Raw genomic sequence first — 117,788 nt, 5'->3', positions numbered from 1 at the left:
TAAAAAAAATGTTCAAAGCACATGACTTTAAGGCTTAAACAGTTCCATTGCTTCTTTTCAACAGAGGAACCCTGAAATGCTACATGCTTCTTTCTGTTACAAGTTTACTTATACAAAGGATGTGATATTTTATCTGCAGCTATTGCCTCTTCCTTGCATGAGATCCCAAGAAAGCAGTCATTCTTCAAAAGTTTTTTTTAAAAGCAGAAGTTCACATGGGGGAATAGAAGCTGTTAGTTTTACTTCCTTACTTTTAACTTCTTTGTAAAGGGAGCACCATCCTCATGTGTTCTTCCTCTTTTTATGTCCTCAGCTTCTCTCTTTATCTTCAGCTTCTCTCTTTGAATATATATATATATATTTGGTGGGGGCGAATCTAATTGTTTATTTGGATATTGAGATGGCATTAACCTGCTTGGTTGATAATTTCTATAAGGCAGTCTACATAAAAATGTATACAAAGGTAGAATTATTAAAAGAGCCTATGAAAGCATGTCCTATAAATATGTAGAAAATATCTGCATTTTCCAGATAAACACAGTAACCAATCTGAAAAAGATAATATTAACATTCTATAGAAGGCAGGAGACGGAGTTCTAATTCCACTTTAGGCATGAAAGTTGACTGGATGATATTGGGCCACTCTCTTTCAGCCCAACCCACTTCATAGGACTTGTGGGGAAAATAAGGAGAAGGTACTTGGTATAAAAATAACAAAGACTGTCAATAAATAAATAAGTAAAGCAAGAGGAAGCAGTAAAACTCTTATGAGGGCTCAGTGACCCATATCACTTGGTCATTAAATTTACCTCCCAGGAATCGTTTTATTAAGCTAAATGTTGAGCATCACCATGGTTGGAGCTGTTAACTGAAAGTAAGCATGCTAGCGCATGAAATAATTTAAGGTGATATCCTCTTGTTCTTGTCCCTTTTTTTTTTGCTCAGTCAATGGTGTTTCTCTAATGAATTTCCTATTTGAGTGAAAATAGAATTGATATTGAGATTGGTACAAATGTATAAGTAATTGTGTTGGCTGAGGAGGTGGGATTTTATCATTTGTTCAAACATGTTACATAGAAATGAATCAAACATTTTTTCTAAATGGTTTCTAAAAGATACTGAAATGTCAGTTCTGTTTTTTTATCACAAGAGGGAGCCAACTTTCCACTTTCATATATATAACCGGTATATATGTGAATGAATTCTTACAAATCTCTACAAGGAAAAATATTTTACTCCTAATGTTGGGCACAGTCATTTTTAAGAGTCACAGGAAATAAGAATGAATATCACTTTAGCCTTACACTGTGTAAATACTGCTCATCCGCTTCAGTTGAATTATTAGACTTTTTGCATTGTAATATCAATTTCATAATTTTTTCTGGGAAAATTATTTGTATTGTATAGCAACTTGGAACCAAGTCTTATTTTCATTGTACTCCCAGTAAGAGTCCAGGCAGTGATTAATGCCTCTTTGTTGAAGTGGGGGTACCACCGCCCTGAAGGAGACATTAGTGTACCCCCTTCTTAAGAAGCTATTCTTGAACTCCACAGTATTAGAAAACATTCTCCAATTTCCCCTTTTCAGGAAAGAGTGTGGAAAAGGTGGTTAGCACAAAGCTACCAAGGGCCGTAGATGAAGCAGATTATCTGAACTCATTTTAGTCTGGGTTAGGCCAGGACACAGCACTGAAACAGCGTAAGTCACACTTGTTAATGATCTTTGAAGGGATCAGGATGGGGTGGTGCAACCATTGTGACCCTCCTGGATTTCTTTTTTTTTTTTTGCCAAAATATTTTTATTTTTTATAAACATGAAAAAAAATCATTTTGAACAAATTATTGGTCAGGTACATAGAATAGAATAGAAGAATAGAATAGAATTTATTGGCCAAGTGTGATTGGACCCACAAGGAATTTGTTTTGGTGCATATGCTCTCAGTGTACATAAAAGAAAAAGAAAAAAATACCTTCATCAAAGTACAACATTTACAACACAAATGATGGTCATAGGGTACAATTTAACCCGTAATGATCTTAAAATATCTTAAAACATATTAAATTCCACCCAAATTATAATCTAATACAATGTATTTTCTTCTTCTTCTTAAATTTAATTATTTATTTGCACAGATCTAATAGAAAAAATCAGATTCAACCTATTCTGAAAGGTATTTAAAAGAAGTCTAATCCCCAAGCTTAATTCCCTAAAACAGCATTAATAAATCTTCTATTAAGTTTTTAAATTTCACCCATCAAAGCTTTATGTCTTCATTACTAATCAGAGGTCAGACTATCCAAAAACTCTTTCTTAAAACTGCCCAGCGATCACATAGACAATTTCTTTCTTATATAGGAGTAGTCCTGAACTCACAAAGACCACTCCCCCCTTATCATCTTCCTCTGCTTCTAAATCAATAACATATATTTAAAATTTTTCTATCTCATCAGTTTTTAATACCTAACAAAAAATGTAACATTTAAAAGGGTAATTACTAATCATTTCCTTCAGTTATTCCTCCAGTATATTAAATTGTTTCCTTAGAAGTTTTTATCAAATCATTTTATTACCTTACTTATTCTTAAAAAGAAGAAAAGAAGAAAAAAAAGACTTTTTCCTCAATGTAATAACACTCATTTCCCTCTTATCCCAATTTATTCTGCTATCTTTCCCTCCATTCCCCAAAACATCAATTATTTTTGTTATAGTTATCACTTATATTTTAACATAAATATTAACATTTTCTAATTAAATTCTTAACATAATTCTGAGAGCAGCCATTAAGTCCTTTAAAAAAAATGTTGTGTGACCACATCAGCAGAGCTTTCTCCGTGGAAATAGTCTGCTATTCCATTCTTGCATTCTTCCTCTGCCTCTGGATTCGCTTAAATAACAAATTCTCCACTTAATTCTATAATCCAAAGACAAGCCATCAATAGTTCTCTTCCAAAACTGTTGTGTAGACCCAGCAATACCAATCCTCATGGGAATAGTTATCAGAAAGGTATTCGACTCTTGCTATCTTCCTCTGCCTCTAGATGTCTATTTGAAACGGTTGCGAATCACAAATAGTAAGTAGCCATTTTGGTGACAAAGTTTCTTTGTTCTCAGATGCTTTAGAATAGAATAGAATAGAATAGAATAGAATTTTTTATTGGCCAAGTGTGATTGGACACACAAGGAATTTGTCTTGGTGCATATGCTCTCAGTATACATAAAAGAAAAGAAAAGATACGTTCATCAAGGTACAACATTTACAACACAATTGATGGTCAATATATCAATATAAATCATAAGGATTGCCAGCAACAAGTTATAGTCATACAGTCATAAGTGGAAAGAGATTGGTGATGGGAACTATGAAACGATTAATAGTAGTGCAGATTCAGTAAATAGTCTGACAGTGTTGAGGGAATTATTTGTTTAGCAGAGTGATGGCCTTCGGGAAAAAACTGTTCTTGTGTCTAGTTGTTCTGGTATGCAGTGCTCTATAGCGTCGTTTTGAGGGTAGGAGTTGAAACAGTTTATGTCCAGGATGCGAGGGATCTGCAAATATTTTCACGGCCCTCTTCTTGATTCGTGCAGTATACAGGTCCTCAATGGAAAGCAGGTTGGTAGCAATTATTTACTATTATAATTTACTATTATAATTATTTACTATATGGAGGTCAATTTTCTGAGATTTTTCCTTAACTATATTATGGAATTAAGTTGTGAATATTTTAAATCCAGAGAAACAATTTTCCCTTCATTTTTCTTCACTCTTTAATTGTCCTCTTTTAAATTACAATTTCAATTTAGCACTGTATTCATTTTATATTTCTCAGCTTATTTGTCTTCCAAGTTCTTGTCTCCTGCTAATTTCTTTAATGTTCCATAAGTTTAGAGTAGAGAGATTTGAGATATTCGTTTAAAATCAATTCAATAATTTCTTTAACTCTTTTCTCTTATTTCTTTTATTTCCTATATAGTCCATTAAAACTTCCAAGAGTCTCAAAACCATTGCTTAATTAGAAAATTTATTTTTTCCTTTCCTTATTTGATTAGGACTCTACTTCCATTCCAAGCCCCATCAATGCTGATTCACTTCCAGAGTGTGTATTATTTAAATTGATTCCTTCCACTTTCACTTCTTATTCAATTAGCCGCCAGTCTAAGAGTTTTCCCCACGGCTTGTGCCTATTTTAAAATGATATTTCTTCATGAGATCATGACTCACCAGCTTCAACAATTTGTTCCTTAGTGTTTCTTCCTCCTGCTCAATCTTGTGACCGCCGCGGCTTTGTTGCAGCTGCCACGATAGACAATGGCTGCTGCATTCCACCCCGCTGAGTCGGGGGGGAAAGGTCCGGAGCTGCGGGGAGTTTGCAGTCTCCCTGTTCACTTCAGTGGCTCCCCCATCTTCACTGCCCCTTCAAGGCAGCTATGGTCCGATCCTAGAATTGGACGGACCCCCAAATCAGGGGGATATCGGTGCAAATCCCGGAGACATTGGGGATTGCGACCGTGTCGCCCGCGACGCTGGCCACGCCTCCATGACCCTCCTGGATTTCTCAGTGGCTTTCAGTACCATCAACCATGGTATCCTTTTGAAAAAGTTTTGGGGGTTGGGAGCCCTATGTTATAATAGTGCTTCTCCTTCCTCTGCAGCTGATTCCAGTTGGTGTTAATAGGAGCCTTTTGCTTCTCCTTTTTAATATCTACCTGAGTCAACTAGGGGAGGTCATCTGTCATTATGGGGTCTAATATGGTCAATATCCTAATGATACCCAATTATCTCTATCCCTAACCAGACAGTGATATTGTGAGGGTGCTGGCCAGATGCCTGCAGGCTGCAAGGGTCTGAGTGGGAAGCAACCAGCTTGGACCCAACCCTGGCAAGACAGAATGGCTCTGAGTTTTTGCTCCCCACTCCCCAGACTCAGATATATTCTGTTTTTGGATGGGGTGGAACTTCCCAAGATCAAACCAATGCACAATTTGGGACTCCTCCTGAACTCATGACTTTTGCTCAAGGAGCAAGTGGCAGCTGTGACTAGGGAGGCTTTTGCACAGATTTTTTTGGGTGCACCAATGGTGTCCTTTCTTGGACCAGGAGACCTTGCTGACAGTCACTCACGTCTTGGTCATCTCCTCTTTGCATTACTGCAATGCATTCTACATGCAGCTATCCTTAAAGACCACCCAGAAGCTTCAACTAGTCCAGAATGTGGAAGCATGCACAGTGATGAGTGTTTAGCCATGTAACATCTCTATTGTGAGAAGTGCACTGGCTTCCACTTTCCTTCCTTTCATGTGCAATTCAAGGTGTTGATTATTACCTTTAAATCCCTATATAGCACAGGGCCAGGTTATTTGTGGGAGTGCCTTTCACTAAAGGTACCCACCTGTCTTACCAAGTTAGATAGGGTGACCATGCTCTTCGTCCCTTCTCTGAAACATTGCCTCTTTTATGAAATCTAGAAGTGTACCTTTTTGGTGGCAGCCCTTGCCCTATGAAACGCTCTGCCTCCTGAAGTTTGGAAGGGGTCTACCCTCTAGCTTTCTAAAAAGCACTGAAGACATGGCTTTTCCCTCAAGCACTGGGATAGGATGAGGTGCCAGGTATGATCAGAAACCAGGTGTTAATGTTTATAGTTTTAATATGGTTTTATACTTGTTTAAGTATTTATGCTATCAGCGTTCCGAGTAACGCACCCAAAGAAATCAGAACTCTGAGGCAGGCAAGTCACATTTTCCAATTAAAACTGTTAGTGGGTTCCCCGGTCACTCCTCTCCTCCTTCAACTGCCACCTGTTGGGATGACCTTGGTTCCCATGAGAAAGATCATTGTTTTGTCTGTGAGACAGTCCACCTACTCCCCCTCACTTAGAGTACATGGTAACTATGAAGCAGCAAAAGATGGGTTCAGCCAGGTTCGATTCAGAGTTGACATAAGCCTTGATTGGGAGTCGTTTGGTATAAGTTGAGCAGCTATATAATTATTATCAATAAAGTATGTGCAGAATTCTACTTAAACTATTTTATATTTGGGCAATGAAATTATAGAATCTGCATAAATATTTTCCTGTTGCAGCAATAAGATAAAAAAATTACTCTTTAAAATCCCATAGTTAACTATTTTGTTCTCTGACTGCATTAGTTTGAATCTGCCATTTTGATTAATGGAAGCTGACTCAACAGGAAATGACAATTTGTCACTATCCAATAGTAGACTTCTATTTTTATTGTACATAATCTTGTTCTGTATCTTATATAGTGAAATATAATAGGATAAAATAATTCAAAATCTTGTTTTTAAAATTACTCAGACTGCATTTTTCAAATATTTGTTCGCTGTACAAAAGCAAATTATATGACATTTACTCAAAGATTGAGTAAGTTCATAAGTAATGTTCTTGCATCATGGGCAGTCATTTCTCTAATAATTTTTCAGATAGGCAACCAGTTGCTACAATTTTACTACTCAGCATCTGAAACTGAGAGAGAAAGAAATTTTGTCCCACATGTATCCTAGTAAGAAATGTGAACCTTGATCCAAAGTTTTCTCATTCAAATCACAATTCTGTTAAATGCTTCATTAATAATTTTCAGTATGTTTCTTGTAACTGTTTAGCAATGAAGGTATATTAAACTTCTTATGTAATTGAGACTCTAAGTAAGGTTTTGATTCCCATTGTAGAGATGAATGAACTGAAAGAGAAAAATGACTCTAAATTCCATTTTTTGTTTTTCACAAAGTTGATATAGGACTTTAGAAACTTGTATTCATTGTATCATAATCAAAATGAATTTGTCATTTAATGAAGAGCTTTGGCTCTACTAAGCCTGGAGTTCAGCAAAGTTGATAATTTTACATATTGTAAATGGAAAGAAACTTATTCCCCTGACACCAAGGAATGAATTTAGAACATGAATCCATTATCTGTGCTAGAGTCTTTATAAAAACTTTATTTAAAATATTTTATCTTCTAAAAATAAGAATTTGAAGCAGTATGTTTCCATATGATCTGGATTTAATTTTTAGCTTAAGGATTGAATTAGTTCTCTGCTGATAACTACACAGTTAAAATATTAAACATTTTTCTTTGTTTAGCTAGTTTCCACCTCTTTTTTTCTGTTTGTTAATATCATTTAATCTCCACTAATATAGATTTTTTACTCACTGTGTAACCAATAGTGAGTTCTTTTCTGTCCGTGTGTTAATTTGAATTACAATGTTAAAATATTTTTAAAAAATAAAATATTTTTAAAAATAAATCCAAATTTACACATTCTCCTAATGCTTTGGTTATTGACATGTGCTGCTTGTCAAGTTGAAATGATAAAATATAAGGCAGTAATTGATCATTTGTAGCATTTGTTTCAGTTCCACTGATTGACATATCAATACCATTCCCATACAAATCTCTAATATTCCTAGCATTTCTTTCCTTTCATTTTCATTCTGAATCATTCATCGCTTTTAATACCATTCCTTCTGCCAGAGACTTGTTCAGCCCTCTTCACCAATTTACTTCCAACAAAATAGTTTTGAATTTTCTCTGTCTCTGTTAATCTTTACCATTCCTTACTCTCTTTAATTACAAGGTTTCCAACCATCTTTTTGTCTCTACAGACATTATGCCTAACTTTTCTTCCAGGATTTATTAGAGGAATCAATAGCGACACATCTGGCCACTATGCCATGTGTTCATGCTGTTCTAGGCAAGCTAGACATCATAACCTAGACTCTTCCTTGCAAGCCCCCATTCTGTGAACTAGGTAGCATATAGGTTGTACTGACACAACAATGTATTGCCAAGTGTGTTATGGAATGTAAGAATACAGAGCCATTTTCCAACAGTTATTTCATGTTTAGAAACAGTTCTGTGGTTCCGGTGCTATAAATTACGGATATCAAAGACCATGTGACAAAGTCATTACAGGAGAGTGTAATATCAACCCATACATCTTGCAAATAATTAACCTCCCTTTTTTCAGCCTCTTAATCTGCTTCATTGAAATGTGTTTTAAACAATACAGATCCTCCCTTGTCCCAAATTGTTAAGAACTAGAATGCTAATGTTGACTAGAGATAAGCAAAGTTTTGAACATTTTGAGGGGAAACTGGTTTATTTGGAATTATTGGAATTATTAACTGACAATCCACAATTACTGCTAAAGATGCTACATGACATAGGGAGATTTTAATTGTTCTGTGATGACAAATATTGGGCATAAAGTGCACAGTGATCGAAACAGACACTTTCATTTTCTACTTAGCACTGAGACATTCAGGGTTAGATCAAATAGAATCTTAGACTCCTTTCAACATTATGTAGAATTGTAAAGTAATTCTTACTTTCCTTAAACTGATCTATGCAGAATCTGGGGTAGTAGATTTGTCACCCATATTATATAAAGCATTGCAATCCAGAGCTACAGAGAACTAAGATTTTGGGAAATTCAGTCACATATTTAGCAGAGAACTCAAATAACAAAACCTGTAAAAAGTCAATAAGCCTTCTTTAAACAACTGAGAATCCTCTTTATTTTTTGCTATCATCAGATTTTGCATTTCCTTTTTTCCCCAGCCTTTCAAATGACTTTCTAATCTGAAAGTGATAATTAACACCACCTGGTGTATGGTATATCAAATAGCATACTGTATTGTTGCATTTATAAATATTTTACTTCAGAATTAATACTGAACAGCCAGTACATTGACATTTTGCTGTTAGTTTTTAACTCATTTGTATGTGGAATATAAATATAGTATTCTTTTCTAAAGCACATTACATCATAACTTCCCTTGATACTCATTCTGCTTCTAGTGAGAGGTCGATTTTACGTGGTGTATTATTACCTTCACTGTGGAAGATGTGTTGATTAGACTCTTGCTTCATTTCACTTGATTTCTGGAAAAAATCGAGTACCTCTTGGCAGAAATATTCATCAGGAAATCCACCAGAGAAAGAAAATGCAGGACATTCCAGCTTGAATGCTTCAGGGAGCTCACTGGAACTTGCAAGAGTTTCATCGGAATTAGAGGAGATATAATTATTAATGCTGATGCCTTTGATCAAATCTTTGAAATATTGCCCAATAGAAATATGGCAGCCATTTGTATCTTGTTGTATGTGCTTTCCTTCTGTAAGTTTCTCTAACTTGCTTCTAAATATTTTATCTTCTTGAAGAAAACGCACTGAAGTGGTATGCTGTTCCAAAAAGGCTTTCATTTGATGATAAAGATGTGTGGGGACTTGAAGGTCATTTGCTAAGAGCTGCAGCTTTTCTAGTTTTGTAGAATAATCCTTGCATAACTCCCCTTTCAGCTCAGCCATTCTGCATCTGATACCTTTGATTAGGCTATTCCCTACAGCTTCAATCATAACCTTGACACCAGTATTGGTATACGCAAGTTCGTTGATCTTTATTTCAATTTCCTGTCAAAGTATAACACGTAAGAGCTTGGAAACAGTTAAAAAAAAACTATTTAGAGCAATTTAAATATTTGAAAGGGAATTCTGAATACTTGTTCAATTTGGGTAATCAAAACAATGATTGATAAATACCTTTGGTGACAAAATTACAAAGATATTGCAGCTCTGATATTGTAGATAGTTTGTTATGTTTTCTGCACAAAATCACACGTCATGAAATGCAGCACGTCAAAGGAATTCCTACTTTCAACTAGGGTTTCATATATTTTGACTATATGGAAGTCACCTTGAACGTGACATAATTGAATGACCATGTGACTGCCATTCTAATATACAAAGTTGACTAATACCGGCAAAATTTTATGATACTGTTACTATGTTCTACTTCAAAGACTATAATAGTAAGAAAAAGGCAAATTTAAGAAATATTCTTTACCATATGAGCTAAGATAAAAACATGAAATTGAACTGCTATGACTCCACCGGCAGAAGTAGATGTGGATATACACTCATAATTTTTCCATAACCCCAAACTACAGGTAGTCCTCAACTTACAATAGTTCGTTTAGTGATTGTTCAGTTATAACATCACTGAAAAAAATGACTTATGATCATTTTTTACACTTATGACCATTATAGCCTCCTCATGGTCATATGATCAAAATTCAGATGCTTGGCAAGTGGTTCATATTTATGACCATTGTAGTGTCCCAGGGTCACGTGATCCCCTTTTGCAACCTTCTGACAAGCAAAATCAATGGGGAAGCCAGATTCACTTAACAACCATGTTACTAAATTAACTACAGTGATTCAATTAACAACTGTGGCAAGAAAAGTCATAAAACGGGGTAAAATTTATTTTCAAATGTCTCGCTTTGCAACAACTTTGCGTTCAATTGTGATTGTAAATTGAGGATTATCTGTATACATAAAAAGAGATTTGGCTCATCTGGGCTTTGCTCCAAAAAAAGTCTCACTCCAGTAACCTTCTCTACACTTAAAATATTGTCCCTTTCTTTTATAGCAGACACTGAACTGCGTTCTAATTACTTTAATATTGTCCATTGGTTGATAGATTGATCTTTTCATTTAATTTACATGGCTGCTATTTCCATTTCCTTAGGGCCTTGCGGAAAAATCAGGTGAAACAACGACTGATGACTTCCTTTTACTGGTCTACGATAGAAAGCGTCCTTACATATTGTGTTACAATATGGTATGCTGGCTTGACAGCTGCGGACAGAAAGGCATTACAGAGGGTGATGAGCATAGCACAAAAAAGTATGGGCTGTCCCCTGACATCACTGGACAAAATCACCAGGACCCGCTGCCTCAACAGAGTGAGGAAAATACTCAGGGAAGATTCACGCTCTGGTCAGCACGTCTTTCCTCTCCTACCATCAGGCAGGAGATATAGAAGCATAGCCAGCCGAACAAACAGGCTGAAAAATAGCTTTTATCCATGGACTGTCAGACTTCTGAACACAACATAACACCACAATTAGGTTTAATATGATAGACTTGCAAGGCCAGCGCAACGTGCAACATGTTCATACCGATGTAATATAATGTTACATACATATAGGTATATGGGAATGTGAGTTAGTTGTTACTTACTGTATTTGGGTTTAGGGATTCTAATTCTTTCATTTATTGAGTTATTAAGATGCATTTTGTGTTTTTTTGGGGGAGGGAGCCACCAAGGGAGGCTCATTCAATTTCATTGTACACATGTGCATTGGCAATAAAGGTTTGATTTGATTTGATAGCCTCCAAGTTGCAACTCTTGGAGGCTATCTTCCACTTAAAAACAATAAAAGTCATCGGAACAAAATTTAAAACACATTATGCCCAAGGCTACTTATGCTTCTACATGAATAAACTCCCTGAAAATGAGCTCACCTAAGGTCCTGGCTCATTACCAAAGAGGGGAGGAGAGAATCAAGTACTCAAAACCTACAAAATAGCACTGTAGCAGAATCACTGGGATGGAAAAGATCTTAGAGGCCTTCTAGTCCAATCTCTCACCACAGTGGAATCCTTAACCGTCCCAAGACAAATTGTCACCATTATTTTTTGCTCTAGTAGCTTTTTTCTAGGCTCTCTGAATGCTCATCAGTTCTAGTTTCACATGAGATATTTTGAAGTCTATGGCAATGTAATGCAACTAATTTTCTCAAAGGTTGTTTCAATGCCCAAAGTGACATGGAAATGGGTTTAATATAGTAATAAACCAAACATATTTAAGAACTAATATAATGGAATCATACTGATGACAATGTCAATCTAGTTTCTTTTCATTCCTTCTCTCTTAATTGCTGGAAGTTTAAATCCAATAGCACTGATTCTGGCACCTTATGACCTATTGACCATAAGGAATCAGCAGGTTTAAATGGAGAATTAAGGATTTACACTGTGCCACTTCTTTGCCTATCACTGTGACTTGTCTTTTGATTGCTACTCTCAAGATACGTCCCTCTGCCTTTTTTCCCAAGTGCATACCCGAAGACACACACACACAGAGCCCATAGTGTTTGATTCTCCTCCTGGTAGGATGTAATTAGCGAAGTTTTACCTAACCATATAATTTACTTCCTGTAAATGCATTTTATTCTGGTTACTATAGGTAGTCTTTGACTTAATGATGGTTCCGAGTTATAATGGTGCTGAATAAAATGACTTCTAACCTGTCCTTAAGGTGCACTGTTGCAGCACCCCTATGGTCAAGTAATCATGATTCGGGCACTTGGCAATCAGATCACATTCAGGATGGTTGCAGTGTTCTGCAGTCATGTGATCAAGATTTACAACCTTCAAAACTGGCTTCATGAACCAAAGTGGGAAGCCAGATTTGCTTAACAATCATGTGATTCACATAGCAACCACGGTAGACATGGTCATAAAATCAAGTCTGGTCATGTGATCTGGTTTTTGAAATCATGAAATAAAAGCTCTAAAATAAAAATTGTCATGTTATAAAATGAAGGAATCAAGTTTCTTGGATTGTACCTTCCTTGCCTGTTCAGCATATTCAGACTGTTGGAATACCCAATCTAAACCTTTGATGAAACTCTTCTTCCTCTCTGCGTACACTTCAGCAATTTTTGCTACAGTATGGGATTCATGGTCTCCAAAGAGCTTGCATATGGCACATATTGGTTTATCATCAGTGAGACATACCTGGATGAAAAGACATTGTTAAGTTATTACCTGGAGGCATAGCCTTAGAGTGCAATACAATATTTGCTGCTCTTGGTGTTTTTCACCCAGGGCTAGATTAGGGCTGCCATCCCTAACTCTAAAACTTCAAATGACTACTTGATGATTTCAGATTTTCAAAACCTCTTTGTTGTTTACAGGGTGCCCTAAGGGTGAATGAAAAGTTTATTTTAGTTATGGTACTATAAGAAATCTGGAGCTTCTAAAGAAGAGTAGAGCCAATCTGAAATACAATTCCTATCCAGACCTCAGTCGCTCTATCCAATAGTGATACAAGTATCTAATTCAGCAAAATTGGCAGGGCCACAAGTTTCTCATGCTTCCTTGCTATGAAGTGAAAGTACTGCTTGTCACTGGAAACATAAGCGGTAAAAAAAGAGAGAGAGAAATCCTAGAATTCCTCTAGTCCCATGATGGCAAATCTATGGCACACAGAGCCATCTCTTCAGGCACGTGAGCCGTTGCCCGTTGCTCTTCCAGGTTCTGGTGCACCAGCCAGCTGGTCTTCACAAGCACAGGCGCGCCGGAAACCAAAAGAGCAACCGCCTTATGCGCGTGTGCACACTGGGAAGATGATCTTTCGGTTTCTGGCACGCGCATGCGCACCGGCCATCTGGTCGTCTTGTTTCTAGCATGCATGTGTGTGCAATGACCAACTGGGTGGTGCGCATGTGTGCGCCAGAAACCAGAAGATCATCTTCCAGGTTGCATGCATGCGCATTCGGGCGGCTGCTTTTCCAGTTTTTGGAGCTCCTGCACACATGAAGACCAGCTGGCTGGTACAGTGGAACCCGGAAGAGCAAAGGGCAACAGCTCGCGTACCCTGATTGATGGCTCTGCGTGCCATTTCTGGCACATGTGCCATAGGTTCACCATCATGGGACATAGGTCACCTGGTCTTCATGCACGCATACCTTCCAGAAACTGGAAGACCAGGTGGCCAGTGCGCATGTGTGCACCGGAAACCGGAAGATCATCTTCCTGGAGTGCGCATGTGGCTGCTTATCTGATTTCTTGTGTGTGCATTCCCATTTCGGCCCTGAGTGCCAAAAAGTTTCGCCAACACTGCTCTAATCATTGCTGACTACAGGAAGCTCAAGGACATTGAGCCAGCGCTGTTTGAAAACATCTCCATGGTCATGCGGTCAGCATGCCATCACAAGGCGGATCAAGACTTATCAAATATTCTGTTAAGATTGGTTAAAATGAGACATTTCCTTAGAAATCAGTAATTACATTAATTGCAGAAATGCAGTAATCCCGTGAAGCAATTCAGGGAATTCCTTAGAATTTTAATCAGCCTAGATAATGTATAGGGGTGTGTGTGTGAAGCTCATTGATTAAGAAGCTGAGTTTAATTAGCTGGAAAGCTGACAGTCCATGAGACATGAGCTCTGCACAATGGGGTGAGCTCCTATTCTTTTCCCAGCTCCTGCTCACCTAGCAGTCCAAAAGCATGAAAATGCGAGTAGAAAAACAGGTACTATTTTGTTAGGACGGTAACATTCAGTGTTTCACCACATACTCTGCACTGCAGTGTGATGTCATGCTGTATGCATGACTGCAGAAATATCTTTGGACAATGCTGTCTCCCTCTGCTAAGAAACAGAGATGAGCACCATCACCCCTACATGACTGGATAGGGGAAACTTTTACCTTTAGATAATTTGTGTGATTTTTATTATTAAATATATTTGCCACCCATCTCTCATCTCAAGATGATTCTAAATGGCTATAAAATTTCATTACATTGCGTTATACTTGAAGAAGTTGGGAGGGCAGGTGGGATCTGTAGACTTTAAAATGAAAATTCATCCAAGAAACACAATATATATATATACTGTATAAATTATGGTACTGACAGAAATATGGTTTTATACCAAATTCATACTTTCTCCATGCTCTTCACATATTTGAGACAAACGGTCTTGTTCTCTGGCATGAAGATTTTCAAGCTCATACTTAAATTTTTCAAGAACGTTCTCCACGAGTATATTCCTTGGCAATCCAATGAGTCCTCCTCCTCTCATGTACACAGTCTGAAACAAAGCCATTGTATAAACAGACTTTTCTTTTAGTACCTGCCTTATGCTCAAATTCTTTTAGCAAACAAATCTTTCAGTCTAGTTTACCTTCTGTGGAATGCACGCTTGTGGCCATGCATGCTAAACTACAGATAGTCTTTGTCCTATAATTGTTCATTCAAAATTACAACAGTGTTGAAAAAGGGACATATGAAGTTAAAAAGGGACATATGAAGTTCATGTAACCTGAAGTTACAATTGCTGCAGTGCCCCACAATTATGAAATTTAGGTTCTTGGTCATCTATCCACTCTTACATCTAGCCACATATATGCTGCAATGCCCCCTCCATCGATTTCCCTTGGACCTGATTCCGCACCCTGTTTGATCTTGCTTCCTGCCCTACTTCCCTTCTCACTGTACTGTATAGGAAGGTCTTAGGGCAGATCAGTTGATTCTTCTCGAAGGTGATCTCCTAAATCAACTTCAGGAAGAGAATAGGCTAATCTGCCTTGCAGTCTCCATATAGGAAGGCCATGTGGTGCTGTCCTAAAAACGGGCAGCATTTTGGAAGCGGCTGCAATTCTCAGATCACAAAAACTGCCCCATTTCAAAAACGGTGCCCGATTCCAGGATGGCATCATGCGGCCTCTGAGCAGGAAGGCCATGTAGCAGATCGGCTGCTTTTTCTCAAAGGTGATCTACAAATAAAGTAAGTTTGCCAAGCAAAGATTGGGGGGGGGGGTGCGGTAAGGGTGTGCAACCCAGAGAGAAAGGAAGCAGCTCCAAGGCCTATTGTGACTCAGCAGGGTGGAAAGGGCTTCAGTTAACAATTTATGAATATAAATATAACGAGCACACTCTATTATGGTCATAAGTCAAAGACTACCTGTATAAGTAGGGCTCATACAAAGGCATTTTATGATATTTTCCTAAAGATGTGTTCTCCAACTTAAAATTATAGTGAATTATTGTGTCATTTTCACTCTATAAGGCATAATTTTGTTCTATCCAGGTTTTGTATAATTGGCTTTATCACAATGGAAAATATTTTTTTTTCATTTCACCATATCAAAGGGTAGTTTCATAAGGAAGGACTTCCTTCACTTGTACTAGTTAGGACATTGGATTTCACCTGGTTTTTTGTCAATAATTTTCCCTTGATCTGTGGCCTCAAGTTTCATTTCCCACAGATAATTTACTTGGTAATTGGTTGTTCTGTTAGATAAAGCATAATTCTTGGAGTTTATTCATTGAGTAATATCGGAACAAGCTTGTTTGGAAAAGTAAAAAGATATAATAATAGCAGTATGAGATCCTACTTACTTTTCTGCACATAGGGCAAGAGAAATGCCCATTCACATGGCTACAATTTTGGAGGATGAGGATCTTTTCCAGGCATTTTTTGCAGAAATTATGTGCACAAGAGAGAACCAGCACTGGGGGAGTGAACAGTTCTAAGCACACTGGACATGACAGTACCTGCACCAAAGCCTCCATAATACTCCTGCACTCAAACAGATAAAGACCAACTGTAATGTTCTTTTCTAGCTACATTTACAGTTACATTCTAGAATGTCACTCTGTGACTCATTTCTCACAGCAACACCATAGCAACATAAGCCAACAGTAACACCTCAGTTTTTACAGAAGCAAGATCTAATGAATTCTGAATTTAAAATATCCATTTTTATATCATGGAAATGTACATTAAATTTGTATATTAGATAAATTGTATAATAAGAGTTACATAACTAAAGGTTTTACAATGACTTGGAGCTAGATTTTTCATCAGTGAACAGAGCCACTGAACTCACTGGGATTTATATTACTGTAATCATCATTAATTTAACATCCATTGTTCCATTGTAAGGATTGCTAATTCTGGAGGATATAACACATTTTTCTGCCTTACAGGAGAATTTGAAATTTCCTGTTAGAAAGAGCAAATAGTAAGTAGTTCAACTAAGCAGTGGGTTGATGGATTAGCCCAGCTAATGGCATCCTCAATCCGCTGTCTCTGAGAAGGCACCTTAATTTAGGTGGAAGCCTAAATTAAGAGTTATAATAAAAATAAGTATTGGTTGTCAAAACATATGTATGTTAAAAACAATGCTACGTATCTCTGGCATCTGTTGAAGTGCAAATATAGAAAATAATTTGGCCACTTCCCAAGTATATTTTTTCCATTTCAGAGAATAAATGGATAGTATCCAGTGGTAGTTTTGTAATAGAAAAAAAGGATTCACTAGCACACTATTTTTGTGCTTTTACACATCTAATTTTCACTATTTCGTAAGTGGCATTTCTGAGATTTCTGGGATATTCTTGAAAAGGTGCTTTATAGCACAAAAATAGCACCTATTTGCAACCTCTTCAAGCACCTTTTTTTTCTCCAGGACTATGGAAAGCTTATGCCTTTTAATAAAAATTGTTAAGTCAAAAAAGATGCTGGCAACCTCCTGATCTTTTGCTCCCATAGATTAGTATGGCTCTCCCCCTCTTAAGTTTCCAGGACTACCATAGGTGGCAATTATCCTCAGGAATGTTTAAGGTATTGCACACAGGTGGAGAAAACTGGATGCTTTCCTAATTCAAGAGCAAAACATCCATTGAAGCCCAATTCAATACAGGAGATTAGAAGAGATGCAGAACTTGCTCCCTCCAGATATTGCTGAACTATAATTCCAGAGAGCACGATTAGTTTTGAAGGATTTTAGCTTATATTTAGTATCTGAAGTTGAGTACCATTCCCCTTTCAAAATCTGCATATACATGTATCGTTTAAAGAGGTTTTGTTTATCTTACATTTAAAGCTTCCCGATATGACAATTGCACTTCAAAGGAACTGTGTTACTTGTGTCAGAAAAACTATTTCCTTTCATTGCAGATGTATAGATTTCACTGAGTGGTTACAGTAAGTACTTGAAATATTATCTCCTTCTGAAAAGGGAGATTGTACTTAAAAAAAGTACAAAAACAGAGCAATCAAATTGATGAGGCAATAGATGTAGCTGTTATGCAAGAATGGACTGCAGTGTCTGAGGCTTTTGTTTAGTTTGGAACAAAAGAGAAAGAAGTATTTAAAATTCATTCGCATGAAATGAAAACCATAAGGATTGTTTTTCCCTGTCATAAATTACCGGTAAAACTTAAGTAGCCATTAAATTAAATGTAAAATTAAGGATTATGTACTTTATATAAAAGATCGCTTCATTGGTGTGCAGCGCTTCTGTGCCTACGTGGAATGTCCGTGATGACATCCGGGCTGGTGAGCGGAGTCTCCCGCCGCTGCCATTACCGGTTTTCCTGAACCGGGGCGAACCAGTAGAAACCCATCACTCCTACTACTACAATAGAAGTGAATATGGCTGCTATGGGTCTGAGAGCCTGTAATATCTGATTAACAAAAATGGCCTTTATCCCATTTTCCCATGTTAAAAGCCAGTTAAGTGTTTTTTTAAAAAATAGTCAATGAACTTACATTCCATATCCAGAGGTGCAGTTATATATCAGCACTGTTAACAGGAAGGGTTGGAAGAGACAAATTCTTATGAGAACAGAAGCAAGACTTGTGAGAAAGGCAAAGAAAAACGAAAGCTTATCTTTTTTCTAGTTGCCTGCAGAGGTTCTACATTCTAGTTGGCAAAAATAATTCCATGTCCCTTTCAGATTTCTAAACTCAACAATTGTATTAACAATTGATACTAATGAAAGAAGCCAAGATGTTCTTGAAGGGATATCTACACACGAAGCTTCCCATCGTATCTTTTTATCAAGAATCTTGTTATCAACCTTGTTTCTAACAGGATATTTTATATTAGTGCTGTGCAAAATACTGGACAAGTATTTTTAGATAGCAAATTATCTTCTATTTTTGGTAAGTCAACCTCAAGTTCAAAATAAAATCCCCTTCTGGTCTCTTTTGTACTGATCCTGTATAAGTAACAAAGAGACACATTAGATGTTTTTGAATGTATTTAAACTCATTAAAATAGTTATCTGGGTTAAAATAAAACTAGAATGAAAAGCTAAATCAAGAATACCAATAACCATGAGAACAACTCAAACTAGGACTACTAACCTAGGGTAATGTAAGAAACCTTGATTTATTAACAGCCAGAAACATTTTTTACTGTAAATATTTCCTTTATTCATTTTTTTAAATGAGCTACTATAACACACACCTCATTTTTCACAATTACAGTATTTTATTTTAAAAAATAGAAGGTTTCAACTTTCTCAAAACCATTTACGAACTGTCTACATTGTCTATGTTCATATTTTAAGTCATCTTTATATTTTTTGCTACAAATTTATTTTGGCATTAAATTCAATTCTTTTATGGCTACCAAGGAAAAATCATTTAGCTATACAACAGTCATTTGTATCAGTCAATGTTTACTAATCACAAAATAAAACATAATACCACTAATGTAAACAACATTTAAGCTTAAGAGTTTTAATACACAAATACTTAACTGAATAAACCAGCACATTATGGCAGTGAATTATGGCAACAATTCAATGTGAAAAAATAGCAGGTTGAATGTAGCTTTCATTCAGCCAATGGGAACAGAGCGTAACAAAGTGCTGCTGAGATCATCCCTGCTGGAGGAAAAAGGTGAAGGAAAAGCAATCTAGGCCGATTCCCCATCCAACAACAGTTGCCAACACCCCTGGTTAAGGACCTCCATTCTTCTGTCCCTAACCCTCTTGAACAGATTCTTCGGGACATATGGGAGAGGAGGAATCAGCAAAGATCACCTTATCTGCTTTGGAACAAAGGGATTTTTCTCTTTGATCCAACCAATAACTTATCACTGAAAAACTATATAGCATTTTAATGGAATATTCAAAATGCCACATTACAATCACAAAAAAATGGCAAGTTATTAAATAACAATGTACATACATATACAGGAAAGCAACCTTTCGATATTTAATAATCAACATTAACAGAAATTTAATTAATGCAAAACAAGGGATACGAAAGAAAAGTAATTTTTCAATACTACAAAAAATTGTAGCATAGAAATGTAAACTTCATAAAAGCTTTCCCGTTTCTTCACTGATATATTGTCTTTGGTGTTCCAGTATCTGTTTGAAAACATTCTTTAAAATGCTGTAAACATCTGATCCACCTTCAGAATCATAGTTCATCTGCTGAAAACAAACTGAACGTTATCTTACAAAACATAAGAAACATCAGGGTTTTATTCAGAGATTTGTCTTCCAAGCTTGTTGGCTCACGGATGTTTCATTACCAAACTAGGTAACATCTTCAGTGGGTTTTGGGTGAAGTGTCTTGTTTGCTTATACAGGTCTTGTGTTTATACACTGTCTTGTGATTCAATCAGTCATGTGACTCAATCAGTCTTCTTGTTCTGAACCCAGGACAAGACACTTCATCCAAACCCCACTAAAGATGTTATCTAGTTTGGTAATGAAACATCCAGGAACCAAGCAGCAAGTTCAGAGGACAAACCTCTGCCTAAACCTACAATCTCAGCTACAAATATTTTCTACAATCTCTAACATCAGGGTTTATCCCAGTGGAATAATTTCAAATGTAAATGAACTCAAGGACTCAGTTATTTATCTCAGGGGTCCTCAACCCCGGGCCATGTCCCACTTTCAGGCCTTGAGCCTTTTAGAAATGCAGCTGTGTGCGCATGGTTACCCACCACATGCACAGAACCATTCCCCTTTCCCCCACCGATCCACAAAGCCAAAAAGGTTGAGGAACTCTGATTTATCCGATACTAAAATATTCAGATAATATAGTTTTAATCTATAATGTTTCAAATATAATACTTTACAATGGCTCTAAGACTAATAAACAGAAAAATGACAGCTTTATGTAAAATATTGTTTCTGAATTAATTATTCAAAGTTCTAGTAAGTTACTTTTTTCTTTCAGCTGTTCTATGCTTTATCAAAGCAAATGTTAATGAGAGATATATTGCACTTTATTTATTTTCTTACAACTAAGCAGAAGCAATTGGTTTCTGTACACAAGGGAAATGTGTGAGTGCTACAATTTTGTATATTTTTAATAAATCTATTCTGACTCTTGTCATATGTGAAAAAATAATTTAAAAATCTGTGTTATATTGAAATAAACAGTAATAATGACTAAAGTACACATATGAATTTCTTTCCAGTGTTATTCTTTCTTTAGATCCCATGTGTAGAAAGATAATATAAATTCTTTCAGTTCACTGAAACTTTGGACTCCATGCAAACAACTTATAGCCACTGTTAATCATTTTCCCCACATACAGCAGATCAACCACCTGCTGGGTAGAAGTGAAATATACTGCTGAGGAAGATGAAACTTTTTATTGTATTATTTATTTGAATGTCATCTTTATTACTTTATAAATACCCAAGGAATGAACATACCTAATACTCATTATTCCTCCTATTTTTCCCTCAACAAAAGCCCTGTGAGGTGGATTAGGCTAAGAGAGATGGACTGGCCCAAGGTCATCCATATGGCTTTCATGTCTAAGGTGGGACTAGAACTCACAGTTTCCTGATTTTTAGGCCAGCACCTTAACCATTACACCAAGCTGTCTATTCAAACTTTAGTCCAGCCCCAGGCTTACTGACAGAAAACAGATGGCCATGGCCATCTCTCTTCTCTCCAAATAATCATGTCTATAGATGTGAGAGAGATTGTAGGTGCATATGCACGAAATAGAGGTGAATTATGTTTTGCTTTGTATTTCTGAATCAATACCCAAACAGTAATTTAACCTTTCAATATCTGCACTTTTCCAAATTTTGCAAGGTACTTTGCCATGTGTATATAAATCTGGCTAACAATTATAGAAGGAAATATTTAAAAATATATAGAAGTTTACAAAAGTGCAGGAAAATCGATTGCAAAAATAACTTTGCAAACAAAATTCAACATATTGTAATAGACAATAGATACATAAAAATAAGGGGGGAAATTAAATTGTCAATCCAGAGTATTAGAAAGAATGGTTATACAGGATTGTGTTGAACTGTAATCATTGATATGTTTTGTTGAGGTAAATGCAAAAGCCCAAATGCAAATGTGTCCAGAAATGATTATCCATACTTTGTACACTATTTACAAATGTTTCAGATATTAAGGCACTGGCCCACAATGTGGAAGACCAAATCATACTGCTTTTACCTCTTTTCATAAACCTGTCCTCAGACTGAAAATGATCCAAGATTCAATTACTCAATTACTCAAAGTTTTACATAAATTGCTATAATTAATAAGCTATAAAGCAAACTCCATAGGATGCTGCATACTCATTATTCCATGGATTTAAATAGACAAGGAACCACTCATAAATTGGTCTCAGTACAAGAAGGAACACTTCAAGTTCCTGGTAAGAAATATCTGTTTGAATACTTTAGTATCAAGATTATGGAAAGTACTGTAGGCTGATCAGCAGCCGCTGATGTATTTATAACAAAAGGGCACATATGCTACTTGCCTTGGTGAATGCTTTAATGGCACGATTAAGCAGCAGATCTTCCACATCTGTTGGTATTGTCTGCAAATTCACCACACAGTTTAAGATACATAGTATGGTGTGATATTTTCCCTGAGGAAGCATAAATCAAACTATTAGGTATTATTAAAGAATAACTCTGAAAACAAATAGGATACAATTCAGCCCAAATTAAGCAAGACATAAATAAGAGAGATGACCCTTTGGATGAAAGCTGTGATTCACAGCTATCATTGGATGAAAAATGCAAGGGAAGAACTTCTGACTCCAATTACCATTTGAAAATGTGTGGGAAAAGAGTCAACCAGGGAAGAAGGTCTGAAGAGAAAGAATCATATCACCTCTTTCCCCCTGATCTTGATTCACAAGAGCCCTTCCATTCACAGAAAGTTAGTACATTTGCAGAACGTAATTCTGTTCATTTAAGCATAGCTGATATTGAACTATAACTAACAGGAAATGTATTTACTTGAATTTGTTAAAATGTATATAACTCCTTTCAACAAATATCATCAAGATAGTACAATTTAAAATCAATAAGATAATTAAAGGGCACTGGGACATTTAAAGAAACGCTTTTTAACTCCTTTGCTGAAAGAAGAGAAAGCAACCATTTGAGAGCATACAAAAAGAAGCACCCTTTTTACATGTTACTCTTTTACTATGACCTTTTCCAAAGCACTACTGTTGAAAATCTCCTCAATGTTTAAAAATATATCTGATCACAGAAAAATCTTGCAATAAGCAAAAAGTAACATTTCTTCTAAAAGGGTCCAACAGTATTGCCACCTAATAAATTAAACAAGAATTGTTCCGTTCTTCCAGCCCATACCTCCTGGACAATTTTAGTTAACAGTACAAACACAATGATGTACAATAGACATAGAATATGCAGTAATGAGTTCTCCTATTATGTCTCATACAGGTAGACCTTTAGCAACAATATTTGGGACCAGCAATTTGGTCATTAAATCTCTAAGTGAAACTATGACTATGACCTTTCTTCAATTATCCTTTTGCTGTGATGGTCGGAAATGTGAGAATTGGTTGTAAAATTAATTTTTAATCACCATAATAGCTGTGCATTCAAAGCAATCACTAAATGAGGATTTCCTAAATTCATATCAATGTAGCTATATCTATCCTATCCTGTCCTGTCCTGTCCTACTCTATCCTATCCATCCATCCATCCATCCATCCATCCATCCTAGAAAGATATTATGATTAGCCCAAGGTCATCTATATGGCTTCCATACCCCTGCTCCACTCTCTGCCTTAAAATCGGATTTGACTCCTGGCAATCACATGGAAAGTCTATAAAGTTTTGTAAGTGGTATGCCATGTCTTCTTCCTAGAGTTGACAGAGGAGAACAGGCCCAAAGTCATATTGCTGGCTTCTGTGCATAAATCAGGATTTAATTTAGATTTCCCCATTCCTATTCCAGGGCCATAACCACGAGACCAACTAGCTCTCAATCTATCATTATATATTACTAAAAGAGAAGAAGGAATTCTATCAGGAAATAAAGGTCAGAGAAAACATTAAGTCAAAGAAATAAATATGTTTGTTCATTATTCATACAAAATTGAGAACAAATCTATTTTCATTTTTTCTGCACAACAAATGCCTCGAAAGAGATGTCAAAACTACCTTTGAAGAAATATATGATAAAGAATGATGTAATTAACCAGAGGTGTCACTAATATAATGAGAAAGATACAACTTAGAAGCAAATACCAGTTATCTAAAATAGAAAACCTCACTGTACATCAATTAAAAATTTAATCAGCAGAATTCATTCATTCTGCAACAGGGCATTCAATTGCTGCTATATTTCAATTGGTTTTAAATGTTAGCTAAAGCAAGTATATATTGTACTTTTAGTCAATGCAGCTCACTTCTGCCACTGAAAGCCAGGTTGATAAACATATACAAACACATGAATAAATCACTCATTTTTCACATACTGTAAAGAAGCAGGGAAACTATGAAAGCTGCTTCATCTAGGCTGACAAAAGCAACATCATAACATCACAATGCAAATGTGCCACTGTTTTGCATAAGTCACAACACTCATCACACATGCAAAAGGAGAAGAGCTTCCAGGTTAACAGCATATGTTAGAATGGCACAGTTGCTTTCATTTTTCTCATGAAAGCAGCAAGAATCTGTTGTTGGCCAAGAAATGTGAACAGATACATATGTTGTTTACCTTGTCTAGCAGTTTGAATGCTTCTTGAAAATCCGTGTTATTTTTTGCTAACACATCAACATCATTTTTGGTTAGAAGCGGTTCTTTAAGTTGCTCTATCCAAGACCACATCAAATTACTGAGAATAAAAGGATCCCTCTCAGCACATATTTTATCCCAGGCTCCATTTTGACTATTCAGTTCTTTCTAACAAAAGAAAAAAACATTTAAATAAATGTTCTATTAATTGCATTTACATTCATGATTTTAAGATAGGACTGTATTATTTCTTGCCAAAAACAACTGCGGGAAGCACTTTCTTCTAGAACATCATAACTATGACGAAGAAGATAGTAGGGTAATGTTTACTAGTTTTTCATCTGCCCAATCTCTGTCACTATTCAGACATTTATATGCCCGAGAAAAGACATTCTGAAGACAACAACCTGTTATATGCCTAATTGTCCTCCATGTTTGTTCTAATATACATTACAGGCTTCTTGCTTCAGACAATCTCTAGTTTACTGACAATGGCAGGAGCCTTACCTTCCTTCAGGTGATTAAAATCATAAACCAATACCTGAATGGTGTCTTATGTATTCCCAATCTGTGTGCCAAGAAAATGAGACTATAAAGATAGTTTCTGTTTTCTGTCAGAGAATCAAGGGGCACAGGATGCTTAACCCTTTCTTAATGTAGAGCAAATGTCTTAGTATCATATAGCAAATGCTTCCCCAGAAAGTAAATCACTCCAAGCAAAAGACAGTTTTCTTCTGTTTTCTTTAGACAGCAAAAATACCAGTGGGAGTCCTTTAAGAATGCACACTGTTAGCGTCTCCCTCCCTGACTTTGAAAGAGCCAAGGGCATGAAAGTTCTACCGAAGAACGTTCCCCGCAAAATTCTTCATGCTCTAGTGCCAAGTCTGTATTCTAATCCCTCCATTCTCCAGGCTTTTATACAGGATAATCAGGAGACAAAGAAGGGTTAATTCAGACCATTTTCCCCAACTCTTTCCCATATATATACATTGTCTCCACACTGACATTTAAGGAAAAACTGTTTGCAACACAAAGTGCAGTTTTACTTTTAATTTACACTGCATTTATTTAAAAAGTCACGGGGGAGAGAGTGCAGAATAGTTGGTTCCTTTCTATCTGTTTTAATTTTAGGCTGCACTTCTTAGTTCCTATTCGAAAGGAAAACACACATATATAAGATGGCTGGCTGCTTACTGCTCATCACTGAAAAGCTTAAGAAATAGAAGATCTCAACTGCTCCTAACCAGGGACACTCTTTCTATGTTTACCTAATGTACACTGACAATATTACTGACAATATTACAAAATGAAATACCTGCCACGTTTCTACTTTAGTCTTCACTTCTTCTGCTTCCATAAATTCATTCAGACCTGCCAGAGCTTTGGCTGCCAAAATTCTTCGTGCTTCTTGAGTTAATTCTGATTGCACAATGATATGGGGGATTGTTTCCGAAAGATCATAGATCTCTTTAGAAGAGTCTGAATCTTCAGATGATATTCGTCTGCCATAAGTGTCCTTTTTCACAAAATTATAGTTCAATGCTTTTAGTTCCTCATCTTCTTCTTCTTCCTCCTCATCCTCCTCTTTTTCTTTCCGATGACATGCTAGGCCTGAAGAAAAGGTTTTACTACGCAGTACTCTTTTTGTATGTCTAGATCTATGGCAGGCAGAAGAGTCGTCTTCATTTTTTCCTGGATTAAATTTTCCCTGAGTTGAGAAAGTAAATGTGTTACGAATTAAGACTTCTTGGTTTAGCTCAATGTGAAGAGGCTGGCAGTGGTCCACCTTGCTTGGCGGGTTAGATTTGTTGCAGAGTGGCACTTGTACAGGCACTGACCATAGCGTTTCTCCTTGCTCAGAGATAAATGCAGCTTTTCTTAAATCTGATTCACTATAGCTAAGGCGCCTTTTGGAACGGCTAAGAGACAAAAAGTAATCAGAAGTCCTTGATTTGCAAAGTGGATCCCATTCGTGTTCCCTGGGATGAAGAGGATTTGACCCTGAGAGAGAGAATGGCTCTGAAGTACTACTATCTTGTCTTCTTAACTCCTTATCAAGTTCCGTAGAAGCTAACTGAGAAACGGTCTCCTCAATTTCAGCTGACAGGTCTGGCATATCTATTAATTCTTCCTCTATCACCTGCCGGTTTTCAACCAAATCCAAGAGCAATTTGCAAACAAGATGGATAAGTTTTGGCACGTGCTTGAGATTTCTGCTTTCATATCCATGCAACAAATGCCGCTGCCTGATCAAGTACTGGGAAAGAGTCACTGCGTGTGCTTTGGGCTCACAGGTAGAAAAAACATTTCTGAGCGGAATTAAGAACTGTGAAAACTCCCTTACGCACAACAACTGTCCTCTAGTCTGAATGGAATTAGGCCTTTTTGCTCTTACAAAAAGGATTGCTTGGTCTGCAGTCATTCTTGTTGCAAAAACCAAGTAACAAGCTATTAAGACACCTGGAAAATGACACATAAAAGATTAATCTCCAAGTCTAAAATAAAAGAACAATAAACTCAGAAAACAACACATGGATGCTCTTTACATCACAGCTGACTGTTAAATTCCCACCAATTGTAAAACTTAGATTACACACTTTCTCTCTCTTTCTCTAAGTGTGGGTTTGTGTATACTGTGTATACACACACACATCCCTACTTAAAATACTTCAAAAATTAAACATGAACATTATAAAAACAAACATTATATATTGAAACTTACGCATTGAACCAGCCGATTTTATGAACAAATTGCACACAAAATCAGAGATCACAGATGGGAAAAGAGTTTTAAAGCACATAATTTTATTTGCTGAGAAAACAAGGTCAAAGAAGGCTATGTGTTACACTTTCCTGCAAATGTTTTCTCTGCTTTAGAAATGGAGGTAAGAAAATTCTTAAAAATAAATAACCAAACAAGTATTTCCAAATGGTAGGTATCCATATATATAGAGAGAAGGCATTCATAGTCTCCATTTCTATTTAAGCGCATTAAAGAATTCCTATTCCTTTGAATAATATTTTTGAAATAAATAAATTCTCTACTCCAAAGTTCTGTTTTCTTTTGAAATGACAACGGAAATACAGTTGAAAACTAAGATTTCTTTAAACTTTTATAGATGCTCTTATGATTAATTCTCAATTTCCTTTTGAACTCAAAAAGCAGTTTAGAGGCATGGGCCACTTTCAAAGAAAAATTCCAAGAAATGCCAGCAAGCAAATACTGATAATCCACAATTAAGCCCAACATTTCCATTACTAAGCAAGACAGTTAAGTGAGTTTTGCCCCATTTTATGACCTTTCTTGCCACAGTTGTTAAATTAATATTTGCAATTGTTAAGTTATAACATGGTTGTTAAATGAATCTGGTTCCCCATGTGTTTGTCAGAAGATCAGCAAATATGACCCCGGAACACTGCAACCATCATAAACACATGCTAGTTGCCAAGTATCTAAAGTTTGATCACATGACCATGGGGGAGACTGCAATGGTTGTGTGAAAAATGGTCACAAGTCACTTTTTTCAGTGCCATCATAACTTTGATTGATCACTAAATAAATGGTTGTAAGTTGAGGGCTACCTATAGTTTGTGCAGACTTTGCAATGCATACCATACAATGCATAAGGTTCAATATTGAATTTTAGAAAAATACATTTTAACTAAACTAGTTATTGCATATTTGTACCTGTTCTCCCAAGTCCCGCATGACAATGAATAGCTACTCGCCCTTCCTGTAAGGCAAAAGTCATCACTTTGACCATATCGAGGATAGTAGTGAGAGAAGCTACATCATAGTCCTTCCATCCAAAGTTATAAAAATAAACTAGAAAAAATATTTAGAACATTATAATTAGAAGACCAAACAGTGCACCCACAAATATATCCCAATGACATTCCTAAGATCTGCAGTAGAAGAGAATGAATTATCTTTCCACAATGTGGTATGTTTTTTATTTAAATTTTAATTTTCCAATCTTACACTCCAAATTCAGCAGGACTTTACCTTTAAAAACTGGCTTATAAAACCTACAATGAAGGGGGAATGTATCAGTCTCTCTCTGTGTATGTATGTACATGCACTTAGATAGTATATAAAAATGCACACTCAGTATTCCTAAATTAATTACATCCTTTTCAAAATAGTCAAACACAGCTATTTGTTTGGACAGTGTGGAAAACTCTTTTTTGTGAAAGAGATGCTAATTAAGTAGATATCTATGTATCTGTAACACACACACACAATTACTGCCAGTGAATATATGCCTATTGTCCTGTGTAATCTGTGTAATGTTTTGGTGAATAATTGCTAGTACTGTTACAGATATTGCCAGGTGCAACTTTCATAATTTAGCTGTCAGTTCCATGGATGCTTTAGTCATTTATGATAGCCACCCGCTCTTTTTCTACATCTTCATTAGTTGTATGTTATTGTATGTTATTTTTTCGTCAATAAACATTCCTCAACTTGCTGCTTTTAACCTTAGAAGTAGGTGGTAGAAACAGCCAGCAAGCAACACACTTTATAATTAACCAGAAACAGCAGCAGCAGGAGCAAACTTACTTCCCGCCTCCATGAAGGCTTCAGGAAGATAGGTGAAACCACTCTCTTGTTCCAGTGGATTCCCACAGCTAGCATGTTCCCCGGGGCGCTGAAGGTTAATTATTGTTTTTATGTCACATCTTAAGCAAAGAAAAAGATGATGCATTATTGACAATGCGTCCTTTCAGTCTTTTCCACCAGCATCCCATGTTATTATTATTTCAGAATAAATTGCTACAAATGATCTGAGCAATGCAGGGAACGGGGGAAGGGGGGAAGATGAGCTTCAGTCTTGTAAGAACTTTAGTAATTTGTTACCAATTTCTTTCACCTTTGGAACTGTTCAATAATATTATATTTTCCAATAAGATCTGTGGAGGGTCGAGACATAGCCAGTATGTTATCTGTTATCCTGAAGAGATGAGGGAAGACGACATAAAAAATAGGAGTAAAAGTATGTTATCATGTTTATTTTAGCAAATTAATCATAATATTTTAAATGCTGTGCTTTCAAATGGTGAAATGCTTTTGATTTTTGTTTAATAAAATACTTATATAAGAGAATGCTAATAAGATGTCAAGATACGGTGATAATAAAAACACAACTAACACCATGTATCTATGGTTTATCTATGTATAAAACATTTTTTCTTCAGAGTGATCTTTTAAAAAGTTTATAAAATGATCCCACACATCTTGACAATGCTTTCATTATATTCAGTTGGGTTTTTTTAATTTAACATTTCAGTTCAATAACATGATCAATACATTTGAATCTTAGTTACATTTAAGTCCGTAATAAAGATATCCATAATGAAATCCATGTTTCAGCTGAAAACATATTGGATTAAGTTGAATTTAGTTTCTGTTGACATCAGTAGAATGCATTCAGTATGATTAATGCCTTGATGAAAACAATTGACCTTTGTTTGAATCCAACCAACAGTTTTAGCATATAAATGTTACAAGCATTAAGCTCATGGACACACATTTCTGAAACACTTCTTGCCTAAATCTTTATCAAACTGTTTTCTTTCACTGAATGTATAATCTAACACTAAGCATATTTTTTTGGAAATTAGTTCAACAGAGTTACAAACTGCTTTATAAGATATTTAAAAGTAACATTTTTGGAAATGTATCATGAATGAATGCTGTATATTACCAGGAGGAATATAATCCTTTAACAGCCTGTTCTTGTTCACTCCACCGAGCTGGGTTTTCATATTTGCAAGCACGGCCACCACACGCCATAGAACACTGCATATGACCAGGAATAACATGACGAAGGCGTTCTCCAACTTTTGTATATTTTGCAGTTGGACGTCTAGATCTTCCTGTAACCCAATGGCGAGACAAAATAAAACTTTCCAACAAAAATCAATTCTGAAAAACAAAGATAAAATGGTAAACTAAATCCAAAAAAACAAAACAAAAAAACATTTGCAAAGAAATAAGACTTTTCTTTCTTGATGTCTGTATAGTTAGCATTTCCTTCATAGGGGAAGAATAATCTCATGATCTAGAAACATTTAATAACAGCTGTTATCTTTGTTCACATTATAAACAAACTCATAAAAATAGCAAGCTTAAAAGTGATACAGTACTATTTTATTAAATAAATGATGTAATCAACTTAAAATGCTTCGTTATAAAAGAAGATCAGAATTAATATATTAGAATGATAAAAATGCCAATACTTTACTTCTTCTTTCATGGAAAGCAGCATTTAGCTCTTCAGGGCTTACAGAGGAAATAGCCACCATAACTCTGTGTGTAGAAGTCGAGAGGACCTCTACAACTGAGCTCCGTCGCCTCTGAAGCACTCGGAGGAGAGGATCAGAAGAAGAATGTCTCCGGCCCTGAAAAAACTTGCTAAAAATATTCACTGGCAAGCGCCTCCTGGGTGATCCTTGCATGGTCACCCACTATTTGCGGCAGTTAAGATATGCTAGAGGATGAAGCTGAATGAGAAAGCTCACTTGCTCAGTACTGAACTTATACAGAGACATGCATCTTTCTGTAAGATCTAACAGCCATTCAGAATAGGCTGCTGTCTCCATAGAAACTAACAATGAACTCACTGATGGCAGCTACGCCTTTTGGCAACTAAATTCTATATACATTGATTTTTTTATTTTTTTTTTGAAGAACAAATTGTTCTACTACTGATGAGGATTAGAATCGTTCAAAGCAGGTAATTCTGAAATGGACCAGTAATTCTGAAATTATTTCCTATGAACAGAAATGAATCCTGGAATTTGAAGAACTGAATTTAGCATCACAAGGTTTAGCCTATTCTTCAGAAGACCCTTAGAACTTTGCATCCTTCAAATAAACTCAAGTTAATAAAGATGTAAATATAGGCAAAAGCAACTTAGTTACGACTGTAAAATGAAAAGCAGAAACATTTATAACTGAACAAACTTTTCTCCTTCCCAAATTGTGTCACGAGCTCATTTTGTAAGCAAAGCAATTCTCATGCATCTTGCTTTTAGCATTAGCATTTACAAAGACAGAGTAGGGTTTGAAAGACTATCCAGTCAATTATTCACATACATTTAATCAGCAGTAACAAAATGCAATACACAAGCAATATTTCTGCTGTCTTATGAGATACGTAACAGAATAAATTATTGCTGGTTGATGGAGCAGCAAACTAAACAAAGTAATTCTGTCAATATCCGGAAGCACTTAATACCAAAAAGAATTCCTAGCTATTGTTTCTAGGTTACATAGACCACCATGCAAAAAGACATACAACTAAAATGTGCTGTTTAAAATTATACATTTCATGAAATAATAGTCCTATGATTTCACTTCAATTTCTGTCTATATTCTTTAAAAACTACTGCCATTCTTCTGAAGAAACTGATGTTTTAAGTATAACTCAATGACAAATATTACATACTATCCAAGTTTTAAAATGTGAAACTATATAAACTTTACCACGAGCAGCTGTAGGACACTATGATCATTGCATGATTCACCTTGTACCTGCTTACAGGCAAAGACTTAACAACAAAAACCAACAATTAAATCAGTGAAGACTTGGACTGAGGAGGCAAAGTTAAAGCTACAGGCTTGCTTTGACTGCACTGATTGGAATATTTTTGAAGATACCTCTGCAGACCTGGATGAACTCAAAGATACTGTAACATCATATGTCAGTTTCTGTAAGTCCTATATGTACTGACCAGGAACTTGCGAATATACAGTAACAACAAACCTTGGTTCACAGCTAAACTTAAGCAGCTACATTGTTCCAAAGAGGAAGCCTACAGAAAAAGTGATAAAATCAGGCCAGAAATGTATTAACAAAGGGGATCAGAGAGCAAAAAGAAGCTACTCTGAAAAGCTGAAGAATCAGTTCTGAACAAATGAACCAGCAAACATGTGGAAAACTCTGAAAAATAGCAAACCTCCTTCCAGGCTGAAGGAAATCAACAACTGGCAGATGACCTGAATGTGTTTTACTGCAGGTTTGAAAGGAAACTACAGCCATCTATCTCCACAACCCCCATCTCAGACACACCAACAACAGCCAAGCCTCCTACAAATGACCCCATCCCCTTGGGTTTACAACCCCTAGTGATCACAGAAAAGGAAGTAAAAGACCTATTTCACAGACAAAAGCCAGGAAAAGTTCCAGGTCCAGACAAGATAACTCCTCCTTGCTTAAAAGTCTATGCTGATCAATTGGCCCCCATCTTCACCCAAATCTTCAATAAATCACTAGAGATGTGCTATGTTCCTTCTTGATTCAAATGCTCTACTATCATTCCAGTGCTGAAGAAGCCCACCATCAAGGAACTGAATGACTACAGACCAGTTGCTCTAACATCTGTAGTCATGAAAACATTTGAAAGGCTAGTGCTGTCCCACTTGAAAACCATCACGGATCCGCTGTTAGACCCCTTGCAATTTGCATACCAAGCAAACAGATCAACAGATGATGCTGTTAATATTGCTCTGCACTACATCCTACAACATCTTGAATCTCCAAGGACTTACGCAAGGGTCCTCTTTGTAGACTTTAGTTCAGCATTCAATACCATCATTCCAGACACTCTTCTAATTAAGCTAAACCAGCTACAGGTACCTGAACACACTTGTAAGGATCCTGTTTGTTCCTAACAAACAGGAAGCAGCAGGTGAAGCTAAGCAGAATCACATCAGATATCTGTACAATTAGCACAGGAGCCCCCCAAGGCTGTGCGGTCTCTCCATTTCTCTTCTCTCTGTATACCTGTATACTGTATCTCTACAGCATCTCTGTAGAGACTGCATCTCTAACAATCTATCTGTTAAACTACTGAAGTTCGCAGATGACACAACAGTGATCAGTCTCATTTGAGACAATGATGAATCCGCATACAGATGGGAGGGTGAACAACTCGTGGTGCGACCGGAACAACCTGGAACTGAACACACTTAAAACCATAGAAATGATGGTAGAGTTTAGGAGAAGCCCTTCCATACTTCCACCTTTTACAATTCTAGACAACACAGTATCAACAGTAGAGATCTTCAAATTTCTAAGTTCTACCATATCGCAAGATCTAAAATGGACAGCTAACATCAAAAACGTTATCAAAAAAGAACAACAAAGAATGTTTTTTCTGTGCCAACTCAGAAAGCACAAACTGTCCAAGAAGCTGCTGATCCAGTTCTACAGAGGAATTATTGAGTCTGTCATCTGCATCTCTATAACGGTCTGGTTTGGTTCTGCAACCCAACAAGACAGACACAGACTTCAGAGGATAATTAGAACTGCAGAAAAAACAATTACTACCAACCTGCCTTCCATTGAGGACCTGTATACTGCACGAGTCAAAAAGAGGACTGTGAAAATATTTACAGACGTCTCACATCCTGGACATAAACTGTTTCAACTCCTATCTCAAAATATCACTATAGAGCACTGCACACCAGAACAACTAGACACAAGAACAGTTTTTTCCCAAACGCTATCACTCTGCTAAACAAATAATTCCCTCAACACTGTCAAACTAGTTACTAAGTCTGCATTACTATTAATCTTCTCATCGTTCCTATCACCCATCTCCTTCCACTTATGACTGTATGACTGTAACTTTGTTGCTTGTATCCTTACAATTTATATTGATATTGATTGTTTCCTGCTTATTTGTACCCTATGACTATCAATAAGAGTAGTATCTTATGATTCTTGATGAACGTATCTTTTCTTTTATGTACACTGAGAGCATATGCACCAAGACAAATTCCTTGTGTGTCCAATCACACTTGGCCAATAAAAAATTCTATTCTATTCTATTCTATTCTATTCTATTCTATTCTATTCTATTCTATTCTATTCTATTCTATTCTATTCTATTCTATTCTATTCTATTCTATATCACGGCTTTTTCTAGAAATGTAGCCACACTGTCAACCAGAAATTGAGTGTTGATTTTTTTCTTTACCTAAAACCTGATCCATAAGTTAAACAATACCCCAAATAATGTACTCCTTTCAGAACATCAATCTGGATAGAAAGTTGTGATTTCCTTCTTTATAAACAAGGATTTTAAAGGTTCAGAATCTTTGGGATGTTAACTCACAAATGTCTATGCTGGACAGGCATTATGGAACTGCTGTATTAGAATCATAGCATTATTCACAGTTGTAGTGGCAGAATTGGGTTGAACTCATAGGGTAAACATCTCAAAGCTCCCTTTGTATGACTCCTTGGGTTCTGCATGCTCTATTTCTGCCTCCTAACTGTGAAGTGGTTTGGTAGTTCTCACCTCCACTATCTATCTCCTGGGTGGGTGAGCAGGTGCTTTTACATGTCATCCCCCGCCCCCCCAAATCCTGCAGTGTAAGACACATAGGACTCACAAAGCATCTATATAAGTAAATGACAAAAATTAAGTCAAAAGGAAAAATAAATAGCCTTATTCATTGAAACATATGGCAAAGGAAATTAGCCTACTCCTTTAGGAGACAAATCAATCTCTCAAGGTATAAATAGAATCAAGCTTTATTTTTTTTTAAAGTAAAAAAAAATGTAAAAAAATCCCTTCTTGGGTTTCAGCAGTCATGTAAAATATTCAGTGGCAAAACAGATAAAAATACACTGTAGAGTTGTTCTAATTGTAGACTGCAGCTTAAAAGGACTTTCCATAGAAAACTATAAAATGCAATAGAAGACTCGGGGCAGACACAGGATGACTTTGATCTGCTCCTAATTTATAGGGACTCTGCTATGAAGAGGTTCCAAATTGTATGAGAGCACAAGTTATTGAGGGTGTACAGAAAACATAAATATCAGAGGCAGTAATGCTTGAAGAACAACATAAATACATTAGACATACTGTGACACAATACTTAATTATTTCTTATTCCTCAAAAAAATAGACTAGCCTGGAATCAAATTGCCACTTAAACATTACAGACACTATTGGGAGTTTTTACAACAGACAACTAAATGTCTAGGATCTGATATTAACATGTTTTTATGCTCCATAAATAAGCAGTTCACATCGAAAGCTACAGAACCTATTAGTTCATGTTAGTATGAATCAAAATTATTAAAAATATTGAGATAAGGACCAAACAACATCAGCTAAGTCATAAATCTTGTAACCCTTTTGAGTCTATGATACTACCAAGCTAACTTGGCAATTTTTATAGTGCATATGACTGTTACTAATATCACTTATAAATTCACATCTTCACTCCCATTTCATTTTGTTTCATTTAGTATTTGTAATGAATACAATATGACTTTCAGCTGGTAAAAATGTTATTCATATTATGGATCAAACCTATTAATTTAATCCATAACCAAAAATAAAAGGTGGTGTTTTCATGCATAACATTCCACAAAATTACCATATGTGAGTTAGGTAATAATTTTAATGAGATGGCAATTACTGGTCATTTTTTCTGCAAAGAATATGAAGCAAAAAACCTAAACAAGCAGAATAATTTATTAACCTTTATTAGACAAGTTGCATTTAGATGTTATCTTCCTGGATAGCTACAGAATATGTTCATGCAATACATTTTTTTTCTTTGCATAATGTTCAATTTAACATTCTTGATTATGCAAAGAAAGAATGTATTGCATGAAATAAATAATAAACCTGAAATTGGTACTATATTTGGACTAGCAAAGAAACAAATTTGGTTTAAATGAATTTTAAAATCATGATTATTTTGTTAAACTAAGCTTGAGACAAAAGAACACGTATAAACACAGATTATCCTTAGTTCTCCAATTTAATTTTTAGCTGTCATAGGAAATCTGTGTGAACACAAAGAGATTATATTACTTGTAAAAATGTTCAATGATCTTAAAAGCTTCTGCCAAAGAGATGAATCAGAATTACAAATTGTAACAATGAATATTTGTTCTCCTCTGTTGTCAGTATTAACCTTTTAATACATAGAATTATTTCACTATTCCTTCTGACGCAGTTGCTCATTTTCCAACCTGATATCAAGGTTGAAAATATATGAAGCAAAAAAAACCCAAGCTAAATAGCTAAGAAATTTATTGGGAAAACTGTGAACATTGGTTTTTGGTGTTTTTTTTTGTTAAAATCCACAGTAAAATGGTTTTTAAGTATCAATTAAGATAAACTTTGTGTTGCAATAAGTGAAGAAAAATTTTGCTTTCTCACATACTACTCAAATAATAACTTTTTAATACTCAGGAAACAGACTGATTAAGTAAGTTGAACAGAGCATAGTGAAATTGGGAGATAATATCAGCAGACGTGAAAGATATGCACATGAGATATTTGCCAAACAGTTGATTGGCATGTAAGCTGTTCCTTTGTGGCCCATAATTATTTTTTATTTATATCAATGTGGCCTTTTCATTTCTTAAATTGTGCAGGTCTGGCCTGTTCTATATGGCATTAATGCAAACAAAAACATTCAAATTGGGTAAGAAAGTTGTAAAATTATGGCCATTCCCTACTCCATTTCCATTGTCAAGTTTGGATCATCTACAAGAGCTGTGGTCCTTCAGCTGTCCTTTGTTTTACCCAATGAAGGAAGGCATGAGGCAGTTTAACCAGTTTCGTTTAGGGCAAATTAGTGAGACTTAGCTCTCTGTTTTGTCCTACATAAACAGTTTTATCCATGCAAGACAAAGCAGAGAGTCAGTACGCCGGGCTTCATTCGGCATGAACACTGGCAGTCTAAATATGATGAAACAGTTTACTCATCTTGTAGGGAATATTTTTCTTCAGGAAGAGGAAGAATAGGATTTATTATTTGCAATACCTTCATAGAAAACTGAATTATGAAGGTAAAAAACGACAGGAGTTATATTACTATTATATTATATAATTATATATTATATGCTTAGAAATAATACTTCCACTATAGACTTATCACTTGACTCCTTTACTTTCCTCCACTGAATCCTAAAACAAAGGTGAAAGGTTGTACCAATTTTGGCACGGATTAGTAGTGACAAATTATTCATAAAATCTGTTCCATGTTTTTTTATTTGATTCTTTACCTGAATCCTATTTCAACTGATGGAACTATAAAATCTACTTGAAACAATCTGCTTCAGCTCTGCATTCAGAGTTTAGATAAATTCAATATCTCATCCCTATTATTATCCACTACTGGTCCTACCTGCTAAACGTCATGTACTAAAAAAGTAATTACCTGTATTCATGGTTGTGCTGCTGGTTATCAGAGAACTGTAAGGTGCCTCATTTTGTAATAAGACTCCAGCAGCCATTGCAGTACCTGTAGGAAGAAAATTTTAACAATAAGCATGTGTTTTTCTATGTATGTGCATGTCTGTGTCAGCCCTACAGATCAGATTCAACTGATCTGATTTTTAGTCGAATATATTTAAGCAGCTTGTAAGTGTTTTAACTGCTGACATGCCTTTTCTTTAGAGCTTAGTGTTAAAAATGTTACGCTACCTATATTACTAAACAACATGAAAGCCTTGATTGATCAATGGGATATAAGAGAAATGACCAATGGGATATAAGAGAAATAAATGGTAAACAAGATTAACAAACAAAATAAAATTAACAGAATTGTTGTATCTCTGTAAAGAAAAAGAATGCAATAGATCCAATTGAAGGAAGTCTCATCTTGTAGAATGGTGTTGATGGACACGCCAGGAAATGAAGGTATAGCTTTAATTATGAATGAAAGAATAAAATTAAATTTTGAACAAAATAAAAGGAAGAATCGAGTGATAGTTAAATTTATAGTGAAAATGGTGATAATGTAAGAGCTGAAGATGAGTTCTGGAATAAACTGTAATGCTTTGATAAAGCTAATTCAGAGAAAACAATTATTCTGCTAGAAGATATAAACGCAGTACTAAAAAATATGTGCGTTAAAACGAAGAGAGAAAGAGTCAAGAATGAATGGATTCTGAATGAATGGGAAGTGAATACAAAAATGGCCTTCCAGGGGAAGAAAACCGAAAACCTCTCTGCAAAAGTAGACCACAGCAGAGAATGAAGAACAGGTAAGCAGACCAGCTCTTTGGAATCTCTCCAGACATGGAGAAGATGGGGGGGGAAAAACACTGCATTCTGGATGCAAATCATAATCATGGTGACTATGGGTTTTGCAACCATTGTAAGTACAAGCCAGTTACCAAGCGCCCAAATGACGATCACATGATCATGGATGTATTAGCTGGAACTTTCTAAACTGGTTGTAATCACTTGTTCGGCACTGCCATAACTTTGAATGTTTACTGAAAAAGCAGCATTAACCAATGACTATCTGTACTTCTAAGCTATTAGAAACTTTCAGAACAATAAGTTTGAAAATGCTGGGTGAGTTCAATCTTGAACAACAGATTACTTACTTTTATCTCAACTTTGTTATTTTTATAAATAACTCAAAGCAACAAATACACACAACACAACTTCCTCCTCATTTTCCCCACAATTCAGTGAAGAGAGTTGTGCTGAGAAGCCCAAAGCTATACAGATGGCTTTCACGCCTAAGACAGGACTGGAGCTCATAGACTCCTGATTTTTAGCCTGGTGTCTTAATCATAGACCAAACTAACTGTTGCTACTTCAGGCAGCCCTTTATGGACTTTCTGCTGATATGAGGTCAGAAAATATGTTCTATGTATTTGTTTATATCAGAGATGAAATATGGAATAAAAAAATAATTATCTGTAACCTTTTAGGGGGTGGAGAGTTATTATATATTTGTTTAGTGAAAGTTCGAAGTCACTTCCTTATTTTTCTTTCACTTTTTATTCATTCTCCTCTTTTCTCTCTTCTTTTAGTATGTATTCAGCGTTACTTTAATAATCAAAATTGACACACAGACACAGAGTCATTTCTGAATGAATGAGATTTGAATTGTAAAACAAATTATATGAAAGAAAAGTGACTGAATCAGAAAAAATCATGATTGAACCGAGTTGAAGATACTCTAAGAGAAGTGTGGCAGCATGGAAGCTTCCAGCCTAATACGGCTTCCAAAGCTGACAGGGACGAAGTGAGCATTTTAAAGAATAAAGGCAATATATGAAGCAGCGTATGGATATGAAAACAGTGAGAAGGTGGTTTACAAGGATAAAAAATCATACAGAAATATAGTGAATAATGTTATAGTGAATAATACAAGGAAGAAGGATAGTATTTTTTATCTACTTTCATTTTCCTGCAAAACAAGGAAGTTACAGTAGGGGAGAAGAAAAAAACCCTAATATGTCTCAATTTCTTTCAATAATAGATGTAACTGTGCTAAAATTCTTTACCTGCTCCCAGATTTAGATGCAACACCTATAATCTCACCAAAGTCAGTGATATATTGCACTTTTTAATGTGACAGTGAATGGAAAACATTAAATCCACAAAGAACAACCATATTAATTGTACTTTTCAGCAACTGTAGCAGTCAAGAATCACATCTGCACCTTAGTCTAAAAATACAGTTCAAGCCTTATTTAAATAACTTATTTACAGAATTGATTTGTTTTTTTAAAACACATTTCTTCCTGGGATTATAGAATATAATAAAGAAATCCAAGATTTTAGTATATCTTTTGATTTTCTCAAACACGAAGTTAGCTGTAAAGATTCTTTAACATCCTATATGAATCTGGAAGCTCTAACTCAATAAGTGCCTACAAGATTATTTCAGTTCAGGTTCAGGTCTACATTGTTTTTTAATCTGTCTTTTAATTAAAAATATTTCATTTCAAAATGTGTCTGCATACCAACAAAATCATTTCACTATATAGGTACCATCAGCTTATTTTTAACTTCCTAGGTTTTATGTTGTCATGAATACTAGTTAACAAGTCTCATTTTTTCTGGATGTATTTAATCCAATTTTAAATCCATCACATTTTATTTGGCAAATTCTATAAACTAATTATGTGTTAAGTAAAAACTAGACAGTTTTGTTTGGCTTGAATTTATAACTATTTGGTTTGTTTCTTTGATTAGTACATTTCATCATTTGAGGAAAGGAGATTTTCCTGTTCATGAGTCCTTTACTGTATAATAGCAGCTTTATGTGGAAAGAAAAAATATATAAATTTAGAATTGATCTCTCAGCCAGGAATTCAAATTATTATCTTTCATATGACCAATTAGGTTTTTAGCACAAGTGTTTATTCCAAAATATAGCAAGACAATATTTGGTACTGAAAAGCTGCTACAGTTAAATTGCATTTCGAATGCTCTATTTCGTGCAGGTAGTCCTCATTTAGTAACCAAATTGGGACTTGATTGTTAAGCAAATAGATTTCTAAATAAATCTACTTTACAAACTGAAAAGTTTGTAAATGTGAGGACTAGTCTTAAAGTTACTTTTTTATCACTGTCATAATACTAGTAGTTGCTAAACAAGGACTGCTTGTAGCTTTCAAGTTTGAGTTCTACATTCTTAAAATAAGACCAAGCACAGGCCAAAATGTTATACTGGACATTATTAAAATTCCAAAATAATGGAATATTCTATATGGCCTTAAATATGAATTATAAACAAATTAATTAGATTGGTAATATTGCTAGCTGAAAAAGATTGCAAAGTAGTTAGGCTATTTAGGAGTTACATGATAGTTTTTATTTCTCTTATGATGATGAGAAACCCACTCATAATTTTTGGCGAGGGTGAGCTGCATGCATTCTTAACAAAGTAACCATGCATTCATAATTTAGTCAGTTTCCTACTTTCCATGGAATACTGAACTGTATACCAATCCAATTCCCACTTAATTTGTGAGAGTAGAGAGAAGGCCTTTATGCTTACAGAATGTGAAAAATGTTACACTTCTATATTAATGAAATTCTTAGGATGTTTTCTTTTTCATTATTAAAAACATTTCTTTTCCTGAAGAGAGGAAAAAGACAATTGCTTAAACTATATTGTAAATTATAAGCAATACTTATTAGGAAGATGCTCATGTCAACAATTGGTTAATTTTTTTTCCAGATTGTTTTTACTCAAGAGATGTGGCATGTTGTTTCAGGTTATGTTCCTAATTCTCCTGCAGAGATAAAGAAGTCATATGCCTGGCTAATCAGATCACTTACATTTATCTAGGCAACATGCACCTCTAACTACTGTCACAGATAAGAAACTCAGGGAGAAGCTTGCCTGATTTTTCCAAACACTATCGTTTACACAATTTAAGGAATATTTTATCCCTCTTTATTTGTGTAACAGTTCTTGCCTCTTTCCTCTAGGTTTTAATCTTAGAAGCATGGCTGAATTGGAAATTTTTCTTCCCCTTATACTGATTAATGTCATTTCCTAAGAAGATCATGTCTGGAAGATACTAATTGATAGGATCGAAGTCAACTGAGCTTTTTGTCACGATCTAACACAACTGTACTTGAGTTTTATGGTCAATACCAGCTTGGAGATATCTATAGGAGAAGATGGCTGTCTTGTTTCTCTTCAGCCCTTTAAAGGTGAAGAGAAATTCCCTGTAGTGAATCATCATTTCCTTCTAAAACCCCTTTAAAAATGGGCTTTGTGGTCAGGATAGTGCATCTGGGTCTGTTCTTTCTGTCAGGTCTTGTACAGAAGATAATTGTTCAGCTTCAGGGCTGCTAGAATTTTATTCTCTGTTACTTAAAGGATGAATAGAAATGCTCAGTAAGATAATCTATTTGGGACAGCAATGCTTCTAATAGGCAGATTAAGTTCAGGAATAATGGTATCTTCACCTAATTTCAAGAAACAGAATCTTTAACACTGTTTGAAGTCAACATTGCAGATAGAAGTGAACATGACAAAAATGAATCCAGAAAGGCTGTTGCTGTTTAAGTTCTTTAAGTCAATAAAAGACTTGTCTTTTAGAGGAAGATTTGACATAGTCCAGAACAGTGGTTCCCAACGTGGGGCCCACGCCCCACAGGAGGGCAATTTGATTTTTAATCGTTCAGCTTCGGGACGGATTGGATCAAAATTGGGTAGATCCAGGCGAGAGTTTCGAGACTCGTCTTGTTGAGACTGTTTGGGATAGTTTTGACCCTGTGACTCCCGAGGACATGGACAGGTTGCTGGGAAGGTTGAATGCCACCACATGTTTACTGGACCCATGCCCCTCCTGGTTGGTGCTGGCCACGCAGGAGGTGACACGAGGCTGGCTCCGGGGGATTACAAATGCTTCTTTGCGGGAGGGGGTCTTTTCCGCTGCCTTGAAAGAGGCGGTGGTGAGACCTCTCCTCAAGAAGCCTTCCCTTGACCCAGCTGTTTTAGGAAATTACCGTCCAGTCTCCAATCTTCGCTTTACGGCGAAGGTTGTAGAGAGTGCGGTGACACGTCAACTACCCCAGTACCTGGATGAAACTGTCTATCTAGACCCGTTCCAGTCCGGCTTTCGGCCCGGATACAGTACGGAGATGGCTTTGGTCGCGTTGGTGGATGATCTCTGGAGGGCCAGGGATAAGGGTTACTCCTCTGCCCTGGTCCTATTAGACTTCTCAGCGGCTTTCGATACCATCGACCATGGTATCCTGCTGCGCCAGTTGAAGGGTTTGGGAGCGGGAGGCACCGTTTATCGGTGGTTCTCCTCTTACCTCTCTGACCGGACGCAGACGGTGTTGACAGGGGGGCAGAGATTGACCCCGATGCGCCTCATGCGCCGCAGGGATCGATTCTCTCACCTCTCCTGTTCAACAACTATATGAAGCCGCTGGGCGAGATCATCAGTGGTTTTGGGGTGAGGTACCAACTGTACGCTGATGATACGCAGCTGTACTTTTCCACCCCAGGCCACCCCAACGAAGCTATCGAAGTACTGTCCCGGTGTCTGGAAGCCGTACGGGTCTGGATGGGGAGGAACAGGCTCAAGCTTAATCCCTCCAAGACGGAGTGGCTGTGGATGCCGGCACCCCGGTACAGTCAGCTGCAGTTGCGGCTGTCTGTTGGGGGCGAGTAATTGGCTCCGATGGAAAGGGTGCGCAACTTGGGCATTCTCCTGGATGGGCAGTTGTCCTTTGAAGACCATTTGACGACCGTCTCCAGGAGAGCTTTTTATCAGGTTCGCCTGATCCGGCAGTTGCGTCCCTTCCTGGACCGGGATGCCCTATGCATGGTCACTCATGCTCTTGTTACCTCTCGCTTGGACTATTGCAATGCTCTCTACATGGGGCTCCCCTTGAAGAGCACCCGGAGACTCCAGTTAGTCCAGAATGCGGCTGCGCGGGTGATTGAGGGAGCAGTTTGGAGCTCCCATGTAACACCCATCCTGCGCAGACTGCACTGGCTGCCTGTTGTCTTCCGGGTGCGCTTCAAGGTGTTGGTGACTACCTTCAAAGCGCTCCATGGCTTAGGACCGGAATATTTACGGGACCGTCTACTGCCATCTTCTATCTCCCAGCGACCGGTGTGTTCTCACAGAGAGGGACTCCTTAGGGTGCTGTCAGCCAAGCAATGTCGACTGGCGGCCCCCAGGGGGAGGGCCTTCTCTGTGGGGGCTCCTACCCTGTGGAACAAACTTCCCCTGGACTTCGACAATTACCTGATCTCCAGACCTTTCGCCACAAACTTAAAACTTATTTATTTCATCTTGCTGGACTGGCTTGAATTTTTAAAATTTTTAATTGATTCTATGGGTTTTAAATTTTATAAATTTTACAGGGTTGATATTGTATTTTAAATGGGGCCAATTGAATAAGTTTTTTAATGGTTGTTTTTAGCATTGTACGTGTTGTTTTTTGTATTTTATAGTGGCTGTAAACTGCCCTGAGTCCTTCGGGAGAAGGGCGGTATACAAATTAAAATATTATTATTATTATTATTATTATTATTATTATTATTATTATTATTATTATTATTATTATTATTATTATTATTATTATTATTATTATTAATGGGGGCAACTGGAACCTTGTTTAAACCAAGTTTAAACTTTGGAGGCTTCCTTTGAGTGAGTAGGAGTCACTTTTTGAATAGTAAGAATTATATGTCGGGCAGGGGGGAATGTTAAGATTTTAGAGATGCTTAGGTGGGGCTTGGCCAAAAAAAGATTGGGAACCACTGCTCTTGAGGGAATCATGACCACCAAAGAGCCAGTTTTGAGCGGAAAGATTCAACTTTATTGCTCAATGTTCTAGCAGCAGTAAGAAGGATATGCCTAATTATGATACTTCACAGTTCCAACTATGATACATCCCAAGTCATTCTGATCTAGAAAATTAACTTTGCCTTCATTATTTAAATGTATGTATGTCTTTACTATTTAAATGTGTATCATTTAAGTGTATTTAGAGCATAATACTAGCTATACCACACTAGACATGACACTAACCATAAAGAATCTGCAGAGGTTTCAACAGACTTTAAAAATATAGAAAAGCTGCTCAAAAATACATAGAATTGTATTATTGCATTATTCCAATAGTGCTCAACTTATGACTTTCAATTAGGGCTTGTAGTGCCCCACAGTCACATGACCATGATTTATGATGGTTTACTTTCGGTTTCTAACAAAAACTGGCCCATAGCAAACAATGTATTGTTTATTGTTGCTAAGTCGTTCACTTAATGACCACCATGGAAAAGATTGTAAAATTGAGTCTGGTCATCTGGTGACCCACTTTATGACCATCATGACTTACAATCATGATTGCCATGCTCAACTATGGCTATAATTTGAGAACTACCAGTTCTCAAATTTTCTTTTGTTTTTTGGACAAATAGTTTCTCTAGCTATGTTCAGGATGCTGGTCTCAACTTTCAACACTTTAAATAGTTTAAAGTCTTTCCATCTAAGAGATCACCTATCTTGTGTTAAATGTGATCATTAAGGCCAGCAGAAGAGCTCTGTTTTTAAGGCATTCCCATTCACAGAAGCCCACCTCTCAAGGAAAGATTTTTTTTCTTGTATCTCTTCTCAGTATGAAACACTCCTTGAGAAACTGTGTGCTACTGTCAACATTTTAGAAAGGAATTACAATACATATAGACTTTTATATTGTAGCAGAATATTGTCCACTGTTACGGCACAACTAGTTCTTTCAATGAATAGTTAGGACTGCAGGAAAAAAAATTGTAACCAGCCAGCCTTCCATTGAGGAGCTGAATATTGCATGATTCAAAAGAGGGCTGAGAAAATATCTGCAGGCCCTACATATCTTGGACATAAACTGTTTCAACTCCTCCCCTCAGGATGCTGCTATAGGACATAGCATGCCAGAACAACTAGACACAAAGACAGTTTTTCCCCTCATGCCATCACTCTGCTGAATGCCTAATTTCCACAGTATCGTCTCATGTATAAGAATATTTACTGTATCCATGTAATATGGCTGTATTATCATTATCCTTCTCATCTTTTCTACTACCTTCTCCTATTGGTATCTTATATTACCATGTTGTTTGTATGTACACTGTATTTTTCGCTCCATAAGGTGCTCCTGACCATAAGACGCACCTAGGTTTAGAGAAGGAAAACAAGAAAAAAAAATCTGCCTCTGCCTCCCAGCATCCATCTGGTATTCATCTGGTTAGCGTCCTTGCAGCAAACAGCAAATTCCCTCCTCTGTCAGGGAATGCTGGAGCCTTCGCCTCCAAGCAGCCGTTTGGTGGTTAGATCGGCCTCCCAGAATACCGCCAATCAGCTGTTCCAGGCGGTGGGGATCACTGCCACCGTTCACCGCTGCTGCCTGTCACCCAAATTAGCTCCATAAGACACACAGACATTTCCACCCACTTTTGAGAAGAAAAAAAGTGCATCTTATGGAATGAAAACTACAGTATATTACCTTGTTGATTATGCACTGGAGACAGATTCCTTGTTATGTCCAATCCCATTTGACCAATAAAGTATTCTAAAGTATTCTAACTAACTGTTTCAAAAGTGTTTCATAGCTTTAATATCTTTTGAATGGTTACTGTTTTACATATATTTAATTTCTGTTTTATATTGCTTTGACTATATATTTATGAGAAGGCAGCACAGCAAAACCTTGATTTGACAGGCTAACATTTAATAGACTTTGATAATCTGGAACAGATTTCTGGTGGACATCTCACAACGTAATGAATACGTCTCACACAATCTAAGTAGTCCATGTTGTTAAATTTAGACTAATTTTAAGACATAAGTGGTGATAAATGATATCACCATAAATATGAGGCAATTCTCTGCAATTATGTACTTTAATGGACAGTTGGAAGTAATCAACATCCCCGGTAGTTCATTAAATCAAGACTTCATCATACCTTACATATTAATATAAGTGTGCATTAATATTAATCTTCTCATCGTTCCTATCACCCATCTCCTCCCACTTATGACTGTACTATTGTAATCTTCTTGCTGGTATCCTTAAGATTTATATTGACTGTTTCCCCATGACTATCATTAAGTGTTGTACCTTATGATTCTTGACGAATGTATCTTTTCTTTTATGTACACTAAGAGCATATGCACCAAGACAAATTCCTTGTGTGTCCAATCACACTTGGCCAATAAAGAATTCTATTCTATTCTATTCTATATTCTATTCTAAATATTATTCATAATAAACACGATATTATGAAAAAAGCACAGGAATATTGTCACTTCATGAAGACATATAATTTAATCCCAATACCTATTCTATACTTCCTCTTCTCCTGTAATGTATTATATTTAGAATTATAGTATTAGTGTATAAAAGATTTGCATTGGAAAATTATAGTTTGCTATCCATCTACAGTACTGTTCTGCAGATATTTTATTATAATGCTTCTATCTTTAGTAAGACTGAGTAATGGGATATATCCAATGGTAGAATTTGTTTGCAATGACTGTTTTTTCTCAAAAAATAAAATCTTGGTGTTAAGATTATGGGCATCACTTTAACAGATTTTTTTTACTTACTTTCAGTATCTAGCACTATATTCCTTGCACTACTCTTTCATTTGTTATTTTGATTTTTCTAAACACTAAAAGGTAAAGGTAAAGGTTCCCCTCGCACATACGTGCTAGTCATTGCCGACTCTAGGGGGCGGTGCTCATCTCCGTTTCAAAGCCAAAGAGCCAGCGCTGTCCAAAGATGTCTTCGTGGTCATGTGGCCAGCATGACTCAACGCCATAGGCACACGGAACGCTGTTACCTTCCCACCAAAGATGGTCCCTATTTTTTCTACTTGCATTTTTACGTGCTTTCAAAACTGTAGGTTGGCAGAAGCTGGGACAAGTAATGGGAGTTCAACCCGTTACACGGCAGCTAGGGATTTGAACCGCTGAGCTGCCGATCTTTCGATCGACAAGCTCAATGTCCTAGCCCCTGAGCCACCGTGTCCCTCTAAACACTAGGTTTGGCTTTATTTGCCATACAATCATTAACAGATTTAACTTAAGTACATGTAGGAGGTTGCAGGGGAAAAAATTAACTCTTGCAGAGTCTAACTCATCAAGAATTTTAATCTCAGTTCTTTGTTAATCGTACTTTCTTTTTTATCCTCTTCTATTTAAGAATCTTCAGTTCTATTCCTTTTAACAAAGTGAATTACAAATATAAAACATAACTCAGAATGGTTAATTCTGGCTGTTTATGAATTGCTCCAGACATAAGCAATTAACACGTTTTTTAAAATCAAGATAATACTGGGTCCACTATGAATCAGAATTATGCATCAACTGAAATAGGCTTACATACCCTAATTCAACAGAACTTAGTGTAAAAACCTAGTCCAAATGTTAAAAGATGTTAGTGGACCACATACAATATACAGGCCACATTCTCTTCATCCCTTTCCTAGACTTAGAATATTGCAGGATATAACTACCTATGCAAATGAAGGGGATGAATATTTTTCACTCCCATCATTGTTTACAAGGTCAATAAGGGCAGGTGACCTAATAGTAACAACAAAGAACAAGCTACAGAACACTCCTGCTTCGCTATAATATGTGGCTCTTGGCAGATACCCATTACCTGATATTGAACCTGCCATGGACTATGTGGAAATATCCTATACTTTCCAGACTGCCTTAGTCCAGATTGCAAAAACAAAGATATACCGGTAATGAAGAAAGTTTTACTGCAGACCAATGCAATAGAATGCAGTATCTGAAGCTTCCTTTTAAGAATCAATGATATTACTTTACTGGCATAAGGAAAGAGAGACAGTGTGTACATGTATGCTAAAAATCCAAAATTAATTCAAGAAAGAAAGAAAAAGATTTCAGAATTAACAGGTGGTTATTAAGAGCTTAAATGATACTTATAAAAGAGGATTACATTATATTTTATTATGGTGTCAAGCTTATATAAAACCTTATGGTTTTAATACTGAAGCTTGACATGTGACTCAGATTTTTAAAAAAGTACTTACATATAATCTTAAAATTAAAACAGGACATAAGGAATATTTAAGTGTAGGAAAAAATTTACTTTGCTTTTTTAACAATATATTTTTAAACAGTATATTGGTTTTGCATCTCTCTTTTTCTTTCTCTTTCTCTGTCTCTCTTTCTGCATGCACCCACAAAATGAAGATTGGATAATTAAGAAACTACAAAGGAATTACAGAAGTAGTTCTCTGACAGGTTTTTTCTCTCTTTAAATTCTGCATGTCACCTAATGTCAAGGCTTGGATTTTAAAGGAACAAAGAGAAAAGGAACATGATTCAGTTACATCCTGAATATAAGTAATAACCGGAGGTGCTGATTAAAGACAGTGAATAATCAATGGGGTTGTCATGAATGTTTGTCAATGGTAATGGGGGATAATTAACAACAGTCAATTAGGGAGGGAAGATTAGCCATTCAAAAATGCTTTGGTTTTGCTCAAGACATTTTTTTCATCCATGGTAAAACTCAAAAGCTTTCATTGTAAATTTTAAATAAATACTTGTGCTTTCTCCTATCCATTAAATAGAAGGATTTTTTTTCTTCTAACTATATTACATGCAGAAAAAGAAAAATGAAATCATAGGAACCGTGGTCTACATTAAATGACTCATATGCAATTGAATTATATCCCACACGAGGAAAATGGTCTCCACTTCTATATATGAACCACAGCTCACAAAATACCAAATGTGGCCTCAGATGGCAGATCAATGTGTTCTTCATTACTATTACATATAGTGTTTTTACTGTAGCATAGTACTAACTCTGATACTTTTCTTGGGCTTGAAATCTAAAAATTTTCCCTACCGGTTCTGTGGGTGTGGCTTAATTGGTGGGCGTGGCTTGGTGGTCAGATGACTCAGTGGGCGGGGCCAATAATAAATAATAAAAATAATAAACAAAGTATAAAAAACAATAAGAGGTATCAAAAACCAACTTTCACACTTTACACACACAACACAACACAACACAACTGACTCACACACAATGTAAAAGCAGCTGCACTTCACACTTCACACAGCCACAAAAAGCTCAAAAACCAACTTTCACACTTTACACACACACAACTCACACATACACACACACACACAAAATGCCACATACAGCTTTCTGAGATTTTGTGTTTTTGTGTAGTTAGAGTGAAACACTACAAAAACAACCAAATCTCAGAAAGCTGCACAAATATTTTATTTTATTATTTTATTTTATTTTATTGTGGACTTCAAATCCAGAGATCCTCAGCTAGCAAAGCAGGAAGTCAAAGCAAGCTTTTTTTTTTCTTCAGTAGTTGAAGAAGGCATGCAGTTGCAGCCGGAAAGGAGCAGTAATTATAGGTAAGTGAGGAGGGAAAATTAGCTGGGTATGGGTGGGGGCTCTTGTAAGTGGGGGCTGTTAAAATGCGAGTTTAAAAGCCTGTGAAGATCAGGAAACTCCTCTGGGATCACTAGAGGAGGCTTTTAAACCCTGGGGTTTTTTTCTTTTTTTCCCCCCCCTTTGGCTGAAGAGGGTTTTTTAAAAAAAACTTTTAAAGGGTTTTGATCTCTGCTCAGCCCCGCGATCATCAGTTGTTTTTTTTACTTTTAAAGGCATGTTTCGGCTGAAGAAAAACTTTTAAAAGTAAAAAAAAAACCTCTGCTGATGGTGCGGCTCAGCAGAGGCAGGGGGCGGGACCAGGAATTTTTGCTACCGGTCCTCCGAACCAGCACCTGCCATCGCTACCTAATCGGGGGAGCCGGTGCAAACTGGGAGCATTTCACCCCTGGTAATAACCGGAGGTGCTGATTAAAGACAGTGAATAATCAATGGGGTTGTCATGAATGTTTGTCAATGGTAATGGATAATTAACAACAGTCAATTAGGGAGGGAAGATTAGCCATTCAGAAATTCTTTGGTTTTGCTAGTTTAACTCTCAAGATATTTTTTTCATCCATGGTAAAACTCAAAAGCTTTCATTGCAAATTTTAAATAAATATTTGTGCTTTCTCCTACTGAAATCAAGTTAAAAACTGATAATGAATTGAATTAGCTGCCACCTATGTTAACTTTATAACAGGAATGATATATCTCTTCCAGGGTGAAATGCTCCCAGTTCGGACCGGATTTCCTGATCCGGTAGCAATGGTGGCAGGTGGTTTGGAGAACCGGTAGCAAAAATCCATGCCCCCCCATGCCCAGCTGAGCTGCGCGATTATCAGAGGTTTTTTTGTTTTGTTTTTTACTTTTAAAAGCATTTTCTCTTGGGCCAAAAATGCTTTTAGAAGAAAACAAAAGTCTCTGACAATCAGGCAACTCAACTGGGATCGTCAGAACCATTTAAAAGCATTTTTTTACAACCTCTTCAGCTGAAGTGGTTGTAAAAAAATGCTTTTAAAAGTAAAAAAAAAAAAAGTTGGCCACGTCCACCCAGACACATTACCCCCCCAACCAAGCCACACCCACAGAATTGGTAGAAACAAATTTTACATTTCACCACTGATCTCTTCTCAGGAATGCTCACAACTTTGTTCCCATCTTGATTTTGTGAGGGGTTAGGAAAGTTATCAGAGGGGGAGGGAACACTAGATATTTAATACATATTTAAATGGAATAAAGCTTTTAAAGTTTTAAAATATGTTACATAAAGAGTAATATATTGCTCAGTATACCATGTTAACTGAATCAATAATACAGCAAAATTATTACACAATCTTATCTGAGTCCATCAAGGAATGAAAACACAGGCAACTTCAACGCCCCACCCAAAAAAAAAAAAATCAAAGGAACTACTGCAGTTCATATCCATACAATTATTGAAAAAAAGGAAGCAAGCAAGATTTTACATTGTTGGTGTATTTTTTATTTGTGTATTATTGTGTATTTTTATATTGTTGTTTTATATTGTGAGCCACTCAGTTGCTTTAGAGTTGGCAAGTATCTAAATCTAATAAAATACCTTAATTAAATAAAACTGTTTTTTTAATTTTTTGATAGAAGATTTTATGTTGCTCTGGGAAGATTCTCTAAGGATGGGCCTTTTCAGGATATACAGCATTCAGGTATTTGACATAATCACTTGAAAAGCATGGTAGCTGAACAAAATACATAGTACTTCCAAGGTTATTCACCTCATAAACCTTTAAATTGTGATCAATAGAAAAAACAGTTGACAATATATCTACAATAGTAGCATCTCACATATAACAAGTACGAAGTTACACCATGTAAAGTACTCCAATTAGTTCTTGAAGCGAATTTAGAACCTTCACTACTCAATGCTGCACCAAAGGTATAAGTGGCATTTGAACTTGAAGTGTTATCTTTCCCTGGTAAAAGCCATTACTTCAAACCTGAGTCAGCTGTATTCCAGGCAGAAATTCTGATACAGAGAAGTAGCAGAGAAGACTACAGCATTCAGTACTGTAATGTATGCATTAAAGTACACAGATTTACACTATGAATGTTGGTATATATAAATCACATATCTTTGGAAAAATAAAAATTCCAGACTTGGCACAATCTTTCTTCTAAGATGCCAGATGAATCCATTTTAAAATGACATAAGTGAAAAGTATTCCAACATTCAAGAAAATCCCTTTTCTTACTAAAAGGCATTCTCTATCTGTTTTAATCATAGTTTTTACTTACTCATTAAACTTAATGTTAACGCTGTCATCATGGCTTACAATATATCAAAAAGTATGAAGTTATATTATTCAGCATTTGGAAACGCCTTACATTTAAAAGCAAAAATATTAATTAGCAATAAATAATCAAATTACCAGAATGCTATCATACAGAGCCTAGCATTCTGAACATAACCAATGTTCAGAAATTTTACAGTAAGCTGAACAAGTTTTCAGCTAAAAATGAACATCAAAAACCATAATGGAAGATTAACGAATTGTACATTACAATTGCTTCAAAAAATAAAAATATTTTCACTTTTTTCAATTTTATTAGAATCACCAGTTTGTGTATGGATTCAATAACTACACCTACATTTTTCTTACTTATTTTTCAACGAATTGACTGCAGGTCTTTTATATCTGCACTTTTCATAAATCCTAATGTTACAGAATTTTACACCCTAACCCTAACCTTACTTCAAATGATTTTAAGAAGCAATGCACATTTCACATTGCCTCACTTACCTGTAACCCAGAAAAAAGAACTGGTAATGGTGGACCTTTCCATTACTCGCAGTTCTGCTTAATCACAAAAACTAAACCATGGTAGAGGATCTGCTTGCACCATAAGGTTACTAAAGGAGCACTGCAGTTTTTACTGTGCTTAATTGGATTTATAAAAGGTAATCTTGGAAGAGTCATTAACAGCTTAGTTTCTTGTGCTGTGCTGCATAGTAAGTACAAAATACAATACTAATATTTATCTAGATTGGAACTGCATTCAATTTTATTCACTGCTCTTCTGTTTCTTCTCATTTTTATTGTATTATTTATTATTTTGCATTTATTTTGTTCATTATTAAACTTGGAAAATGTCAAGTTAGGAGATTAAAGAAAAACATAGCTAATGAATAAAAGACAGGAACCCAAGGCTCTTATATTAATATCACTTTTTAAAAAAATCATAATACAATATTTTTACTATTTTGAAATCCAATTGATTTTGAAATTTGAAATTTTCAATTATAATAAGCTGATATTAATAATAAATTAATATATAAGCATACATTTATGTAAAATTGTGTTTATTGCTTTAAATAACAGAAAATGAAAAAAATAAACACAAAGTTAACTATAATGCAAATACACATAAAACTATGCATAAAAACTGCTTTAAAACAGAAAAAATGCAACAGAAAAGGAGAAAAACTATAAAGTATCATAGCCATTAACAGTTACAATCCTATATATACTTATCTAATGTAAATATTATTCAAGTACATATATATTCATTTCTAGTACATTTATAGAAATATTCATTTTTAACTTATTTTATGAATGCCTGTCTAGATCCAGATTTACAATACAATCCACTGTTTTTATTCATTTCAATAGACTGAATGTAAGTGCGTAAAACTGCAGGCTAGGTTGCTTGGATTCAGGTACTACTGAAATATGTTATGATTATTAATGACATGTTGTGACTATATGTTATATGTCATGACTATTAATTTCAGTAGAATTAAGTGCCTATAATTTAGTTTTATTTCTACCTTTTATATGTAAGGTTAATTCAATTTACTTTAGCTATGTTAACATTGTTTCTGAAATGTTCATTATTTAGGAGGAAAAAACAAATGTCCTCCAAATCTTTAATAACTCTTATCTGCTGTAGATTACATCGCCAATGCTAAGAGAGCATAAAAGTAGTAACCCAAAATACACTTCTCTTGTAATTAGAGCCTGACAAAATATAGCCTACATAGCTTAATCTACTTAAAGTAAATATAGAAATTTAAGAGAATAAAAGGATAAAATAAATGCAGCTGCCAAAACCTGATAAAGTAAATAAAGTAAATATTTTGGAAATTGTATCAGAACTCAAACCCCACCCCACCCCAGTAAATAGCATGTATAGCAGTCTATAAGCTAAAATGAAATTGTATTTTAGCAACAAATTTTCTTGTTCTAATGATTGTTCCTTTTACATTACTGACAATGTATGAGTCACTGTATTCATTATGCGTATAGTAATTTAAATTCATAGAATTTTAGAGAGAAGTATCTATTCTAGTTATGCAAACATTAAGTTTCTAGAGGCAGCTAGCTATTGAATGTATGGAGCTTAATTCTGCAAAAGTATTTTATCAGCTAATGATTTGTCTCTGACTACTAGGCAAAGAATCTGAGTTTCTAATAAAGGAATGGTTTTGGCTCAGTGGAGTGAGCTCATTTAAAAGTGCAAAGCAACCTTCTACTTTTCCTAAAACTACATTTAAAAAAAGTAAAACAGAAAAGGCATAAAATCTTGTCTATGATAACATATATGAACCCATCTCCATCCTTTCTTCATTATCTTGCTCACTGTTACTTTCAACCTGCAAAAAGTGTTAAATGTGCCCTTTGGCCACTAAAAGGTTTTCTACCCCTGCTTTTATTTTAGTGTCATTTTCTTTGTTACTAATACTTGCAGTTTTACACGTTGGCCTTCACTCCAGAGCCAGGTCTAGTGACATCAATAGCTGACTGAGAAAATGAGAATAGCCTTGCCGATCTTAGTCCCGTCTAGCTAGTGTTCCATTTTACATTTCAGATTAGTCAAATTTAGGTAGTGCTCAGTGGGATTGTATGGAAATACCAGAGCAGAATAAAAGGTAGTAGTAATAGTAGTACAGTGATATTGTTGCCAAGGAAACAGCATTAATGCATCTCTATTTTTCAGGAACTGAGCTTGAATTAGGGATTATCTTTTTTACCTCTTCAATAGATATTTTTGCATAAGAACAATATGAATGCAGTAGCCGGTTCTATTCACAAACACTCTATGTAAGTAAGAATTGGGAAAGGAAGAGATACAATACAATCTTATCTTCACTTAAAATAAAATTTCATTTTCTATTCATTCAGTTTCTATTCAGGTTTCTTATTCATTCTCAAGTAGATTGCATGTGTATTGATATCTCAAATCATCACTGCATGATCTGCGGCAGAAGACGGCTTGTCTCTCAAGGACCAGTAGAGGGGGAATGCCATTCACACAAGGCAAAATCAAACAATTATTATTAACAATTAGTACATTATTACTTGATGTACACTAAAAAATGGGCTTTAATTACTATTCCAATACCAAACTGTGTATCTTTTTTTTAATGTATGAATAGCCATGTTTTTAAAATATCGTAAGCCATCAGTGGAGGTTCTCAAGAAAAGATTGGACAACCATTTGTCAGGGATGGAATAAGGACTTCTGCCTAGGACAAGGGCAGGAGTCCTTATTCCATCCCTGACAAATTAGGTCTCCAAGGTCGCTTCTAGTCCTATGATTCTATTGTTCTGGAAATAAGTAAATATTAATAGGTACTCTACCACATAGCAATAGTAATAGCAATAGCACTTAGACTTATATATCGCTTCATAGTGCTTTTACAGCCCTCTCTAAGCAGTTTACAGAGTTAGCATATTGTCCCCAACAATCTGGGTCCTCATTTTACCCACCTCGGAAGGATGTAAGGCTGAGTTAACCTTGAGCTGGTGAGATTTGAACTGCTGAACTGCAGCTAGCAGTCAGTTGAAGTAGAGTACTGCACTCTAACCACTGCGCCACCTCGGCTCTTTATGGGGGAAAATACCCATGAATTTATTTCACATCAGCCACAAAGCACGCAAAGTATTACAAAAACGTCCCATTTTACTGATTTAGAACAGCAACATTATGCAAATAAGTCATTTAAAAATTAGTCGTATGAGGTGCTGCTCTTGAAAACAGTCCAGATACTTCTGTTAGTACCAAACACAATGACAATAAGAATACTCTTTGGTTAACTATGGTAATTGGGGCCACAATTTCCATTGCAAAGCAATATGGTTGCAAAGCCAGATATCACCTGACTACATTGCTTAGTGACAACAATAGCAGCAGCTCCCCTTGCTGTTATGTTAAGCAAGGATTGCTAAGGGAGAATGTCCTCCCAACTCCTTCTAGTTTCCAACAACAAATGTCAGTGGAGAAGTTAGCAGGATGCTTGCAGGTCCCAGATGATTGATAAGTGGGCAGGTAACTAGTTGCTCCCAGGTGGTGAACGGTGCACAAGGGGCCATTGTTGAGTGGCATGAGTGTGGTGAGGCTTGGGGTGGCCACTACCAAGTGTTGGAAACTTACCAGAGTTGTGGGAAGCTGGCAGGAAAGTTCACAAACAGTGACCACCTGACTATGGAACAATGCAATTGTCATAAATGCAAGCCGGTTACAAAGTGCTCAGATAACAATCACATGACCATAGGAATGCTGGGACAGTCATTATTTAAAGGACTCATTGAGCACCATTGTAATTCAACCAGATGCTGAACAAATTGTTGTTACTTGCAATAGTAACTGGAGCTGGGCATTTCAGACACAAATATAACAAAGTGCTTCAGAACAGACAGGTGTGCAAACATACTATCTTTCTGCAGTTCCTTAAAGCAGCTGTATCTGTTCACAGGATCACATGGTCATTTACAGCAGAGTAATATCAGAAAAAATGAACTTGCTTTAAAAGGAAACAGATTGAAGTTGCATGCATGCCTCTGTGTATTCTGAAGCTTTCTTCTTTTGAATCAGAAACAGTGAACACACTTGGTATTACTCAAACATATGGTGCTGTTACTGTGTTATGTTTACTGATTTCTGATTTGCTTCTGCCGTCAATTGAAAGTGCTACTTTTAAGAATAAAGCATTCATGGAGCTATAATTTCTGCAGTGTTATTACATGCTCACATTTGGCAAATGACTGCTCAAAGTGGGCATGGTACTCTCCTCAAAAAACACAATGTCATTCATAGAAAGTTTTTGACCAGCTCTTAATTTGCTGAATTTCGATATCAGATGAGGAGTCTTCCCCCCCACCGCCTTCCCGCACCTTATTATGCTTATTTTAGGTATATTAGATTTTTGGAGATTAAGCGCTGCACTGTTATTCTCTACTTTTGCACATTACATTTTTCTGCTACTTTTAATAATAATAATTATTATTATTATTATTATTATTATTATTATTATTATTATTATTATTATTATTATTAATTTTATTTATAGACCGCCCTTCTCCCAAAGGACTCAGGGCGGTTTTAACGCTGAAATTTATTGGTTTAATAATTTTTTAACATGCCTAACCCTGAAACTTATGATAACTGAAAAGGAGATGCTTCTGTATAATATTGCCTGAATAATCAATGTGTTTTGTATTAACCACAAGAGAACAGAACAGTAATAATTTTTAAATAACAAAGGCTATATGCCAACATGGGAAAATTAACTACACAGAGAAATAAGATGCAATTCTGGCCATTTTGTTTATAATGCACTTCTGAATTAAGTTGTGCATTCTTTGCAGATAATAGTAAAGCCAGAATTATCTCATTTGTTTATATCTTCTCTTGTTATCTAACACATACAATTACCACAAGAGAGTTACTGTTGAGAAAAATAAGATGAAAATCTTGCTTCAAAAGTAATTGAAAGTGCTTGGTTTAATTGTACATACTATCCTGAGACCAATTACCCCACAGGTTTGGCACCCAGTTTTTATAGGCAACAACGCAAAGCTGCTAAAACAAGTGTTCTCTCTAATAAATGAAGCATCAATGCAACAGTACAAAAGAAAAAAATATTTTTCTGTCATCAGCATGCTATCTAGTCTATCACCTTTTATTATTTGTTAATGCAGAAAATGGTAATATGTGCAAAATAACATTAAAAATGAAGAATTCAAGGGCAGTTTTTTATAAATGTAGTATACACACACACTGTAATTTGAATCAGTTTTAATAAACTCCAAAAAGTTGGTAATATAAACAATAATGCCATCCAAAATTCACCAAACCTCACAAATGAAAATATGTATAAAATTAAGTGCAAAGGAAGGATGAAACATTTTATTATGAAATAATGACAAATCAAATCACACTCCTATCTCAAGACGTACAATATTTTAATACTGCTTAATTCCACCAATGGGATTACAAAATGAATTAGACTAATTGTGACATTTGGACTCAAGGCTTTTTTTAATGAGCTGGAACAGGGGGCATTTGTTTGCATCCCACATAAAGAGGTAATTTACCTGAAGCAAAATGTAGTATTAAAAAAAAGGATGGGTCAATCTTTTTATTTTAGGGAGTAAAAATATTGAGAATAGTTTCATTACTATGGGTTTTCTTATATGGTCACATTTTCTGAGCCACTAAATAAAAGGAAAAAAATCAAATCTTATATTCCACTGGAAAAACCTGGAAAAAAGCTCAGTGAACATTCTGGTCAGATTTTAATATATAAATGAAATTTTCAAGAAATAACATGTGATTGGTTCAGCACCATTATTTTTAACTTACCTCAATGGGAATATAAAATGGATGTTTGTCTCACATAAAAGTCAATAATGGGACTTTAGCATACTTAATATTGGAAGAATAAATACCAAAGCTGGCTGGCACCAGGCAAAAGCAAATTGTAAAAAAAAAAAAAAAAAAACACCTGTAAAATTGGGATGCTTTAGAATTGAATGCTTTGAAGAGTAAAAAAAAAAAATCTTACAGAACAGAGATTTCCAACACAGGTTCAAATGAAGCTATGAGCTGTTAAGCACTGAGGGGTATCTTTATTAGATATATATATATATGTATATTTACAGCATCCAGAAATTGAAAACATTAGAGCTTGGTTTGGATTATTGTTAGCCAAAATACATATGGAAAGCAGTCTAGGACGCTTCACAGAGTCTTCCACTCCCTCACACCTGTTTGCTTCTATTTGCAGTCGCAAGAAATGAAGAAGACAATATAGGATGCTCAAGCTCGGAAAGTGTTGAGAAGATGAGCACTTAAGACTTCCACACTTGCAAAAAAATAATAATGTAGGGGACCAATTCGAGAGCTACGGAGGCAAGGCCTGCTCTAGGAATATCGGGGTCGGGGCGGGGGTGCAGAGAGGCCACAGGGCCCTAGCAAACCCCAGCTCCGAGGGGGCTGAGCCGCGGGCTTGGAAAGCAGCCTGGAACCGCTGCGAGATGCGAGCCGCAGCCGAGGAAGACCGACACGCGACCCCGAACTCACCGGCGAACCCACCTGATCAGGGCCGGCGCCCGGAGAGCCCCATCCTGCGCTCCTGCACCTCCTCCCGGCGCCGGCCCAGGCCGGCATTGGAGAAGGCCCGCGTGAGGGGCGGGGCGGGGCGGCCGAGGCGAGGGAAAGGCACCGGCGGCCGGGGAAGAGAAGGAGCTGCCAGCGCGCCTGCGTGGCGCGGGAGGCCGGCTTTGCGGGCCTGGTCTTCTGGCGGGAAATGCGGAAACCTTCACTGAGATGCTCTTCCAACGGCTTCGACTGTGTTATGCTGCAAGAAGATACGGCTGTTAGCCTTTCCGCTTTGGGTGTGGACTGAACGCTCCTCTATATTCAAGCTTTGCAGTGAAAAATTTCCTGATAGTCTATGACTATCATGAAGTGTTGTATCATGAAGTGTTAAATTTGTACCCTATGACTATCATTAAGTGTTGTAAGTGTTGTACCTTGATGAAAGTATCTTTTCTTTTATGTACACTGACAGCATATGCACCAAGACAAATTCTTTGTGTGTCCAATCACAGTTGGCCAATAAAAAATTCTATTCTATTCTGTTGAAGACCAGGAGTTAAAATCTAAATGTTTGCCCTCTTTTGGCCTTATTGCCTGATCCCCAGCAACCAGCCCCTCTGAAGAACACTAGCTGGTAGGACTTTGGGGAAGAAAGATGCCTTCGAGTCAGTGCTGACTTCTTTCAACCACCTGGACAAGTCTCTGAAGTTATCTTGGCAAAATTTCAGAAGTAGTTTGCCTTTCCCGGCTTCCTAGGTTGAGAGAGAATAGCTGGGCCAAGGTCACCTGAGGCAACTTGTGCCTAAATGGAACCTGAACTCACAATCTCCTGGTTTCTAGCTGTGCCTTAATCACTGCACTAAACTGACTTGTCTTAAGAGGATTGCCAGATGTCATCACTACCAGAAGATAGAGTTCATGCATTGCTATTTTCCTAGTTACATCTTCCTAGCATATCTTAAATGTACCATAGCAATATTTTTTTGTTCTGCCATGGTCTCTGTAATGGTGCCTTCATTTCACTCCCAATCCATGAAGGAGATAAATTCATTCCTATTCCAACATCACTCAAAGCTATAAATCCAGTTAGGCTTTGACACTCATTGCTATGGAAGGAAATCTAGTGATTTCAAACAGTACAATAATAGAAGCAAGAGGGGGACAGACATGGGGAAATTCTATTCCAACAGATAGTTTCTACCAACTTAAAGGAGGGGTCAAGTTGAACTTGATCAAATACTTTGGCCACCAAATGAGAAGAGAGGATACATTGGAAAAGATGTTGGAAAGATTGAAAGCAAAAAGAGAAGGGGACAGCAGAGGATGAGCTGGTTAGATAGTGCCATCGATGCAATGAACATGAATTTGGCAAACTCCAGGAGACATGGCATGCTATGGTGTATGGAGTCATGAAGAGTTGGACACAATTTAGCAACTGAACAATTCAACTCAGCAGAGTGGAAAGAGTAGGTGATTTTCAAAGTGGTGAGAACAGTGTTTCTCAAACTTAACAGTCTGGAGATGTGTGGATTTGCCAGCATGCAACATGGAAGCTGAAATTCATACACAGAAACCGTGTGCTATAGAGATTTGCAAGAAAGAGATGGTAATCTTTTCGCACAGATTAAATCCCAGTAACCAATGAGTGATGTATTTTGAGTGTTGGGTGCAGGTAAGAGCTGCTATGCTTCAGTCTCACTTGAACTTCCTGAAAACATATTGCTGAAGACTGTGAGAAACAGTTTGCTCTAGCAAGCCCGATTAGGAACAGTAGCAAGTTTCATTTGTATTGCACAAGAAAATAAGCTGGGTCCAGCCAAGGTGAGAAAAGGAACAGCTGATTGCTCACTTGTCCACAGATCATAGGACTGAAGCATAAACAGTTTCTTCCCACCATGGCCAGAAGCAACAATCTACCCAAGGTTAGATGCATTCTTTCCACCCAAATAAAAACAAAAGGAAAAAAAGGCCTCTTAAAACTACGTTCAGTCCACCATTTCTTTATGACACTTTTAGTCTGCTATTTTCTTTTCATGGTTTATAAACCCAAAACAAAGTTTTGGACTGTTTTAAGGTACAAAAACAATCAAGACAAAGGAGTGGGTGCATGGTCACACTGAATTATACTAGTCTTTCTGGATTTCTGAGTTCAAAAAAAATATGTAGGAATTCTGAATTATTCCATTGTTGCAGTGCAATGCTAATCTGCAGAAGACATCAGAACAAAACAGTTCTTTCTTTATTGTATCACTTGCAAGTGTTTCTGAACACTAACAATTCTTGGCCTAGCACATATACCAACAAAATATTATATAGTATTCTAATAAGACCCAAGCATGGGTGAAAAGGAAGGGTGCATTTTATTGAATTTCGGGAAGGGTGACCCAAATTGCAGCCCATTTGTAAACAGGAAAATCTATAGCTAGAGTATGCTTGATAATACCAATATAAACCAATTTTACTGTACATAAGTTCAGTATAAGACAGGTAACATTCAAATTCAGTATAGGACAAGTAACATTCAAAATCCAAGCAGTAATTTAGGTCAGAGATAATTATACATTATACATAATATATAATTATAATACGGTACAGATAGATAGATATAGATATATACTTAGATTACTATAGTAAATAAGTACATTTATTACATATATACCATGTTCCCCAAAAATAAGACCCTGTCTTATATTTTTTTTGAACCCAGAAATAAGCGCTTGGCCTTATTTTCAGGGAGGTCTTATTATTTTGGGATATGTGGAGCAAGATGGGGCTCCTCTTGTTGTCTTACCTGATTTCCAGCTCTGTGTTTAAATTTTTTGGGGGAGGGATTATTTTTGGGGGGAGGCTTATTTTAGCGCATGCGCTCAAAAGCCCGATTGGGCTTATTATCAGGGATTGTCTTATTTTTGGGGAAACAGGTAGTAAATAAAGGCTGATTAAAAATATTTTTTAAAACTTAAACTATATCTAGTTATCTTTTGTTGTTGTTGTTGATGATGATGATGATGTCCATTCAGTTCTATGGGCAAAGTCTCTCCACATCTTCTGATCTTGCACTACTTCCTTGAGTTTTTCTAAGCTCTAACTGGTGTCAGCTTTGAGGGTGTCTAGCCACCATATTTTTAGACATTATTAGTAACTCAACAGAAAGTTTCAGCATACTAGCATTCATCAAATGCTGCAAGCTTCAGGGCTTCCAAGTTGCCAGCAAGCATTCTGTTGTAGGACCAGAAAATTTAAGTCATCTAGCCACTTTACTTTACTTTAACCGGCTTCACAATTCATGAAGTGTGTGATTTCGGCTACTGTTACCTTATAAACTTTGGCTTAGCATTTTATCTAATATTTGTAACTCAGTTTATGTGTTAGAATTTTTTTAAATTATCAGAAGATTTATTAGGGCTAATCAAATAATTACAAAATAATTGATAAGTTTTATTTTTTTAAAAATGTCCAGAAGACTGAACATCAACAAAAATGTTCTGTCAAAAGGTTTGGTAGAAAAGATCCAGTGTGCAGTACTTAAAATTTAAAACATAAAATAACCTAAGCTGAGAATTAAAATACTTCAGCTATTGCTGAAATGTAGAACTAATGAAATGGTCTTTTTTGGGCTGATATCAATATCGGGTGATTATATGGACATATCCACATAGTTCTCTCAGCAACAATATGGAACCTCGCCATTGTCTTCTTCCATCATGCCTTCTCAACTTCACAGTTAATCTACAATTTGGGGATTTCCCCATAGTTTCCCCTATGTCTAAGGGCTCAGGTTGGTAAGGCAAAACTAGAGAGAAAAGCATTACCTAAACAAACTGCTTTCCTAGCCCAACAGGAGACCCTATCTCCTGACTCACATCACCGGAAAGAAAAAGCCTATGGTTTAATCTCTAGATCCTAGATATAGGTAAAGCTCTGGCTCCTTTGTGCTGCAAATGGGCAATTAACTCTTGTGTTTAAGGTTTCATTCTACAATTAAGATCATAATCTAGCTGAGTTATTTTCTTAGAGTCTTGGGCCAAATCTGAATAGAAGGTTAAGAGCCTGGAGAACTCTGATTTACTGCAGACTCCTGGTGTGAAGCCTAACACCATGCACCAAGCAAGTCCTTTTTGAGACCAGGGGAGCTTGGCTGGGCACCTGCTGCTAGAGAAGCTGTGGGCTGCTTAATTGATTCTTTGTTAACACCTGAATATAAATTCTCCTTAAGGGTACAATTTGCCCTGCAGGCTCCAAGGAAGTATCTAAAACTGAATGACTATTTGGAAATCCTAGTTTGAATGACTCAGGAAACACTGTGGATTGTGAGATAAGCAAAAAGAGTGGATTCAAAAGAGAGTGGTTCCAAATCATTATTTCTCAATTCCAAAACTGATGTTGCCTTAAGACAATGTTTAAAAAAAAACCAACCCAACCAACCCACTATTTCATGTTTTACATATATCAGAGTTTATAATTTACTTAGGCCCCAAGTTAAGGAATGAAGTATATAAACCTTTATGGAAAGAGTAATCTATATAAGCTCCAGTCATTTAAGTAGTGTTCTCCTGGGTGTAGGATAATGGAAAACTTTTGGTTGTAAACATGCCAAAGATGGCAGCCATCTTATGAATGTGACTCATATCATTGTCCCAGTGTTGTAACTGTTCATCAGATTGGAGAACTTGGTTTCCTCCAAGCAGAACAGGGATTTTTGCCGCTATCTGGCCAAACTCCAATATTAGGAGGGGACTAGGGTGAGTATTATCATTTATCTTCCTAATCACTTATGGTAATTTGTACCCACCCAGATGACTATTCCCATTCAAGCCAGTTATCAAGCATCCAAAAAGTGAACACATGAGGGAGGTCAGCTGTAAGAACTTCAAATCCAGGTCGTAAATACCTATTTTTGATTCCTCCAAGTGACCGGTTGTTAAGTGAGGGCTACCTGTCTCTCTTTACAGAACCATAAGCTCCTTCGTTCTAGTTCTAGTAAGGTGATGATGTCAAACTATTTAACACCACTAACAATACTTCTACCCTTCAAGATGACCTTGACTTTGTTTCCGATTGGTCTAAAACTTGGCAACTCCAAATCTCAACCAGCAAATGCTCAATCTTACATATTGGAAAAAAGAACCCTATCAATAAGTACAAGCTTGATGGTCATTACCTTACTGACGACCCCCACCCTGTCAAAGATCTTGGAGTTTTCATATCAAACGACCTAAATGCCAAAGCCCACTACAACTACATAGCAAAAAAGGCTCTAAGAGTTGTAAACCTAATTTTACTCAGCTTCTTTTCCAAAAACTCTACACTAACTAGAGCATACAAAACATTTGCCAGACCTATTCTTGAATACAGCTCATCCGTCTGGAACCCTTACCACATCTCTGACATTAATACAATCAAACGCGTCCAAAAATATTTTACTAGAAGAGTTCTTCGCTCCTCCGAAAACAACAAAATACCTTATCCCACCAGACTTGAAATCCTAGGCTTAGAAAACTTGGAACTCCGTCGCCTTCGACAAGACCTAAGTTTAACTCACAGAATCATCTATTGTAATGTCCTTCCTGTCAAAGACTACTTCAGCTTTAATTGCAATAATACAAGGGCAACCAATAGATTTAAACTTAATGTAAACCGCTTTAATCTAGATTGCAGAAAATATGACTTCTGCAACAGAATCATCAGTGCTTGGAATACTTTACCTGACTCTGTGGTCTCTTCCCATAATCCTAAAAGCTTTAACCAAAAACTTTCTACTATTGACCTCACCCCATTCCTAAGAGGACCATAAGGGGCGTGCATAAGCGCACAAACGTGCCTACCGTTCCTGTCCTATTGTTTTTCTTTTCTTCTTCCTATATATGTTTATATGTGTATATACTATATAATCTTTTTGTATGATGTTGTGACAAAATAAATAAATAAATAAATAAAATAAAATAAACAAAATACCTTATACCACCAGGCTTGAAATCCTGGGATTAGAAAACTTAGAACTCCGCCGACTTCGACATGACCTGTGTCTAACACACAAAATCATCTATTGCAATATCCTTCCTGTAAAAGACTACTTCAGCTTCAATCGCAATAATACAAGAGCAAACAATAGATTCAAACTTAATGTCAACCGCTTCAAACTTGATTGCAGAAAATATGACTTCTGTAACAGAGTTGTTAACACTTGGAACTCATTACCTGACTCCATAGTCTCTACTCTAAATCCCAAAATCTTCAACCAAAAACTGTCTACTATTGACCTCACCCCATTCCAAAGAGGATTATAAAGGGCGTGCATAAGAGCACAAAAGTGCCTACCATTCCTGTCCTATTGTTCCTTTCATTATATCAAATTAACATAGCTGTTGCATACTTTTACTTCTATATTTATATCTTTCTTTTATGATGTATTGTTTTTTATCTATGACGATATTTGTGTATACTGTTGTGACAAATGAAATTTTAAAAAAAAGAAAGTCACATGTTTCATCTTTCCCTCTTTCAATTGTGCCTATTATGGGAAGTTGTTTTACCTTTGTTCTTTGGCTAATGGAACACAGTCGGAAATTCCCAGAGGCAGCTTTGTTTCTTGCTCTGTTTACACAGAACACATTACACAATTGCTGACTTGACTGTGACAATGGGACAAAGAGGAGGCTCTTCGCACTTGTTCTCTTCTTCTATGCTGAGAAAGCTCTGCGTGTGTGTGCAAGCGCTATTATTTTTCTTTTGGAAGAGTGGTTGAAAAAAGTGCATATTATTCTAAAAAGTAAGGAAGTAGAGGAAATAACAGAAATAACATTGGGACAGTGTTTCTCAGCATTATGATATATATGAACTTCAACTCCCAGCATTCCTCAAAATAGCACTGTTCTAAAAGCAACCTGTGCAGGGGATTTCTATATAATACTGTGTATATTTATTATTTATTAGATTCTTTTATCCCAACTTTTATGTGTAATTCAAGGTGACAAAAATGCCTAATATTCCTACTTCCTTTTTCCCCACAAAAACAACCCTGTGAGGTGGGTTGGGCTGAAAAACTGGCCCAAAGCCAAAGTCAGTCAGCTGGCTTTCATGCCAAAGGAAGGCCTAAAATCACTGCCCCCTAATGTAGTTGCTAGGCCACACCTTAACCACTACAGCAGATCTCATAATATAATCAACACATGGAAATTACTTGGCATGTTAATATTGAAATGGGAACAATTTTTTTGAATAAATTGCCAGATGTGTAAGCAAGCTTTATAACCTATAAATGTATAACTACCGGTTGCTTTATAAGTCAGTTTAGCCTGGTGGTTTAAGGTGCTGGCCTACAAACCAGGAGACTGTGAGTTCTAGTCGGGCCTTAGGCATGAAGGCTACTGGGAGACTTTGGCCCAGTCACTTTCTGTCAGTCCAACTCACCTCACAGACTGGTTGTTGTGGGGAAAATAGGAGGAGGAAGGAGTATTACGGTAAGTGTGTTCTCCCCCTTGAGTTCATTATAAAAATAATAAAGATAGGATATAAATAAAGTTCTAAAATAGCCTTCCAGATGTGTCACCATTGCAACTTCTGGGATTTTCAGCCAACAAGGGCAAAGATTATATTGGGAAGCATCCAATGCATTTGGGAGGTGCCAGCTTTGAGGGGGTTGCTTTTGAGCTGATTGGGTTAAAAACATTGAATTTAGATATTCATCTGCAAACATGGGGAATGAAAAACTGCTGTTTTTATCTAAAAACATATCGTTTGTCCTAATTTGCTCCATCAAAGGTAAATGCCAAACAATCTACCAGTGTGAGACTCAAGCTGCTACATTTAATTTCTATTTCATGTTGCAAGGCAACACAGTCAACAGCTAATTATGTTTTCACTCAGCAGCTTTACAGACGTGGGTAGCTGCATGAAGCCATTGTCTCTATATAACTTACTTGTACATTCACTTAAATGTCATTCTAAATTATTCTTAAACAAAGAAAATACAGAGGTGTGTTATAAATACAGTGAAACTCTCATGTTTCACTGTATTTAAGTATAAGAACCTTCTAAGTAGCTTCTTCTTGTAGTTCTTACCATACCAGTGTACTCATTCTAAAGCAGAATTTGTATTTCCCGGAACTGCTATTTGAATGTTCTGAATGCCCATAAGTGTTTTGAAACAAAGCAATTATAGTCACCCTTTAATTTATTAATATGTAGATGACATTTCCCTAAACAGTCCATAACATTGCTGAACACCTGCAGCGAATACTGCAGAATTCACCATTCTTCCAGAACCTTAGAAAAACACTGTATCAGCATCCATTGTCAGTAAGTAATTTCTTGCTGGAGAAAAGATTAGCTTTGGAAAAAAAAATCTGCTGGATATTTATCCTAAAATGATACAAACATGATACTAATGGTTCCCTGTTTAGTTTCAGCCATACACAACTAGCTCAAGTAAAGAACTCTGAGATTCATGCCTACCTTTCAGCTGCATTTTTACAGGCAAATGATTTTGGGTTAGTAAATTTTACTACTTATATTTCTACTATTAATTTTACTTATTGTTTGGATTTCCTTCTGGGGCTAAATTTTGTATGCAATATGAGAGCTAATTAAATTAATATATAATTAATTGGATAATTATAAACATAGCACAATTATTTGGATAACTCCCCATTATGTGTCAATTTATTGCATGTACTGTATCTCCCAGCTGATGGGATTTAAGCAACAAAAGGTGATATTTAGGTTAGAGAGCCTTGGTTGCATATAATAGCATGATGATACTTCAGATAAAACTGAGATTTGCTTTCATTTGTAGTGTACAGGTAGTCCTCGACTTCCAATCACAAGGGAGTCCAAAAGTGATGCTGCTAAGTGAGAAATTTGTTAAGTGAATTTTGTACCATTTTACAGCTTTTCTTGCCACATTTGGTTGTGGTTGTTAAGTGAATCTGCCTTCTCCATTGACTTTGCTTTGCAGAAGGTCGCAAAAGGGGATTGCATGACCCCAGGATGCTGCAACCATCATAAATGTGAGTCTGTTTTCAAGCATCCAAATATAAATCACATGACCATGGGGCTTCTGCAAAGGTCATAAGTGTGAAAATGGTCATAAGTCCCTTTTTTCAGTGCTGTTGTAACTTTGAATGGTCACTAAATGAACCGTTGTAAGGCAAGGACTCCCTGTACTGCCAAATGCATGGAGAATTGTCTAGTGCCATCTTTATCAATCGTAGGTAATGCTACATGTCGCATGAGTGAAAGTGAAGCTGGAAACATAACCTATATCTTCTCTGGTTTAAGGAAAAGTCAAAGCCAAAATCAAAGCAGAAATAATCATCTCTACACTCATATGATCAAAATTTGGGCACTTGGCATGTATTTATGACGGTTACAGTCACGTGACTGCCATTTGCAACTTCCCCAGCCAGATTCTGACAAGCAAAGTCAATAAGGGAAGGTGGATTCGCTTAATGATCCCACTTAGCATCTGTCTTGCTTAACAACATAAATTCTTGTCCAGGTTGTGTTTTTAAGTCAAAGACTACCTGTGCTCTATTGATTTCCCTGAGCAAAGGTGTAGAGAGATACTGGAGCCAGATTAATAGTGCTTGAAGTTCAGGAATAGGGAGATGATGGCTGCACAGGTATTGTTGAATTACAATCCCTATTACTTCTGGCCAATCCAGCTAGTTAATAACTCAAAAAGAGTCATTCTGGATCAGATTAGGAGTTGTAATCTAGCATTTTCTTTCATAATAAATAAGTAGTTTTGTTTGGGAAGCCCACAAGTAGAATCATTGAATGACTGATCAGCTGGTAATAATGACTAGATCTTATTCAGGAAATGCTTAGGATTTTTTTGACAGAGATAGCTGGTATTTCTAGTGTTTAATTATTAATAGTCGTATAGCAGACATGATTGATGTTGTAGACTATAGACCTGGATACTTTGTGATGTATACATTTAAATTTCAGTCCTCCTCATCACAAAAGGATTGGAATATTTTCAAGAGGAGTTGTTGCTGTTGTTGTTGTTTACTAGTGTCTGTAATATTTCCTGAGCTTCATGGAGAGATATGAGATATAAACATCCAATAAAGTAACCTTTTTGTCTATTGTAGAAATAGTTTAAATGTACAGTAATGTTTCATAATTTCAACAGTATAGCAGGAGAAACACCACTTGATTTACATTGCATTGCTATTCTGTTAGATTCTATAGCCCTCTCCTGGTCACAGTTTTTATTTTTCTGATGTAGCTTGAAAAACAAATGAATAGAATAGAATAGAATAGAATAGAATAGAATAGAATAGAATAGAATAGAATAGAATAGAATAGAATAGAATAACAGAGTTGGAAGGGACCTTATAGGTCATCTAGTCCAACCCCTTGCTCAAGCTGAAGACCCTACACCATTTCTGACAGATGGCAGTCCAATTTCTTCTTGAAAGCTTCCAGTGATGAAACTCCCACAACTTCTGAAGGCAAGCTGTTCCATTGGTTGATTGTTCTGTCAGAAAATATCTCTTTTGTATGACCATATGAAATAACAGATATCTCTATGTAACCTGCCTTGTTTATTTCTGAAATAATGAAGAGCAGTCATAATGTCAGAAATCATAAAAAGCTTTTGTGAAAAGCAATGTAAATAGAAACCAAATATTCTGAGCATTTCTTTTATACATGAAAGCATCTCATCAAGTGAAATGTACACATAGAGTTTTATGACAAATACCATTTTATCTCTTGGTAATATTTCTGAGCAGCATATCCCCTGCAGTTTATAGTTAATAATTGTTGTAAATCAGCTATGCTGTTTTCATTTAATTCAGATAATATTAAAAGGCAGGAAGATTATAAAATGTCATGCTTGTAAATAACCATTTTATCCTTAAAAGATGCATGTACACAGTAAGTATTAATAACCGTATTTTTCAGACCATAAGATGCTCCGAACTATAAGACACACCTAAATTTTAGTCAAATATATACACCATTTATTAATTGAATTAAATGTAGTATTCTAATCCTGCCAAGTTTATTAGAAATGAAATTAGTTATTCTAACATGACAGAGTTGTTGTGGATAGAAATTGAAGTAATCCTGAAGACAGACTATGTATATACATATTTATATTTATTATAATATAAATCATCATCATCATTTTAGCCATTGTCTATCCACTGTAGGGTAAAGGCCTCTTCCACATGTTTCCAACCAATATGGTCCTTAGCTTTCTTTTGCCAATTGGGCCTGCAATGCTTGCTGATGTCGTTGATATATCAATGTTTTAGATCTCTTTCGTGGATGCTTTTTATCAAGTGGGATCCATTCTATGACTGTCTTGATCCACCTGCCATCAGTTCTTCTTGTTATGTGACCAGCCCATTTCTATTTCATTGTTTTTACTCTTTTGATAATATTGTATACTTTCGTTATATAAAAATGATTATCTCTTCTTATGTTTAATCTGATACTGGAACTGTTGGCCTACCTCATTAGGCAACCAAAGGATATTCTGGGTGTAAAGGCAGCTGGAATCAAACACCAAGAGTTAATCTATGATGATGATATCTTAACATCTTGGTGATGGTTATGAATGCTCTTTTATGTCAAAATTATTATTATAATAGAACATATTACTCTATTACTTGGATAAATCTCATATAACATAACATAACATCAGAGTTGGAAGGGACCTTGGAGGCCTTCTAGTCCAACCCCCTGCCCAGGCAGGAAACCCTACACCATCTCAGTCAGATGGTTATCCAACATTTTCTTAAAAATTTCCAGTGTTGGAGCATTCACAACTTCTGAAGGCAAGTTGTTCCACTTATTAATTGTTCTAACTGTCAGGAAATTTCTCCTTAATTCTAAGTTGCTTCTTTCTTTGATCAGTTTCCACCCATTGCTTCTTGTTCTACCCTCAGGTGCTTTGTAATGTATAATTCCTATGGGCTCTAGTTTATCTATAGAAATTTGTAACACTTGGAGCCTTGGGCCTTTATTTGTTCAGATTCCTTTAATGTCTCCGAATTATTCCAAAGAAACTTTCTTTATGGATGCAAATCAAACTGTATCTCAGGAATTTTTTCGTGGGGTTTTTTTTTTTTTTTTGGTAGGAGGAGTGCTGTTATTTTAGTTTTTGAGCCTTTGAGTCAGTCTTAACTTCTAGCAGTTAGAAATTCTAATTAATTTGGGGAAAAGAGTGTCAGGACTGAAATGTATATATATAGAGGCATTTCCAGGCAAATACTTTACAGATATTTTAATCAATTAAGATTAAACAGTGGGATTTTCTTCATTCAATTTATGACCACCATGTGAAATCAAGGGGGAAGGGCTTTATTATTCTGACTTTGAGCTTTATTGCTGGATATACTGTGTCTTCAGATTCTCTGTGGAATGTAATTTATCAAATCCAAAAGCCTCTATTTGAATTAGAAAATGTTTATGTGATTCCCCTCCTCCCCCAGTACCATTCCTTTGAGATAGTCCAGAGAAGGAACCCAAAGTATGAATATTGACATTAACTTTATTATAAGGTATAGTAATCAAATATTGCAGGTCTGAAAGCGCTTCTCTCCTTGCCTGTCTTTACTTTCCAGGAACTAGGTAGGGTCCCTTTTCCCAGTCATTCAGTGGGCTGAGCTATCCCTTGTCAAGCCATTGTCTGAGCTTTGGCTCCTCCTCCTCCTGCCTCCCAAGGTTATTTTCACATCCTATTACTCTCATTGAAATGATATCAAGATGTTGATTCCATTTTTATTCAAATACTATCATTATTAATGGCTACAAGAGGTGCTTTGAAATGGTGGAGTTGAACTATAATTTTGATTTTTATTTATATGATATTCTTACTCACCAGGATAACTCCAATTAAAAATTGTAGGAGAGGGGTTGGAAATTGTAGGTTAGTTCAGGATTAATGCATTAAATAAGCTTATTGGAAATTTTTTTTTTTATTATAAGTAATTGCAAGAGGAATGTGCATTGCCTAAAATTGTAGATTGGCACTATATTCAGTTTAAACTCTTGATTTCAGAGTTTGGTCCAGGTACATTAGCAGCATTTAAAATTCCCAAACTACAATCGTTTTGAAAATGTGTTTTGAACAATTCCAGATAAACATTAATACAGTACTGTTTAACATTAAAAAGTACCATTAAGGTGAATATAACTTATCTGCAAAAATTTGAATTATATATAAAATTATATATAAAACTATATTCGAATTATATATAAAATTGAAGTTCTTTGGCATAATTTTGTTTTGTTTTAAAGTTTTAAAACATTATTTTAATGTTATTGGGGTAAAATTCCTGCTGTTTCCAATAGGTGTCTCTGCACCATTCCTTTGGAGGATCATTTATCTAAAGAAGTTTAATTAAATTTTAATGGTGACAAAATTTCCTAGGAGACTGTAATCTAAGGCAGTTTTTCTTTACTGTTCTATCCTTTCACTGACTTCCAGAGAATTCTATGTTCCACTTCTTGAAGTTACATCTCCTTGGTTTCTCCCTCACTTACTTTTCCTCTGGTGCTTTTATTTCATGAGTTAAGGTAATCATATTTTATAAAGAATTACATTGTAAATAAAATTGCTCTGGAAGCAGAGATGGGATAGCACATGCACATACTAGACTACTCACAACCATTATAAACAACAGAATACAGAAACGCAGCCAGAGTTAAACTCATACATTCACTACAGGGAATATATTTAAGCCATTTAACAGAATAAGTTGTAAGGGACCTTGGAGGTCTTCTAGTCCAGGGGTCTCCAACCTTGGCAACTTTAAGGTTTGTGGACTTCAACTGTAATCCACAAGTCATAAAGTTGCCAAGGTTGGAGACCCCTGTTCTAGTCCAAACCCTGCTCAAGCAGGAAATCCTATGGCATTTCAGACAAGTTATTGTCCAATCTTCATTTGCTCCATTGGGTGGATTGTGTTCCGTTTAAGCAATTTCAGAAGTGAAATTTAACAGTGTGTTTAAAATATAAATCAGTATACTTGGGCATCTTTAATGCTGCTTAAAAAAGTAAGTTTTCTGGAGAAATGCAAAATGCTATTTCACAAATTCCGTGGTGCAAGTAGCATTCAATGACACTGGTGTAGTTACAACCCAAAACCAGCAGAGGGTGGTCTTGTCTATGAAGAGCAAATCAGGCAGGCTATATGACAGTCTTGTAGGAATGATCATAATTGGAGTCCTGTAAAAGTTTGCCCTAGAAGTCTGCCTGCAAACAGAATAGAGCAATTTTCATATTTTATTTTATTTTTTCTGCAATGCTTTTCTTTGCTACATCATCCCATTAGCACCTTCATGATTGTGTATGCATTTTGCAATATATACAAATAATTATGTGACTATTAGATATTTAAAAATCCTCCAATCTTGTTATTGTTCGTGATCTTTATGTTAGAAAGCTATGAAGATTAGCTTGCATAGAGCCTAGGAAAATCTCTGAACTGAACAGAAATGTAATACTGTACTTTCCTGATGCCAGTTAACCAGCTAGGTTTGGCTCTAAGATGTATTAAACTAAGTAGAAATTGCTCATTTATCTCTTAGTTTCCAGATTGTGTGGCATATCGACCCTTATCAGCGAACATCACAACTACAAAGAGAGATTCAAATCCAGATTTAAAATACTAGTTGTAGGGGGAAATGACAATACTTTTAGCCCTAGCAGCAGCTAAATACTGGGCTACCAAAGCCTTTGGGCTGATTCAGCACATAGAACATACATAATACTTCCATGTTATTATTGTTACCATTTTCTAGTCTGGTTTTAAACTGTAATTAAATAAACGAGTTGTCTTAAATAAACACTCAGCTTCATCCAGTCACCCCAACTCTACCCCAAATTAAGGGATTACAGGGTCGTAAAGAGGAAGGTTTAGTTGTCTTAAAACACGTTCAGAAATAATCTCAGCAAGGAAAACAAAAAACCATTGAACAATAATAAATAAAATAATAGTGACGAAACACAGGAACTCACCGTTCCAGTTCAATCAGTCACTCAAAGCCAATGTGGTTGCTGCTTCTAGATTGCAAATGACTCTCCCGAGTTCAAGAGAAAGGTCTCTCCTGTCATTTGTAATTAGAGCCACCACAGAGTGGAATATTTTATAGTTTTTACCACCCTGGTGCTTTCTGTCCCCAACAGATCTTGTTAGTAATCTGTTTTGGGACGGTATGTTTCATTGCCACTTGTAGAGATAGGCAGCTGTAGAAATCAGTCAAATAAATAAATTATACACTGCCCGGTGTTAGCTTGCATGAGACGAGCAGCCATATAAATTGGATAAATTAAATAAATAGATACTGTATCTTGAGACAATCTTACTATTGATCTGTTGGCATATATTACTTGCCCATAAGGCTGCTCATTTTGGTTGTAAACAATGTTATTATGCAAAATGTCAAAAGGGAGTAAGGCAAAAATATTAAATATGACAATTAAAATATACAGTATAATGAAGTCTAATATATGCCAACACCTCTCCTTACAAATCTTCCTTTCTCCCACAAGATTTATTCATACAGAGCCTTTTGATTTTTACATTTCTTTCCCCTTTCTTTCTCAGGAACTCAACCTTTGCTTTCAACTAAAACTTATTTTTCCATTTGATCAATTCATGCTTTTCTCATATGTTAGTTTTGCAGTTTGATTCTCATTCATTTGCTGAGAATAGATTAATATCACGAAGGGTTTTGCATGCTGTAGTTCCCGGGAGTAATTTGTACATTGATATAAAGATCACATATCACTTCTGATTTTGATTGGCACAAGACATTAACAATAGCAAATTAGCATATTGGAGTGGAAATATATTTTGTATAGGGAAATAGTGTTAAGGACTTGATGGCAGAACAGACTGGCTTTTGAAGGATAACATCTTTGGGATACAATGTGCCATGTTAAATGAGTGAAACAGACATTTGACCATTACAGGTAGTTTACGACTTACAATAGATCATTTAGTGACCATTCAAAATTACAATGGCATTGAAAAAAATGACTTACGACAATTTTTCACACTTACAACCATTGCAGCATCCTCATGATCACATGATTAAAATTTAGATGTTTGGCAACTGGTTCTTATTTATGATGGTTGCAGTATCCTATAATTATGTGATCAACTTTTGCAAGTTTTTGACAAGTAAAGTCAATGGGGAAGCCAGATTCACTTAACAACTGCAATGATTCACTGAACAACTGTGGCAAGAAAGGTCATAAAATGGGGAAAACTCACTTAACCGAGCCGAGGTGGTACAGTGGTTAGAGTGCAGTACTTCAGGCTACTTCAGCTGACAGCTAGCTGCAGTTCAGCAGATCGAATCTCACCAGGCTCAAGGTTGACTCAGCCTTCCATCCTTCCAAGGTCAGTAAAATGAGGACCCAGATTGTTGGGGGCAATACGCTGACTCTGTAAACCATTTAGAGAAGGCTGTAAAAGCACTATAAAGCGGTATATAGGTCTGCTATTGCTATTGCTATTAACAAATGTTTCACTTAGCGATAGAAATGTTGAGCTCAATTGACATAACTCGAGGACTACCTGTACTTCCTCAGCCGTAATCATAGCAACAGTGATATGAATTAGAAGCGAGACAACTTTCCTTTAAGACCCGTGAACTTCACCTCTCAGGATTCACAGGATTCTTACTCCTGACCAGGCTGGTTCAGGAATTCTATTATTATTATTATTTTATTTATTATTTATTAGAATTTTTATACCACCCTATCTCCCGAAGGACTCAGGGCGGTGTACAGCCATATAAAAACATAAGAATAATACAAATAAAAACAACAATTAAAAAACATATTAATTAGGCCGAAATTAAAATATCACTAAAATAGTATAAAACCCCATTAAAACTAAATTTAAAACTAAAAACCCTAGGCTAGCCCTGCGCAAATAAATAGATGATTCTAGAATCTTTGATTCTAGAATCAAAGCCTGTTCCAGGAAAGACAAAGCGGAGTGTTTCATTCTTCATACTACTGTTAATAGTTCTTTATGGAAGAACCTATGCCTGGGTACCATCTCCTATAGGAAACATGGAAAACTTTGAACACATTGACAACCGGTGTCATGATACAAGAAAAACTTGAAGATTTGGGGCTATATTGCAGAAGATGGAAACTGCAAATGTGAAGAATGCCTTCACTGAAATGCTGGTATCTGATGAGCCTAAGATTTTTATGGAGAAATTTGGGGCGGGGGGGCCGCACCAAAATGTGGTTGAAAGCTGAAGTAATTATTATGTTTGGAAACTCTGCTACTATTGCAAATTTGTTGGTGGCTCTGTATTGCTTTGAAGATTTTTGGAAGATATCCCTTCAGAATGTTTGAACTTCTCATTGGAAATTTATCATGTTCAGAAATGTTTTCAAATCCAGAACATTTATTGATATGCCACAATCTTGATGGATCATATACAATAAACAATTTGTTCCTGGCCAATCGTAAAGCTATTCAGACTGTTACTTCGTGGGTCGTGAATGCTATACAATGTCTCATAATAATTTTTATGTTCCTTATACAGTTATTGAAGTTTTCTTTGTTTAGATTATTATGCTAATTTTTACATATATTTTCTCTTTTGGGACTCAGAAAATAAATAATTTCTTGTACCAATTAAGATTAGAATAAGTGAAGCGTATATCAATATAAGAAATCTTATTCTAAACAATGCATACTCTTTATGGCACTAATTTGTCCTCAACTGGATATTTCATGTGGAATTCTGGTGGTGACCAGATTATTAGAACTAATTTGGATCCACAAGCAACATAGCCTTAGCAACAAAAATGGCCACTCCAACAATCAAGAACAAGGGATAGATAGATGATAGATAGATAGATAGATGGATGGATAGATGTGTGTGTGTGAGTGTGTGTGTGTGTGGTAGGAAACAAGCCCATATATATGGGTAGTTTTGTATCTCTTTTGGTATTCCACTCATAAGGAAATATTTGGAAGAACCTCTCTTTAAAGGTTCTGGAAAGATGATGGTGGTGTAAAGGTGAGAAAATGTTCAGAACAGCATGATGTAGCTTATGTGGATGCCAAGTATGTGATCTCATAGCACATTTTTAAAAATCACAGCATATTCCAAATGTCTGCTAGGGCCAGATGCTTGAAGAAAAATCATTTTGGGGGAGAAAAAGTGATACATGTTCAAGTGCTGATTAAATTTTGTTCAGCCGTGAAGTTAAAACATATTACTCAGCTCTGAACTATGCCTTCAGGAATGCAGATGCTTTGTGCAACCTAGACTGTGATATCACATGTTCCGTGACATTTGGTGATTTCCCTAAATGAGAGTCATAAACAGGGAGGCAACTGGAGATGAGTGATTGAGTTTCCCTTTCTAGCTACACTGTAGCAACAGCAGAAGAAGAAGAGTAGAGTCCCTGGTGCTTTCTGAGCTTGATGATCGTTTGCTTGCAGACATTTTCATCACCTGTCTAGGTAACATCATCAGCACCAACATCCACCAAGACAAGTGAAAAAATGTACCCAGTGAATGATCAGACAAGAGAGGCAGGAGACCACAGTTGCTTAAGAGGGAAAGAAACTTGGGAAGAATCCATCCTTAATTGATAAGGCTATAAGTGAAGGGGGCAGGAGATTTATACTTTCAGATTTGCAAGAATCTGCTAATGTAGAATTACAATAAAGTAGAATTTGGTCATCTGGTCATGTTACCTGTGTGATGAGATTAAGAGTTTTCATCATGTCTTCTGACTGCTTATTAGTATTTCTGGATATACTCTGCTAGTCTTCTGCCTGACTGTCCTACCTAGTGGCCAGTGGTGTTATTCAGCCGTTTCTATCCGGTTTGGGAGAACCAGCAGCAGCAGCTGTGGGAGGCTCTGCCCACTTGCCTGGATATCATCACGTCCTGTTTTTGATGCTCTGCCCATGCACGGAAGGGCCCTGCACATGTGTGGAGGTGGCACATGAGTGTTGTGACTCCAGCCCCCGAACCTGGCCCCATGCCCAAAAGTGACTCCAAAAGTGAGGGGGAAGGGCCAGTAAGGCTTACCTCGGGAGCACCGATTTCTTTGGCTTGGCTCCAGGAGCCAGAACCAGACCAGTCGGAGGACGTAATGAGGCCGTAATCCCCTGATTCCTCCCTTCCCCAGGCTATGCCTTTAGACCCAGCTGATAATAATAATAATCAAGCTTGGCTTCAGAAGATTAGAGAGGCAGCATCATCAAAAGGAATGGTGGGGCAGAAGTCCCACCCCATAGGATATGTAAGGAGCTTTGGGACTGCTCTCACTCCACGGGAAGCAAAAGTTTAGCTGAACCATTTCAAAAAGAGCTGAAAGTCTTGCTACGTGAGTCATTTGTTTGAACTTTGGCAGGCAGCTGCGATTTCTCTGCCAGGACTGATAAGAGCTGTGAATCCACTGGCTGAAGGCCAGCTCGTGGGTTTGAAGTGGGGAAGGAGACAGAACAATGCAAGAGAAGTGAGCACCTGTGTACGCACGCTCACAGTTGCGAAGCAGTAGCGCAGGTAAGTGAATACCACCCCTGCTAGTGGCTCATAACAGTCCTTCTACTGTATTCTTGTTGATGACTCCTGTTTTTTCTTATTGAGCTCTTTTGGTTTTGTAGGACTAGTCAGTTTGTATGCTACAGTGATGCAGTGCAGTTGCAATAGTATGTTGGTTGTTTCTGAGATGTTTTTGATGCATGGTATGTTCTCCTTTTCATAGTTTGTGTTAATTGTGCTGTGGTGGGTTGAGTAGTCAGGCACTTTTTGATAGAGTTGGGTGGGTATCCATTTTGTTGGAAGATGTTGTATAGGCAGTCTGTGTCCTTTTCCTGGTGTTCTGGGTTGCTGCAATGTGTTTGTACTTAATCTCACACACATGGACAGACTCAACCATAGTTAAAACCGGGAAACGGTGAGCATCCTAAACAAAGCTAAATTTTAAAAATGTTTTAGCAAATTCTTGGAAGCTTGGCATTCAGACAAATCAGCCAACAATAGATGTCTAGAGATAAAACATGTTTACACGCCATTCAAAAGAGCCAATAAGAAAGCTAAGAAGGAAACAAAAAGACCAAAACACATCCTTTCTAGCAGCCTACAGCCAAAAAAAACCCCGGTGATAAACACAAACAATAAAGCAAAAAACAATACCTTATTCAAGGAACTACCAAAGAGAAAACCAATACTTTTTTTAAAGTAACCAAAAACCTCTGGTGGCTCAGACTGCTAAGACAGTCTGTTATTAACACAGCTGCTTGCAATTACTGCAGGTTCAAGTCCCACCAGGCCCAAGGTTGACTCAGCCTTCCATCCTTTATAAGGTAGGTAAAATGAGGACCCAGATTGTTGGGGGCAATAAGTTGACTTTGTATATAATATACAAATAGATGAAGACTATTGCTTAACATAGTGTAAGCCGCCCTGAGTCTTTGGAGAAGGGCGGGATATAAATGCAAATTAAAAAAAAATATTGGTAGGGCAAGTTACTGAGCAAAACCTACACTCGCCATCACTAATGATGTTACCTAGTCAGGTGATGAAATGTTGCCAAGCAAACAACTAGCGCTGAGACCGCATCAAGAAATCTACAGTTCAACTGTGTGTTACATATATTCTCTTCTTTGGAGAGGTGGAATAAGAAATAAGAATCTATATCCTTTGGAAAATTCAGAAAGACATAGCTTAGGATCTGGAACCACCATGTTGAACGCTTAAGTGCAGGAAGCCAAACCTGTATTTTTGTGCCACTGAAAATGGCAGTGAAGAACATAGTCTCCTGGGCTTTTCTCTGCAGCCAATACAGTCTCGCTATTAGGCCTGTGAGCCAAGCTGATTAGTGTGTATGTGTGTCACTGAAGCAAAGCATACAAAATCTGCTTCACACATTATATTATGCCATGGTCTTCCTAATCATAATTTATCATTTCCCACTTGATAAAAAAAATAAGATTCCTAAAATATAGTCCTTTTTATAAAGACAATGATGAATCCACATACAGATGGGAGGTTGAACAACTAGCCTCGTGGTGCAACCGGAACAATCTGGAACTGAACACACTCAAAACCGTAGAAATGGTGGTCGACTTTAGGAGAAACCCTCCCATACTTCCACCTCTCACAATACTAGACAACACAGTATCAACATTAGAGACTTCAAATTTCAAGGTTCTACCAAGAATTTTTAGCAAGATCTAAAATCGACAGCTAACATCAAAAACGTCATCAGAAAAGGACAACAAAGAATGTTCTTTCTGGGCCAACTCAGAAAGCTCAAACTGCCCAAGGAGCTGCTGATCCAGTTCTACAGAGGAATTATTGAGTCTGTCATCTGCACCTCTATAACTGTCTGGTTTGGTTCTGCAACCCAACAAGACAGACACAGACTTCAGAGGATAATTAGAACTGCAGAAAAAAAATTGCTACCAACCTGCCTTCCATTGTGGACTTGTATACTGCACGAGTCAAAAAGAGGTGACTATTTACAGACCCCTCATATCCTGGACATAAATTGTTTCAACTCCTACCCTCAAAACGACACTACAGAGCACTGCACACCAGAACAACTAGACATAAGAACAGTTTTTTCCTGAATAATTCCCTCAACACTGTCAAACTATTTACTAAGTCTGCACTACTATTAATCTTCCACTTATAATTGTATGACTGTAATTTTGTTGCCTGTATCCTTATGATTTATATTGATATTGTTTCCTGATTGTTTATTTGTACCCTATGCATTCTTGATGTGCTGTACCTTATGATTCTTGATGAATGTATCTTTTCTTTTATGTACACTGAGAGCATATGCACCAAGACAAATTCCTTGTATCCGATCACACTTGGCCAATAAAATTCTATTCTATTCTATTCTATTCTATTCTATTCTATTCTATTCTATTCTATTCTATTCTATTCTATTCTATTCTATTCTGGTTCCCAGAACCACTTCTTTCCTGAAAAAACAATTGGCTCCTAGCCCTGCACCCTTTTAAGCATTGCCCTTGGCATTCTATGCATCCTAAACTAAGTCACAAACCATGATTTAGATAAACCCATCATAATGCCAAAACTTAGAAAGCAATACCAAAAATAAATCACTCATTTTTGTTTAAAGCATTGTCTCAGTATTTCCATAGCTGACTGTACTAAATGGACTCTATAAGGACAATTATTTTCTCTTCTTTAAAGTATCTAAAATTGCCTAAAGATGCCCTATTTTCTTTGCCATCCATATTAAAAATTTTCTTTTAAAATGGACAAGATTAAGGCCAATTGATGTCTTAATCACAGCCCAACAATAGTGTCTCTCTCTCCTTCCACTGTTTAAGTGGCACAACAATAACTCAATAACTGCTAAAAGTGAAATAAGAAATTAAAATTTCAGTTTTCTACTAGGCCAGGCTCCACAATTATATCAAATGTAAACTTTTTAAACTTTTATTTTTAATTTAACAATAAGTAAACAATATATTATCCAATTCTTTACTTGTAAGTAGGACAATGAAAAATAATGTATAAATTCTCCACACCTTTTAATATAGTTTCAATAAAAATGTTACAATATATGGGAAAACACAAATACAAAAATTTATTGAAAATAGTTTTAGTTACCCTCCTAGAGATTATAAAATTAAAAAAAGATGGATATTATCTTTACTAAAATTTCATGAACTTGAGAGCATACTTTTTAATTTTAAAAATCATTCAAACCAAACATTTATGCTTTAGTCACTTCTCTATACCAAATATTTTTTAAAAAATGAAAGTTGAATAAGGCAAATAAGCCCCCACCCACCCCAAGACTATGTGCTCTCTCCAATTTCCTTCTCTCTGTATACCAATGACTGCATCTCTAATGATCTATCTGTTAAACTACTGAAGTTCGCAGATGACACAACAGTGATCGGTCTCATTCGAGACAATGATGAATCTGCATACAGATGGGAGGTTGAACGACTAGCCTCGTGGTGCGACCAGAACAATCTGGAACTGAACACACTCAAAACCATAGAATAGTGGTAGACTTTAGGAGAAACCCTTCCATACTTCCACCTCTCACAATACTAGACAACACAGTATCAACAGTAGAGACCTTCAAATTTCTAAGTTCTACCATATCGCAAGATGTAAAATGGACAGCTAGCATCAAAAATGTCACCAAAAAAGGACAATAAGGAATGTTCTTTCTGCGCCAACTCAGAAAGCTCGAACTGCCCAAGGAACTGCTAATCCAGTTCTACAGAAGAATTATTGAGTCTGTCATCTGCACCTCTATAACTGTCTGGTTTGGTTTTGCAACCCAACAAGACAGACACAGACTTCAGAGGATAATTAGAATTGCAGAAAAAACAATTGGTACCAACCTGCCTTTCATTGAGGACCTGTATACTGAACGAGTCAAAAAGAGGACTGTGAAAATATTTACAGACCCCTCACATCCTGGACATAAACTGTTTCAACTCTTACCTTCAAAACGACACTATAGAGCACTGCACACCAGAACAACTAGACACAAGAACAGTTTTTTCCCGAAGGCCATCACTCTGCTAAACAAATAATTCCCTCAACACTGTCAAACTATTTACTAAGTCTGCACTACTATTAATCTTCTCATCGTTCCCACCACGCATCTCCTTCCACTGTTTAAGTGGCACAACAATAACTCAATAACTGCTAAAAGTGAAATAAGAAATTAAAATTTCAGTTTTCTACTAGGCCAGGCTCCACAATTATATCAAATGTAAACTTTTTAAACTTTTATTTTTAATTTAACAATAAGTAAACAATATATTATCCAATTCTTTACTTGTAAGTAGGACAATGAAAAATAATGTATAAATTCTCCACACCTTTTAATATAGTTTCAATAAAAATGTTACAATATATGGAAAACACAAATACAAAATTTATTGAAAATAGTTTTAGTTACCCTCCTAGAGATTATAAAATTAAAAAAAGATGGATATTATCTTTACTAAAATTTCATGAACTTGAGAGCATACTTTTTAATTTTAAAAATCATTCAAACCAAACATTTATGCTTTAGTCACTTCTCTATACCAAATATTTTTTAAAAAATGAAAGTTGAATAAGGCAAATAAGCCCCCACCCACCCCAAGACTATGTGCTCTCCAATTTCCTCTCTCTGTATACCAATGACTACATCTCTAAAAATCCATCTGTTAAACTACTGAAGTTCGCAGATGACAGAACAGTGATCGGTCTCATTCGAGACAATGATGAATCTGCATACAGATGGGAGGTTGAACAACTAGCCTCGTGGTGTGACCGGACAATCTGGAATTAAACACACTCAAAAACGTAGAAACGGTGGTAAACTTTACGAGAAACCCCTCCATACTTCCACCTCTCACAATACTAGACAACACAGTATCAACAGTAGAGACCTTCAAATTTCTAAGTTCTACCATATCGCAAGATGTAAAATGGACAGCTAGCATCAAAAATGTCACCAAAAAAGGACAATAAGGAATGTTCTTTCTGCGCCAACTCAGAAAGCTCGAACTGCCCAAGGAACTGCTAATCCAGTTCTACAGAAGAATTATTGAGTCTGTCATCTGCACCTCTATAACTGTCTGGTTTGGTTTTGCAACCCAACAAGACAGACACAGACTTCAGAGGATAATTAGAATTGCAGAAAAAACAATTGCTACCAACCTGCCTTTCATTGAGGACCTGTATACTGAACGAGTCAAAAAGAGGACTGTGAAAATATTTACAGACCCCTCACATCCTGGACATAAACTGTTTCAACTCTTACCTTCAAAACGACACTATAGAGCACTGCACACCAGAACAACTAGACACAAGAACAGTTTTTTCCCGAAGGCCATCACTCTGCTAAACAAATAATTCCCTCAACACTGTCAAACTATTTACTAAGTCTGCACTACTATTAATCTTCTCATCGTTCCCACCACCCATCTCCTTCCACTTCTGACTGTAAGACTGTAACTTTGTTGCTTGTATCCTTACGATTTATATTTATATTGATTGTTTTCTGATTGCTTATTTGTACCCTATGATTAGCATTAAGTGTTGTAAGTGTTGTACCTTGATGAACGTATCTTTTCTTTTATGTACACTGAGAGCATATGCACCAAGACAAATTCCTTGTGTGTCCAATCACACTTGGCTAATAAAAAAATATATAAAAATTCTTAAAAAAAAATATAATGGCAAAAAATGAGTAAAGTCCAGTGACAGTGAAAGAATTTAGGGCATGATAACTAACCTAACCCCTTCCCTTAGTGCAGTAATATAACCTAACTAAGATAACTAACCCAGGGGTGAAATGCTACCGGATCAGACCGGATCGAGTGAGTAGATAGCGGAGATTGGTTCTGGTTCGCCAATCAGGTAGCAATCGCTGGGTGGCCACGCCCCTGAGCCCACAGTCCAGCCTTCGCATGCTGGATACCGGAACAACGGGAAGGCAGCTCGCCACCTGCTCGCCCTTAGGTCAGGGGCCAGGGCCCATTCCCCGAGGCCCCAGAGCCGCCACCTGCCCCAACCGGGTCAGGGAATGCACCATTCCCCAACTCCGGCCTTTCCCTGGAGCCACCGGCCGCTCTTCCTTTGCCACTTGCTGCTCGCTTGCCGCCTGTTCCCCCTTCGCCTTTGGTCAGGGCCCAGGGATACCTCATTCCCCTGAGGCCCCGGAGTCGCCCCCTGCTCGCCCCCTGCCTCAACCGGGCCGGGGAATGCACCATTCCCCGACACCAGCCTTGTCCCGGACCTGCCGCCTGCTCTTCCTTCGCCACGCAGCATCTACTTACTTTCTTCCAGTGGCTGGCTGCCAGGAAAGGCAAGCGTCCAAAAGTTACTGGAGTCCCTCTCCTTGAATATGCCACTGCCATTGCTGCTTGTTCCATGCACTGGCTGCGCAAATGCACACCATTTATTTCATTTATTTATCAGCGGCAGGTTGGGTGTGCACTTGTGCAGCCGGCGCATAGAACAAGGCGGCATATTCAAGGAGAGCAACTCCGGTAACTTTTGGATGTTTGCCTTTCCTGGCAGCCAGCCACTGGAGGAAAGTAAGTCTATGCCATGTAATGAAGGAAGAGTGGGTGGCGGCTCCAGGACAAGGCTGGTGTCGGGGAATGGTGCATTCCCCGACCTGGTTGAGGAGGCGGCGAGCAGGGGGCGACTCCGGGGCCTCAGGGAATGGGGCATCCCTGGGCTGCGTGGTGAAGGAAGAGCAGGCGGCGGCTCCAGGACAAGGCTGGTGTCGGGGAATGGTGCATTCCCTGACCCGGTTGAGGAGGTGGCGAGCAGGGGGTGACTCTGGGGCCTCAGGGAATGGGGCGTCCGTGGGTCCCGGCCCCTGACCAAAGCCGAGGGCGAGGAGGTGGCGAGCGGGCAGTGAGTGGGCGGCAGCTCCGGAGAAAGGCCGGAGTTGGGGAATGGTGCAGACCCCAGGGCCTAGGTGAAGGGAGAACAGGTGGCGAGGGAATGGGAAAAGGCAGAATAGATATTAATTTTTTTCCCTACTGGGTTCTGTGGGCGTGGCTTGGTGGTGGGGGTTGTGACTGAGTGGGCATGGCTGTGAGTAACATTGAGTTGGCCATGCCCACTCAGTCACAGGACACGCCCACCCACCAAGCCACACCCACAGAACAGGTAGCAAAAAAATTTAGATTTCACCCCTGACCTAACCCCTTCTCTTGGTGCACTAAGCTTGTGCTGGTTTTGGTTAATTCAGAGGTGATTATGAAGCATAAGGAATCCTGAGTGCTGACAAAGTTTTGACACAGCAAAAGCACTGTCTTCTCTAAAAAGGAAGTACCGTAGAGATTGACTTCTGCAAGATCTAATGACCATTAATTTCAGGGACTTTAAAAAAAGATTATACCTGTTCAGAAGGGACAAGACTATCTGCGGCTAGTCATTTTTCTCACGGAATATTAATGCTATTCTATACATGTTGAACAGGAGACTGTGTGTTCAGGACCCACTTTTGCATGAAAGCCAGCTGGGTTACTATGGGTCAGTCACTCTCTCTCAGGCCAACTCACCTTACCAGGTTGCTGTTGTGGAGAAAATAGGATGCAGAAGGTGTGTTGGATATGTTCACAACCCTGAGTTGCTTGTAAAAATAATGAAGGCTATATAATGATAGATGGATAGATAGATAGATAGATAGATAGATAGATAGATAGATAGATAGATAATAGATGATAGATAGATAGATAGATAGATAGATAGATAGATAGATAGATAGATAGATAGATAGATAATAGATGATTGATACAGACAGACATGATCTTGTACTCACATCATGTTTCTTGATGTCTGATAATTATTTGCTTAATCACTACATGAACAGAATGTTATTAGATTTGATTCGATTCGATTTGATTTGATTTGATTTGATTCTATTAATTTAGGGCTGAGGAAAGAAGAGTTCATAGAAAATAAGGACATTTCTGGATGAAGAGGTTTACTGATAAAATGACTCCCTACCCACTCACCCACCCATTCCCAAAGGAGGGTGTTTTGTAGCCTGAGAGCAATGCAGGAGAAATCCCTCTTTTGTATGCCAGAAAGCAAGGCCTTTCCTACCAAATCTAAGAGCTGGACAGGTTCATCATTTATATAAATGTGAAATATGTGCACTTGTATCTGCAGATCTAAGTAGCCAAATATTAGCTTAACATAAAGAATTTCAGGATAAATGGCTAAAGCCATTAGGGTAATCTGCAAGCAAGTTGTAGTATTCAAGAATTAATTAGCACAACACAAATGCATCAGATCTCCAGAGAATTTGTGTAATCATTTTGTAGAATTCTATCAAGCTGAGAAATGTTGGAGTTCTATTGATAAATCTGTAAATGATCAGGAAGACTAATCTTCCTTTAGTCTTGAGGAAGACTAAAAGAGATGATTTGTCAAGGACTGTGAGCATGGAGTTAGTCTGGTGATTTTTACATATTAAATGTATGTATGTATTAAATTGATGTATGGATAATATCATCCAGTGTTGCATACAGTTGGGGCTTCTAATGTCACTATGTCTATAATAGTTGAATGTAACACACACACACACACACCGTTATATTCCATGATTTATGATTAGTGTGATTGAGAAAGCATGGCTTTGTGTAATGCTTTTAAGTAGTAATTCTATTATTCCTCTCAGTTCTAGAGCATACAACTATTCTTTCAAGGAGATCAGAAAGGGACAGCATATATGCATCCTCTATTTTAATATCACCCTGCATACTCCACTCATAAACCTGTCCCTGGGACCTTACCCCGCAACAGCCTTTTCCTGGTGTGTCTCTGTGGCCACATTACCGGAGCTTCATCCCATGCCCTAAGTGAGAAAGGCTTCAGAAATTTTAAAAACAGTGTTTCACCCTTTATTCCAGCACCTTCCAAGGACGGCTTTATGATATACAAGATTTTTTTTTTTTAGGTTTTTGTTTCCCAATTATTTAGCAGAATGTCAGGACAGTGCAGTGATTGCAAACAGAATCAATATAGGCAGGATAGGAATCAGTCATGAGGTCACCAATTTCACATTTGTGTATTTTTTCTGCTCCTTTGAAGGCTGAGCACTTAACAGTAAGGAAAACTCCTAACATCTTTCATCATCATCATCATCATCTCTCAATCACTCTGCCAATAGGATAAAACTGCAAGTCCTTAAATCACTAGAAAGACTTGAAAGCCCTGTAAATGTACCTGGAGGAAATGGCCTATTACAATAGCCCTTGGCTAAGTAAATTTTTATAGTGGGTGGAGGAAAATAATTTCAATGCAGCCTTTCCAGTCCTATATCACCTTTAAACTTTTCATTCTAGAATTATTTCCCAGTTGCTTGGTTTTTCTTTTCTTTATTTAAAATGTGAATCCTGCATAGACATCAGAAATTAAACACACTTCATTTTATTTCCAATTTAGACCCTTTTCATAAAATTAATGGGTTTGTATGCAGGATTGCAATTTCAAACCCCTTTCCTGACTTCAAAGTTGTTTGGGAACAACTTCATGAACTCTTTTAGCCTAAGATAGTAAAAAAAAAAAATCAGTGTCCTAAAGTCATTTTGTGACTGGCAGACTGTTAAGTCTGTCATTTAGACTTACTCCTGCTAAATGTATGGGATTGCTGTTTTATTTGAATCTGTGGAGATGTAATACTTTTATTAGATCAAATGAAACTATATAAACTTGCTATAAGCTTAAAAACATTTAAAGGTGTTACAGACTTTTGTTCTGATTAAACGATGGATCTTATTTACAGTTTTTGGTTATGGTATTATGAACAGGAAGGTTATTGTAAACAAACCCTTTTATATTAGTTCTTATATTATCTCCTAAGCGGCTGTATGTTCCTCAAGCTCTGCTGCACTGGAGGCTCAACACCTTACCCTGTGAAGTAGCCAAGCAACTGCAGATAATCCTTCTGGGTTACAGGTGGGAAAGTGAGTGACAGCATTACAGGCTCTGATTTTTAGCCCTTGCTCTCTGGGGTCCCTTAGCAACCAACTGGCAAAAGGAAAACCTTATCCAACTTCAAAGACCTGACTCATCTGGAAGCCAAGGATCCTGTGGTAAGAGAGGATTCTTTCTAGTTCAGAGATAAAGTGTGTGTGTGTGTGTGTGTGTGTGTGTGTGTGTGTGTGTGCGTGCGCGCGCGTGGAGTGAAAATAACATGTATTTTTGAAAGGCAAGGTGATGGAAGGAGAAATGCAATTGGAGATTGGCTGGTTTTCTAGACTGCTAGATTTTCTGAATAAACGAGTGAAAAAAAACCTTTTGGTCTGGAGCAAATGAAGACAGATTGACTTGAGGCGCCCAAGATTGGGGTCCAGACTCCCCCAGTTTGGTGCCGGTTTAGAAAATTTCCTTGGTTGACTGAGCTAACCTTGAGAGAGGATTATTACGGAGAGAAGACGAGAGTTTGTGCTCCCAGTCCAGGCTGACTTAGGCGTCTAAAGAATGTGGGCAGCGTGTAAAGGGGTCCGTTCATCTCGGTTTCTTGCAGCGAGTTATACATTTAATGAAATTGCGACGGCCGACTGGAAGCCAAGACAGCTGCGAGCTGCGGTTCCGAGCCCGCTTACCACGGGAAAGTGTCAGGGACTGAACTTGTGCGGAATTCAGCTGTCGGTCCTCGAAATCTGCTAAAAAGATGTAAATCCACAAAAACGGTCCAGGCAGGGTCTTGTTAGCTTTGTCCAGGACTGCTTAGAACTGAGGCGCTCCAGAGCCATCGCCGCGGGCGTGGATCGCCTCTTTTTCTTGAGGATGCAGGCTGCTTCCTCTATAATATACCAGTAGGTCAGATATAGTGAACCCCATCATTATAAGCGACTCCCCTTCACGTCCGCAGAAGGAATGAAGCCAATGTCCCAGCAAGGTAGAAATATGAAATTTAGAATTTAATGAGGGTTGGGTTGAGGTCCCCCCCACTTTTTTTTTTTCCAAAAGGTCGCAGGCTTTTTAAAAGTATTCGACACGGAGCGGAGCGGCTTGAAACGGCTACTGAAATCAGAGCAGAAGAAATAAACTCGCCCCACGCGCAAAACCCGCAGCCAAATCCACCGGACCCGGGTCGGCGACGCTCGCGTGGCTTCAGTTGCTCCAGTGAGCAGCTTTTCCATTTCAGGGACGCCAGAGAAGCGCCGCTCGCCTCGAGGGTTTTTCGTCGCGCAGTGGCCCAGAGGCGCCGCTGGCCGGATTGTACTTGTCCAGAGGCCGAGAAAAAAAAGGCGCCGAGGAGGACCTGGGACGGCGAAGGGTGGATGTCTCCGAACGGGTCCGCGATCCCAGCGCCACTGCGCGGAAGCGGTCTGATCCTTCAGTCCGCAACGCTGCTCGGGCAGCACTCAAGCCCTTGCTCCAGGCACCAAGGTGAAAGAAGGGGGGCGGGGAGACGGCGGCGCGGCCTTGGCATCTGGCAAAGATGGTTCTGGGAAGTTGCGATCTCCCCTTCCGATTGTTTTTGGGACGTAATTTTGGGGCGAACCGAAGGGCGCAGGGAAACCCCTCGAATGTGCCGGCAGGGTTGTTTTGTGTTCCTCATGAACGGTGGGTGTCAGCAGCTGGCAAAGGGGCTGCAAAGAGAACCGCCCGTTTCCCCCGTAAGGGACCTTGGTCCTTCCCGCTCGGCTTCTTTCTTTTTCTCCTTCTCCCCCGGAGGACGGGGAAAACTCTCCCAGACCTTCTCGAGATCGCTTCGGATTCAGTCCCTGGCTTTGTCTTTTGAATGGCAAATTCAACCCGCGTCCTTGGTTGGGGAGGCGGGGAGGACGGCCAGGTCAAGTCCAGAATGCCATGCAAGGAGCACGGACGATGGCTCTAAAATTGCCTCCAGATGGAGTTTGGAGTGAAAACTTATCAAGAGTCTGGAAGGGCGCGCCGGAGACGCTTTTGCAACCCAAGTTCTTTTCCATTCCGAGAAGACCCCATAAGAGAAGGGGTGGGTGGGAATCCTGGTTTGTTTGGGCAGCTTTGGGCTAAACCCGCTTCTTTCCAGGGGTGCCATTCCGAATGGCTTCGGAAGACAGTTTTTCTCTCGCCCTCCGGGCTCCCTGGAAAGTGACTAATTTGGTTTGTCTTGCTGTCGTCGTGGGGGGAGGGGGAACACATTTCCACCGTTTCCTTTCCCACCGTTTCCTTTTGCCAAAACCGACGCTGCTATAAGCGTGGCCTTAGTAGCCCCTGTGTGCAAGTCAAGCCTCAAGTCTAAGCAACCTTACCCCAAATCTTTTTTTGAGGCACTGGAGTGCTATTGCTAGTGCTAAAAGGCCTCTGCTTTCTTTCAGCTCAAGGGGGACTCACACTGGGCTTGTTGGGCTGTGCCTATAATAGGAGAACAGTCTAAAAGTGTTCACTAGGAAGAAATTTTTTACCAATTGAAGGGTTACTCCTAGCTGAGTTATCAAAGATGGGGCTGTAAAATGAGCCTCCCAGGTTTTGTTTTGCTTTTTTTTTTTTAAAGGCACCCTCAAACATATAGTTTCTTTTTATTTCCATGAAATGTTCTATTTTAATGTAAAATAAATAATCTTGAACGAGGTAAAATAGTAGCTATAATTAGATACTTGTGGTGTAGTGAAATAATTGTACAACAATATAGACTATTCATTTATTACTAAGGAAAGGCTAAAGAGCAAAATTAAAGATGACATTCAATATCTGAGATGCTTACTTGACAGCTGGCAAAAAAGGATATCCTAAATCCTGCTCTACTTGACCCTATGGAAGCCTACATGGGAATAAGGCTATAGGCTTATTAACTTGTCAGCATGCATAAGATGTTACCGTTTGGGGCTAATAATTTATTCATTGCATCTGTCAAATGCTTCAGAAAATAAATTGCTTATGAATTGTATAATTTAATGATAATATTTTAAGAGCACTATAGTGTATGTTGTATTTTCCCCATCAGCTTAGTTCTGCACATGTCCTTCTTTGTACCTAAAATTTAATTGAAAGGAACAACACAATACAAGAAGCCCACAAACACCTCAATATGCACCACAAACACCTCAATATTCGGGCCATATAAATTGACCAAGTAAATAACTAGTTTACTATGCTGTCTTGTAGTAGTCCCTCAAATTCAATACTTCATACTCCCAGATAAACATGCACAGATGCACACACTTGTGTGTATGCATGTGTATGTGTATATGTACTCTCTCTCTCTCTCTGTGTGTGTGTGTGTGTGTGTGTGTGTGTGTGTATCAAGAATGCAGTCTTGAAAGATTATTGAGTATATTGTGGGCACTGTGGGCATATTTATGGGGACTTTAAAACACCACCTTACATAAGTAAACTTTCTTCCAAGGAAGCAAATATGTCCTGTTAAGGTATATTCTGTTGGAGCTCTTACTCTTAAAGTTAACAACAATAGACTAAGAAAATCTAAGTGATTACTACACAGATTAACACTAGATCTTATGCCTTCTCCTTCTGTGCAGCATCCTCCACAGTTGATTTTATTGGAGTTTAACAGCTTTCCTTGCAAGTAAATGTGTTCCAGTGAATCGCTATTGTAGACTTTCTGTTCTTACAATTATCTGAGGCTTCACTCTTTGGGCAGGCAGTAGGTGGATAAGATTACCACCACCCACCCACCCCCTAAATACTCTTGAATATTTCTTCAATATGGAGTGCAGCTAAAAGGTCTCCTCTTCTCACAATAGCAAACACCCTATTGTAGAAAAGCTTATGGCAAAATACAAATTGTAAAACAACTACCTGCCATCATATAACTTCCCAGCCACACCATTGTAGTTTTCTTTTTTCTTTTTGTAAAGCAAGCCTGTTGCCTTTAAGTGGTATCAGACTTAACATGAAGAGGAGACTATTCTCTTCAGGTTAAGTGATCCTGAAGAGAAATGGTCCCGAATAGAAAACTGTACACTAGACAGACATGTCCGCAAAGCCTCCAGGATGTGAGTTCAACTTGAGATAGTCTCAACTTTTGATATTATGACCCCTGATGGATGCCTCAGCAAGTTCATCAAGGCTAGCTGTGAAGATTGGGACTGTTGACCAGCTCAGGAGTCAAACTTCATTTTTGATAACTCAGTTAAGGGTGGTAGGTGAGCTCAGTCCCTGATGAACCAGTCTGTATCAAGTAATATCTTCTTTCCCCTTTATACACCCACTTTCTTTGGTGAATATCCCAACTTTTCCCCCAGCACAAAGTGTTTAAAATTAAGCTCCTTTTGTTACAGGTGGATTTCTTCCAGCTAGGGAAAAGCTTCAAGCTTCTTTGGAGACAGAGCATCAATATAATCCCCTTTTCAGGGCCAGTCCATGTACAGTGAGTGTGTTCTGTTTGTTCAAATGTTATGTCTGACATGGGTAGGTTCTGCTTCCTTCCCAGACAAACCTCTCTACTAAAACTTGACTGTTCATTTTGAATTCTCGGTTCTTCCTTCCCAAATTGTCCTTCATGGTCAATGACATTTACTCACACAGAAAAGTTGAGTCTGCCATTTTCTTACCAGTGAGTTAAAACTTTACTAGCTGCCGTTGTCACTGAAAGAGCAGCAAAGCAAAATGCTTTGGTCCTTTCCCTGGTTGTTTCTTGGAGGTCTGCTTTTCATGGAATTGATTCAGGATATGATAGGTGGGCAGGGCTTTATACCAAATGAAAGACTTCTTTGCACCTTTCTCGAAAAAAGGTGCTGGGGAAAAAACCCAGGGAAGGGAAGGGAAGGGAAGGGAAACCATCTCCCAATTAAACAGCAAACAAGAAGTGGAGATTTCTTAGTATTATGCTAAGAATGCCATTTCCATTCAGAGGATTCAAGAGGAGTTCATTTCAAAGTAACTCCATCCTGACTTAGGGTGCTTGGCAGGGGTGAAATCCAGCAGGTTATGACAGGTTCTGAAGAACTGGTAGTGACATTTTGAGCAGTTTGGAGAACCGGTAGTGGAAATTTTGAGTAGTTCGGAGAACTGGAAAATACCACCTCTGGCTGGCCCCTGAGTGGGGTGGGAATGGAGATTTTGCAACATTCTTCCCCCAGGAATGGGAAGGGAATGGAGATTTTGCAGTATCCTTTCCCTGGAGTAGGGTGGGAGAGGAGATTTTACAGTATCCTTCCTCCCACCATGCCCACCAATCCATGCCCACCAAGCCACGCCACGCCCACAGAACCGGTAGTAAAAAAATTTGGAATTCCACCACTGATGCTTAGATATGACCTGGGTTTTGATGATGGAGGAGCTCATGCATCAACCAAATCTTTCCTGCAGAGAGATCAGTAATCAATAGCGGGGAGTAATTTCAACCAGAAAATAGAAACTGGAATTCCAAACAGTTTTCAAAGCATGGCTAATTCTTAAATCCATACATGAACGTTATGTGTAGAAGGACCTTTCTCTAGAATGTTTCAGGCACTGAGAAGTCTGGTGATCCTAAGTCAGTGCTTCCTATTAACAAGCCAGCTTGAAATAAAGGAATTGGATCTCCCCTTAAATAGGCCTTTTCAGATGTTTTGGACTTTTTTCTCAGTCAGCAAGGACTATATTAGCAGTGTAATAACCACTCTGGAAAGCTGAAAGCGGCTGAACAATTTGCAGAGATAAAAAAAAATATCATGCTATCAGTGAGAATTAAACGTGAGCAGAAATATGTGTAATTGCACTTTTACAATGATACTCTCCTGTCTCATGTTAATCTTGCTTTGAAAGACATAAACCAGGTTGACTGGATCTGTGTGACCACACTAGTGATTTATAGCATCTTAAAAACATCATCTTTGTGCTGCTATGTAACTAACAAAGTATTTTTTAAAAATTGCATGATACAGACTTACGCACCTCCAGAAATATTTGCATGATACAATAAATGTGGGCAATGAATTTCCTTTTCCTTAACCATTATATAACCAGAAAACTAACATGTTGGATTTTTCCTGGCTGGTTCCAGGTTTAACCATTTTCTTCTTTGGCGCTGGTGCAGTTTAACCATCCTTGCTGAGCCATCCTTTTCACCTGGGTGTAGGGTTGGCTGGCCAAGATAAAGTGGAAGTGGGGAGCAGACAGAAGAGGGGCCATCTCTTTGTTTGTTGGGACAGCAAACTAGTTCAGGGTGATCACAATAAAATATTTAACTTTCATCATCTTGGCAGATTATTACCTAAATTTCAGCATGATTGAGGGAGCTGCATTTGCAAAACGTTTTAGTAAATTCGATAACATGACTGGGCTGGATCTCATCACCAGATTAAAGATAGAGGCAGGCAAACGTGACTTTCCTACTCTCTTCTTCCCTGGCAAAAGCAGCCAGTGGGATATGGAAGGTACGTAGCTTTTATAATTCTTGCTTTCAGGATACGTGGTCCTTCCCTAACAAAATGAGTTCGATACCTTTAGCGTGAGGAAAGCCTGTCATTTGATGCCTTTGGCTTGATTTAAGTCCAGCTCAACTGCAAAACTGCAGACATGCCAACTATTTTTTCCCCCTTATCAAAGGATTGTTGTCCTCTTATCATGTCAAGAAAGTTGGGAACTGTGGAAGACTTGTGTGGTCAGAAGTGTTGTCCTAAGAATTGGCCCCTTACCCCTAGGACATCAAACGACAACTTCATCTGGAACTTCTCTGGATGCTTCCAAAGGCTGCTTCTGAAATAAAGTAATAGAAAGGGAAACTTAGTATAAAATATTTGGGGAATAATAACAATATGGATGACTATAATACAAAGCATGTGAAATAAATTGAATCCATTTTCCAGATTGGCCTCTTAGCACACCTCAGCCAAGTGTGGCCCTTGGCTGCAGAAAGCTGTGATTTCCTGTGAAAAATTGCCTGAGTGTTATTCCAGGGATCAATAATCTCTTCTCACTTTGCTCTGTAAAATGAATCCAATAAAACCTCTGTCTCTGGTCCCAGAAGCGGAACCCCCCACCTCCCACGGGCATCTATCTATTCTTAAGATGCTGCTGCCCAATGGAACTTGAGGGTTTTTATCTTGTCTTCCTACCCAGACAGCAACGGAAAAAACTTTGCTTGGGTAAAGGAGTTTTTTTTTGTAACCTTCATTTTTACCAGAAAAAAGGGAAGTGGTGGCTCACATCGAAAGGTCGGCAGTTCAGCAGTTCGAATCCCTAGTGCTGCTATGTAACGGGGTAAGCTCCCGTTACTTGTCCCAGCTTCTGCCAACCTAGCAGTTCGAAAGTACGTAAAAAATGCAAGTAGAAAAATAGTGCGAAGGTAACAGCATTCCCTGCACCTTTGGCATTGAGTCATGCCGGCCATATGACCACGGAGATTGGCTCTTCGGCTTTGAAACGAGATGACACCGCCCCTAGAGTCAGGAACGACTCTATGTGCAAGGGGAACCTTTACCTTTACCTTTTACCAGAGACTGGGCAGGTTCTGAAGATGTTAGATTATCTTTCCTGCCAAGCCAGACTTTGGAAGAGACTTGTTTTTTGCATGCTGGTCACCGGGGAACTCAAATGTTCAGTCCGACGTGCAGAGGGACTCCAAGAAATACACCAAGTCGAAAAGGAAGTGCAGCACAAGTTAGATCAGGATTTATGTAAGGGCAGCAAGTGACACCAAGCAGACACCAAGTCTGCTCTAGGAATTTCCTAGGAGCCCTGGGCAACCCATGGCAGCACTCACCATTTCCCAGTTTAAACATACCATCAGGTTTCCTGTCCCACTAATCAGTTCTGAATCCACCATCAGGTTTGGTTCCTTCACCTTCACTACCGCTTCCTTCTACTTTTATCACATGGACCTCCTTATATCTGTTGTTGTTAGTTGTGAAGTCGTGTCCAACCCATCGTGACCCCATGGACAATGTTCCTCCTTTCTATCCTCTACTATCCTCTGGAGTCCATTTAAACTCACGCCTACTGCTTCAGTGACTCCATGCAGCCACCTCATTCTCTGTCATCCCTTTCTTCTTTTCTCCTCAATCTTTCCCAGCATTAGGCTCTTCTCCAGTGAGTCCTTCCTTCTCATTAGGTGACCAAAGTATTTCAGTTTCATCTTTAAGATCTGACCTTCTAAGGAGCAGTCAGGGTTGATCTCCTCTAGGACTGACTTGTTTGTTCCCCTTGCAGTCCAAGGGACTCGCAGGAGTCTTCTCCAGCACCAGAGTTCAAAGGCCTCAATTCTTTGGTGCTCAGTCTTTCTTATGGTCCAACTTTCACAGCCATGCATTCCCTATATCTAGCAATTTCCAAAGGTGATGGACTACAGTTCTCGCCATCCCAGTCAAATAAAATTGTTGTTGTTGTTAGTTGCAAAGTCGTGTCCGACCCCATGGACAACATGCCTCCAGACCTTCCTGTCCTCTACCATCCTCTGGAGTCCATTTAAACTCACCGAATAAAATTAGAGGCCACTAAATTACGGATTGCCTCTACCTTATATTGGCAGATTGCATAAAACAGAAAGGAATTGAGGTCGATTATTCACATCGGTTTTAATCGAATCCAACTTGTATTTTCTTGGGGGAAGGAAGGAGAGCTAGTAGAGAGAATAGTTGTGAAACAAAAACTTTTCCTATCATACTACTGTCCGTGTCCGTGTTTCACCTTTTTAGAAAAGTGCCACGGAGCGCGACTTCCACTTTCCACTAGAAAGACTAGACGCCTGGTTGCCAAATGCCCGGTGGCCAGCTTTTGCGCACCCCGGTTTCTGAAAAATGGTCGCGAGACCGCCACAAATCTTCCAGATCTCTGAGATCCGAATCTGGCAGACAAGGAAGTGGAAGAGTTGGGCTGCAATCAATTTTCTTCTGGGGAGCATAATGAAGTGGCGGGGACGACGTCTTCGGAAAGCCATTTCTATCCTGTCCGCAATCTGATAAATAATACCTGCGAAACAAAGGCTGGGAAGGCAAGCAGCAGATCGCCTTGCAAGACTGCGCGAATCCCGGCGGAATCCTCGGACAATGAGAATGAAAGCGAAGGTCCTCGGGCGCAGAATAGATTGGTCATTTTTATAGCAGAAGTTCAAATGCTCTGAATAATTATTGCTTACTCTCTGTTGTCCCTTGGAACCTGATGATTCGAATCCCCATCCAAATATTTGGATGGCGCTCACTTTAAATAATAAAATCCTGATTTGGTTCTTTCAATTGTAAGCAGAATAGGTTTTGATACTCAAGGGATGGTACCCTAAGATAAAGCGCCAGATGGCCAGTCCAATCTTAGGGGGGGGGGTGTCTCTCCATTCTTCAAATACTTCCTGAGCAAAAGTCCCCCGATTGGAGGTCCGAGGTAGGGAAAAAGAAGCTTGGGCGAAGCTTAGCAGTTCCAGCCTGGTTTAAATATTGAGCAAAGAAAGGGGACATAAGAAAAAGGAAGGCCGGAGAAATTTCAGATGGATTCTACTTTAGAAAGGCCAAAAGCAGAGAGCATGAATTTTTAAAAAAATTAAATTAAGTTTTTTTTTTTTTTTAAATGCTGACCTTCCCACAGAGCTTTTACATTTCTGCCTACCAAAAGGCAGGCGCTCCAAAGTGCGGACAGATCATATGGAACAACAATACCTTGGATGCAGAACGATTAGGAGACTGTCCGGCTGCTTATTCTAGCCAGGAATTTGTCAATCTCGTGTTAACAAAGAAACGGTTGGCTTCTCTAGGATTCCTTTACTCTTGGATCGGGTGAGAATAGGAGGCACCCTTTCTGATGTTAAAAGCAAGTTTATTACCTTGATCACTGATTATTCTTTTTCTGTTTCTTTTTTTTAAATAGCTCCCCTTCCCATTTCTTCCTGGTCTTTCAGTTTACTTTAGGTTTGGGATTGGTTTTGTTTTGCTTTTAGAAAGTGCCATTTTCGGGAGTGCCATTTTCAGTGAGTGTGAGGCAGGGTGACAGGCCCTTCCTTGGATATTGTTTCACGCTGCTTTCAGAAGCTTCGTGGGGTATTGTTTTGGGATTGTTTTTAATCATGGTAGGGGGGCTAAGCAGTCTATTAAATTAAAACATAATGAATTGGCCAGCGTTCGGAAGCAAATCCAATTTTTAGATAGACGAAACCCACCTCTTTCCCAAAACAGCAGCAGAAAATAAACAAGCTCAAAAACATCTCCAGCTGTCAAAGGACCTGAGCTTGCAACCAAAAGGTAAAAGACTTTTAAAATAGTTTGAGGAGAGAGACAGTGAGGTGCGTTTCGTGTTTCCGAAGTAACACAGCTATCTGAAGCCCCAGCATTTAAGGACGTCTTCAATCCTATGCATGCCCAGCAGATATCCGCCTCCCTGAGTTCCCCGGGCACGGAGTCTTGGATACACCTGACCAGAAGGGCCCAAATCCTGGAATGATGAATTATTGCTAAATGTAGCCCTACATTAATATGTGGAACATAGACGTTGCCAGAATCATAAATTGGCCAGTTTGTGACAAGTCAAGTCGTCTCTTGGTTAAGCTGCCTTCTTTCTCTATCTCGAAATGCTGGGGACTTTCCTTGCGGAGACACCAACCCGCTTTTGGACAGAAACGCAGCCCCTGCCTTCTGCTCACTCTCTTTCCTCCTAACACCTTGGGCACCGGCTGCGAAGGAGCGATTCCTTTAGTATTAAGAGAACATGCGTAAATGTTGCCTGTTCATAAAAGCTCGGTGGCTCTGGGATAAATATTTTCTAAGAGAAAGAGAGGGAGGGAGGGAGGGAGGGAGGGAGAGAAAAGAGAGAGGGGGGAGGGAGGGAGAGATTGTAACAACTGATTTAAAAAAATACATTTCCGTAGCAAAATTTTATCTAAATTCATATTTGATTCTCCTTCATCCATTTAATGCATGTTTCCCAAATGGTTTCCCAGAAAACTCCTGCTGAAAGAACGACCTACTCCTAAGAAGGAGAGGAATGCAATCTTTTTCCCCCCAGTTGTATCTGGAGAGGTTTTTAGCATAATTGCTTCAATGCTTTCAATCTTTTGTATACTTTCAACCCAGCGGGAGATGCTTCTGGTTAAACAGGCATAGAAGTGTCTAATTTTGTTGGGGCACTCATTTTGTTTTGAGTAAGATGGACAGTGCAAGTTTACTCAGCTCCAATTAGTTGAATGGCACTAATTCCCAGATGAGTATTAGGTTGCTGCCTTGTAACATCTTGAACATTACAAAACATTCAAGTGATCTTACATAATAGTGTTGACCATCCTGAACACTTTATTAGGTAATGATTCTCAGATAACCTACAAGATACAATGAGGTCTACAACAGTTGTACTGTAATCGAGGTGGTTTCTGCTGCCCAAGGCTAATTAGGGATGATTGGTCTTCCAAAGTCGCATCTTCTGACTCTGGAATCCTATTTCAACCCGAGTGGGGATGGGTGGCCCAAAATCCAGCGGGGGATTATTCATGGGGCCGATCTTTTTACTGTCAAAGGAGCACCCCGCGTTCAGAAACATTCTCATTATCCTCAGTTAAGTCCAGGCATGCAGGCTAGGAACGGGTAGAATGTGAGTTCTAGTCCTGCCTTAAACCAGGGAAGCCAGTTGGGTGACTTTGAAAAAGTCGCGCTCTCTCTCGGCTCAACCCACCTTACAGAGTTGTGGGGAAAAATAGGGGGAAGATGTTTTGGATATGTTCAGTTAGTTACAGTATTAAAAGCAGTAAAGGTGGGATAGAAATAAAAATAAAATAAAATCCTCATATTCTTAAATCTCAGGACTCACAAACTAAGCTTCCCTTGATGGCCAGTAAAGGTAGGAAAGGATTAGAAAGGACTAACTTCATCAGGGTGAAAGAGTTGTGGACTATAAAGATAAGTTTTGTTTTAAAGCGTTCTTTCTAATCTAAACCCAAGTCCAGATAAATTTGCAGCGCATCCTCCTTATTTCAGGTCAGGGGCACCCGAGTAAAACGCCCCTGTAAATTCGTCTACCCGTTCAAAGCGCCGGGGTTGGTTTTAGCACCTGGGACTTTGGGAACCTGAGAGGCAGCCTGTAAAATGACTAAACTAAGCAGGCAGCAGACGCCTTGGGAGGGGGGGGGAGAGAGAGAAAGGCAGGATCGTTCCCTTTCATCTCTGGCCTTGGCAGTGAGGACTTGGCCACCCCCCTCTTTCAGCTCCTCGGGATCCGCCGCTGTATCTCTCCTGCCTCTCCCTTCCCTTCCCCGAGATTGTGGCCCGCAGGCAGGGCAGACCCGGGACTTCCTCCGTAGATGGAGTTGCGAAAGGGGGCGGGCGCCCTTCAGCCGGCCAGCCCAGCCACCAATCCGCTTGGTTTCGCGCCGGATCAAGAGCGCTTTGCCAGGTACTCCCCGCCCCTCGCCGCACGCCCCCCCCCCGCGTCGACATCCCAAGCCCCCTGCGCTCCCAGCAGCGTCACTCTTATAATAGGCTGTTGTCCGGAGTGGCGCTGGGGTGGAGAAAGCAGCTGCTCCTCCGAGGCCGCGCCTTCGAGCAAGCCGAGGCAGCGGGCTCCTTGCTTGGCCTTGCGACGAGTGGAAGAGCGGCGGCGAGGGCAATAGCAGCGGCAGAATCCAGCTGTTGGGAAGGCGGGTCGGTGGAGATCCCCGGAGCATTCGCCGAAGCATCAACACCCTCCAAGCAGCCAGGATGGCCCCGGCCTGCCCGAGGCCTCCGAGGGTCCCGGCCGAAGCGCCAGATGAGAGGCTGCTCTGAGTTTGGAGTGAGTGGCGGAGCCGAGTTGGCAGAAGGAAGGGAAGTCTCCCAACAGGAGCAATGCAGCACCCCTTGGATCTGGGCGCTGCCGCCGCCCACTATTTCCCCGCAGATCCTTTCGTTGATCACCGGTCGCATCGCTACCGGAGCTTTATGATCGAGGAGATCCTGACTGATCACCCGGATGCCAAGAGCGCGGCGCCAGCCGGGGAGCTGCTCAAATTTGGCGTGAAGGCTCTGCTGTCGACCCGACCCTACCACAACCCCTTAGGTAGGTCTTTCTTCGCTTGTACGAGGTCTCTCACTTGGTGGACCCGTGTGTGTGTGTGTGCGCGCGCGCGCCTGTGTGTGTGTGTGTGTCCATGGACGGGGCAAAGACCAGGTCTTGGAGGGAGGGGCTAAAGCGGAAATCTATCCATAGTCGACGATGTGGCTGCTCACAGGACCTGAGGGAAAGAATATTCGCCCACTCCCCACGGCCACCTCCCCAGTCGTTCCTTCTCCCAGCCTGCCCTGAAAGCTGTGATTTGGCTCCCATTGATCTGGAGAGGAAACCCTTCTCCCTCCCTTTCCCACATGTAGCCTGCCTTTGGGGTGTCGCCCCGAGCTTACCTCTCTGCAGCTGAAGACGGAAGCTGCCCTCTTTTCAGGAGCCCTCCAACTCAACTAGGAGGGCTGGCTGCAGCTGCGATCCTGCCATCACCTGCGAGTTGGGGCTTGGGGAAACAAGGGAGGGGTCTTTAGTGCCCAGCTGGAACGGAGGACCCGGTAACACCCGGTGCGACTTTTCCGTTTCGATTGCCTGCTGCCCTGGAGCAGACAACAAGCACAGAGTAATTCTTTCTAAAAACCAGCGACAAATACATTTAGTGGGTTTAAACGAGGACAGCCTCATTTCCTCAGAGCATTCTCTTTTCCACGGAGAGTAATATTTTCCTTCCCATTGATTCCAAGCCCATGGAAAATCTCAACTCTTTCCCGGCCTCTCCCTCACCGCCTTAAAAATTAGGCTTCGGGCTAGTCCTGTTTGGAATAAGGCAGCATCGATGGTTCTGCATAAAATCATTCTAGCCCCTGTCTAGAAACTTTCGGAGTAGAGTGACGGGTACCAAGCTGACAGCTTGGCCCAAGCTTGCAGGGAAAAGGTTAAAGAAATAGTGAAAGCTTCTAGAAGTCCAAGGACTCCAACTGGGGAGTGGAAAGCAGCCAGACTGAGCCAAGCTGCGCCAGACTTTCTTCAGGTGCAACTTGAAGGATTGATCTGGACCAGCAGAGGGAAGAGGGTTCCTGCCCCCAGTGCATTTTTGGAGCAGCGGCTGGGATAGGGAGGGCTTGGGCAGGCGAGTAACTAATCGCATTTCCACCTTTTGAACGTCCTGTGAGCTCCTGGACCGGTTTTTTTTCAGGGAACACCTCTTTGGCCACCTCTCTGCTCCGGGTCTCCCCAGACTGCTGCAGAAGAAGGCCCCAGAGGCCTACCGAGAACTGAAGGAGTCCTCGGAAGACTTTAGGCCAAACTGGGCAATTTCCTCAAGAGAGATCGGTGGGACCGGTCGAGGGTTGGAGGAAAGAGAAGGGGGGGGGGGAGGAGAAAGAGAGAGCAAGCAGGGGTGCTTTTTGGATGTTGCACTCCCTCCAGTACCTCGGATTTCCCTTGGTGCCTTGGAAAAACTAAGGTGCCACGGCTTGGGGTCTCAGCTGGGTCTTCTTGGCTGTCAACTCCTTGTCAGGTGGATCTCCCCGGTGCCCGAACCGTGAATTGTACCGCAGAGAGAAGCCGGAAAGCACAAGGAGGCCGATCCTTTGGACGGGTAGTTGCCTTTGTCTGAGGTGGGCCTAAGATGTATCATTAATCATCGTCTTCTTTCCCACCCTCTGTTCAGTTGCGAGAACCGCGGCTAGGGTTGATTTCAATGGGTTCTCTCTAAATCGGGAACCTGCACACTTAAATCTCCCCGGGGCAAAGCCAACCACAAAGCCAGAGAGAAGGGCCGCTCCAGAGGCGCCTTGAAATCGACCAGCCTTTTGGTTGGAACCAATTTCACAGTGTTTTAAAAGCGAAATCCAATCCAGTCGACGTCGGAGGCTCAGTTCTGGGGAGTCGCTTCTTCCCTGGTTTTGGTTTGTTCTAATTGGAGAATGACCTCCGAAGCAGTCACGAATCGGCCCTCCGCCCCTTCTCTCTCTCTCGAGGGGGCTGCTCAACAAGAGACCATTTTAGGTTGATGGGGGAAGAGGGAAGAGAGAGCAATGGAAGAGATTTCTCCGCATTTTCGGAGATCGAGAATCATTTTATAAAACCAACGAAGACCTCGACGCCTCTTCAGATAAAAGGCCGTTTCTTCACTACTAATGCGTGTAGTATTAGTGTTGTTGTTATATCAGTAATGAGGACAGTGCCAGGTCGCCAAAAGGGTGGCCCAGTGACATTATTTCTACAACCCCAAACGTGAAAGTGACTAGTCACTGTAGAGAATGACGTTGTTCTATTCTTCTCCCTTACTTTTTCATTTTGAAAATATCACCTCCCTGAAATACACGGGCCTAATAAGATGCGGATGGATGGAGGTGCTTTAGATAAACCTTCTTTCTCTGAGAGCATTTCTGGAAGGCCTCTGCAGTCCCGCTTCGGAATATGCTTTTACGCAGGACCTCTTTTCTGTTGTTATTCCATAGCCTAAAATCTTTGCGACCATTCTCCATCCTGTCTTTATGTCAGAGCAAACGGCACTGGATATTAAGGACAGGCCCCTTGGCTTGCAGAGCAGCTCTGCTTAAGCCCCCCCCCCCCGCCTCAGGTTCGCTGCTAAGAAGAGATTGGATTGATAGCCAAGGAAGGGCAAGGAATGAGATCCTGGAAGGAAGAATTGCTGTAAACTGATTTCAGCGATGAAGGTAGAAAGATTCTGGGTCTACGGGGGAGATTCTCCAGCTCTCTATCAATTAATCAGTGGTGAGAATCCAGAGCGGAAATTCCAGACATTAGCAGATTTTGCTACTGGAACAAATCCGGCGGGCTCTCCGCTACGTTTTACATAATTTGCCGTTGTCAACTTGAGTAGTTCAGAAGCCTTCAGAGAAAGTAAAATGGACGCATTTCCACGAACAGCTATGCCTGTTCTTTTAAGATGTGTCGCTAAAATGGCTGAGGTTAGGATTGGAATTCGCCCGGATAAAGAAGGGGATAACTTTTGGAACTAGGATTCAGGAATTAATGTTTCTAAAATGGAAAAACCTCCTTGAGGCTTCTTGACCTTCAAACAGACCTTGAAACAAGCACTTCAGAGTTTGCCTTTAAAAAAAACCAGAAAGAAAATAGACATTTATTGGACGTTTCATGACCTATCTCTTATCCTCCAGACTTCCGAAAGCTGTAAAAGATGCTGAGTTATCGTGGCCTTGCTTTTTGTTACTGATAGCTCTGCAAGATACCAAAGCTAAGGTGGCTTCTTCCTTCTATGAAGTCGGGGGGGGGGCGGATTCCTCAAATTTTGTTCAGTTCTGTAGTGTTTGCTTCTGCATAAACTTGCCCGAGAAGATTCGGCACCAAGTAATAGCACAAAAGAGTTCAGTCTGATTGTGTTCCAAGGATCTTAATAGGTATGTTTTAAAAGCACACAAAACTGAACCGAACCAGAGAACTTGAATACACCCTGTATTATCATCATTATCATTATTGCTTTTATGCGTTCACAACAATGTGAAGTCACAGTTGCCAAATATTTAGCTAGTGTTGGCCTTCATATGCATCAAGTCCTTCCCAAGAACCTAGGATGTCATTATGTATCGGCTAGTATATGTGTATATCCAAGCCTTTTGCAATGGACTGATGGATGCACTGGTCTACAACCGCAATAAATTGAATTGACTGATGGAAATGCTGTCAGTGTGCAGATTTTCTAAGTGTTGGCCAAGATTTTTTTTGGTATGGCTCCCAGTGTACCAATATGGTCAGTTGCTTACTCAGCCAGATGTTTAGACTAGATTTGGCATTTTTATCCATTTATCAATTCTTTCCCAAGGATTTGGAATATTCTTATTTTATAGTAGTGGTTGGCGCAAAATTAGGAAACATGGTTTAATGCAATAATATAGATTTGAGCCCCTTTAGCGTGCAGTATTGAGAAATAATGAGAAGTAAATCTGTATATTTTCAGTTGTACCTCAACTGAATGAAAAAGTATACAATTGCAGGTTCTTACAAATTTACTTTTTATATCCTACTACACCCAAAACCAATTTATTTCTCATTTTACCTAAAGATCACAGTACAGCTCTGATTATTTCTAAATTTGCTTATATAATTGAATTGAAAGCTATCCTTAACAACAGATGAAAAATATCAAAACTGGAACTATATATAATTGTCATATATTTATGAAATATGTTCGTTTGTATGTGTTTGTTTTACAGTAGAAGGGTTTATGCTTCAGTTTAAAAGATAAGGCTTATATGTTGCCTATATAGGTGTAAAAGAAAGTATGTGACTATCCATTTCCACATAGCATTATGAAAAAGTAAATTCTGATAAATATAAATTTAACGTTGTGGGGCCTTTTGTGCTCCCTGAGCTTGGTTGTTTTCTTGCAGACATTTCATTATCAAACTAGGTAAAACCTACCGGTAATTTAATTTTATCTAATTTTAAAAAGTGCATTAGTTGCATTTTTTGAAAATTATTTTGGTGTCCCCCCCCCCCCGCTTTTTAGCAGCAGTGCTTGCTTGCTTGCTTTCCAAAAGACTAATCTGTTGCTTCTAGGACCAAAAGGAAGATGAAGAAAAGAATTCCATGATTTATGGGAGCAGCTTAATAAAATAATATCTTTAAAGAAGCCAATATTGACCGCTGTTCTTAATGCCTCGCAGACGCACTTCAAAACCCTAAAACCTCAACAAAAACAGAATAAATTCCATACTGGAAATAAGTAGGCTCTCCTGACGTCACAGGGGCTTATTTACAACCCTGGAAGGGTACCATTAATTCCCATAATCAATGGAAAATTCACTGTATTGATTTACGGTGGAAGGGATCCCTTGAAGTAACCGGCTGCTGATTCCCTTGGAAAGGCTTCCATCTAAGAGGCCTGGATCGCAGCTTTAGACCTTCGAAATTTGCGGTCAAGCAGCATCCGTAGGGTTGCGTGTCCTTACCACCCCTGTTCTAGAAAAAGCGCTTCCGATCCCCGAACAGCTCGCAAGGGGGCTCCGTTCGCCTTCGACCCGGAGCCCTTCGGTATAACCCCCAAACCTCAACAGCGCTGCTTTGCCAGCAACTCTGGGTACCTGCGACTTTGATTACCGACAGAACAGGCGCAAGGATTTTGATTGCCATGAACACGTTTTTGCAATCAACCAGGGTTCCTCAGAAAGAAACCCTGTTCTCAATCAATAGAGCCGAGTCCTTTTTAGAAGGTGGCGCTTTGGAAGTTTTGGAACAAGCCCCCCCCCCCCCACCTGATATCAGCCTTCCTCAGTAGGAAGGATTAAATATACCAGCACCCTGAGATTGAGGTAACGGGAAAAGACACCCCGGGCATAAAACGGATTGCGCCAAGAAAGGCACCGCAGGGTTGGATGCTCCTGAGCTTCTTTCCTACAGGGTGGCCCTTAACCCTGAAAAAAAAGAAAACAGAAAAAAGAATGTGCGTGCGTGCGACCGGGTGTGAAATGCCTGTCCTTAAACTCCTGGACCAATCTTTTTGGACCAATCAGATGCTTGTGGGGTCAAAGAGAAAGCTAGCCACCTGCTGAAATCGGATAGGAGCCCTTTTTACCCGGCTAGAGGTTACCATTATTGTAGTCAGTCAAACCCCAAACCAAGCTTAACTGGAAAAAAAATCCATCTCTGCCCCAACCGGCGCCCTCCAGATGTATTGGGCTGCTGCCATAGTTCATCTTGTCCAGATGATGTCGTCCTGCAGAAGGCAGGCTGTGGCCGTCCCGCCCCCCACTTCAGCTTGTTTCTAAGGTGCCGCCAGACCTCCGCCCCCCCCCGGGTGAATGCAGAGGACTGAGAATGGGGGTCTGTCCCAGAGAACACAGGCGGCCTTGGCCCATCGAGTAACTGGAGGCGGGTAAAGGCAGCGTCAGGATCGTAGCTATCTTGTGGTTGAGATTAGTCAGCCGCTCCCGAAGTGAAGCAGGGCAGAGGCTACATTTCCTCCCAGCTCCTCACAAGTTTTATTTGCTCTCCACATTCACATCCCCCCCGCTGTGGGGATGGGGGTGAGGTGAGGATTTCTCACTTTTTACTCAGCGTCTGTCCGGTGTGTCACCCCCTCTGTCTCTCTGCTTTTCTCTTTCCCCAGCGGTGCTGAAGGCGGAGCAGGCGGCAGTCTTCAAGTTCCCGCTGGCGCCGCTGGGCTGCTCCGGTCTGAGTTCGGCGTTACTGGCGGCCGGCTCCAGTCTCCAAGGCGGTTCCGGGTCCCCGCACCTGCCGCTGGAGCTGCACCTCCGCGGGAAGCTGGAACCGGGAGCCCCCGAGGGGGTCGGTAAAGCCAAGAAAGGCCGTCGGAGCCGCACTGTTTTCACCGAACTGCAGCTAATGGGTCTGGAGAAGCGCTTCGAAAAGCAGAAGTATCTCTCCACGCCCGACAGGTGGGCATCCCCCGGAGGTCAGAGTCCCGCGGGGGGCGGGGAGAGGAATATGGAGGGGGGATTACTATGATGAGGTCCGAGCTCGCAGGAGAGAGAGAGATGACCAGAAGGGTTACGTCGAGGAGAGATTTCTTTCAGATCTGCAAGAGGAGGATCTGGGAGGGGGGGGGGAGGAGGACGCGACCTATCTGCCTACCGGTGGTCCAGTAGCTCTATCATGGAAGGGAAAGTGTGTGTGTGTGTCCGCACTTCCGACAAGGGAATCCCAAGTGGAAACCAGGGCCTTCTCCCGCATGAAGGTGGGTGGGGTGGGAGACCGGTGGAGGACAGGAGTTTTTACGTTTCTCAAACGTGAAACAAAAGCAAAGCTCTGTCTGTCCCCCCCCATCTCTCTCTCTCTCATACACACACACGCGCGCGCGCGCGTGGATCTTAAGGTAGAGCAGACTCCCAGAACAGGAAGCGTGGCCGGGAGCTGCTTGTCAAACGGCGACCTGTTCACTGTTCTGAGTCCGTGCCTTTCCGCTCCCGGCGCTTCTTGTCGGGCTCTTGGCGGGAAGGAGAGGCCGGTGCTCTGCCTTCAGTGCGCCAGAAACTTAACGGGACCGTGTGGAAGAGGCAAGCAGAGCGGACCAACGATCAATGCATGTTTCTCCTCCCTGTAGGATAGATCTGGCGGAATCCTTGGGCCTGAGTCAATTGCAGGTGAAAACCTGGTACCAAAATAGAAGAATGAAGTGGAAGAAAATAGTGAGTGTGCTGTTTTGATGACTATGAACTTTCCCCCCAGCCCTTATTTACACAGCCAAACTGGGGAAGCCTATCCTCCAATCAAAGGGATGTTCTCGAATACACCTAGGGCTTCAAACCTTCCTCAGGGATCCCTTTGGGACAGAACTCCCATCATTCCCAATCAGCATGGACATTTCACACTGGAAAAGCAAGCTGACTGCACGAGGAGATCTTCTGGGAATACAATACTGAGGCAGGTTTTTTTCCCCCCTTGCTGGGCCGAGGCCTACGGCCTTCGCCTACTGAAGCTGTGCCGCTGCAGCAGTTAGATTTCTATGGAGTCCATAAGTAGCTCCACCGATCTTCCCAAAGGTGCTTTTCAAAAGGCAAACGGGCTTTCTTGGTTTTGTTTTGTTTTGTAGTTCGGTTGCTAAAGTTCAGAACTGAGGAAGCTCCTTGGATGAGAAGCGAAACATTTTCAAGGTAAAAAGAAAGTCCAGTTGCCGTTTTGAAAAGCACCTTTGGGGGACAACCAAGACCTGGATGATTGAGAATCTCCATAAGCATTTAGCCAACTGATCAGGCATGGCAGAGGCCATTTTTCCCATCTCAAGGGCTGTCGCATATAACAGGAAAGCCTGCTTGAAGTCCCTCATAAAAATAGAGAAGAAGCAGCTTTTCGATAAAGTGGGAGCCAGCTAGTTTTATGAACAATACCTTCAAGGCCCCACCCACCCCTTTAAGGCACAAGCCAGACGTGCTCAGCTCGCAACACATGGGGCCAGGAGGAGACTTAGGAGACGCGGGTTATTCTGGTTTGAAATCTTCATCCTAGAGAGGAGAGATTCCTAGAGGGGCCATCTGGGAGTCACGTACGCCTTGAAGACAAAAAGAAGACCCCACTGAACTTAATCTCTCCTATCTAGCTGAAGACTCCAAGTCAGAATAACCCGCGTTTGAATTCAGTTGGGTTTTTGATTAGGCCAAAGTATAATAGGATTGTGCGCAAAGATAGTTGCAATTTATTCAACATTGCCTGACCAAACAATTAAGGCCACGACTCTCATCCCAGCTCTACCTGCTGTGGTTGAGGGCGAATAAGTGTTGTGGCCCAACGTCGTTGTAGGGCAGCGGTTGGGGAAAAGCTTCTTCAGAAGGAGTTAGGTGGTCTGCAACTAACCCGGCTGCGTTCCTTCTATCAGGGAGAATCCCTGGTTTGAAAGGCAACGTCTGTACTGCGGGTGTGTGTGTAGCCTGCTTCTCTCAAACTTCTGCGCAACATTAACAGAGCAGAAGCTGATTTTTCAAGCAATAAAGGCTGTCACCTTCCTTAACCAGCAGGTCCTGAACCTTGAATACAGCGTAACCTATGCTGTCATCGTTTAAAATTAATCACTCGTGGCCCATTTGCCACAGACGAAACGATTGCTTATTTACCCCAGGTTCTAATCACATCCACGTGGAAGTGGAATTTGACTGAGGGGCGCCGCAGCGAGAAACGGCGCCTTTGATTTTCCACCCGCCTGAAATGCGAGGGATGGGGCGGGGGGAAGGAGTCCAACAAAAGAGGCTTTTCTCCACCTCGAGGTATATTGCTGAGTAAAGGTTGGCCAGTTGGGGATTTGCCTTGCAAGCTCGCGTTCAGTACCTAGTAACCTTCTTCGCAAAGGCAGAAATAGGGGCCCGGAGGCTGACCTGCCTGCTGCGCAGCGCTAAGCAGCAATAGTATCTTTTCATTGGGCGCGAGGATGACTTTGCGTTTGCCCCCCACCGCCCCGCCAGTAAGCATCACTCCCCAGTGTTAACTATTGCTGTGTTTGGATTTGACCTAAGTCAGACCCTTTGTGATCGTCAAGTGTGGGGTGTATTTTTTTTTTTACAGGTTTTGCAAGGCGGAGGCCTCGAGTCTCCCACCAAGCCCAAAGGTCGCCCGAAAAAAAACTCCATCCCCACCAGCGAGCAACTGACCGAGCAAGAGCGAGCCCGGGAAGCCGAGAAGCAGCACGCGGAAAACCTCGACTCTCCCTGCCAAGTCATCCAGGAGTAATAAGAGAGCGCCGCATGCCCGCGGACTGAAGGTCTGGCGCCTGGATTGCGGATGCTGGACTGCAGGAGGCCGAACCTCCCCCGGCTTGGGCCGCGGAAGGGTGACTCGGACCTGCGGCTGTCAAGACTGAACCTCAGTCTCACGTGCCTTACTGAGCGACGAGGTCTCGCCGGCTTGCAATACCATCCCGGGGGGTCGCCTGCCTTGAGCCTAGACAGCAGGGGGCCATTAAAGCCCTCGATTAAAGGCGGGAGTCTTGCAACAGCTTTCGCCGCAGCTGAAGTTACCACGCGGAGGAAGGAGACAAGGACGATCCGGGGGTGGAGGTGAGGGTGGACTCCGATTCCCAGTTGATTCCGTTGTAGGATTTCCTAGGCATCTGAGCCCTTCCACCCTCTCCCTGCGTGCGCTTAAGGAAGAGCCGCTCCCTCTGAAGGGGCTTGGCGATTCGACTGCGGCCGTTCCTGCGCTGTTTAAGAGAGGGGAGGGGTCGGGAAGCGTCTCCGAATTTAGTCGGCGAACTCATTTTGCAACCTGTTTGTATTAACGTGAAGATACTGATTTTTATTTCAATAAAGTATTTTATGAACGATGGGGCTCAGGCGCCTTGTGCCTTCGTTCTCTGGGATCGAAATGCTGCCCTTTCCTCCGCAGGCCTCAAGAGAGCCTTCAAGGCGGCTTTCTCCGAGGTAAGCCTGCAAGAAGTTCATGTTGTGAAACCAGTCCGATCCCAAAACGAGAATCGAGAGGGATGCCGAGCAGTTGCGAAAGGAAATTTGGCTCAAGGAAGACGCACCGCCCAAAGATCTGTTCCGGTGTCCTTATTTATTCTCTGCTTAAAGGTGCTGCTTGAGATCAACGTTGCTTGCGCTGCTCCGAATTGATTCAGAGCTGGGCCTGGTTAGACTCGGAATGGGAGGCAGTTCAGGAAATTCTAGGGCTTTAAGCTGGACCAGAGGTTTAAACAAAAATCTGGAAAACAACAGAGAGAGAGAGGGAGGGAGAGGGGGAGGGAAAGAGAGAAGGAAAGAGAGGGAGAGGCGGGGGGAGAGGAGGAGGGAGAGAGAGAGAAGGAAAGAGAGGGAGAGAGAGAGAGTGCTTTTGCCTCCTTGCCAAGAAAAGTACAGGCAGGTGCCCAGAAGGACCAGGGAGGCCCGCTCCACTTGTAGGAGACTTGGTTCTCATAAAACCCACGGAGCTGCAATTCAGCAAAACGTACCACTGAAACAACAAGGCAGCAGGATCCAAGCAGCCTTTACCCGAGGTTAAACAACCCCCCTCCCCGCCTTAAAGTTCTGCCCTGAAAATCTCACCGGTTTGGGAACCCATCTTTCCCTTCTGCTTCTTGAGCGAAGCAACTAAACCCCCGTGAAGCTCAGTACCCCAAAATGCCACTAAAAACAGGAGTATAAGCTAATAGCGTCCACTGTTTTAAGAAGGGACCGCTTCTGGATTCACCGAGAAATAAGTCTGATAAGAGTTCAAGAACCTGTTCTTAAATAACTGTGTTTGGGGTAATATTCATCAGGAGTACTCTCTTTTTCTGAAACAAAAGATTGACTTCCGACTAAAGAATCCCAAGGCCATCGGACTGAAATCAGTAAGGTAAAGCAGCTCGAGAATAAAACGTGATCAGTTTTCCGAAAAAGGTTTGCTTTGAGCGTTTTGAAACTTCCGCATAAAGACAAAGCAGAATCTGCTTCAGTTGGTGCCTCACATTTGAAGGGTAGGGCAGTAAATGTCAGCATTTGAGGGCTTATTCTTTCCTTTCCTTTGGTCACCTTCACTTACAGTGATTGAAAAAAAGGAGACTTGGTTAAATCAGTCTCCGTGCTTTCGTATCAAGTTCTGTAGAGCACACCACGGCCAAGGGTCAGAGTTCATAGACGATGGGAAAGCCATTTAACTATTGGATAAAGTTAGCTGAATTTAAACAAGAGGTTTAACTAATGATGTAGCGGAAGGTATGAATCCCTTCACTAGTAATCCATCTAAAACTTTAGCAGGGCCGCTAGGACTTTATATCTGTATATCCAGATGGGTGATTCTAAGTAGGAAGCAACTGGGTATTTTTTATTTAACAAATGGGTGGGGCTTGGATAGTCTCCGTTTCTTCTTCTCAGCTCCTAGGAGCAGAGTTAAGGCACTCCTACCCTCAAGCCATTTTATTACCTATTCCTGCAGAGCCTAATTTCAAGCCTGCAGGAATCCTATTTCCCATTTTAAGGCAGCCTGGGTGGCTTTCAACATTCCCTCTCCTTTTGGATTCTTTGTGGTTTGGTCTAATGCTAAATTTTGGGAGAGACTAGAACCCGCACATCCTTTTGTGACCCCCAAAGGGCCCAGAGGAAGGATCACCCTGAGCCTTACTTCCAACAAACCTACCCCCACTTTAAAAAAAAACCGAGAAAGGCATAGTCTTTTGGGAACTAGGCAATCCTAACCGATAAAACAAACAAGAAAGCAGCTAAGCTGAAACCTTGCATTTTCCTGCAGTAAGTATAATTGCGGTGGAACCAGCCTTACTTCTCTCATGAATATAGGATTCTCTCATTCTATAGAAAGTGGGGGCCCTTATTTCCAACTATTTTGTAGTATCCAAGATAAGCGGATCGCGATATAAAACCGGAGATATTTTCTGCTAAAATGGGCGAAAATTCTCAGTATCCTAAGTGTGTTGTACTTAGGATACTGAGCCCCCCTCCCCGAGAAAACAGAATTTGCTCCCATCAGAGAATAGCACCCCTTCGAAGATCTAGAGACTCCAAATAAGATGTCGACCTTTTCTTGCCTTTGAGCCTAGAAGGGAAGAAGGTCAGCCATAGTATCTTTCGCGGAGGGGCTGCATTTTGTTTCTAACTTCCTTAATGAGGCATGGCTCGTCCCTGGTTATGTTTCTCAGCTGTAGCTCCCCAGCTCAATACCCTGGGACAACAGAGAGAGACCAAAATCTCACGATTTCCCTCCCTCTCTTTTGCAGACGTCCAAAATACCTCCCTATCGCCCACCTCGTATTATTCTTGCTATCATTACTCCAGACTTCTCTAGTCTGGTGTGCTGGTCTTCAATACCGACAGCTGGGAGTTTTGGGAGTGGAAATCTAGCATATTCGGAGGATGTAGTGCGTTGTTAGTCATTCTAATTTCGACTCGAATTTAATTTTAATTATTTTTATCCCGCCTTTATTATATTTTTCAATAAATAAATCAAGGCAAAAAACATACCTAATACTTCTTCCTATTTTCCCCACAACATCTCTATGAGGTGGGCTGAGCTGTGAGAGTGTGTCCCCGAATCACTCAGGCTGCTGTCATGCCTAAAAAGGGACTAGAACCCAGAATCTCCCGGTTTCTACCTTGCTGCTTAACCATGGTTACATCAAACCAGCAATGATATATATGACATGACAAATGAGATGTGGCGAGGCCAGTAGTGACTCTTTCCCACAGGACAGATACCGGGCGTTTGAGACTGGCACAAATTCCCCCATCTGGGAATTCCCCCATTGAAATCGGTGGGTTAAAAAAAATCCTTGGCTGTGGGTAATCTATGTGAAGGGTGGTCTCACAATTCCACTCCCACCCCTAAAGATCTTTCCAACAGCAGCCCAGGAGCTTTTGGGGGAAGCTAGCAAAGCTCTTCAGAGACTTTCTGCAGGCTCTCTGTCTCCAATAACTAAACCCAGTTTGCATATTGAAAGAAAATGGAGCAGCCTATCTTGAAGGCAAAGAAGATTTATTGGAACCAGCAGAGAGGTGAACATGTGAAATGAGCTGCAGTTCTTAGCGCTGTCCTTGGCATGGACTCGAAGGCTTGCGGAAATCAGCTCTTAGCCTGAGACTGCCCCGGTTATTGTTTGGACTGGCGCCTTAATCTTAAACACGGTGGCTTATTATTTATTCGTAGGTATATCCCACCTTCATCTCACGCTGCTCTCTCATTTATGTATCCATAAGCTTTAGTGAACATCCCGGTCCCAAATTGTTCTTCTTTCCACAATTTGATTCAGACCGGAGCCTTTCAAAGCAGGTTGGCTGAGAAACAGGTCGCCCAGATCTGGCGAGGGCGGGTGCCGGGTGAGATAAATCCGGAACCAGAGGGCAGCAGCGAAGGGGAGAGAGAAAATATCCCCTTGGCTTCCATCTAGAGATCATCCAGATTTCTGCAGCCCTACTCCATGTATGTAACCTTTCCCATCGGTGGAGAAGTTAGGATTTCAGGGTTCAATCTGAACACGAGAGAAAAGAATGGAAACAAGCGGGGGCGGGTTCGAGCAGCCCTATTAACAGGCAGCCAGTTCTCAGCTAGCTATTCTTCTAAGTAAATCTTCAGAAAAATAACGGGATGATGCTGGGTGAACCCCAGAGGTGGGGAAAGGCGTCGCTTTTACGACCGTCTAGCCTGGTGCTTTTTTTTAAAGAGTAATTTGCTTCGCGATCCACCCGGACGCTTATTTGTCCCTGGCCCGAGAAGACTTGTCTTGGACGTCTCAGTGCTAAGGGGCGGCCTCCGAGGAAGCGCATTTGGGAACCCGCAACGGAGCTATAGGCCTGGAGTGTGGATCTGCTCTTTCTCTTTTAGCTTTCGGAGGACACTGGGCCCGCTCAGACTTCGTGGCCAAGGACTCTCAATCCGCTCCAGGTGGTTTTCCTCGTTAAAGTTGCTGTCCTGACCTCGACTTTTCTCCAAGTATGGGCAGAGGAAGCCGCTGAACTTGCAGAGGAGCTGTGCCCTGCCGGCCGAATCGACGGCCTGAAAATGTAGCACCCTCTTCCGCAGCAGCTGGGGCTTCCTTGCTTGCCTTAAGGCTGGGAAAAGCCTGTCTTGTCTCCTATCAGTCCCAGGGCCAGGGCCTAAAACCCGGGAGGCCGTCCAGAGGCCCTGGGTACTTGTTGCTAAAATAGGATTTGCTGAGACAAAATGGCGGCCCGAGTATGCCTGTTTTGTCCTGCCCGAAGGCCCGACGCTTAGGGTTCACTTGTTCTCGGCCACATTGGAGGCCCGTTCTTTAACCCAGGAAACGGATTTTTGTCTAAGGACATCTGACTTGTCCCGTTTTGGTCCCTGAACTCTTTATTTTGATTTCCCTTTACTACATTGAAAAACGCTTAAAGGCGCTTTATTATTAACAGCCATTTGCTGGGCGAGAACAGACCGGCGGTTGCCGCCCGGGAGAAACCGCGCCATTAAAGCCCCGAGGGAAGTAGAGCGGAATCCTGTTTTCCACAGAAATGACAGACAGGGTGACGCTTGATTCGTGGCACTTGGAAGGGGCAAGTTGATATAAAGGTGATGGCCAATGGTTCTAAGGGGATTTCTGAACAAAATGTGCCCTCGGAAGAGACTTTTTGCAATTATGGAACATGTAATGTGTAATTAATACAGTATAGCACATAATAACTGTATATTTTTATTGAAACCAACTGAAGCACCTTCCAATAATAAGTTTTGTGAACCTTCAAAATGAAACAATGGAGGGGGGTGGGTGGGAGGGTGACTGGAGAAATGTTGCTGCAAGAATAAGTTAACCTCACAATATTCAGATAGTGATAGAAAAGAAGTTTTGAAATTGATTTGCACCCCCAATAGTCATAAGGCATACCATAAGGCAATTATTTATTTAATCTGCTGTAATTTGATCTGAAATTTCCTGACTTTCGTAGGGCAAAAAAAGAAGAAATAAAATGTAATTGGTATTGTATGAGCAAACCAGAAGTGCACACCAAACTGCAATCTCAGTCTTGCCCAGTAACTTGTGCAAATTCAGTCAATGTGCATTTTTTTTTCTTCTGAAGCACCATTCAGTTGTGCTTCTTGTTCAGTTGTGTCTGATAGTGGAGACTACCTGACGAAGTCCCTGAAGGTTTTTTTGGCAAGGATTTTCAGAAGTAGTTTTCCATTGCCTCCTTCCTAGGGCTGAGAGAGAGAGAGAGAGAGACTAGCCCAAGATCACTCAACTGGCTTTGTGCCCAAGGTGGATTAGAAGTCTCAGTCTCTAGGTTTCTAGCCTGATGCCTTAACCATTACATCAAATTGGCTCTTATTATTTGATTGGACTAACTGAATTAATCCTGATTCAGTTAAACAAGAGCAAGCTTGTATAAGTTTCCTTTTGGTGGGAACCAAGCAGGCAGCAATTACCAAGAGTTCTGAATCCTCTTGTTTCCACTTTAATTGTTGTTACTGTTGTTAATTATCAAGTGAATCTTTAGTCCCACTGCCTATGAGGGATCCCTGGAATTTTCAAGTTTTCTTGGGAACATTTTCAAAAGTGGTTTCTCTTGCCTCCTTACCTAGGTTTGAGGGAAGCCAGCTGGCATTTGTGCTTGGGTACTTGTCTTCCCACTCCCCACTCCTAGCTTTGTACCTTTTATGATTATACCAGACTGGGACCTAACAGGCTTGGAAACAGTATTTGGCATCCCCCAGAACAAGTTGGTAGGGTCTTGGATCGGTGAATAACCATCATGGCGACAGAGCGGCTTGATCAGAATGGAATGAAAGTTCCAGGTACAAAGTAGCCTTGTGCAAAGACAGCATATAACAAGAGAGAGCTTTTGGTTTCACAAAACTCTATCCAGCTGAGAATGACTTCTGTGTGACTTGATGTCTTTCTCAATTCTATTTAGTAAGCTATTATTATTTTTTGTTTCCAAAAAAAGTTGTCAGTTGGGTAAATCCTAGGTACAAAACAAGACTTATGTTAGAATTGTCTTACACAATAAATATATTAAAGATGAACAACTTCTACTCTTCCTCCTACCTGAATCAACTAATTTTGATCTTTATAAAGACTTTATGAAAGTTGCTGGTGTTTCTGCTGAGGGCAGAATAAGAATTTTT

The 117,788-nt window shown here is 39.2% G+C and overlaps 3 protein-coding genes across 7 annotated transcripts; 1 reads left to right on the top strand and 2 right to left on the bottom strand.

Annotated features, from left to right (window-relative positions):
* Window positions 1–8,802: 8,802 nt before the first annotated feature.
* On the bottom strand, window positions 8,803–14,660 carry LOC131190497 (probable E3 ubiquitin-protein ligase MID2). The gene is made up of 3 exons (XM_058167826.1): window positions 14,537–14,660; window positions 12,436–12,606; window positions 8,803–9,429 (listed from the first exon to the last, which is right to left on the bottom strand). The coding sequence occupies exons 1-3, from the start codon at window positions 14,603–14,605 to the stop codon at window positions 8,803–8,805; spliced, it is 867 nt and encodes a 288-aa protein (XP_058023809.1). The 5' UTR covers window positions 14,606–14,660.
* Window positions 14,661–18,821: 4,161 nt separating this feature from the next.
* On the bottom strand, window positions 18,822–59,587 carry PTPDC1 (protein tyrosine phosphatase domain containing 1). Of its 5 annotated transcripts, none has more exons than XM_058172791.1 (10): window positions 59,457–59,587; window positions 37,609–37,692; window positions 30,113–30,284; window positions 29,279–29,359; window positions 28,969–29,087; window positions 28,093–28,230; window positions 25,720–26,864; window positions 24,387–24,572; window positions 22,156–22,266; window positions 18,822–19,834 (listed from the first exon to the last, which is right to left on the bottom strand). In XM_058172791.1, exons 2-10 carry the CDS (start codon window positions 37,682–37,684, stop codon window positions 19,715–19,717), a joined length of 2,148 nt encoding a protein of 715 aa, XP_058028774.1. In that variant the 5' UTR covers window positions 37,685–37,692; window positions 59,457–59,587; the 3' UTR covers window positions 18,822–19,714. The 5 variants fall into 5 exon arrangements, with proteins under 5 accessions (XP_058028774.1, XP_058028777.1, XP_058028773.1 ...); XM_058172794.1 differs by having other exon boundaries at window positions 18,822–19,831; window positions 59,457–59,582; XM_058172790.1 differs by lacking the exons at window positions 37,609–37,692; window positions 59,457–59,587 and adding an exon at window positions 30,653–31,313 and having other exon boundaries at window positions 18,822–19,831.
* Window positions 59,588–101,277: 41,690 nt separating this feature from the next.
* Window positions 101,278–111,533, top strand: BARX1 (BARX homeobox 1). Its single transcript, XM_058169254.1, has 4 exons — window positions 101,278–101,840; window positions 107,878–108,166; window positions 108,832–108,916; window positions 110,781–111,533. Exons 1-4 carry the CDS (start codon window positions 101,630–101,632, stop codon window positions 110,943–110,945), a joined length of 750 nt encoding a protein of 249 aa, XP_058025237.1. The 5' UTR covers window positions 101,278–101,629; the 3' UTR covers window positions 110,946–111,533.
* Window positions 111,534–117,788: the final 6,255 nt, after the last annotated feature.

The sequence above is a fragment of the Ahaetulla prasina genome, chromosome 2 (genome assembly GCF_028640845.1).
Source record: "Ahaetulla prasina isolate Xishuangbanna chromosome 2, ASM2864084v1, whole genome shotgun sequence".
NCBI classification, from domain to species: Eukaryota; Metazoa; Chordata; class Lepidosauria; order Squamata; family Colubridae; genus Ahaetulla; species Ahaetulla prasina.
The sequence above is the reverse complement of the archived record's forward strand: the minus strand, read 5'-3'. Positions and strand labels throughout refer to the sequence as shown.

Excerpts from the sequence above, each read along its gene's own strand:
- LOC131190497 (XM_058167826.1), bottom strand. The coding sequence starts at position 14,605 with ATGAGCTTGAAAATCTTCATGCCAGAGAACAAGACCGTTTGTCTCAAA. Across the intron at positions 12,607-14,536 it reads ATGTGAAGAGCATGGAGAAA|GTATGTCTCACTGATGATAA; the intron begins GTATGAATTTGG and ends CTTTTCATCCAG. Across the intron at positions 9,430-12,435 it reads ATGCTGAACAGGCAAGGAAG|GAAATTGAAATAAAGATCAA; the intron begins GTACAATCCAAG and ends ATACTTTGACAG.
- PTPDC1 (XM_058172790.1), bottom strand. The coding sequence starts at position 30,866 with ATGCAAGGATCACCCAGGAGGCGCTTGCCAGTGAATATTTTTAGCAAG. Across the intron at positions 29,088-29,278 it reads ATTATTGAACAGTTCCAAAG|ATGTGACATAAAAACAATAA; the intron begins GTGAAAGAAATT and ends TCTTTGCTTAAG. Across the intron at positions 24,573-25,719 it reads CTAAAGTAGAAACGTGGCAG|AAAGAACTGAATAGTCAAAA; the intron begins GTATTTCATTTT and ends TTCTTTTGTTAG.
- BARX1 (XM_058169254.1), top strand. The coding sequence starts at position 101,630 with ATGCAGCACCCCTTGGATCTGGGCGCTGCCGCCGCCCACTATTTCCCC. Across the intron at positions 101,841-107,877 it reads ACCCTACCACAACCCCTTAG|CGGTGCTGAAGGCGGAGCAG; the intron begins GTAGGTCTTTCT and ends CTCTTTCCCCAG. Across the intron at positions 108,167-108,831 it reads TATCTCTCCACGCCCGACAG|GATAGATCTGGCGGAATCCT; the intron begins GTGGGCATCCCC and ends TCCTCCCTGTAG.